Source organism: Pipistrellus hanaki (genome assembly GCF_964339955.1).
Source record: "Pipistrellus hanaki genome assembly, chromosome: 10".
NCBI classification, from domain to species: Eukaryota; Metazoa; Chordata; class Mammalia; order Chiroptera; family Vespertilionidae; genus Pipistrellus; species Pipistrellus hanaki.
The window spans coordinates 59,425,179-59,560,078 of NC_140512.1; the positions used below are offsets into that span (position 1 = coordinate 59,425,179).

General features: G+C 38.9%; 3 protein-coding genes and 1 pseudogene across 7 annotated transcripts; 3 read left to right on the forward strand and 1 right to left on the reverse strand.

Annotated features, from left to right (window-relative positions):
• Nucleotides 1–5,428: 5,428 nt before the first annotated feature.
• On the forward strand, nt 5,429–5,684 carry LOC311629262 (small ribosomal subunit protein uS14-like). Its single transcript, XM_084897251.1, has one exon. It carries the CDS (start codon nt 5,443–5,445, stop codon nt 5,611–5,613), a length of 171 nt encoding a protein of 56 aa, XP_084753377.1. The 5' UTR covers nt 5,429–5,442; the 3' UTR covers nt 5,614–5,684.
• Nucleotides 5,685–29,417: 23,733 nt separating this feature from the next.
• Nucleotides 29,418–31,035, forward strand: LOC311629203 (large ribosomal subunit protein uL11-like; annotated as a pseudogene). Its single transcript has one exon. The product of its transcript is annotated as a large ribosomal subunit protein uL11-like (transcript).
• A 5,243-nt stretch (nt 31,036–36,278) lies between these two features.
• Nucleotides 36,279–101,811, forward strand: WASL (WASP like actin nucleation promoting factor). 4 transcript variants are annotated; one of them, XM_084897677.1, is made up of 13 exons: nt 36,279–36,723; nt 65,225–65,359; nt 67,176–67,262; nt 69,658–69,754; nt 73,441–73,464; nt 81,185–81,353; nt 82,844–82,886; nt 84,058–84,211; nt 86,223–86,240; nt 88,470–88,990; nt 93,204–93,305; nt 95,682–95,790; nt 99,246–101,811. In XM_084897677.1, exons 1-13 carry the CDS (start codon nt 36,610–36,612, stop codon nt 99,305–99,307), a joined length of 1,635 nt encoding a protein of 544 aa, XP_084753803.1. In that variant the 5' UTR covers nt 36,279–36,609; the 3' UTR covers nt 99,308–101,811. The 4 variants fall into 4 exon arrangements, with proteins under 4 accessions (XP_084753803.1, XP_084753804.1, XP_084753805.1 ...); XM_084897678.1 differs by lacking the exon at nt 86,223–86,240 and having other exon boundaries at nt 36,282–36,723; XM_084897679.1 differs by lacking the exon at nt 93,204–93,305 and having other exon boundaries at nt 36,283–36,723.
• Nucleotides 101,812–111,382: 9,571 nt separating this feature from the next.
• On the reverse strand, nt 111,383–120,103 carry LMOD2 (leiomodin 2). The gene is made up of 3 exons (XM_084897235.1): nt 119,748–120,103; nt 112,671–114,092; nt 111,383–111,855 (listed from the first exon to the last, which is right to left on the reverse strand). The coding sequence occupies exons 1-3, from the start codon at nt 120,018–120,020 to the stop codon at nt 111,829–111,831; spliced, it is 1,722 nt and encodes a 573-aa protein (XP_084753361.1). The 5' UTR covers nt 120,021–120,103; the 3' UTR covers nt 111,383–111,828.
• Between the last annotated feature and the right edge of the window lie 14,797 nt (nt 120,104–134,900).

A 134,900-nucleotide genomic window follows, 5' to 3' on the forward strand; every position in this document is an offset into this window, starting at 1 on the left:
TGTCCTGGAGCCCACCCCTTCCTGTTCTGCCCTGGGTCCAACCCTCTCCTGTTCCTCCCCTTAAAAAGACCCCCAGACCAGCCACGTGCTGCTGATCCTCCATGTCCAGGTGGCAGCCCAGCTGGGTCCATCCCCACTCCCCAACTCCTTCAATTCTGACTTCTCTACCTCCATAATGAGTCCTGCTCATTACTGGGGAATAAACTTTACTTTAAAACTCCTTGGTGATCGGTTTCCTGCGCCTCAAACCTTACAATAAGATCTTTGGCTTTCCTTAATCTGCTGCATTTTCTTCAACACATCTGCATTAGTGCCATGTCATTCTTTATTTTTGACTTGTTTTTTTCCCCCCACAGTTACTATATCTTTTCTCATGCTGTTGAGTATTTTTTGTAATCATTATTCTGAACTCTACAGCTGATAAATTTCTTAACTCCATTTCATTTAGCTCTTTTTCTGGAAAATTCTCTTGTTCTTTCATTTAGGGGTTGTTTCTTTGTCTCCCCATTTTTGCTGCCTGTTTAGGTTTGTGTCTATGTATTAAATAGACCTGTTATGACTTCCAGTCTCTGGTACAGAATAATGTCAGATGCTGCTTGTGACTGGTCCTGAGAACTGTTTGTGGCTATTGGCAATCCACAGCTTGTGGCTCACTCTGCTGGAGCTGGGTGCCTTTAGAAAGGACCAAGATATGCACCAAGATTTGGCTTTCCAAACCCCAGGTCCAGAAGGAGACAAGGCAAAGGCTCAAAGCCTCCAGAGATCTGCCTCTGACTGCAGTCTATTATTCTCAGTCTTAATGAGCCTCAGGCTATAGACCACAGCAAGGTGTAGACTCCACAGGGTGGGGTGAGAGGTTTTCCAACAGGATGAGGCAATTGCTTCTGCCCTAGGCAAAAGCTGCCGGATTGCAAAGGTCTACCTGACAAAGAGGTCCTCTGCAGCATGAGAGAATGACTCAGCACAGGAAACCAGGGCAGCTGCCTTCCCAGCTTTAATCCCAGAGCCCCCAACCCTAGATTCTCTTCACACAGCTCTAGTCCACTCTGCCCTCCCTCTGCTGAAGCCCAAGGTGAGTGGCTGCACACAAAATTTTGTGTGTTGGTCTTTTAAGAGGGTGCCTGCATTTGCAGTCCTCTCTCCTTTGCATACAGCAAGCAACCTGGCTACTTTTGACAACCAGATGTTATGTGAGCACCTTTCTTAGATATGCTCCTCTGTGCTGGAGCCCAGTTTGGGATTTACATACCAGAGTTCTCACTGGTTCCCACTGCTGCCATATCCCTCCAGAATTTCAACTGCAGTCTGCGGGAGCCTGGCCATCCCTCTGACACCTCAGTTCTTTTTACCAGTCTCTAGGCAGTTTCCACTTTCCATCCTTGGTTCTCTTCAGCTAGTCTTCAGTTGATTATTCAGGATGGTTTTTCTATATTTTAGTTGTAATTCCAGTTTGGTCCTGCGAGAGTGCCAGTGTAGCTTCCATGCCATTTGGGAACTTCTATTCTGCTATTTTAATAGGTATCCTCGAAGACATAACCCCCTAAGAGAGCTTATCTGATACACAATTTGGTGGGAAGCCCTCCAGTGGTGATACCAGGATCGAATCTCCTTCCATCTGGTGGCAATCCCATCTTCTAGGGTTCCTTGGAGTCCCTTGCTGGGCCCTTTGCATTCAGCCAGTCATTTTGTGTCCTTTCCTCTTCCTAGCACCTGCTTCAGAGTCCAGTTCACATGCTCCTCTGGCCTTTCCTCTTATCAAAACAGACTGTTTTCAGGTCCTCCTGGATTCTTCACAGCTGATTTGCCTGCCCATGGAAAGTGGAAGTTGACTTGGAGCTTGAAGGAAGAGCGTGAACCTTTGTGTGGAGACTGTCTGTCCAGTAATGACTCCTCTGTTTTGCGTGCAGAGATAAGATATCCTTCCAGGGAGGATTTTCCCAGGCTTTTATGGTAATTGTAGATATTGGGTTACAAATCAGGATGTTTGTTCTACCTGACAGAGGCCTGAGGGGTCAGTCAGTCAGTTTCTCAAAATAAGGGAAACCAGAAGCAGCATTATCTGTCCACCTTCATGAGTATCTTCAAAATCTGTCAGCTGAGAAGTCACTCAACACAGCTACGAGGGTTTGTTCCAACAGTGGGTCCCATTTTTTTCTTCCCTTTTCTCTTCCCATAAATATTGCATTTCCTCCAAGTTCCTCGGGGTTTCTTCTGTTCTTGCTCAGTCCCCATGGACTTACTCCCTCCGAGCTCCAGCGCTGGAACAGCAGCTTGAAAGGATCTTGGGACATACAGGGAGGAACTCTCTGATGTCTATTTTATGCTGACAGTCCATCTCAATTCTTACCCGCTACTTTTCAGTCCTCAGCAGCCACATTTGGCTGCTATATTGGAGAGTGATTTCTAGAATCTCTTAGATATTTTGTGTTTGGGTGTCCAGATTATTTCATATATTCTTAGATTATGATCCTGAGAAAGCTTTACTACTTGTTGAATTAGAATAGGTAATAAAATAACAGTAGATGGCATTTCTTATTTTCCTTTGTGCTAACCACTATATCAAGTGTTTTATATGCATTATTCTGATGTCATTCTTGTGTCTGTGAGATAGTTACTATTTGTACCCCTATTTTATAAAACAGGGAAACGAAGGCTGAGAGAGATTAATTAACTTGGCTAAGGCAGTTTAGCTAGTAAAATAGAACAATGAAATGCAGAGCTTAAGAGCAAGGATACTGATTGGTGCCCTGTCTTCAAATTCCTACTTAACTCGTTACAAAATATGATATGCAGCAGATTATTTAGTAAGGAAAAATTACATATAGTGATGTAGTAAGGACTCAATGAATAAACTAAAGCTTTAGTCCCAAATCTGTCACAAATTAAACTCAGTAAATGTTGGCTTTGTTGGTATGTATATTATTCTATTATTGCTACTATTATTACAAGAATTATAAAGTAGCAGAACCAAAAATTAAACTTAGGTCTATCTAATTTTAGAGCCTTTTCCCTTCATGAGAATTATACAATTTGCATTCAAGCACCACATCCTGCTAATTCCAAAAATAAACTACTTTGTATGAGTTTTTGATGCACATCTAATTTGCTTCTACTTTTTGAAAACTTACTTAAGATGTTTCAAAAGGTCAAGGAAATAATGAATATTCATGTTTCCAAACCCAGCCAAAGTACATCAGTTTGAACTGTTAGGAAAAAAAGGTTATACATAAATCCAAGAAATTATAATTATAATTATAATTATAATTAACATGTTCAAATAATTTTGACAATTCAGGCAAATGAGTCTTCCTTAAATCCATCCATTAAATGTTTACCTGGAGATAAAACCTTTAAATTTTTTTTTTATTTTGAAAATTTTCAAACATACTCAAATCAGGATTTTATAATAAACCAACGTATACCAATTATGCAGCTTCAACAATTAATAACATAATTTCATATTACCACCATTTCCACCATTATCTCCATTGTATTATTTTATTATTTTATTTTTTTTCTTTAAGCAATAAATATTTATTATTTATTGTCAGAAATTCAGTACCAGATAGCTAAGCTAGATTATTCTAGTTTGGGGTCTATCATGAGATTGCAGTAATAGGAAGGCTTGATGGGAAATGGAGGATTTGTATACGAAGTGATTGGGTCATGTGGCTAGCAAGTTGGTCCTGGATAATGGTGGTAGGCCTTAGTTCTTTAGTCCATTGTATTATTTTAAAACAAATTTCAGACATCAAATTATTTTATTTCTAAATATTACATTGTATCCCTCTAAAAGATAATAATTTTCTGTGGAAAAATCTCAGGCCTATACTGAAAATACTTTTGTCCAAAACTTCCCATTTCTCTCCATTATCCCTCTTCTAAGAAATATCCAGATTATACTGCTGATACCAGCATTTCATTTGGACATGAACAATTGTTCTCAAGCTTTTTGTTCTCAAGACTCCTTTACACATTCAAACTTACAGAGGATCTCATAGAACTTTTATTTATGTGAGTTATATCTATTGATGTTTGTACTATGTTAGAAATAACTTCTGAGAATTTAAATAGTTGTTCATTTACTTTAAAATAATGCAGTTTAGTTAAAATGTGGAAATGTAAACATATAACAAATTAACATAAATAATGTATTTGCAATGAATAGCTTTATTTTCCAAAACAAAAATACACTAGTGAGAAGAGTGGCATTGTTTCACAGTTTTCCCAATAGAATTCATCTGAATTTTCACAATTTTTTCTGCATTTAATCTTGTTGCAATATATTGTTTTGGTTGAAGAATATGAATTAATCCAGGAAAGAATTATCAATATGGGCTAAAAATATAAGTGAAAGTTTAAAGAAAAATAGGATATTTAAATAGTCAAAATAGCTCCCTTTTGATTATTTATGAATTATAAATTTATATAAAAATTTAATGTTTTACAATTGCAATTATAAATTGCAATTTTACATTGTAAAATTTTACATTGTAAAAACCCAGTAGTAGGAAAAAAACAAATTAATTAATTGATTAATTAATTAACTAATTTAATAAAAACCCAGTAGACACTACCTTTGGCAAGTTGACATCACCAACATAGAAAACTGACCTCATGTTCTCCTGACATGATGCCGGAGACTAGATGAGAACATCATTTCTGTCATACTTCTGTCAACAGAATTACTGCATTATTATGATGTCATTCTTGTGTCTCTGCAACTAATCACTAGGAAACTCACATCAAAGGACATGGTATGAAACAATTGGCACAGACTCTTAAAAATATCACTGTCATAAAACACAAAAGGAAAAAAAATGTCTGTGGAACCAGATTCTGGATTAAAGGTAACTAAAAAAGATATGACAATTAAATGCAATTCATGCTCTTGAGGTGGACCCCAGATTTGGGAAGAAATAGCATAAAGACAAATAGCAAAATTTAAATATGCATTTTGTAATAGATAATTCTTGTTAAATTTTATGAATCGGATCATTGTACTAATATATATATATGGCTAATATGCAAAGTATCCCCTTGGGAGTTAGACCAGGAGTTCGATTGCTTGCTGTGAAGTGCACTGATAATCGGGACACACACACACACACACACACACACACACACACACACACTGAACTAAGGAAGGCCTTAGCTGGCAGCCAGCAACCAGGAAAGTAAGGTCCCCACCAGCAGCCAAAAGGCCTCCATCAGCCCTGATCGCCGGCTAGGACTAGGGACCCTACCCATGCACAAATTTCGTGCACCGAGCCTCTAGTGATTTCATAAGAGAATGTCCTTGTTCTTAAGAATACTAACGGAAGTATTTCGACATAAAGAAATATAATGTATGCAACTATTATATGGTTCATGAAAAAAATAATTATCTGGCTTTTTTTTTTTTTTTTTTTTTTTTTACCTTGTTGCTACAGAGTGAGCAAGATGGGTCACCAGCAACTCTACTGGAGCCATCCAAGGAAATTCGGCCAGGGCTCTCACTCTTGCTGCATGTGCTCCAACCGCCACGGCCTGATCCGGAAGTACTGCCTCAACATGTGCCGCCAGTGTTTCCGCCAGTACGCAAAGGACATCGGTTTCATTAAGTTGGACTAAGGGAACTTCCGTGAATGGGTCATTGAAGTCATCTACCTTACGACAATGCTATCTCTTTGTACATAAAATAAAATAAAAATATAAAAAATAAAAAAACACTCTTCAAAAAAAATAATAATTATCCGGATAGATGATAGCTACAGAATAATAAAGCAAATGTGGCCAAATGAAAACAATTGATAAATCTGATTGAAGGGTATACTGAAGTGTTTTTTACCTATCTTCTAAGTCCTCTGTAGAAAATCATTTCAAAATAAGTAGTTAAATAAAAATAATAATTTGGAATTTCAGAAATTCAGCTAATATTTCTCCCAACTATACTAAATTGTTGGAGGCTTATAAAAATAAACACATTAGTACCTTTATCAATTTTCTCATTCTAGAAATATAAAGCAAAGAAGTGGAAAACATAGCTCACGATGGATTAGAATAATTATGTTATTCATTAGCACTGAATTATTTTTATAATAATACAAAGTTCTGTTTATAATCAAAATATACTTATCTAGGATACAATCTAAAAGTAACTCACAGGTTTATGAAAATAAAGTAAAGATTTTTTTAAATTATCAATTTAAATCAATAAGCATATAGTGAAATATATCACATGCTATTAGTGCTTTAAGCCCTGGAAAAAATAAAAAATAGAAACATAAAACCTATCCTCAAGAGTTTATATTTTATCCAGCTAAAAACTTTGTGTGCATAAATTAAAAACTAAAAAAAGTGGCATATGATTTAGTGCCCATATGTAAATTATCAGTTAGCCCTTTCCAATGGAAATCTGCAAGTTATACGTGTAATTTTTAATTTTCTAGTAGCTGCATTTTAAAAAGAAGAAACATGTGAAGTTAATTTTAGTAATATATTTTATTTAATCCAATATGTACAAAATATTATCTCAACATATAATCAACATTAAAAATTATATTTTACATAATTTATGCTATATTCTCCAAAATTGATGTGTAGTTTACCATTATGAAAAATTTCAACTCAGATCAGCTACATTTCAAGTGGGCAAGAAACACATAGAACCAGTGACTAACATTTTGCACAGAACAAAGTATAGCAAATAGATAATGATGGGAGAATTCTTTCATAATAATAGCACAATTGCAGTGTATGGTTTAGAAACTGCAACATATGAACCTTTTGTAAATTTAACGCAAGTTTCCCTTAGATTCATCATTCTGGGGATACAGAAAAGTTTTTATCGATAGCAATTACTCAAATTTGGTGAGATTGTTTTTCTCCTTTGCACTTCATGGGACAATTGCCAGCCACAAAATTCCCCTTCACCTCGGTATATTTTCAAAGTCTCCAGGGCTGTCTTGTCTGAGTTTACCACCAACCAATCCCCTTACCAACTTCAGCTGAAAAGCCATCTCAACTTACCATCACTGTCCAAAGCTGTATCTCCCAGGTCATCCCAAATCTTCAGCATAAGAATCTTAAATGGCCCAACATTCCAGCAACAACTCATTGTGCCCACACAGCGTCCTGCTCGGACATCTAGAAAATGCCCCTCTCTTAAACTTTGTCTTTTCTCACAAAACCAGCTCCTTCAGCTTCACCGAAAGCACCTCTCCAAGAGGCTCAGGTTTAATAGAGATGGGGAAGGAGACATATTACCTCCACAGCAATTGTCTCCAGTTCCCAGGCTTCCATGCGCAAACTTCCTCAGGCTTGCTGTAGCCCAAAACAAAAGTCCTTATGACAATCAACCCATAAAAATCAGGTTCTTCTTAGGCCCGTTTACTAGTTTTCAAAAGATGCCTAAGTCCTGTATTGTGCTAAGTGAAATGAGCTGGACAGAAGAAGCCAAATACCAAGTGATCTCCCTTATATGTAGAATCTACAAGAACAAAAGAGACAAAATTGAAACCGACTTAGAGATACAGAGAACAAATTGACTGAGGCCAGAGGGGAGGGATGTTGGGGGGCTGGGTGAAATAAGGTGATAGGAGTAAAGAAGTGCTAATTGGTACTTGACAAAATAGGCATGGGATGGAATTTGTGAAGCATAGGGAATGTAGTTAACAATCTTATCTAATAAAAGATTAATATGCAAATTGACCATCACTCCAAGACACAAGATGGCCGCCCGCATGTGGTCAAAGATGTTTCCCCCATGTGGACACAAGATGGCCTGCAAGGGAGGGAAGTTGTGGGAAGTTAGGGATGACCAGGCCTGCAGAGGAGGACAGTTGGGGACCCGGCCTGCAGAGGAGGACAGTTGGGGGACCCAGGCCTGCAGGGGAGAGCAGTTGGGAGCCAGCAGTCCTGGATTATAAGAGGGATGTCCAAACACCCATTTAGGCCCAATCCCAGTGGGTGGTCAGATATCTCTCAAGGGGTCCAATATTGGAGAGGGTGCAGGCTGAGTTGAGAGAGGACTCCTCCCCCATGCACAAATTTCATGCACCAGGTCTCTAGTATTGTTATAACTATGGTGCCAAGTGGGCACTTGGAGGGAACATTTTGTAACATATATGAATGTCTGTCCACTGTGCTGTACACCTGAAACTAATACAAAATAGTATTGAATGCAAAAAGAAAGAAAAAAAGAAAAGTTTTAAGTCCCAGCATTGGCCCCAATTCAGTAGAAAGCAAAGATCCCTGCCATATAAGGATTTACATGCAAGTTAAGGCAATTCAAACACCAAGACACATAGAAATATAGAAATATACATCTATGAAGAAAATATTTTTCTGAAACTTTTATATAAATGGGAAATGTGCACAATAATTCATATATATTAAGTGGATTATAGAATAGTAAGTGTTGGTTGAGCCTCTTCTGATTCAACTTTTCTAATTTTCCAGATGAATAAAGTGGCTTTTAGAGTATGATCCAGCAAAATTGAGATAAATGTCTATTTTTTAATATATCTGAAGGTCTTCCTACTTCTGGTTAGTGGGCTTTGCATTATACCAGCTGCCTAGGAAAGTTTGCTATTTTAAAGATTTGTATGGAGAATTATGGAAAAAAAAAATTGTGTGTATGTGTGTTGGGGAGGGGGGTGCTCTTTCTGTGAGTTATTTGATAGAGAAATAAAGAAAAAGAAATCCAGAAATTTGAAATAAGAAGCCTAAATTTAAGTCCCTGTTCCAAATCAACTGCATTCAGCATTTTATATGAGGAAAGAGTAAAGAAATAAAATGGAGTCACTATAGTCAAGCTGCCAGGTTATTAGCATAGGTACAATGAGACATAAGAAAAGAATTCTATTCTTGGTCTTACCAGCCTGGGAACTTTTTAACTTTTCAGTTTTGTATCAATATATCCTATCTAATAAAGAGAGATATACTAATTGACCATCATGCTCTCACAAAGATGGTGACCTACAGCCAATAAAAAGGGAATATGCTAACTGACTGCCACACCCTCAAAGATGGCAGCACCCACAGCCATAAGATGTTGGTGCACAGTCCCCTCAGCCCCACAGAGGTGCCTGCTTCCAGTCTCCTCAGCCCCCAGTCTCCTCAGCCCCCAGGGCAAGCCCGAGGTGCAAGCAAACCTCCAATGGCAGCTGCCTACCTGCCCAAGGCCACCCAAGACTCAGGTAACCAGGGCCAGCGGAGGCTTGTGCTGCTGGCAGTGTCAGCAGCAGAGGTGTGATGGGGGCATCGCCTTCCCCTAGTCGCCAGGTCACCTCCCACCCCTGAGGAGTCCCAGACTGTGAGAGGGGCCAGGCTGGGCTGAGGGACCCCCCCCCCCCACACACACACACCAGTACATGAATTTTCATGCACCGGGCCTCTAGTATATATATAACCTGAAGAACTTATAGAAGAATAGTCACATGTTCAGACCACCTGACATCCATTATCCAGACCACTGGACACCTGGAAGAATACAACCTCAGACCAATTTAGAGCCTAAGAATGCAGGACTGATTCTTCTTAAAAAAAAAAAAAAAAAAAAAAAAAATGTAGTTTTTACCACAAGGACTTTAAGTTTTTCTTTCTTCTTTGGAATATTCTGGGCATTGCCTAGTTGTGTTTTTTATCTGTAAATCCTAATACACTTGAATAAACCTTTGCCATTTATTTTTAACCAAAGCCCCCTGACTCTGTGGTTGGTGGACACAGACATGGCACAAAGCAAAGTGACTCCATTCTTGCTTGTATTTCTTTTGTCTTATTCCAGACATGGTTGAGGGCTAACAATAAAATTATTGGTTATTTTCTATTTATACTCCTACATGGAGTATAAAATATGGATTCTTAGGGCATTTTAAAAAGGATTTATAATTTCTTCCTTAAAATATTTGTTTTCTTGTTCAATCATTCAATCATTACAACAAATGCTTGTCTAGCATCTAAAATGTAATAAGCACTAATCTAGTTTCCAGGGATACAGAGTACAAAAGACATTTCCTTATCTCTTATAAAGACAAGAAGTGACATAAAAACCAAGAAGACAAAGACATAAGCCTGCCCGGTGTTGAGTACGGGAGGGTCAAGGTTGCATTCTCAGTCAAGGGCACACAGCTAGATTGCAGGTTCAATCCCACTAATGTTTCTCTCTCTCTTCCTTCCACTCTCTCTAAAAGTCAATGGGAAAAAAATATCCTCTGGTGAGGTTGAACAACAATAACAAAAAGACAAGGCTATAAAGGACTAAAAGACAAGAAGAGAAACAATTTCAATATTGCCTACGGTAAAGGTGCACATAGAGGAGATTCCTAACCCAGAGAAAACTACCTAAAGCCAAAACATTAATTGAGTTGGAATTAGGTAGAAAAAGGGTGGTGAAGGAAGTGGAGAGATGAAGAACGTCAAGGTGAAGAGTCAGAATGGAAAGCTCATTAGAAGACTCAGAGGTAAAAGAGGACATGTTCAACTTGAGAGTTTCAGGGAGAAGGTGCCAGGAGTTGAGGCAGGGGAGATATACTGTACATGAGCCACATCAAGAAAGGCCTTAAAGAAAGTCAGCGACCTGGACTTGATTGTGCAGGGAATGGAAGATATTGAAGGAGTTTTGAGTAGCTTGTGAAAAGACCTGACTTGCATATCAGAAAGATCCTGACTGTAGAGATTAATATGAATCAGAGGAAGAAATAAAAGCATTTTTAGAACCAGATGTTCTTTTCAGTCCCCTTTTCCCAAGGGAGAATATTTAAATTCATGATGCCTGCAACTGGACTTTTTAATTTTTTTCCAAAATCTACCTATTCTTCACTCTCTCTTTTTATTGCCATTTATTTTTCTCTTCCACTATCTAACCACTATCTCTTTCTCTTCCCTTACCTTACATTCCTTTATCTCAGTGGTGGGCAAACTGCGGCTCGCAAGCCACATGTGGCTCTTTGGCCCCTTGAGTGTGACTTTCCCACAAAATACCATGTGCGGGCGCTCTCGTACAGTGTGATTGAAACTTCATGGCCCATGTGCAGAAGTCAGTTTTTGGCTCTCAAAAGAAATTTCAGAAGTTGTACTGTTGATATTTGGTTCTGTTGACTAATGAGTTTGCCAACCACTGCTTTACCTTAAGCCTTTACATTCAATATATCGCCAAATCCTGGTGATTCTCTTCCTATTCTATTTTCTACAGCCATCTTCTCCTTCAAATTCTCAATGCCACATTTCTAATCTCTTTCACACACTACAATAGTTTTATAATGAGGCACAGAATCTGCACTATATAATCTATTTAAGGATGTTTTATAAATAAAACCTACTTACTAATAAATTTTCTTAAAGCACAAATTTGATCATGTAAATTCCTTGCTCAAACCATTAATGGTTCTCCATTGTCTGCTGAATAATCAGACCCCAATGTATTTCAGTGTCATTGCTCAACACTTCTCTACTGGTACATGACTAACTTCCCTCCTAAGCAGGATTTCAACACGGTCATTATGTGATTACCCTACTCTTTCCATCCTCCAAAGGTTTGTCCATATTGCTCACTCAACCCAAAACCTCCCTGACTCATTCTGCTAACTAGCTTTTCAGAACTGTCTGGTTTTAATATTACCTTTTCTACAAAGACTTCCCTAGTGTCCTACAGGGAACTTCCACGGCAGGTTGTGTGTGTGTGTGTGTGTGTGTGTGTGTGTGTGTGTGTGTATGTGTGTGTGTGTGTGTTTAAAGATCTCACTTAGGGCATTGATTCCCAAAAGCCAATCCACAAGCATACTATTGATGACAAACTTTTCTGCTGTCCTTGATTAAATGAGATAAATAAGAACCATGTGGCAACTTTTTGTAAAGATGAATTTATTTTGCCCAATTGGTATAGCTCAGTGGTGGAGCATTGACCTATGAATCAGGAGGTCATGGTTTGATTCCCGGTCAGAGCACATGCCCAGGGTTGCAGACTGCATCCCCACCAGGGCCCTGAAGGAAGCAGCCAATCAATGATTCTCAGCATTGATGTTTCTATCTCTCTCTCTCCCTCTCCCTTCCTCTCTGAAATCAATAAAAATATACTTTTTTAAAAAGACAAATTTATTTTGTTTAAACAGTTGACCATTATTCTGATATGTCCATCCTAACTTTTAATATTAAAATACTTTGTTTCTTCAATGACAGGTTTTTTAAAATTCCTTTTGGTAAAAATAAAAGCTGGTAATCTTGTTTATCATCTATATTTTTAAAAATATATTTTTAATGAGTTCAGAGAGGAAGAAGGAGGGAGAGAGGAAGAGAGAGAGAGAGAGAGAGAGAGAGAGAGAGAGAGAGAGAGAGAGAGAGAGAGAGAGAAATACCAATGATGACAGAGAATCATTGATTAGCTGCCTCCTGCATGCCTGGGGATCGAATCTGCAACCTGGGCATGTGTCTTTGACTGGAATCAAACTCATGACCCTTCATTACAGAGGCCCATGCTCTATCCACTGAGCCAAACCAGCTAGGGCTATCATCTACATTTTTTAAGGAAAATTTCATTGACCTATGAAATCTAAAAGTCTTCATATCACACTTGACCTTATATGATCAAATGTTTTGTGGTGTTTTTTTTTTTTCCTTCAAATCCCTTCCCCTAATGGACCCGGACCAGTGATTATTACTCCATGAGATTCTTTGCAAAGGTACTATATAAAATACAAAGTAGAAAGATGTTTGTATCTCATAATCTCTTGAACTGGATGGTTAACCACGGTGGACATGGCAATGAGTCACCCAGATCCTCCTTCCAGGACTGGTTCCCCCAGCTGCTGGGAGGCCTCTTGACAGATAGCTTTCAGCTGCCAGCCCCTTCAAGGATTGCTCTGACTAGAGGAAGCCACCTCGCCTAAAGTAATGCCCCTTTATTGATTGTTCATATCCAATGACGCATTGATGCTTTCTTGGGAATCTCTGAAAGGCCATTTTGGCTCCAGAGGTTTTCCCGAAATGAGCCCAAACTGTTGTTGGTTCTACATCACAATTCATTCATTTTCTCCTTCTGCCTACTCCTGCTTCCTTCCCCCTCTTCAATAGGTGTAGGTCCCACAGACACTCCTGTAACCTAAACACTAAAATTCTATCTCGGGCTGAAACCGGTTTGGCTCAATGGATAGAGCGTCGGCTTGGGGACTGAGGGGTCCCGGGTTCGATTCCGGTCAAGGGCATGTACCTTGGTTGCGGGCATATCCCCAGTAGGGGGTGTGCAAGAGGCAGCTGATCGATGACTCTCTCTCATCGATGTTTCTAACTCTCTATCTCTCTCCCTTCCTCTCTGTACAAAATCAATAAAATATATTTTTTAAAAAAGATAATCCAACTATAGAATACTAATAAAAGATAACTGCAATCTATCTTTAATAAATAAATAAATACATAAATAAATAAATAAATAAATAAACAAACAAACAAAATTCTATCTCGGGGTTCTTTTCCTATAAAAACTAACCTATTCCTTAACGCTTTGAAATCCCAAACTATGTTAGCAATCTTTGTACCCTCCCAAAAGCCTTACTGTGTATCTTCAAATATCAGATACTTAAAGCCATAAGGAAAGCTAATTAAGGTAAACACTTTAAAATAAACCCATAATTCTCCTTGGACGGGAAAAAAGGATAAAACAGACATAGGTAATAAACTAATCTTGTGTTTCTTTTCCTGTTACTATATCATAGAAATTCTACTTCAGTATTGATAAATTCTTATACTGAGTGAGTAAACTTACTTAAGAAACAGGATCTAAAAGGTTAAAATTATATAATATCCAACAAGAAAGTTTCATGGGTCTCTAAACAAGAATGCACTTTAGCACACAAAAAGGAAATCATTAAAAGAATGAGGAAGCTCATAAAGACTTCGCACAGGACGGAAACAAGGGCAACAGGAACTAATGGACAATCTCAGCTATGAATCTCCTCAGAATGATTCAGTTCCTGTTTTGCTTCTAGAGTAACTAACTCCTCTTGAAGCTCAGATTTCAGGGAGGAATTGTTTGATGGTCTGGCTTAGCTCACATGCCTACCTGTTCACTGATGGCAGGATACCTAGATTTACCATCCTACTAAGACCGCCTATGTAGGAAAAGATGTAGCTCCTCAACTGACAACTGCAGCGCTATTACTGAAATCAGGGTGGTAAACTCTGATTAATTCACCTCTCTTACACAAGTCTGTCACATGACATGAACAAAAGCCATCCTGAGAAACCAAGAGTCTCGGGATGAATCAAAGAACCATTGCTCAATAAATGCACTATAGTTTCATATATGCAAGTGTGTAAATAAGTGGAACTATATTAATAGATGAGTATTTATCTTAAACAAACCAGAAAATGGGAAACGTTGATGCTTAAATTACATCAGTTAAACCTACAAAAATAAAATGAGGGCATATTTCTTGAATTATTGTTGGATCATTATTCAATTTTTGGTTGTTGTTAATGCTCAGCCAAGGTTATTTTTTCCATTGATTTTTAAACAGAGTAAAAGGGAAGCAAGGAGAGGGAAACAGGGAGAGAGAGAGACACTTTGATTGGTAGCCTCCCACATTCTCCCTGACCTGGGTCCAGGGATGAAGCCTGCAACCCAGGTACAAGTCTTTTTGACAGGGAATCAAACCTGAGACCTTTCAGTTTGAGTGCCAACACTCTAACCACTGAGCAACATCGGCCAGGGCAATATTTTTTTTATAATGAAAATTTGATTTAAGTATATGCTATTTTTATTATAGTGATGTAATCTTTATAACACTTAATATTCTGGATGTATTAAGTGGCTAGTATAAAATTACTTATATCTTATTTCTTTAAAGTGAACCTTAATTGTACATGCTTTGTTCTTTTTCTATTGAATTTATTTACATACCTTTGTGGAAGAGTTGTCCAGTTAAATCTAAATTGCTTATAAATAACAAATAATTTTTTAGTATGAGCAGTTTCAGATATTGCATGTGATGCACTTACTATACTAAAAATGACTCATTGTTTTTCTGAAACTCATTATCACTTGTTGTCTTGCCTTCTCCTCTACACACACCTCCCTCTGTCCCCCGCATATCTGGCAATCCTACTTTATGGTATACACTTGATGTTTTTTCCTACTTAGCACTCATTTTCCCTACCACTGGCATGTTAGTCAGTTCAAGCTGCTATAACAAAATACCTTAGATGGGTGGTTTATAAGCAACAAAAATGTATTTCTCATTCTTTGGAGACTAGTCAGAAATGGGTGCCAGCATGCTTGAGTTTGGGAAAGGCCCTCTTTTTGGTAGCAGAGTGTTGACTTCCCGTTTTATTCTCACCTGGCAGAAAGAGGGCTAGCGAGCTCCCTGGAGTCCCTTTCATAAGGGCACTAGGGCACTGGTCTCATTCATGAGGGTCCCTTTCTCATGACATAACTTCCTCCCAAAGACCCCAATTCCAAATACCGTCACGTTGTGTGGGGATTAGGATTTCAATTTATGCGCCTGAGGCAGAGGACACAAACACTGAGTCGACTGCAGCTGGTTAGCACACCCCTTTTGCTTTAGAAACTGTCTACCTCACCGGGACCGGTTTGGCTCAGTGGATAGAGCGTCGGCCTGTGGGTTCCATTCCGGTCAAGGGCATGTACCTTGGTTGCGGGCACATCCCCAGTAGGGGGTGTGCAAGAGGCAGCTGATTGATGATTCTCTCTCATCGATGTTTCTAACTCTCTGTCCCTCTCTCTTCCTCTCTGAAAAATCAATAAAATATATTTTAAAAAGAAAAAAAAAAAAGAAACTGTCTACCTGCAAGAATAGATGATGTGGGTGGAACTGGCCCATCTCTCCCAGATGCGTGATATAAACGTTACCAATCAAAAGACTGCAAACTCCGTGCCACAGTGACTGGTTAAGAAATGAGTACATGATGCCGGTCAGGGCAGTGAGAACCAGACATAAAACTTTTGCTCTAGTTGTAGGAGAGAGAAGCTTGTTTGCTTTTTGCTGAAATTATTGCTGGTAGGTGATAAGATCTGGGGCTACAGGGAGAAGGACATAGAGAGAGCCTACCCAAGAGTCATGGCTACAGGATTCAAAAAAGCTGAAAAGTGAAGAATGAAAGGCTGGGACCTACTGATTATTGAGCCCTGGATCCACTAAGAGGTCTATCTTGGACTTTCAGTTATGACAACCAATAGACCCAATTAATTACTGTTATTATTTACATAAGTTAATTTGCATTTGATTTCCGCCAGCTGCAGTTAAAAGTTCCTCTTAGCAAAGATATTTTGAGGCAACAAAAGGCATATATAATAAAGGTATTAAATAGAAAATTAACCAAATATAGGGGAGCAATAGAAGCCAGTCTTAAAGGTTAATACAGTCCAACGTTTTTCCGTGTATGATATGTATGCCACTGATAGTATGTGAGATTGTTTTATATTTATTTTAATGTGAATTAAAAATATATCAAGCACATCAAACTCAACTCATCTTTAAAAAAACAATTGTTAAGTTAAAAATGATTTTATTAAAAGTAGAATATAAATTCTTCTAGAAGTATGAGGAAATGGCAGACATCATGAAGGTCTAATGCAAATGTATGAAATTTTGAAAGAGTTGACATAGTTGATATGATTGATCATCAGATGCTGCTCTGAGTTTGCTAGCAGGCTGAGGTGGAGCAGGTGGGCCAGGTGGAGGTGTGGGAGAGAAAGCATTTTGCAGCTATCATGAGAAAAGAGGCATTATGCCAGTGCTCTGAAGAGCCTATTCTCTGCAACTAGATTCCAACCAAAATTTCTCATTTAGCACTTTTTTATAGAGAAACTGTTAACTTGTGTTACTTAAGAAATATATACTGAACAATAGTTTTACGATCAATATAAAAGTGAATTTGTAATATTTTTTTCTTGCTCTTCTATTAAACTCGCAAGGTGTTTTTTTAAAAAAAAAAAAACTATAACAGTGCATTTGATTCTATAAGAATTCTTAAGTTAATAAGCACATCCATACAACTTTCCAGGGATCTAAGTTAATGCAAAACTTAGGATAAAAGTTAGGATACCCAGGGTTTTCAATGGAGAACATTTCCATTGACAACTTTTCTTAAATCCCACATCTCTTACTGGGTTTTTGAGAGTGGCTGAATAGCAAAAAATTATGGTTTGTGCTCTCTGAGATGGTTTTGGAGTACTGGTGTTCTACATTTTTAATTGAGGGCAGAGGCAACAATTATTGAACAACAAAAAAGTATTTTTGTTATTCAAAGAGTTATATAGCAACTACAATTAGGAACCTTCTATTTGGGGAGAGTAGGTAAGATAGGAACATAATGTCCCTCAGAACATAATATGTTATTAAAAATCCAAATTGAGTAGGCCTTTTCAATTAGGAACTAAAGGAATAGAAATTGGAGAGTGGAAAATAAGAATCTATTTGTTGAAGAAAGAATAAGTAGTATAATGGAATAACAGCAACAAGCAAATGAGAGAAACATCAGGAATAGGGCTTGGAAAGCATATCTTTAGAAAGAATTCAAATAACTTCAGGAAGCGTGAAATGATAAAAAATGAAACCTGATGAACATGAGAAAGTAACAGAACATACCCAGAGAATCAACTGTCTTGAGACAATGTTTTGCTGTAGTAAGGAAATAGGAAGAGTATATTGTTTACTATTTTTAGGTATGAAATATTTTCAGTCCTAGCCTTCATTAAAATAAAAATGAAGACTAAGATAAAAACTTGCACTATTATGGGAGTGAATGATTGTTGTTTCATTGTTGTTTAAAGTTGTTTCCTTAAGCCATAGTTTATGTTAATTTAAACATTTTAAAGTTATTTTTTCTTTTACTTACATAAATATTTCCCACCAAATGGATTAATTTTGAAAAGACAAACTATTTCATTAGCATATATGAACTGGCTATATTACTTCTGGAAAAAAATTATGAAAAGAAGGGAATGAAGGGTAAAATATGAGAGTCAGAGACCAGAAGTCCCTTTCTCACCACATTTCCCATAGAATGAACAGGTACCCCATACCCTTGGCATGCAAAAATCCCTAATATATTGTACCCCGAAAAAACTGTATATTGTCAATTTCTCACTTTACTTCTACTGACATGTCCCTCTACCCTACCCCTGTCCCAGCTTGATTAGACAACAAGACTGTTCTACATAGGCGATAGCTTCTCTTGGTTATCATCTTCTTCACCTCAGTGACAATTTACTTCATCATTTGTAGCTTTGTTAATTCCAGAGAAATAAAATCCAAGAACTTCCAGAAAAATCTATATTAATTGTTTCTTTGACAAATCGACATTTTAAAATTAATATATAGTTTGAAGGGTGAATAAAATGTAAAACGTTTTGCTTATAAGTCTTTAAAGTTGCATTTTGTAGTAGAATAACCTGGGCAAAAGTAGGTTTACAGTTTTTCCTATAGCTTGATTTGGGGCACAGACAGAAGAGATGAGAAGATATGGATAAAGAGTTAATAGGAGTAAAATTGACCGGATATGGTGACTGGAGATTAGAGGGCAAAGCAGTGTGAGAGACAGAACAGGGTGGTTTTGTGGCTTCTGATTGGCAAAGAGTAAATGGCAGTGCTATTTGCTAAGATAGAGAACACCGGAAGAGGAAAGATTTGCAACAAAGATCATGAGTTCAGACGCATGCACGATGACTTTGAGAGGCTTATCAGTTGGCGCTCTAGATCTAGAGATTTGTGATTCACAAAGTGACAGTAAGAGCCACAGACATAGTGTCATTATGGGTATAAAGGCTCTCTGTCAAAAGACCTTGGTTGAATCTGGTTCTCTCACTCACCTTGTGCAAGTTGTCTACATCTGAAAAATGATGATAATAATACCTCCCATTAAGCAAGGAAGAATTAAATGAGAATGTATCTATACCACACAACAAGGTAATAAGTGCTTAGCAAATGCTAGTTTATACACTGAGTGGCCAGATTATTATGATCTCTGAATGCATAATAATCGGGCCACTCAGTGTATATCCTATATAATAAAGGCTAATATGCAAATTGTCCCGGTCAACCACTCATGTCCCCTCCTCCTGGCCAGGCTGGCCAGCCCCAACCCATGCACGAATTCATGCACCGGGTCTCTAATTTATATATATTCAGAAATCATAATAATCTGGCCTCTCAGTATATATTCTTATGAGTAGGATTAACAAATTAGATTTGATCTATTCACCAAATCTTGTTAGGATTCCTAATATATTCAATGCCAAAGAAAAGAACAAAATGATAAAACTTTGAGTGGATCAATATGAAAGCTGCAGAGCCCACAGATAAAATGAGTGGGTGAGTGATCACATAAGTAGGTGAAACAGAGCATCTTAATTGATGGTAGAGGGCCTTCAAAGAAGAGAAAATGTCAAATTCCACCAATATGCCATAACTAATCAATGTTTTGGGGATTTAATAGTTACTGAGTCATTAGGGAACTTAATCATTGAAATGTTGCTTGATGAGTGAAAGAGAAAGAAACAATGAGTGTAGATTACTCTTTTTAAAGCTTGACTGCGAGGAGAAGAGATACATGTTGGCGGCTAAACAGTCAAGGTAGTTTTAATTTGAGAGATAGTTGAGCAGATTTATACATTGATCAGAAGAAGACAATATAGAAAAAATATTTATAATATAGAAAAGGTAAATCATTAATGGAGCAAGTTTACAGAGACCTGCCAAGCACAGCAAAGCAAACTTTAGAAAAGACAAAGTTCGGTGCCTCAGTGAGCACAGATAACCAGAGCTAATGGGTGCTTGATAACATTCTAAATTCAATGATTCTTATAAGAAATTTACAATAAAATAACCAGTGATTTTCTTTTTATAAGTTATTTTAGTGGTCACCCCTATCTCATTATAAAGTATTTAAGATACTGTAACCCATAAATCATTAATTCAGCAATTCTGAACACATAACTATCCAAGATAGTTTTTAAAATAAATTTTTTGTTGATTTCAGAGGTGAAGGGAGGGGGAAAAAGAGAAATATCAATGATGATGGAATCGTTGATCTGTTGCTTCCCGTATGCCCCTACTGTGACTCAAGGCTGCAACCAACCCAGGCATGTACCCTGACCGTGATGATAGAATCCTGACCTCCTGGTTCATACATAGATCAGTGCTCAACCACTGATCAACACTGGTCAGACTTTTTTTTTTTTTTTTTAATTATCACAGAATGCCCCTATCAGGCTATGCTCTGAGATAGGAATTCATAGACTAGTTTGTCATTCTCCCTGGTTACTTTATCCATTGTTTTCTAACAGTTTTTGAATTTCTCATACCTTTATTTGATGTCAAAAAAAAATACGCAGTTACCTAGAGCAAGGGTCAGCAAACTTCCTCTCGGGAGGACCAGATAGTAAATATTTGAGGCTTTGTGGGTCATACAGTTTCTGTTGCAAATTTCAGCTCTGTCATTGTAGCATGAAAGCAGGCAGAGACAATACTTAAAATAATGAACATGGCTTTGTTTCAATAAAATTTTATTTACCAAAATGGGTAACAGACCAGATTGAGCCCCAGCCATAGTTTGCAGACCTCTGCCCTAAAGCATTTTCTAATCTCAATAGAAGCTAGATTTTTATTTATTTTTATTTTCCAATTACAGTTAAAATATAATATCATATTGACATTTATATAAATTATGGATTGATGACCCTAATAAGCCTAGTACCCATCTAACACCATACATAATTACTACAATACTAGAGGCTCTGTGCATGAATTTGTGCATGGTGGGGTCCCTTGGCATGGCCAGTGATTGGGGCTGATTGGGGCCAATCAGGACCAACTGGCCAGGGGGAGGCACCGACGGAGGTTGGCCAGCCACAGGAGGTTGGCTATGGGAGTGCACTGACCACCAGGGGGCAGCTCCTGCATTGAGCGTCTGCCCCCTGGTAGTCAGTGCACATCATAGTGACCAGTTGATTGGTGGTTCAGTCAACCAATCATAACTGTCGCTTAGGCTTTAATCTATATATAATAATTCCCTATTCTCATCCCCATGACTATTTTGTTGTTGTTGTTAATCCTCACTCAAGGATATTTTTTCCCATCCATTTTTAGAGAGAGCAGAAGGGAGGGAGAGAGACAGTCAGAGAAACATCAATGTGAGAGAGACACATTGATTGGTTGCCTCCCACACATGCCCCCACAGGGGCCAGGAATCGAACCTGTGACCCTTCAGTCTTTGGACCAACATTCCAACCACTGAGAAAAACCAGCCAGGGCTTCCCATGACTATTTTTGTAAGTGAAAATTTGTACTTCTTAATCCCTTCACCTTTTTCACCTAGCCCTCCAGCTCTGCTCTCATCTGGCAACCATCAATTTGTTCTCTGAATCTATTGGTTTGTTTACTTTGATTTTTTTTATTCCACATGTAAGAAATCATATGCTTTTTGTCTTTCTCTGTCTCTGTCTGACTTATTTCACTTAGCATAATACCCACTAGGTCCATTCATGTTGTCACAATGGCAATAATTCATTCTTTATTAACACACCTTCTTTATCCACTCTTTTAAGTAGAATCTAAATGTTAATAATCAGGGACTGTAATATAATGCTATTTCACTGCTATTGCCATCTTGAATATGAATGGCAGCTTCACTATATCTTGTCTCATCACAGCCAGATAACCAATTCCAAATAATATAATCTCCCTAAAGATCTGTTGCTTTCAAACATCTTCATGGTACAAAATTCAGACTTTTTCTGGTTCCAGAAACTGATCCTGGAAAACTAAAGCAAAAGGAAATTTATTGGAAGAATATTGTTGGGCTCATGGGTTGGCTCATTTCTCAAGCAAAGGTCATCTCTCTTAGATCATCTTCCCATTCTATTTGATATCGTGCTACTTCCCAGCATAAAATAACATCACGGTGAAATGGCCTGAGATTAGGAAGTTTCCAGCATTCTAAGTGCCTTGGTCAGATAAATGAATGCTTGGGGAGATAGATACAACTACCAAATACAGGAGCCTGATAATTCAGAGATGCTTTCGGGGGACATGCACAAATACCTCCTTTAAAATGAAGGACAGGTTGCTATTCCTTTTGTGTCTCTTTGGATGCTAATGTCTATAGATATGAGTGCTTTGTTCCCATCTACTTATCCAATTATCTCAGAACTATGTTGGAGCAGAACCAAGAGTAAAAGAAGTTTTTCTAGTAAATATGGGCTGAGGTGAAGTTGTTTGTCAACTTCATGATGCAGCAAATCCCATGGTGCTTGGAAAACCTGAGGAACACTGGGTTGTTGTCTGTGTCTGCATTAAAACAGGAAATTGTGACAGGATGACACATTCGCCTTATGTGTCAGATCCTTAACATGTGTATACGTGTAGATACTATCATTACATAGGAACTGAGTCAACATACCAAGTCAGTTTTAATGCTTATTGATGAGTTTTCCTCCTTCATAGATTCAAGTCCCAGTCTAACTGAACATACTTTAAGCATGCAACAGCTTCAGTATGAAGAGTACCCAAGGGGGAAGAAAAGTACTGATATTCCACTGTTTAGATCTTCATGACTATCTGAAAGGCGAAGAAATGGAAATGCAAGAAAGAAAATATGTAACAATTTCATCAGATTAGTTTTACATGTTAACTTAATCAAAGATCCTTCTGTTGCAGGCAATAGAAACCCCCTAGAATAAGCCAAAAAATGGGAATTTACACAGGATAATGGAGTATTTCTCAGAATCTCAGAACAGGGAGTGAAACTGGCACCTCAAAAGATGGAAACTAGTAGGGGGAAAGCTAGTAGGATGCAGGCTACTTTTCCTATGTCTCTCTCTGTGGGGGGTGGGGGGGAGCGGAGGGAAGGAACGGGGAGAAGGGTCACATGTCTCCCATCTATGCCTCTCTCTGTAATCTGCTACATTTGGATTTCTTTCTGAGAATTTTTATCTTTTGTGCACACAGTAGAAAATGCCCACCCCACATTGTTTGTGTTTATATGTCTTTAGTTCATGCAGTTAGCATACACAAACATTTAGAGCGCATGGTTCTCAGATCTCAGGAGACAAATTCAATTGGTCTAGCAGACAGTAGGTATTCTCTCCCCGACCAATCGGCTATGGCCAGAAGGCAAGGACACAAAATAAACCTGGTAAATGTGGCTGCCACTACTCAGGGGCATGAACATCAGATTTTGTGGAAGAGGAGGTATGTGTTACAGGAAAATAAAGGAGAATAAAGATGACATGTGGAATCCAGTTATATATCAGCCATTTGATGGCTAGTAATGAGCAGAAACTCTGAATGGGAGAAGTAGAGTCAAGAGAAAATGAATTTGAAAATATACGTATGTTGCTCTTTCAGAAGGAGATATATGCTGGGATTGGAAACTCAGAAGGCCAAATACAATCTCTTAAGGTTATAGTAGCAAATATTGCATCTGTCCTTGAGAATTTGTTCTCAAACCTATTTCTCACCCTTCCTCTGCTCTGTCCTGCATTATAGAGATTGGGGAGTGACCCCTCCAATGTAAAACTCCCAGCTTTCCAGTCAGCTGACTTCCAGCTGCGTCTGGCCAATGAGAGGCACTGGCAGGGCTGGAGGACTGGAGCGAGAAAGCAGGAAATGCTCTCCTCTTCCCTGTGAGGGCCGGACAGCACAGAATAGGCCAGCTGTGGTTCCAGCTACTGCAAGGTGACCGGTTCCACCTCCTCTCTTTACACCTTCAGCCTCATGTCTGTAGAGACTTCCTATGTTGATAATCTGTTTTTACAGCTTCCTAGTTTTTCAGCATTCCTATCACCTGTGGGAACAAGTTCCTGAATTAAATTCATTCTGACTTAAAAAATCTTGAAGTAACTTATGATTTCCTGATTGGACCAAGGCCTTTGATATTTTTTTCTTTTTTGTTTGCTGGAGTTTCTCTGAAATCTCAGGGCACTACAGAGTCGAAGCATGAATCTATACCTAAACTAATACAAACCTCCATGTGCTTTTGGGACTAAGAAATGACAGGTTTTGCTTGTTTTTAATGTATCCCTAGTTATAAGTGAAATCAAGATTAAGTGATGGCCTGATCATTGGACTTAGATGACAGAACAGTTTGTATCTGAATATTATTTTTCCTTAAACATTAGTATTGCCTTCCTTACCCTGCTGAGCAGTATTGAGACCTTTCAATTGCAGCTTATACTTATAGAGTTGTCACCAGTCTATTCAGGGCTTTGTAGGAATTAGCCAAAGATCTCTCCTCTGAGTGCTAGGGCCCACGCACAAGTTGGCCAACATAGTGTGAACTGGATTTCAGCTCATAGAAGCCTAGTTATTACCATTTGATATGCTGCGAGAGAAAAGGAAAAATCATAGGTTTGGAAACCTTCCAGTAAAATGAGCTACAACCCCTGGACCGGTCCTTTCACCCAGCTCCCCGTGCTGAGAGTGTTGCCTGCTAATAGCTCACATTTGCTCCCTTCTCCAGAGATCTGGCACTGCCCTGGATATTGGGAGCCACCACCCAAACCGCTCCCTCCTCCCAAAGCCAATGGCTGTGTGATAAATGGCATACAGAAGGTTAATCCTCTTGCCTCAAGGTGACCTTTCTGTGGGATGACTTATGATCCAGAGCCTCATTTTCAATGATCAAGCTAAGGGTAGTCTTCACCTGAGACATCGCAGATGTCAATCGCATGACTATTTCCTCTTCGCTATGAGTCGCCTTCATTCCCTTACAAGTTTTCCTGAAGAACATGCCCTCAACGAATCACATGGGCCTGAATCCCTGTCTCAGGTTCTGCTTCTAGGAAAACTGGTTTAATACAAACACTAATTATGATTTCTTTTAATCTCTAGAGAAGGACAAATAAATAGACTCTGCAGATAGATAGTCACAATTAAACAAGAAGTTATATTCAGTAAACTATTATCAAGATTTAGAGCTCCCATCTTAAAATAATAGGCAGATTTGTAATTACCAATGAGATGGCAAAATATTTTTTTAGTATTGGAAACTCAAAATGAGAGAACAGAGCAGGGAAATAAGCTTGAAACTTCTGTATGTTTTCAGAATAGACATATTTTTGTGCTTAAAGTATATAAATATGGCTGAATAGTTGGATCTAATATTCTTGAAAATCATTTTTGTGGAAAAATCCTTGGACTTTAGTTCTATTTAATAGTAACAGCAACCATTTAGTAGTAATAGCACCTTTAAGTGTCAGGCTTTGCAGTAGGTACTATTACATACATTATTTAATAGTAATTCCCTACAACAATCTCATGAGATGGGTATTATCTCCATTTTACAGAGGAAAAACTGAAGTACAGTGAACTTGACCACTGTAGAGCTGCTCTTCAACGTAGGTCTGACTAGAATGTCTGCATTATTTTCATTACATTATCCTGCCTCTCAATGAAATTTTATTCAATGCCTGTTGCAATGTAACAAACCAATATATCCATATACTATATTCTGCTTTACATTTTTGCCTTTTCCATTTTTAGGCATAGGTGAATGAGGAATTTGAACTGCATAATTGCTCTCCACCTCTGACACACTGACTCAAAGCAAAGCTATTGAGCTGAATGACTTTCAAAAAAGAAATAAAGAATTTATTCTAATACTAGAGGCCCGATGCATGAAATTCACGCACTTTGGGGGTCCCTCAGCCTGGTGTGCGCCTTCTCGCAGTCCAGGACCCCTGGGGGCATGTTCACCTGCCAGGAGGATTGGGTCTGATCTAGTAGTCAGACATCTCTCTCCCAGTCTGGGACCCCTCGCTCCTTACCGCCCGCCTGCAGCAGAGGCAGGAGAGGCTCCCGCACCACCACTGTGCTCACCAGTTGTGAGCCCGGCTTCTGGGCTTCTGGCGGAGAGCTCTCCCGCTGTGGGGGAACACTGACTACCAGGGGACAGCTCCTACATTGAGCGTCTGCCCCCTGATGGTCAGTGTGCGTCATAGCGACTGGTCATTCGGCTTTCGTCAATTTGCATATTAGGGTTTTATTATATAGGATCACCACTGACCCTGGCTAAGTTACTTGAGTGTTCACTGTTTTTCCTTATCTAGTAAAAAACCTAATAATATTAACTACTAGCCATGGAGAATTGAGAGGCATAACAAATATCAAGTATTATACAATTCAGTTCTGAATATAAATGATACATATTAGACCAATAATTCCATAAAACCCATAGTCACCAATTATGCATTCCTGTATGGTGAGGTAATTCATAGGATTTTTATGCTCAGGGGCTTATAATTTTTACTGTCCCCTATTCCAATAGAAGTGGGTTTATATTAAGGTTTATGCACTCACTTTTATATTCCAAAATGGTATTTGTCATAATGAAAAAAAATAACAATGTTTACATTCTCTTATGCACTGCCACTTTACCCATTACTTTAAAAAATAATTTTATTTATGGATTTTTTTTAGAAAGAGAGAGAGGAAAGGAGTTGGGATGGAGAGAGACAGAGAGAAATTTTGTTGTTCCACCCTTTCTTGCATTCATTGGTTGGTTCTTGTATGTGCCCTGACTGGGGATAAACCCCAAACCTTGGCATATTGGGACAGCACTCGAACCAACTGAGCTACCCAGCCAGGGATACCCACAGTTTTTAAAATGCTGAAAGTCTTTTAAATCCAAAAAGGAATGAAATTATACTATTTGAGCTGAAAAGAACCGTAGCAATCCTTCATTTATTCCTTTCATTTCACAAATCAGTAAATCGAAGTATTAGGAAGTTGAGTGACTCTACTAAGATGGAATGGCTAGTTAACATAAACTCAGAAGAGCTAATCTGCTTGCTCTAGAAGCTATTTTACCAGGTGTGAACAATGAGCATACTGTGTGTACAGATTCTACCTTACCAGTGGTTTTTATGAGTTCCCGCCCCAAAAAGGAAGAGAGGAATGGGATTCACATACAATCTGTATAATGCTGTGTCTTACATGGGGAGGGGAGGAAGGTGTTTGTTGCTGCAGGTGAACTTAAATACATGGATGTCCTCTTGAAGGTCAGTCAGTCCATCATACTCACCTAGTGGGCTTTTTATTTTTATTTTTTTAAATACATTTTATTGATTTTTTTACAGAGAGGAAGGGAGACGGATAGAGAGTTAGAAACATTGATGGGAGAGAAACATCGATCAGCTGCCTCCTGCACACCCCCTACTGGAAATGTGCCCGCAACCAAGGTACATGCCCTTGACCTGAATCGAACCCGGGACCTTTCAGTCCGTAGACCGATGCTTTATCCACTGAGCCAAACTGGTTTTGGCCCTAGTGGACTTTTAAGACAAAGATTGCTGAATCCCACCACCAGCGTTCCTGATCACTTTCTGACTCAAGAGTGGGGCCTGCGCATTTGTAGTTCCAACAAGTTCCCAGGTGATGCTACAGCTAACCAGTTGAAGGAACCACATTTTGAAAAATACTGGTCTATCTTCCCCAATTCCTAGGGATGGCCAGTCTGCTTTTTATCCTGGTTCTTTTCACTCCAGTTGTCCAATACTCCTGGGTACTGGACTTGCTTCCAGAGTAGCTCTCCCAAACAAATAAGCCTTGATTTACTGTTCTGGCAATTGTATCAGACGGAAAACTATTATTTGTGGAAGTCCCTGACAATATACCCCACACTTCTCCTCTCAAACTGGGTCCCTGGATACCTAAGCCTGTTCAAGAAAAATAAATTAGAGGTTCTGGAGTTGAATTAGTTTGCTGGGCCATCTAAAGTGGAGGCCATCCCTGCCTATTGCTATTAGCTACAGTCCCCTTTTTTGCTCCCAGTAGGTTGTGTGCAGGTTTCTGCATACTGTATTTTCTATCTAGATGCTGTCAGAATTATTACATGCTTAGCACTATGTGGAAGAGTTTGGACGTGGCTATACATTTTCTTGACTTCAGAGCATATATAACTATATTTGTAACTTATAAAATATATATTTTGTTCCTTAAATCAGAAATGATCACCTGACATACAAATATACACTCAATATTGAATAGGTTCAATATTAAGAATAAGAAGTTATAAAAATGAATAAGAACTGATTCCAGCTGTCCAAGAACCTTCAGGCTGTGAAAGAAAAAAGCCACATGCTAACCTGTCGACAGTAAGGCTCAAATAAACTCTTTAAGAAATTCTTTACAGGTTTCAATGTGTTTCAATGTGTTTTTTTTTTTTTTTTTTTTTTTTTTTTTTTTCGTTAATAAGGCTAATGGGGGAAAGAAACATTTAAAGAGTAATTTTAAGTTCCAACTGGTAAATCTGTATATCACTGGCTTTGACAACATGTTAAAACGACATACTATAATTTTAATAGATCAGCTAAATAGCTACTGACATGTAGATAAATGACATAACGGTATATGAACTTATAGTGTTATCAGTGGGGTGCCCTCCATGTCCCCTCCTGTTGCTGGTGGGAGTGGGCTTCTTGCAATGTCAGGAAAAGGAATTTCTGAGACTCACCTGGGAGAATGAGTGGCACTGATTTGCATGGAACTAACCCTCTGAGTTCCCACGGCTGCCCCTCCCTCCATCGCACCATGGAAGAAGTGCAGGGCGCTGTGTCTGCAGCAGAGCCACAGCCCCATTTCCTGACTAAAGCCATTGCTCAGAGTTTCTGTTCTATATTTGCCCAGTCCAGTGCAGAATCAGACTCGCTTAGCTTGTTTCTAACTGCAATCCATTGTGTGTGGGGTCTGCGTTGTCATGGATCATGTGACCTCTAGAGCCACATGGTTATGGAGGAAATACAGGCAAGTGCAAGGAAGCAGGAGCAAAGCCAGAGGAACACAGAGAGAATTCTTTGTCTGGGGATTTTAACCTAAGATTTCTTCCTGTAATTGCAGTGGCTCCATCCCCTTTAGCCAATACATGGTTTCCCAGGCTAGACTGACGGGCAAGTATTTTTCCTCAACTTGACTGTGCATGTGCCCACCCTCCCCTTTGTCCAGTCCCTTCCCCAGTGATTTGCAGGGAATGGACTGGCGGTTCCCTGGGGAGGGTAAAGTTGCAGCTTCCCAATGAAGCTCCCCAAATGGCCACCCTTATAATGCCTGGCCTTCCTTTACTCCTTCCCGATTAATATTAATAACACAGTAGTAACAATAGCCCCAACCCATTCAACCATTACTAACTTTCCAAAGACAAATAACCTAGTTGATGTACAGGACATAAAACACTCCTAGCTCCTCTTAAATTAAAAAAAAAATTGAATAAAAATACTGCTTACTTCCTAAAGACAAACTTTTACAATTCTTTCATTTTTTAATATGCATGTAATGCAGTACACAAAACACGATCACCTTGATAAAAAAAGAAAATTTATGTATGTTTAATATATTACTGCTTTGCTTTTAAGAAAGACATCCCAGTCATTTGACAGGTAGCAAAGTTTGCCACCCCCAAATTTTGAGGTATTATTTTAAGCTGGTTATTTTTAAGAAATAAATACTCAGAAGACTGGTGCAACTTTCTTTGGCCATCTGAATGCGGGTTCATCTGACATCAGCTGCCTCCACCACGCCATCAAAGTTCAGCCCCAATGAAATCAAAGTCGTATACCCGAGGAGCACCGGTGAGGAAGTGGTGCCATGTCTGCCCTGGCCCCCAAGATCAGGACCCTGGACCTGTCTCCAAAAGAGGTTGGTGATGACATCGTCCAAGCAACCAGTGACTGGAAGGGTCTGAGGATTACAGTGAGACTGACCATTCAGAACAGACAGGCCCAGATTGAGGTAGTGTCTTCTGCCTCAGCCTGCTCATCAAAGCCCTCAAAGAACTGCCAAAAGACAGAAAAAAGCAAAAGATCATTAAGCACAGTGGAAATATCGCTTTTGATGCGATTGTCAGCACTGCCCGACAGATGTGGCACCGATCTTTAGCTACAGAACTCTCTGGAACCATTAAAGAGATCCTGGGAACTGCCCAGTCTGTGGGCTGCAATGTTGATGGCCGCCTCCCTCATGACATACATCACGGATGATATCAACAGTGGTGCAGTGGAATGTCCGGCTAGTTAAGAACTACAAAGGAAAATGTTTCAATTAAAGATTATTTGATAATAAATAAATAAATAACTCAGAAGAAACATTTACCCCACTTAAAAGAATTCATATAGAAAGACCTGATTAAAGGAAAGGAGTTAGAACCTTATCATCGTAATAGAAACTAAATGTTAGAGGCAGGAAGAAACCAAACAAAACCTGCTAGACTTCCATGTTCCAGTGTTTTCGGGTGGCCAAGCCAGAATTTACCAAATATTTGCTCCTTCTTCTATTCGTTAATTGGCTGCTTTTCCTCTGCAGTCCCAGACCCTGCCTCTCTCTCCATAGTTCAGAATGGCACATAAGCCTTAACTACCAAATGCATCCTAAGGTCTCATATTCTTATTTGAGAACCTCTGTAATGTACAAGCACAGTAAATTTGGTCATTTTCTTCTATAAATCTGTCTCATGTTAATTTGATTATTATTCCAATGAGAAGAACTTAGAAGGGTAGAAGGAAAATTAATTTTCTGCCCACACATTCAATTCCTTGAGGTCCTTAATATTTGTTGCCATCCTTTCCCCAGACTTAACGAGTGCCAATAAATAGCCTTCTTATATTCAGAGAATTTCTGATCTTGTGAATCTGTAGATCCTAAAGTTGCACTTGAAATCTCAGGCTATCTTGCAGCTCGGATACAAGTATTTGACTTTTCTCTAAACAGTCAACCCCATGGGCAATTGTGATTTCTAAGTACATAAAGAAGCAGGTGGCACAGGAATCCTTTCTGGCAAAGACACACACAGCTTTTAGAAGCCCAGGAGAAATTCTAGTTTCTAGTTCCCAACTTTAACAGTGAATTTATGGTGTCTGTGTCTAGAAATGAGAGTTGCCTAGTGTAATTCTGGAGTGAAACTCAGGGGTACTTTCCAGTTGCGTAGAGAATGAATCAAGAGGTCTAACGTTAGATAAACAGGCATTTCAGAGAGAGAAATAACGCAAGAGAACTTTCCAATACTAAAATGCATGAGTTTTAGATAGAAGGGGCCTTTGGAATATCCAGTACACTGAACATAAAAAGATCTCAATATGGAACACCATCAAATTTCATAACTCCATGAGCAAGCAAAATATTCTTAAAGCTCCTAGAGATAATAAGAAGTCATACACAGAGGATCAAAATCAAAATAACATCATCATATGTCAGCAGCAATGTTCAAAATTATAAATCAATAGATATCGATAGAATAACACCTTCAAATTCTGACGTAAACTGATTTTCAATCTGAAATTATATATTTTGTTAAACTATTAATCAAGGATGAGAATTAGAATAAGACATGATCTGATATACAAGATTTCAAAATGTTACTTTGTATATATTTTTTCCTAGGGAAAAAATGTACATACTACCAAAACAAGGGAATAAAGCAACATATATAACATAGATCCAAGACATAAAGATACAACACAGAATAGAGGTTACACAAAACCCCAGACAATGGTCATGTAGCCAAGATAGCATATCTAGATTAATATAGCAGCACGGAGGGCCTTGGGAAGTCTCTTATTAAAAAAACAAAAAACATGAGTGGATCTAACATATTTCTGATACATTTGATTATATGGAAAATATATAATATGAGAGTTTATAGTTGTTGAAAATATAGAAAAAAAATTAAACAAAAAAGATGATATCAAGGAGGAAAAAGAACAAAGTACTAAAGTGGTACAAGAATGTAACTACAGTTATAGTGCAATACTTGAATCACTAGAGAATACATTGTTCTATGTAATAATAATTAAAACACAAATTGTACTATAATTTATACCAGGGGAGGAGAAAAAGGAAAGTGGTAATTTACAGAGAGAATTCTCACCACTTATAATAGGAAGTTAATAGGTGATGCTTTAAATTAATTTATCAATACATACGTAACAGCTTACCATGTTATTTAGAAGTACCTAGGTAAATTCTAGGCAAAAGTATAAAGAAGAAGTGTCTGGGAGAGTAAATGGAGCTTCTGGTTGTTGTTTTTGTTGGTGTTGTTTTGTCTGTGTGTGTTTGTTTAAGTTTTGTAGTACTATTTTAAAGTTATGTGCATATATCACTTTTATAAATAATCATGAGTATTCACACTGCCAACTCCTCCATAATGCAAATTGTCCTTGAGCACATTATAAGAAGCCAATGTTTTTCCCTCTTATTGGGATAATTAAACTGAGAGCCATTTAATATTCATTAAAGTTAAGGAGCAGCGATGAGAAAAACCAGTAAGTAGCATTCTGGGAACTCTAACATACTTAATAACATACTTAGTTCTTCAAATCATTTCTTAAATAAAGATACGTACTAGGTATCTGGAGACTAGGCCATATACTAGTAGTAATTGGTGGTAACTATCACTGGTAATGAACTAGCATGAGTAAGAATTCAATTTTTCACTAACATCAATAACACATCAAAGTGGGCTGTAAATAAGCTATGTATTCCTAAAAAAAGAGAAAGCCCTAAATAGGCTTTGTGAAATGAATTACAAAGGGAGAAGGAGAGACAAAGTTGGTAGCTTACCTTTCAAGATTTTAATTAATGAAAAAGAAAACATTGAACATTTAACTTGAGAAAACAAGTACTAGGACAAATTCCCTAAAAAACTGCCATATGCAACATTTACATAAAAATGTACACAGATATTTTACAAAGTGGACATTTTAAGCCTGTGGCACTTGGAGGTTACCTGGGAGAAGTGACATCTCCTGCTGGCTCCAGGTTTGTGGGCTCGATAGCTCAGTTTGCCATAAGCAAGCCCGGACCAGTAACTATGGCTACAATGGCTGATGAATGGCATAGATCCCTGGGTTAGCTGCCTCTGCATTGCCCTACAATGAAGGGTGTCACTGCCTTTTAATTAACATTAGCAAGGGGAACAGGGTGTTTCTGAGGACTTGTAACAGTACATAAACAATAATATTTGTAAAGAAGAAAAGTGTGCTGTTTTAGCAAAGGATCAGGACAGAAGAAACGTGCAAGGTATAATGATAACAGTAGGAATGCATCTGAAAATTGGCCCTCATGTCTATAAATAAACTACCCTACTGTTTGCTGTTACAATGAGGACTTCTCCTTTAAAAATTACAGAAAAGAAAGCAGACAATAAAAATCCTAAATAGATCCTAATTGCGTTAAGGAAAGTCAAATGGAAGAAATATTCATAATACAGTATATTCATTTTATCCTATATAACAAACAGGTAATGTGCAAATTAACCCTCATGACCTCACAAGATGGCTGCCTATGACAGGCTGACAGGGGGGTTAGTGAGGGACAACCAAACGACTGAACAAGTAGGTTGCGTAGGGCAACGAGGCCAGTGGGGAGGGGCAGTTAGGGGCGACCAGGCCAGCAGGGGGTTGCATTTGGGGGCGATTAGGCTGGCAGGAGGGGCAGTGAGGGGCAACTAAGCTGGCGGGGGGGGTGGGGAGAGAGTTGGGGGCAAGCAGGCTGGCAGGGGGGCAGTTAGGGACGACCAGGCCAGCAGAGGGGGGCAGTTGGGGGCGACCAGACAGGCAGGCAGGTGAGTGATTAGGAGCCAGCGGTCCAGGATTGTGAGAAGGATGTCCTTAATTGTTGAGGGTGCAGGCTGGGCTGAGGGGGACCCCCCCACCATGCACAAATTTTGTGCTCCAGGCCTCTAGTATGTATATAAAAATAAAAATTCCTACAGTCTTAACCTAGCATACAAACTTAGTTGAAGGGAAATAGAAACCTTATTTCCTGGATCAAATCCAATCTCAAAAAAATTTGAGATAAGGAAATAACTTGCCAACAGAAACAGAAAGATGTCTTCTATTCTGACAAAGGGAAGATATGCTATCAAAAATGAAAGAAAGGACTTGCTAAAACTTTTTAAACAAATACTGACAGTACTGCTTGTTCTCAGGATGGACATGGAAAAATAGATGCTTGTATGCATTGTTCAAATGCTCCAAAGAGGAAGGAAGTCTTAGTTCCAATATAGGGTTGACGCTTACATTTTCCACACTTTAAGAACAAGGAGCTGGAACAAAACCCATACAAGTGCAAAAATAATGACTGAGCAGGAAATAACTGAAATTGCAATTTTTTGGACAAAATACCATATTTAAAATGTTGAGGAAAAGTTAAATAGTTTGGGCTTGAGGGGAAAAAAAAAGTCTCTGGTGGTTATAATTTTCTATCTTCATTTTTAAAGAAAAAACAAAAACAAACGGCAAATAGTCAGAAAACTCACTTAGAAATAGATAAGACATTTAAAATTTCCGGGGGGTGGTGGCGGGAGTAATGAAAGAAAATAGTGTCAGCTAACAAGAGATTATGAAATGATTGGAACCCAATAGTTCTCTGAGTGGGAGTCTTCAACTCAGCTACTGTCATTCACCCAAGCTCCACCGCTTTTTTTCCCTTAACCCTCTTCACATCTTTCAGTGGACAAGTTTTAAAGCTGGCATTCTAGCAGAAAAATTGCTATCTTTCAGTCTTTATTAATTAGAAACTAATATGATTCTGTCTTTAGCCTTCTAGTTTTAAAAGGCTTTACTTTTGGAACGCTGGGACATTTAGCCTATTGGCATAATATATAGCCTAATCAGAAATTCTGCTGGCAAAGGAATTATAGCCCAAAGTAATCACTATGTATTTGGAGAAGTACATAGAATTCTAAATATGAAGGACAGTTTCCAAAGTATCAGGTTTAGATAGAACAAAGGTTAGAAAAAACAAAACCCCATTTCAACACAACTTTGATCCTTTGATCCCGCGGGCCGTAGTTTGAAGACTACAGACAATAATGGTCAATGACAGATGAGTAATATTTGAGAAGCATTACATACCAGGTATTTTACATGCTGTCTTGGTAAATCTTATAACTTTGAAGTAGAGTTAATTATCTCTTTATTAAATAGAAATTATTCTCTATTGTATGGATGAGGAAATGAGACTCAGAGAAGCACTTATACAAAGTCCATAAGGTTGTTAAGTGGTAGAACAAGAACTCAAATTTAGGTCTAATCTGAAGCCTGTATTTTTGTTACTCTCCTGGTTCACAGGTTTGAAAATGTTAGGGATCTAATTTCTATCATCCCACAAGAATTTGTTTTTGTTTTTAAAATATATTTTATTGATTTTCTACAGAGAGGAAGAGAGATAAGAGTTAGAAACATCGATGAGAGTCATCGATCAGCTGCCTCTTGGCATAGGGTGGCTGTCTTAAGTTTAACACACGGTAACTTTTTTATTGAAATTGAATAATTAGCAAACACAAATGGTTAATGTTTATGCAATAAATGCTGATTTGTTTAAAGCGGGTCAGAGGCTCAGTCTAAAATTTACTGCAGCGGGTAGTATTTATATACCTATATTCCAAAACTTCGTTTTACAACAGTTGTGTAGTATTTAATTTACTGAACAAAAGGGTTCCTCTTAGGTAACCTTTAATATTCTGAGACATACAATCTTTTTTTTAATTGAAATTTACTTCTAAGTATTAAGCCAGATGTTATTTTCCTGTGTGACATTCCAAAACGGGCACAATCACTTTGGATAAAAAAGAAAACAAGGCCTTTGGGGTTTAAGAAAAAAATAAAAAGATGAAAAGAAAAAAAGGAATATTTTCCAGTTCACAAGACAGGGAGGAAAAAAAACTCGTGTTCAGGATCCTCAAAAGAAGAGCCCGAGTTTAAACGTTACAAATACTTTTCCCTACAAAGAGACGGGGGAGGCCTCCCTCCGGCCCGCGTTTGTTGGGGTAACACCAGCAGCAGGACAGCTCAGTCCGGTGGAAGGAAGAAGGCAGCCCGGGCACCTGCGGCGCCCACCGAACCCGCGAGGGGCGCAGGGCCGCGCGCTTCACCCCGGCGCTCCGCCCGCCTCCGGATCCCACTGCGCAGTGACGTCCCGCGGCCGCGCCCCAGAAGCCGGAGCCGGAGCCCGGGCCGGGGCCGGGGGCCGCGCGGGCGCTTCGCCTAGGTGTCCGTGCGCCCAGGAGGGGCCCGCAGCCCCGCGGCGGAGACCACCTTCCCTCCCGGCAGCAGCCGCTGGCCCGCGGCCTCCGAGAGCGGACACCACCCGCGGGCCCCGCTGCAGGACCGTAGCCCCGCCCACCGCGCGGCGCATGCCTCCGCCGGAAGGGGGCGTGACCTGGCGCCGGAAGTGGGCGGGGCCCAGGCGACACGGCGAGCCCCGCGGCGCACGGGGTGGTTCCTCCCGGCCGGCCGGCGGCCGCGCGTTTCCGGCGCGCTCCCCCGCGCCCTGTGTCCTTGGTCTCGCCCGCCCCGCAGCCATGTTGGATCGTGCGGCCGCCGCCGCCGGAGGAGGGTCGGCGGAGCTGGGAGCGTAGCGCGGGCGCCGGAGCGCGGGGACTGCGGCCAGCCGGCCAGAGCCTCGCCGGGCGGCAGCCGGGGGCTCCCTTTCTCCGCGCGGCCCGCCGTCGGCTCCTCCTTCCCGTGGCCGCCGCCGCCGCCGCCGCCTCCTTCTCCTCCCCCCGGCGCCGGAGGAGTTGCGAGATGCTGAGCCTGTGACTCCCCTCCTCCCGCCCCTGTCACCGAGGGGAACGCGCGCTCGCCCACTCGCCGGAGCAGGAGACGATCCCGGACTCGGAACCATGAGCTCCGGCCAGCAGCAGCCGCCGCCGCGGAGGGTGGCCAACGTGGGGTCCCTGCTGCTCACCCCGCAGGAGAACGAGTCCCTCTTCGCCTTCCTCGGCAAGAAATGTGTGGTCAGTGGCCGGGACCCGCGGCGCCGGGAGGGGGTGGGAGTGGGCAGGGGGCGGGGGCGGCGCGGAGGGTCGGGCTGCCGGCCAGGCCTCCCCCCGCCCCGGCCTCTGGCCGCCCGGACCCCGCTGCCCGGGGTCCGCTGCCCGGGTGCGGGCCGCGGCCCCGGGCGCCGCCTCCGGAGCTGCCCGGGGAGGGGGGAGTGTCTGTCCCGGAGCCCCCGGGTCCGCACCCCTGGTGGCTAGTTTATATAAAACTTTATATCGCGGGGAGGTCCCGATGCGGGTTTCCTTGCTCGAGCGTCTGGATCTCTCTCCCCTCTGACCGCTCGGTCTTCACAACACCAGAGCTTTCAGCAGGGGGCCGATCGGGAAAAAAAAGGAAGCCCAAAATATGAATGAAACGGACCATGAAGTTGTTCTTCGTCCCACTTTAGGATTTCAGGAGGCAATGAAGTCGAGTTTGCATCGGTTCAGGGCGAGGGCAGGAAATGCTGCTGTTCCCAGATGGGAAGCAAAGGGGTTTATTTCTTTAGGAATCTCGCCGAGGCCTGGTTATTACTACTCTCCTCCCTCTGCTTTCTCTTTCTTTCTTTCTTTCTTTCTTTTTTTCTTTTTTTTACCTTGGTGGGAGCAGGGGCTGCTCTCCCCACAACCATGCGCTGGGGGAGCCGACATCTGGAGTAGTTCTTGACCTTTGGGGGCCTGCGAATGGTGCTTAGGTTGGTGCTGTGCGGCCTGTTCAGACCCCAGATGGCTGGCTGGGAGCAGGCAGTTCCGCTGTGGGAAGGGGAATGTGTTGTTGACGGAAGCATTCATTACATTGGCTGCTGGCACGTCTGGGGGTGGGGAGGCTCCGCTCCGCGGTGCAGGCGCGGTCCAGCTGCTGCTCGCCGCGGTGCTGGGGGAGCCGGGGCTGGGTTTGCTGACACGCTCGCTGTGGGGGTCCCTTGACTCCCTTGTGAGCACCTGCAGCGTGTGTGCCGCTGGAACCCCAGAAACACCTACAGAAATGTCAGTGGAACAGGTCCGCAACTTTGCACGGTCGTGTTCAATGTGTCCAAGCAGGCCACACCTGCTTAGGAGTTAGGCTTTGACAGTTTCCGGGAAATTGCCGCATTCATGGTTAACTTCCCAGGAGCCTTTTGTATCCCGTCCTATCCAATTGGACGTTAAATCAGTACATTCAACTCAGATGCGTTTCATATGTGAGAAGTTAGATCTTAAAGAACATACGTTGAGTTTACTTATGAAAAGAATGCAATAAAGAGAGGTGGCTTAAAAATCGGAATTTTGGGAGACTCATTTAAAGTTAATCAAATTTCCCCCATCCCCCAGTGTTGTTTTTTTTTGTGTGTGTGTGTGTTTTTAAAAACAAATGAGAAAACTGTGCCGGTGAACCCTAAGTCACACAGCTGTTTAGTAATGTGACCAGAACTAGGAAACCAGGGCTCCCGATGCCTAGACTGTCGAACTTTCCACTACATCATGTTGTTTTAGAAGTGGTTTTTCTTTCTTGTTATTGGTCTATTTCTAGAAGTGGTATTAAAAGATTAATAACTTTTGTTTAACCCAAAATTGATGTAATTAAAATTTAAGATTCTTATTTAAGCCCAAATTTATTGCATATTTTCAACTTAGGTAAATATCTAGCACTTTAAGTGTTAAATTATCTGCAAATGAAAAATAAAAACCTTGTTGGTTTATTACATTTGCTGTCAGAAAGTAGTTGGATGTACTTTGTTTTACATACCAAACACATTAGCTTTAGGCAGGAAGGACATTGCAAGCATACTAATTGCTCTGTGCTTACCTATAAGGAGCTGGTTATAGGTTTCAACAAATGACAGATGTGGAAGGTGATAAAGATAATATTGTTTACTAGTTAGTGTAAATGGATTGCCATATAAACTGTATTCAGTGTTTGATTTCTTTATGTCAAGTATTAATAAACTTGACCCTTTGAATTTCTGTCATTTAAAACCACACTGCTATAGTTACCTGCTCTCCTGGTATGAAATTATTGCGAAGATTACTTTAATATTTGACACTTCCAGCTAGTAAAGAGTAAAGTAAGAATGATATTTTAATTTTTGGAACAATCTTTTTTCCCCCCTTTGCTGACTATGCAGGGGTTTTGTTTTTTGTTTGTTTTGTTTTGGTAGTTTAAGATAATACTGAAATACATTGTTTCATTAAAAAAAAAGTTCAGCAATAAGATTTACAGGTCAGGCCAAATTTGTTAAGCAACTGTATTCAGAGGAGTAGTTATAGCGCCAGCTCTCAGGCATTTCAGTCTTTCATTCACTCAACAAATATGTATTGAGTAACTAAATGTTGAGGTCAAACCAGAGTTGATGCCTACCCTCAAGAAGCTTTGTGTATAAAAAAGGGAAGCAAATGTGTAAAGTGATGTGTAAGTCAATACTTCAGAGTAATATGTAAGAAGCTGCATGCTACAATGGAAAATGTGTTGCTTTGTAGTCAGCAGACAGGGGTTCAAACTCATGTGGCCACTTTGGACAAGTTAAGCTCCCTGTCCTCAAATTAGTTTTCTCATCTCCGAAATAGGGATACCATCTTATGGGGGCAGTGGGGTTGTGGATTAGAAGGACTGTATGTAAATATGTGGGTTATTATTTTTATAAAGATTTAGAGGACCAAAAGAGAGGATGAGTAAAAGCTTTTTTAGAATGGTGTATACTTAAATATTTAAGATTAGTGGGTACTCCACCAAGTTAATGAGAGGTATGAAACAGCTTGGAAAGTCCGGAGACTTAATAATAATAGTATGTTTTGGAGCAAGGAGGGTTTCTGCCTGGGTTCTCAAATTTAGTCTGCCTTGGAATTATGTGGAGATGATATTACAAATGCATAGAACTAGGCTAAATTCCTAGATAATATTCAAACTCAGTGGGTCTGATGTGGAACTTGGGCATTCGATTTTGAGCATGCTTAACAGAAGACTGACATCCATCACAGTTTGGGAACCACTGCTGATGTCCACAGTTTTCTGATAGGGTAATCTGAAACACATTGGAAATGTTAATAGGTTTCCCCTCAATCTTTGGTCTATATTTTGTGGATTAAGGTTAAGTTAAAACAAGTTATTTAGTATGGCATTTCTTCATCCCTTCAAGACTTCAATGTGTATTCATAGAAGTGAGAGAGATACAGTTCAAGTATTACACTACTCCAAGGTCAGATTTGGCTTTTAGAAAGTTTAGGGAGGAAGGGGAAGGCACCACAGGAGGTGGATTGAGGATTGTGAGAGTGAAGACAAGGGAGGTCACATAGGTTTTTATATAGTCATGTAAAATATTTTGAGGGCCCGAATTAAGGCAGTGCTGGTAGTAATTCAAGGATAATTTAAAAGACCCCAGTAGGATTTCTTCCTCTTCAGATAAAAGGAGTTGGGGAAGCGAATTGGTACAAAAATAAGTATAACCACCAGCAGGAGTATGCAGAACTTTCTCACTAGATGAAAATATACTCAGATGTCAGTTGAGACTGTATTGATGATTTGTTTAAATAAATCTTTGTTTTTTTAGTTTTTAAAAATAGATTTTGTGAAAGTTGAGGTTTCATTTAAAGTTAGACTTTATAATAAGGATGTAATATGCAAATGGTCATTACGCCCTGAAGCATAACTACCAACAGCTTAATGACCTAATGACCGATCATGGATCAGCAGGAGGGTGGGGCAGTGAGCTACAAGCAGTGGGTGGCAGAGAGCTTCAGGAGGGGACAGGGCAGCAAGCTATTGGGGGAGGGGGTGTAAGGGAAGCAGGTGGCAGCAAGCTACTGGCTACAAGTGGGTGGTGGAGAGCTACAGGAGGGGGCAGGGCAGCAAGCTTTGAGGGAGGGGGGAGCTGGAGGGCAGGCCAGCAGGCAGAGAGCTACTGGAGAGTGGCTGCAGCTACTAGTGCATGGATTTGTGCATAGGCCTACTCATGTAATATCTGTGTTATGTACTTCCACGTAAAGTAAATAGTTCATTAGCTGGTAGTATTTTCTAGAATAATTAAAAAAGGTTAAAACAGGATTACCAGGTTTTGTTTAATAGTTTTGTTGTCTTTCATGTAGTGTGGTTTTACTTATTTTCTATAAAGAGATGTGCTCTCTTGCCAAGTGGAGTTTCATATATAGTCCTGCGTAAGAAATTAGGTAAGGCTTGGAAAAAATAAAACCTTACACTAGCCCTCTGCAACCAACTATCTCTGGCTAAAAGGATTGGGGTTTAGTAATGTTGGCAGTTACCTTTCCCTGTCATACTCACCTGGTTTGTTTGTTTCAAGATTTAATACCATTTTTATTAACCAACTTTAATCTTCATTTCACTTAATTCCTAGCACTTGCTTATATTCTTTAGGTGTTTGTTTTCTCGTCCTGTATATAATTCTGAGAGATTGAACTTCATGCCTGTGTAGCTTTCTATATAATTTTTATAACATCTAGCATACAGGTCACTGAATACTCATTGAATTGTTCTAATTGCTAACTTGTTTTTACTTAGGAGCTCATTCAGCATTTCTTATTGCTTCACCAGGTTGTTAAGATCTTTCATTTCTAATGTTTTACTAATAAAGTCTTTGTTAGGAAAACAAAGTGGTTTAATGTTGCTACTGATAGAGGTAGTATCAGTAACTGCCCAACAGTACTTGTTTCTGTTCTAAATCCTTAAATAGGTCTAGACTGAGGGAAGGGTGCTTAGAGGGGTCATTGTGTTGATGAAGGCCTGAAATAAGGAGTTAGGGATGGAAATGTATTTCACCTTGAGTGATGTGGAAAGAAAAAGGTTAAAAATTCATGGGATTTGGAATATACAAAGCTGAGAAAGCAGTCTTGCCTAGTATAGAGGAAAAAGGTGACTACAAAGTGCCAGACAGAGTGGACATTTAGAAGAATCCAGATCTGGGTTATACATCCTGTTTCTTGTTATTCTTAGCTGTATAACATCGGTTTTCAACCTTTTTTCATCTCATGGACTAAAATTCTGCAGCACACCAAAAATAGATTTTTTGCAGATCTGACAAAAAATATAGGCATAATTTTTATTTCCTTTTATACTGGATTGCTATTGTTGTGTAGGCTGTTGTCACTTTTTTATTTGACAGTGTAATTGAAAAGAGGTCATAGCCCTTGACTAGACAGGTATTGCATGTTTTAAAAATCCTTGTGGGGCACTCATTGAAAATCACTGCTCTATAATACACAAAAATTTCTTAACTAGTATGAGCCTTAGTGTCTAGATTTGTAAAATGGGCTTAGTCAAGGATTTAGAAAATAATGCAGTAATGTATGTAAAGCACTTAGCGTGCCTGACATGAAGTGTTCTGGGAGTTTGGAAAAGCTTATGAAAGAATGCCATCATTAGTACTAAAGTAAAACATTTGAACTCTTTGTAGTATTTGTTTTGATTTAGGCAAATTCTAACAATTGTATATTTAAATGTCAGTTAATTACAGAGTTCATAAGTTAGAATTAAACAGTGGCTGGAACTAAACTCTGGGGAATTCTAGGCAGGCAGCCTCAGCACCCCTGGCTGCTGACCAAAGAGGAAAAAGGGGATTCTGCTATCAGAGTTAAAGAGTACCTGGTTTTAGTCTGTGCTCCACCACCTGTTAATTGTGAACTTGAACAAGAATCTCTGCCTTCCTGAACCTCATTTTCCTAATCTGAAAATGAGAGCTTGGACAAGATAACACCAGTCTTTCCAGCTTTAATATTCTGTCATAACTGTTCTAGACGCCAGGGACTTTGTAGCAGGGAAAGAATAGCCTTCTGTTAATTTTGGCATACATGTGTTTTGCACACTAGAGACAAAGATAGTATATATCTGAGCAAAAGGTAGATAATCAGAAATTTCATTGCAAATTCCCATTTCTAACTAACCTTTTTCTAAGCACAACAATTTTATAAATGTTTTACTTTGAAAAGTCCGGTGAATATCATTAAAAGACATTTTAATCCTATTATTAAAAGTAATAGGATTGCCGGTCTTAACTAACTTTGAATTACTACGAATTATTTCTTGTGATTGCAAGGAATATTTGGCTTATTAGAAGTATGGTGCCTTTTAATTAAGATGGAGTTGTTTCTAAGAGTTTCTCTTGTTGACAAATTAATTCGAATTAGAACCTTATTTCTTACATGAAATTTTATTAGTGATATGATATTTAGCTGTTACATTTTGTTGCTTTTTTTAAGGTAAAACTGTTTTTAAAATTTTTAGTTTGTGGTAGATTCAATAGTTACAGTGAACAGACTTTATTTTAGAGACTGATTCAAGGTTGAAGTTTGAAAGAACAGATAAAGTTGAGTTTCGTATAAATTACTCTGTCCAGTAGATGAGAACCCAGCGTTAACAGAGTTCACTTTTACTGTAAAGCTTCTGGAAGCAAAACAAGTTCATACATTCTTTTCTACAGTAATATATTACTAACTGTACATTTACTTTTTATTGGTGTATGACTGAACAGTCTAGTATTTTTAAGTGTTAAGTATTTTTAAATATTTAGTAATTAGAAGATTTTGGCATATTTATCTTTATTCATAAATACAGTGTAACAAAAGTATATTCTGCTTTTATCCATATCAGTATTCTTAGAAGTAGTAGAAGATTATAGCACTATAATATCAGTATAAGAAAATGAAATTGCCGGAACCAGTTCGGCTCAGTGGATAGAGTGTTGGCCTTCAGACTGAGAGGTCCCAGGTTCGATTCAGGTCAGGGCATGTAACTTGGTTGCAGGCACATCCCCAGTAGGGGGTGTGCAGGAGGCGGCTGATTGATGTTTCTCTTTCATTGATATTTCTAAGTATCTCTATACCTTCCTCTCTGTAAAAAATCAATAAAATATATTTTTTAAAAAATGAAATTAATAAGGAAACATCAGTTTCATTTTGGAATCAGTGTTATAGAGGCATGTGACACCCCTCCCCCCTTTTTTTAAGGGAACAAATGTGTGTAAATGGGTGTGAAGAATGTTGAAAAGGCAAATCTAGAAAAGCCCCCTTTAGAAAATAGAATCAAGTGAAAGGTTTATAGTAACTTCATATTTTAATTACTGTGATTATTTGTTACTTTAATTGTTCCTCAATATTCTTGGCCACTTGCTTCCTCTGCCATAGTGATTTTCTAAAACACTTTTACAGAAATCTGTCCCTGTAAAGGGAGTATTCATTAAATATCAGGTAAAGTGAAACAACAAGGAAATAAGAAAGACATTTAGTAATATAATGTGCTATTAAAAATAATATGAGGAGATAGAAAGTAGTATGAGCCAAATATACAATAACTTTAGGGCAGTGAAATGTTTTTCAAGGTTCATTGTAAATTTAAACTTTTGTATTAGGTTTGGAGAAGTTAAAATTATCTAGTATTTTTAAGAATTAAAATAGAGGCAAAATTGTTTATTAGACCTCTGGTTCCAAAATTGAAAATTTTAAGTGAAATGCTTCTTTTAGTATGGTGAATACTTCTATTGCCATAAAAATATCAGAGGATACCTAAATATCTTAAGAGGTTTTCATAATAATGGAGCTGATTGATTTATAAGCAATGCATAAAGCTAGTTAGAAACTCATTATTTTCTTTACTTTTTATTAATGAAATATCATCATGATCAAGTATTGAGGACTTAATGAGTACATAATAACCTCCTTAAATACATAGAAGGGGTAAGTAAGGTTAAGTTCTTACCCCTTCGTTGCTTGCTACATAGCTGGGGAACACAAAAATCATATACACCAAAAAATATGTTTTACAAGCTAGTCTATAATAAAAATTTGGATAGGAAAGAGGGGTGACTGGGATACATCATTGTGGGCTTGAACATACAAGGACCTTATGAATTTATGTCATAAGTAAGGAAACAGCTCAGTTGAAGTGTGGGGAAATGTGGGAGCAAGTTTGGAGTAGAAAATTTGCACGAGTATTGGAAGTATTGAATAGATTGGCTTGGCTAAAACTGAGAGCTGTATTTGCTTGAGATAGTGAATGATGAGGAACGGTAAAATGAGTCCAGGTTTTGAAAGATCAGTCTTAGAGGCTGAGCTTTAGACCCTAAGTAGTAAGGGATCTAAAGTTTTTTTATTCAAAAAAAATGTCAAGATAGGAAGGATTTAGAGATGGGAAAAACTGGAAGTTATTATTTATAATAGAAATGCTTTAAAGTTTACTGCACACTTTTAAAAAGTATTTTTATTGATTTTAGAGAGAGAGGGAGAGAAACACCAATGATGAGAGAGAGAATCATTGATTGGCTGCCTGTTGGGGATTGAGCCCACAACCCGGGCATGTACCCTGACCAAGTGACCTCCTGGTTCATAGGTTAATGCTCAACCACTGAGCCATACTGGCTGGGCATCTACTAAACACTTTTGTAATTATCTCAGCAGGCCTGACCTGGCTAAGGAACTTGAATTATAGCAGCATCTGCAACATACAAAGGATTATGAGAGAGAAAAGGCCTTGGTCTTGGTGCTCAAGGCACACATCATCTAGCCGTCAAAGCATTTTTCCTTACTGCTTCCAGGAGTGGTCTTCGAATACTCCTGTATATGCCTAAAGGCAGCCACTACCAATCAGTCCAGGTTCAAAGTAGATGAAATCTAGTTGCCATTTCAAAGTTACATTATAGAAAACACTGTGAAGAAAAAAATTAGCTGTGTGAGTTTTAGATGACAACAGAACCTCCTAGTGGAAATGGCTAGATAGAAAGAATTGCAGGACTAGAACTTTGGAATCCTTGCAGTGTTGTTATTGAGGTCTTGGGAGTGGAATTAGATCTGTGATGGTGTCAGTGCAGGTCAAGATTACAGAGGGAGGCAGTCTGGCTCACTTTTGACTTGGCCAGCATTTGAGAAGGATAGATTTCAATGAGAAGTTGAAAAGGAAAAAAGGAAATTCTCTTTAATTTATCAGAAAATGGTATTATACATATTCTGTAATTTAAACTTTTTCACATATTAATTTAACTTGATATATTTTCATTCCCATTTATATCGAATACTTTTTATTACTTCATCCTGTATTTTATGCATTTCTTATAACTTCTTAACCTCTACTGATGGGGTGTATTGGTTTCCTAGGGCTGCCATTAGCAAAGTACCATAAACTGGGTGACTTAAAACACATTTATTTTCATACTTCTGGAGGCTAGAACTTCATAATTAAGATGTCACAGGGTTGATACCTTCTAAGAACACTGAGAATCTGTCCCATGCCTCTCTCTTAGCTTCTAACATTTGCTGGCAGCCCTTAATGTTCTTGGCTTATAGTTTCAAGACTCTGATCTCTACCTATATAATCCCATGGTGTTCTCTTCTTGTCTTCTTTTCTTATAGGACACCAGTCATTCGGTTAGTGTCATTCCTAATGACCTCATCTTAAACACTGCGGACGGATCACGGGAATTCTCATGTTTTCATATTACACAGTGTTTTACAAAGTATCATAGTTTAAAAAGATATTAGCTTGTAAGAACATGTAATAAATAACTTCAAAATGCAATGAATATTTAATTTTAAGGCATGCCTTTAACATTTTTATAAAATGTTTTTTGTACTCGTTCAATAGAAATGTATCTGGTCACTGGCTAAAGCTAGCGATAAAACTACTGGTCCGCAATGTTAACTTGGTTGCATCTACAAAGACCGTCTTTCCAGATAAAGTCACATTCACAGATACAGGGTTATGACTTCCACATATCTTTTAGGGAGACACAATTTAGCTCAACAATGGGTACGTTTACTCTCCAAGTTTTGTCTTTAGAAACAATGCTATAATGAACATTCAAATACATATTTTTATGTATTCTTTCCAAGTATTTCTATAGAATAAATTCTAAGAAATGAAGTTGGCATTAGAAATACTAATAGATATGGTTGGATTGTCTTCCAAAATAGTTGTAACCAAACTATATATTCTCATCAACACTAGGATTTAAAAATTTTTTGACAGTTGCACTGACCAAAAAAGTCTCATTGTTCCATTTGTGGTTAATGATTTTTACATGTCTGTTGGTCATTTATATTTATGTGAATTGCTTCTTGTCTTTAGACCATTTTTCTACCTATTTTTTTTTTCATAGTAACTGGAAGAACTCGTTAGGGATAGTAATTAAATTACAAATCAACAATATTTTTGGCAGTTCTTTTGTTTATCTTTGATAGAACTATTTTTGGTGTTTTTGGTCACTGTATTGGTTTGCAATTTTTGTATATCAGGTTTTTATTTTATTTAATACTGTCCCAGCTTAGAATTGCAAAAATATTTACTCACATTTTCCTAGTACTTTTATGGTTTTATTTTGAACATATTATCTTTGATATTTTTGGAAGTGACTTTGGAAAATGAGTATAGTAGAAATCCAGCTTTATATTTTTACAAATGGCTAGTTATTCCAGTGCCACTTATTTTTCCCCACCTATTTGAAATGCTACCTTCATAATTTACTTAACAGATTACCAGATTGTTTAGATCCACTTCTGCATTCTCTTCTATTTATTTGATTTATTTGCCAGGATACAGAGTTCTTAATTAGTGTAGCTTTATAATGGCATTATTTGAGTAGCATTAAGTCCTTCATTGCTCTCCTTTTCAGTATTTTCTGGCTATTTTTATGTGCCTATGCATAATATTTTTTTAATACAAAAGTATTAAAACACCCAGTTATACTCATTGTTTAAAGTATGCACACACACAATGTACGGTACAGAGTTAAAAGTTAAAATCACCCTTTACCTCTCTCATTTCTCAACACAATTAGGCTCCATAGGAGACTCTTCTTAATTGTTTGATGTGACTCTTCCCCTTTTTATATGCATAGGATATGTGTGTATTTTATATTTACATTTACACCTGTTTGCATTTTACCTAAAAGGGGTCATATTCTGGGCAGTTTATATGAGGTACACTTAGATCTACCTCAAGTTTAAAAAAAACAAAACACAACATTTTTATTATGGAAACTTAAACACATACAAAGTAAGATAGTATTATCACCTCATAGCTAATCTTGTTTGCTTTATATTCGTACCTACCTTCCCCATTCCGACCCCCCCAACACACACACCTGAATAATTTTTAAGTAAATCCCACGCATGTGAGATTTTTTTTCCCCCTGATCAATCTGGCTAGATGTTTATTGATTTAATTTTTTTTTAATTGTTTTAGTTTAGTCCTGGACAGGTGACTTAGTTGGTGGGAGGGTCATCCTGCACACCAAAAGGTTGCTGGTTTGATTCCTAGTCAGGGCACATACTTAGGTTGCAGGTTTTTTTCCCCAGTTGGGGTGCATATGGGAGGCAACTGATCAATGTTTCTCTATCTCTTCTTACTCCCTTTCTCTCTAAACTCAATCAATAGCCCAGCTCAGTGATTGACCATCTGGTAGTTGAGTGGTCAGGAAATATGCCTGATCCCTTGTAGGGGGCTTGCAGGAGGCAGTAGATCAGTGATTCTCAATAAATGTTCTATCGCTCTTCCTCTCCCTTCCTCTCTGAAATCAATGAAAATATATTTTAAAAAATAATAATACTACAAATATTTTTGTTTACTAGTAGTATTTTATTGGCTTCTCTGATCTATATTATTTACTTCTGCTTAGTTTGGGTTTAATTTACTTTTCTTTCTGTTTTTCTTAAGGTAGTACCTACTAAGGTGATCTGAGATCTTTTTTCATTTTCTAGTACAGTTATTTAGTGCTATCCATATCCTCCTAAATATGCTTTACATATTGGATATGTTGTATAATATTTTCATTTTTATTTTTTAAATTGCTTTCTGATTTTTCCTTTTCATTTCTTTGACCCACTGGTTCTTTTAGATGCATGTATATTAGTTTCCAGAGATTTATGGATTTTTTCCCAGATGTCTTTTTATTATCAATTTCTAACCTAATTGCATTTTTTGGAGACTATATATAAATCCTTTTTATTGAGCAGTGTTTTATAGCCCAAAATATGATATAAATTGTTGTTCTTCATAAACTTAAAAACATGCATTCCAGTCTTGTTGGGTGGAGAGTTGAGCAAATGTTAATTATATCAAGTTAGTATATTTTCTATTGGCTCTATCAGTTATTGAGAAAGGAGTACTGAATTCTCCTGCTATAATTATAAATTTCTTTCTCCTTGCAATTCTATAGTTTTGCTTCATATATTTTAGATGCATAAACATTCATAATTATGTCCTCTCAAAGAATTAACCATCATGAAATGACCCCTATACTCCCTGATATGCTTTGTTCTGAAATCAACTTTGATATTAATAAAGCCACTGAAGCTTCCTTTTGATTAGTGATATAATCATTTTTGCCCAACTTTTAGTTGGGTTGTTGGTTTCTTATTGTTGAGTTTTAAGAGTTCTTTGTCTAAACACTTTCTTTAGTAGATGTGTGTTTTTTAATATATTTTCTCCCTGTATGTGGCTTTTCATTCTTTTATCAGTGTTTTTTGTAGAGCAGATATTTTTAATTTTAATGAAGTCCAAATTATCAATTTCTTTCATGAATTGTGCGGTTTTTGTTTGGTTTTGGTTGGTATTTCTAAAAAGCGAATCCCAAAGTTACCTACATTTTCTATTATATTATCTTTTGGAAGTTTTGTAGCTTTGCTTTTGACATTTAGATCTGTGTCCAATTTTGCATTAATTTTTATGAAAGGTGTTAAGATCAGTGTCTAGATTGCAGTTTGTTTGTTTGTTGCATACGGACATGTAGTTTTTTCACCATTTTTCAAAAAGATATTGTCAAAAACGTGTTGAATATGTTGGTTTACTTCTGAGATCTATTCTCTTCCACTGATCTGTTTGTCTCTTCTCTTGCCAAAATTACACTGCCTTGATTACTATAACTTTATAGTAAATCTTGAAATCAGATAGTATCAATCTCTAACATTGTTCTTTTTCTTCAATGTTGTGTTGGCTAGTATGGGTCTTTGCCTTTCCATATAAACATTTTTATTTTATTTTATATATTTTTCCCATATAAACTTTAGAATCAGTTTGTTGATACCCACAAAATAACTTTGGTATTCCCTTGAATCTGTAGATATAGTTGGGAAAAATTGACATCTTAACAATATTTTGTTTCCCGATCCATGGATATAAAATACCTCTTTTTATTTACATTTTCTTTTTCATCAGAATTTTGTAAATATAAAGCTCTCATATATGTATTTTATTAGATTTATACTTATTTTTCTTTTTTGTGTGTGCTAATGTAATTGATATTTGTTTTTAAATTATAAATCTCACTGCTAAATATAGGAAAACAATTCACTTTTGCATATTAACCTTGTAGCCTATAACTTTGTTATACTTGGTTATTTGTCTCAGGAATTTTGTTGTTTTAATTCTGTGGGATTTTCTACATAGACAATCATGCCATTTGTAAGCAAAGACACTTTGGTTTCTTCCTTTCCAGTGTGTATTTTTATTTCCTTTTCTCCTTGCATTAGCTAAGACTTTCAGTACAGAGTGGTGAAAAGGGACTTTGTTCCTTGCTTTGTACTTAATACTCAATCAGAAAGCAATATAGTTTTGTTAGTAGTATGTATGATGTTAGTTTAGGTTTTATAGATGATCTTTAAAAGTTGAGAAAGTTAACCTCTATTCTTAGTTTGCTGAGAGTTTTTATCATGGTTGTGGGATTATATCAAATGCTTTTTGGCATCTATTCATGTGATCATTTGGTTTTTCTATAGCTTCATAATGTGATGGGTTACTCTATAGTTGATTTTTAAAATTTTTGTAAATTCTTTGTTGTTGTTAATCCTCACTAGACTATATTTTTCCATTGATTTTTATAGAAAGTGGAAGGGGGAGGAGAAAAAAAAACATCAACATGAGAGAGACACATCAATTGGTTGCCTCCTGCACACGCTCTGACTTTGGAGCTAGAGATCCAGCCTGCAACCAGGATACAAATCTGCAATCCTTCAGTCCATGGGCCTACACTGTCCATAGAGCCAAATCAGCTAGGGCACGTTAGTTGATTTTTGAATGTTGAATCAAATGCTGCATACCTGGAATAAATCCAACTTGATCATGGAACATAATTCTTTTTATGTATTGTTGGTTTCAACTTAGAATGTTTATATCTATGTTCATGAGATGTATGCATCTGTAATTTTGTTGTTGTTATAGCTTTGTCTGGTTTTGGTATTAGGGTAACTGGCCTCAAAGAATAGTTATGGAGTGTTCTGTCTGCTTCTGTCTCTGGAAGAGATTGTAGAGAATTTGTATAATTTCTTCCTTAAATGTTTAGTAAAGTTTATCAGTGAAACCATCTGGGCCTAGTGTTTTCTGTTTTGGTAGGTTATTCATTATAGATTGAATTTCTTTACTAGAGGTTTATTCTGATTAGCTAGTTTTCCTTGTGGGAATTTTGATAGATTGTGTCCTTCAAATGATTGGTTCATAACATCTGCCTTTGTGCACATAGGTCCTCTTTCATTTTTGTTATTTGTGTTTCCCCTCTTTTTATCTTGGTTACTTTACCCTGTCTAGAAACTTATCAATTTTATTAGTCTTTTCATATCTCCATTTAATTTACCTTTTTTTTTTTTATTACATTGATTTATGCTATAGTTTTTTTTTCCCCCCCTGCTTGTTTTGGATTTAATTTGCTCTTTTTCTAGTCTCCTAAAGTAGATGCCCAGTCTATTGATTTTTAGATCCTTTTTTGTTGTTTTCTCATATATGCATTCAATGCTAAATTTTCCTCTAAGCATTGCTTTTGCTGTATCCCACAAATTTTGGACCAGATTGTGGTCTCTCAGTGATTATTCCATGTGAGCTTGAGAAGAATGTGTTGTTGGATGAAATAGTCCATAAATGGAATCTAGATCCAGCTGATTGATGGTTAGATGGTGTTGAGTTCAACTCTGCCCTTCCTGGTTTTCTGCCTGCTGGATATGTCAATTATTGATAGAGGGGTATGGAAATCTCCAGCTAAAATAATGAGTTCATTTGTTTCTCCATGTGACTTTTTCACCTTTTGTCTCAAATATTTTGATGCTCTGTTGTTAAATGCATACACATGAAGGATTCTTATGTGTTTTTGGATAATTAACTCCTTTATCATTATATAATGCCCCTTTTTATCCTAGATAATTTTCCTTTCTCTGCAGCATGTTTTGCCCACAGTTAATATAGTTACTCCAGCTTTTTTCAGTTATTGTCAGCATAGTATATTTTCTTTTAATTTATTTGTTTTTTATTTTTTTAAAATATACCTTTATTAATTTCAGAAAGAAAGAGAGATGGAGAGGGAGAAGGGGTTAGAAATGTTAGTGATGAGAGAGAATCATTTATTGGCTGCCTTCTGCATGTCTCCTACTGGTGATCAGCCCACAACCAGGGCATGTGCCCTTGATTGGAATCAAACATGGACCCTTCCACTGAGCCAAACCACCAGCTAGTGCCCTTTGCTTTTAATTTATATGTCTTTATAATAAATATAGGTTTCTTATAGACAACATATAGTTGGTTGTTTCCTTTAATCCATTCTGTCAATCTGTCTTTTATTTGGTGTTTTTAGACCATTTACATTTAAAGTTATTATTGATATAATTACATTAATATTGACTACATTTGTTAACTTTTTTTTTTTTTTATTCATGGCCTTTGTTTTTTACACTCTTATTCTGCTTTGTTTGGTTTTAATTGAGCATTTTATATGATTTCATTTTCTCTCCTAAGAAGTAATTTATACTTTTTTAAAAATATTTTGCCATTGTTTGTAGCATACACTTTTTATTTATGCTTTTAGACACTGTACTATTCTATGTTCAGTAAAAGATCTACTTAAAGTAAATTAGTTGGTACAGTTACAATCAGTCTATGTATGTCTAATTTTAAATGGGTAGTAGCAATACCTTGTTTTTATTTTTAATTTTTATTTATTGATTTGAGAAAGAGAACATCAGTTTCTTGTTTCAGCATAGTATATTTCCTGAAATGTTTAGTAAAATTTAGTTTCACTTTATACATTCATTGATTAAATCTTGTATGTGCTCTGACCGGGATTGAACCTTGGCATAGTGGGACAACTCTCTAGCCAGCTGAGCTACCCAGCCAGGGGAAGTAGCAGAACCTTTTTACAGAGAATGCACATTGCTACCCCTTATAACATTGCTGTTATTCATTTCACTTATTCATAAGCCATAATCACCAAATGCATCTACTTTTAATTTACGTATTGGCTACTAGAAATTTTGAAATTGCTTATATGATTCACATTGTATTTCTATTGTACAGTGCAAGTTTGGCAGTTTTCAAAATAATATGACAGAAGTGCAAATCATCTTTAAATTCCATCACCTCGGAATGTCTATATCCTCCTGGGTTTGTTTTGTATGAATGTTTTTGCACGAAATCTTGAGTAATGTACATATGTGTTTAATCTCAGCAAACACACCTCACAAGCACAGACATGAATTTTTATTGACAGTGTTTCATGTCAGTGAGTATATCATTTTCAATGGGTACCTATGGATTTACCAATTTCCAGGGATGGACAACATCACTACTCTTGAAGTTGGGGATATTACTAAGTAAAATAAGGGTTGATTACAAGCACTGGAATACTGTGATAGTTGATCTGATAACAAAGATAGCCATTTAGTGATGAATGGGTGGTTAGTGTATACAGCATGGATATACAGGACAATGGGATGATTCATATCCACGTGTGATGAAGCTAAAATGAAAAGTATGGTATGTTTTGGCATCTGCAGATTACCACAGATTAAGAGCTTGAATCCTTGCCAAAGAGTTTGGACCTTATTCTTAACATATAGGAACCTATTGTTGACCTATAAATCAAAAGGCCTTTCAAAGTGAGAGCAACTGGCATTTATTTGAGATCAGTAAGAATAGTTATTCCGGAAAGCACTGATTCAGGCAGAACCCTGAATAGTGTTCTGATTACCAAAGGTAATAGGTATTTATGAGAAAGGGAAGGATAACAATTATATCAGTAGAAGGAAAGCATTTCTATTGGTGTAGATAACACAACATAGTGATGTTAATTCTAAGCGGTGTTTTTAATTTTCAATTCAGTAGTATAACTGCTTTCTTACCTTTCCAACACAGTGTTGCTTTAGGCAAATTCCAGATGTTATTTCACCTTGTTTTAACATTCCAAGATTTGGGGCATAAGAATGAAAGGCAGTTCCTCTAAGAATAGCAGCTCCAGCTCCATTTTAAAGTAGCCTTGTTTATTATTGTTTACACTAGCAACCCCATGCATAGAAAATTCCTGCAAGAGCAGGCCTTCCTTCCCCTGGCTGCCAGCACCAGCTTCCCTCCGGCACCAGGACCCAGGCTGCTGGCCTCCTCCGGCTGCCCGGCAAGTTCCTGGGACCTGGCTGCCTCCTTCTGGCCGCCTGCAGGCGCCCGGGATCTGGCGGCTGGCTTCCCTCTGGCGCTGGCTTCCTCAGGAAGGACATCCGGAAAGGTGTCTGGAAGACAGCAGGTCTAATTAGCATATAACTCTTTTATTATCATAGATTATTATGTTTTTAAGCATGAATCTGTTAAAAGATAATTGGCAACAAGAGTTTATAGAGAACAAAATAGATGTAAAAGTCTACTTAAAGTGAATTAGTTGCCAGATAATTTACACATTAAAAATGTAGAACATTCAAATTATTAAATGTATACATATGGGAGTCACCCTTTCCATTTAAAGACGTCATTGGCTCGTTTTTGTCTTTACAGTACATAATATAATTTTATGGAATTATTGTTATTATATAAAATCCTCACATTCCCTCTCCACTCCCAAGTTCATGATTTATTGATGGTAAAGATCTCTTAAAAGAAAAGAAAAAAAAAGAAAAAAAACCATGATCTACCTTCTCTGTGGATATTGAAATCAAATATCTAGTTATGGATATTCATTTCAATAATAAAAACCAGAGCTAGAAATGCTCATGCATTTTGAATAAAAGTTGCTTTTAAAAATAACATTGAGCTTTCTGAGGAAATACATAAAACCCTATGAATTGAATAATTTTTCAAATTATTGACTGGGTAATTATTAATGTTCTACACTACAATTTTAAGTCTGCAATTGTGAATAAAGTGCCAGCCTTAAAAACAACTTCAGAAAGGTTCTGCCTTCCCCCTACCCCCTTCCTTTTTTCTTTTTTCTCTTTTCTCTCCTTTCCTTTCCTTTCCTTTCCTTTCCTTTCCTTTCCTTTCCTTTCCTTTCCTTTGTTCCTTTTTTTTTTTTTTTTTTTTTTGCACCTAATTCTTTTGCTTAATGTATGGGAGAGTCTCAAATGTTGTACCTAATGTCCTTAGTTAGGTTGTAAACTGAATTTAAACTTATTTACTTTGAGATTAACCTTATCTTTGCATGTTCTTCCCCCCACCTTGATTGTACATATAAAAGTCAAACAGCCCTAACCGGTTTGGCTCAGTGGCCATAGAGTGTCCGGCCTGCGGACTGAAAGGTCCCAGGTTCGATTCCAGTCAAGGGCATGTACCTTGGTTGCGGGCACATCCCCAGTGGGAAGTGTGCAGGAGGCAGCTGATCGATGTTTCTAACTATCCCTCTCCCTTCCTCTCTGTAAAAAAATCAATAAAATATGTTTAAAAATAATAATAATAAAAGTCAAACAACTTAAATGTGTTTGTTTATATATATAAACACATGTCCCTGTAAGTGTCTTTAAAAACTTGGATAATATGAGTTGCTACATATAAAATAAAAGTATGGAAGACAGAGCCAATTGAATTTTAAACTTGCTTGATTAATCATGTTTAAGGGTTCAGAAGACTTAAAAGGACAGTTTGTGAAGGAAATAATAGACTTTGACCTTCATTACAGACATAAGCTATCACTGCCAAAGTTTGCCTTTTTATTACTTTATGCTTTTAGATACTGTACTATTCTATTTTCAGCAGTGTTCACTTTTAATTTTTAAAGGGAAAATTATAAGTTACTAGAAATTATTCCTGGGTTACAGTTTCTAGATAAGAAATATGTTTCATTTTGTTTTGTTTTATTTTTTTTCTTCCCAGACTGGTACCATAGTGTGACTTGACTTGATATTTTTCGTGTGTGTGTATTTCAAATCAACTTGAAAAGCTAAAATATTCACCTGGTTGAAAATCAGAAAGTATGTAAAGCAATTGAAAAGTTTCTCTTCCATCTTGTCCATACCTTTGCCTACTTCTTCCTTCCCATGTGCATACACACAGAATCCCTAACAGCTAGCAACTCTTACTAGTTTCCTATGTCCCTTTCTAAACAATTTTATTTATACGTGGGCAAATGCAAGTTATTTATTGTTGTTACTGCCTTTGTGCCCAAATGTAAGCATCTTATTCCCTTCGTTTTACATCTTGCTTTTTTCTTCTGTAAAGTATCTTAAAGAGCCTCTTTATTCTTTTTTTTTTTTTTTTTTTCTGGCTATATAGTATTATATAGCTGAAATGTGTTTTAATCGAGTGGATATTTTTCTTGATCTAGGAAACTTCATTTGCCTGAGGAATTTTGGATAATTTTTCAGGTTCTAAAGATTTGAATTAATACATATAAGATTTAAAATATTTAATGGTTTTGATAGAAGTCTTTTTAAAATGTTACCTTTTACCCAAGTTTTGTTAAACACATTATTGAACTTCAATTACATGTGATAAACTAGGTCATCTGTGTGAACAGTTTGGGTACCATGTATTTTATTATGCTATATTTCCTCCAAAGTCCATTGTCACTGTAGGATGCAAATTGCCTTATCATCATGCTACACCTTTTGAAATTATTCATTTTGACCAAAGTGAGACTTAAGGCTATAATAGCTCTTTACCAACTGCATATTATAGTTTTGATTATGTGACATTTCTCATCCCTGATAATTTTCAGAAATTTATACCTCAGTATTTTATAGACTTACTATTCTGCATAGGCAAGATTGTTTGAGTAATGCTTGCCTGTATTTTCTGATTATGTGGGCTCAGCTGCAGAGAACTTGTGGCAGTTGTGCTTCTCAGAAAGCCCTCAATTCTGTTTTATATCAGGGAGTTGTTATTGGTTATTATGAGTCCTAGTGGGGAAACCCATGTATGTACTAGCTGTATCAGAGATCATACATTTTCCTGTTCCTAGCTTTTTGTTTTTTTCTAAATGAATTTTAAATTTCTCAGCAGGTTTGCTTCTTATCGACTTTGTGATTATGTATTTCATCTTATTCTTTAGCAATTCCTGTTCATTAAAAAAAAAAAAAAAAAAAAGTATAACCCAACCATTTGTGTAGTTTGAGAGGGCCTAATTACCTGACTAGTCCACTGACTTTTGTGAAGGTAATTTTCTTAGTAAGGCAGGCTTATTGAAAAGAGGAACTGCTGCTGCTTTCTCTGATTTGGATGACTGAAGCTGATCAGAGTGTCTTGTTAGGCAAGCTCATGTTGCTTTTCATCATAATTAGTAAGATATAACAGGTTAAGTGTTAACACTTTGGGGGTGCGGGCAGGGTCAGTTAAGGGATCCGATAGATGAAAACTGAGATTTGAAGGTGAGCAGTGTTAACCAAGTAAAAGGATGACAGGGGATGGAATTGAAATGAAGGTCAGGATCTTTTTAAAAAATATTTTTTATTGATTTCAGAGAGGAAGCGAGAGGGAGAGAGAGATAGAAACATCAATGATGAGAGAGAATCATTAATCAGCTGTCTCCTGAACACCTCCTACTAGAGAGTGAGCCCGAAACTCAGGCATGTACCATTGACTAGAATCAAACCTGGGACCCTTCAGTCCACAGACCGATGCTCTATCCACTGAGCCAAACCAGCTAGGATTTGAGGGGATAATGAGTTAGAAAAAGACTGTGGCATGTATCTTCAGAATTTAATGTGATAGAGGAGACGTACATGATGACAGGCAGGGTGAGAGTGTGAGTAGATGAATGTGTGTGAGGGAGAGTGTGAGTGGGTGTAGTGTGGGCGGGCATCCAAGGTGGGGGGGGTTCGGGCACTTCTGTCAGAGGAGCTGCTGACTGCTACATTGCAAAAGAGGGGAAGATATAAACAAGTGAAATAATATACTGTGGTTCTGGATTGGTATAGTTAATATCATTAAAATGTCCATACTACCCAAAACAATCCCTGTTAAAACACTAATAGCATATTTCACAGATCTAGAAAACACTCTCCAAAAATTCTTATGGCACTAAACAAGACCCCAAATAGCTGCAGCAACCTTGAGAAGAAGAACAAAGTCGGAGGAATCACAATACAGATATCAAGTTATATTACAAAGCCACTATACTCAGAACAGCCTGGTACTGGCACAAGAACAGGCATATATTAGGTCTAGTAATAATTAATGTCGTTTTCTAATACTTTTTAAAATTGAATTTATTTAAACAATACAACAAAATTTAATCAACAATATAGTTGCCGTTGTTTTCTACTACTTGTGCCCAATGCTCAGGAAGCATTTTAATCCCTCTGTTGTAAAATTCTTGTGATTTTGATGCAAAAAATTCGGTCAATGCATTTTTGAGGCATTCTTCATTATTAAATTTTTTTCCAAGAAGAAAGTTTTGCAAAGAACGAAACAAATGGTAATCGGAAGGGGCAATATCAGGAGAATATGCAGGTTGAGGGAGAACTTCCCATTCCAACTGGCGCAGTTTTTCAGCAGTGATTCTTGCAGTATGCGGTCGTGCGTTATCGTGGTGAAGAATTACGCCCTTCTGATTAATCAGCGCGGGTTCTTTTTCTCTTAAAGCTTGGGCTAACCTTTCCAATTGGGCACTATACACTGCACTTGTAATGGTTTGGTTAGGTGGTAAAAGTTCATAATGAAGAATTCCTTTAAAATTCCACCAAACACACATCACTTTTTTTGCATGCAAGTCAGGTTTTGGCGTGGGCTGCGGAGCCTCATTTTTGTCCAACCATTGAGGCCGCCTTTTCAAATTAACATACAGCACCCATTCTTCATCTCCGGTAACAATTTGCTCTAAAAACGGCAAACGGTTTTGACGAGAGAGGAGTGAACTGCAAATTGTGACTCTTTGATTATGGTTGTTGTCGGTCAACTCATGAGGAACCCATTTTCCAAACTTTTGGACTTTTCCAAGTGCACGCAATTGGTTGGAAATTGTTTTTTGTGAACAATTTAAAGTTGTCGCAAGCTCTTGTTGGGTAATTTGAGGATTTTGCACCAAAAGAGCTTGAAGAGCTTCTTGATCAAAATTGGACACACGGCCTCGACCACTCTTGTCATCTAACGAAAAATTTCCCTCGCGAAATTTCTCAAACCGACGCTGGCATTTTCTGGCGCTAACTGCATCTTGACCAAGAGCACTACAGATGTTTTTTGCAGCCTCACTTGCTTTTCTTCCTAATTGGAACTCGTAAAGCATGCAGTGCCGAATATGCTCTTCATCCGCCATCTTCTTAGCCCTAGTTTTGCAACAAAAACCAAACCAAACACAAACTTTTTCAAGCAAAACTTGTTAATTGCACTTCACACGTCCTGTAGATACCACGTGTTTGAAGGTTATGTCAGTACAAGTCAACGCCAAGCAAGATTTTAAACGAATGTTTAAAAACGACATTAAATATTACTAGACTCAATAGATCAATGGAACAAAACATAGAACTCAGAAATCAACCCAAGTCATCATTCCCAATTAATATTTGATAAAGTAGGCAAGAGCATACAATGGAGTAGAGATAGTCTCTTCAGTACTGGTGTTGGAATAGTTGGACAGGCACATGCAAAAAAATGAAACTAGACCACCAACTTACACCATATACAAGAATACACGCAAAATGGATAAAAGATATAAATGTAAGTTGTAAAACCATAAAAATCCTTGAATAAAATGTAGGCAGCAAAATACCAGGCATCTCATGTAGCAAAATTTTCACTTATACAACTAGGGCAAGAAAAACAATGGAAAAAATAAACAAATGGGACTACATCAAAATAAAAAGCTTCTACACAGAAAAAGAAACCAGCACCAAATTGAAAATGGAGCCCACTGTATGGGAGGACATACTTGCCAGTATATTTGATAAGGGGTTGATTTTCAAAATATATAAAGAGCTCATACAACTCAAGAGGAAAACAAACAATCCAATAAAGAAAAAAATGTTAAAATGGGCAGAGGACCTAAATAGACAACTCTTCAAAGAGGACATAAAAATGGCCAAGAAACATGAAAAAAGTGCTTGAAGTCACTAATCAGAGAAATGCTAATTAAAACGACAATGAGGTACCGCCTCACACCTACTAGAATGGCTGCCATCAATAAGTCAGCAAACAGTGCTGCTGTTGAGGATGTGGAGAAAAAGGAACTCTAGTACACTGCTTGTAGGAATGCAGACTGGTATAGTCTCTATGGGAAACTGTGTGTAATTTCCTCAAAAAATTAAATTGGAACTTCCATTTGATCCTGTGATTCCATTTCTAGGAATATATCCTAAGAAGCCTGAAACACCAATCAGAAGGAATATATGCACCACTATGTTTATATCGACATTGCTTAGAATAGCTAAGATCTGGAAACAGCCAAGTGCCAATCAGTAGAGGAATGGATACAGAAGTGGTGGTACATTTACACAGTGGAATACTCTGCAGCTGTAAAAAAAGATATATACCCTCTTTTATACCCTCTGAGACAGCATGGAGAGACCTGGGTAGCATTATGCTAAGTGAGACGAGCCAGTCAGAAAAAGAAAAATATCATATGACGTCCCTTATATGTGAAATCTAATGAGCAAAATAAATTGACAAAGCAGTTTATGGAAGCATGCCGCAGACAAGATTCTCAGAGGGGTGAGGGAGATGGGTGGGACGAGATCAACCAAAGAATTTACGTGCTTATGTGCATAACCCATGGGCACAGATAGTAGTGGATGAAGGCCTGAGAAGGGGACAATAGTTTGGAAGAGGGGAGTCAGTAGGAGGAAAAAAGACATCTCTAATACTTTTAACAGATAAGATGGGGTCTAAATGTATCATGTGCTTCAAGAGAAGACAGGGTATTGCTGGATTTGGGCAGATTTAGAAGTGTAATCCTTGATGGAAATTCTAGTATCACCAAGAGGGCAAGCCACAATGTGCAAGTATTTTTCAAGCTTCTGCTTACATTTCCTGAGGTCCTGGTGGTTAAAGCAAGTCAGCTGGACATACCCAGGGTCAGTGGGGGTGGAGAGTATACAAGAACTAGGTTACTGAGACACGTTAAATACCACTGTACCACATCTCCAAACAAGGTTTCCAAACTGTATGTGGTTGTTTTATCTCTCAGAAATAACAGAAATGAGCCATGTTTGATGTTACTTTAAGTCTGTAACCCCATGCTACTCCCTTTTCTACCTATACAGCTCCTTGAGAGAGAGAAAAGAGAAACATGATGTGAGAGCAGCACATGGATTGGCTGCCTCCTGCACCCCCTGCAGGGATCGAGCCTAACAGGCATGTGTGCTGACTGGGAATCTTTCAGAGCATGGGTCACACATAACCAACTGGAGCACACTGACCAGGGGCATCCTCCATCTTATTTGAAAATGAAAGTTCTGAGGATGAATGTATTACTGTAATAACTCAGGAATGTAATACCAAAATGTGTAAAATAGGCTCTATTTCTACAAAAGTTGGTAGAGTAGTTTTTCCTTTTAATTAACAAATTTTAACCCTAACATTTTTGAGCTAATAAGAAATAGATTTCCTTTCCTAAGCACTTGTCTTTAGATTGTTTTTCAAGTAATACCTTTTTGATTAAGAAAGACAAGAAATAATGGAGTAGATTAGCTGTAATTACTTGAAAGGAATGGAAGGAATGTTTTTAAAAACTTAATTAAATCCCTTGTCAGTCTAGAGTTTAAGGGATAGTCAATTTTTATTTCTAGTATTTATATCAAATTTTATGTATTAAAGCTATTCTTGCATTTGCTATAATTATTCCGAATTAATCAGAAAAGGTTTTAAAAGGTGTATAATTTTCAGACTTTGCCAGTTTAGATAAGGAGTGAAATGGACTAACAAAAGGTTATAGCAAAATTTTGAAAATCGACTTACTGAAAATTGCTTATGATTAGTTGAGTCCTTTAATATTAACATATTATAAGTTGGTTTAGAATAAGGTTATAATTCCAACTGTGTTTGCGTGGAAAATTATAAAACTGTTTCGTGGGTCTCTATTTTTTAAGCAAATATTTTAAGAATTTGTTTTAAACCTATATCAACATTTAAATATGATTTTTTAGTTTTGGGAATTTGTTTTTGTTTTAAAATCACATACACATTTAGACAATGTTTTATAATGTTAATCCTATGGCAAGAGATTTCCATAATAGAAGTAGACTCTATTTAATAAGACTTTTTTTTTTTTTTTTTTTTTTTTGCCGAAACCTGTTTGGCTCAGTGGATAGAGCGTCAGCCTGCTGACTGAAAGGTCCCAGGTTCGATTCCAGTCAAGGGCATCTACCTTGGTTATAGGCACATCCCCAGTAGGGGGTGTGCAAGAGGCAGCTGATCGATGATTCTCTTCCTCTCTGTAAAAAATTAATAAAATATATATATTTTTAAATAAGACATTTTTTTTTTCTTTTGCAAGCTGTTACTTTTTGTTTTTTGGTTAAAAAGTAAAATATGAGAATTTTTAGATCTCTTTAGTGGTATCTGGTTTCCTAACTGCTTTTATTTTTAGAAATGAATGCATTTGGATAGCACCATACTAAAAAGGCTGTAATTTATAGGAATTTTCTTTAGAATACAAATTTTCCCATCTAATTTTTGAATTCTTTAACCTCGCCTCTTACACCATTGGATAATATATGCAAAATCCATTTTTCTGTAGTTTTCAATGCTAAGGTTTAGGGTTAGAGAGCCTATGGAGCTATCATGCTGGGACTGTACTTACAGTACATTTTGAGCAGCCAAAGCCATACCCGCATTCTTCACTCTCCTTTTTAAAGCCCAATGTCCTAGTTTCTAAGCTATCTTTATAACTTTTAATGTCTCTTGTGGACATTTTCCTGCTGCTTTGGGTCCTGTTCATGACTATCTGTGAAATTCAAAGTTGAGTTTGGTCTGCAACATACAATGGAGCACTGTTATCTGGGAATATATGTCTTCATGAAATTTTGGTGCCCAACAGTATACTGATCTTACTTTTTACTATATTACTATAATAAAGTAATTATTTATATTACTATATATATAATAGTTCTTTACTTTTATTATTATTATAAGAGACTTGTACATATACATATAATAGTTCTTATCATAGGGGGTCATTTCCTAGGCATAGTTTGGTAATCAAAATAATGACCGGTTTGGCTCAGTGGATAGAGCGTTGGCTTGGGGACTGAGAGGTCCCGGGTTCGATTCCTGTCAAGGGCATATGCCTTGGTTGCGGGCACATCCCCAGTGGGGGGTGTGCAAGAGGCAGCTGATCGATGACTCTCTCTCATCGATGTTTCTAGCTTGCTATCTCTCTCCCTTCCTCTATGTACAAAATCAATAAAATATATATTAAAAAAAAACAACAACAAAAAAAAAACAACGTTATCTTCAAATCTTAATGTACTCTTTTTTTATTACAGTGCCCAATATTCATTGAGTGGATTTACCGTAACTATTAATCATCTTCACTTTTTGGATATTTAAAGTCTTTTAAAAAATAATTAGCATATGTTTATATACATATTTTTCTTTATATTCATAGTAAAATAAATTTTGGTTATATTTTATTTATTTTTTTCTCACTTAAGGGTATGTTTTTATTGATTTTAGAGAGAGGAAGTGGGAGAAAGCAAGAGAGGAACATTGATGTGAGAGAGAAACATCAGTTGGTTGCCTCCTGTACGTGTCCTGACCAGGGATCAAACTCACAACATAGGCATGTGCTCTGACCAGAATCGAACCCACACCATTTGGTATACAGGACGATGCTCCAACCAACTGAGCCACTTGGCCAGGGCTATTTTTTTTGTTATGTTTTAAATTATTTCATAATTTTTTAGTTTAGGAATGAAATTACTGGATCAGAAAACATGATTATAAATGAGTAGAGGCCCAGTGCCCTGGGTGTAGGGGTCCCTCAGCCCGGCTTGCGCCCTCTTGCAGTCCTTGAGCCCCCTGGGGATGTCCGACTGACTGCCACGGAGGCGGGAGAGGCTCCTGCCACCACAGCTGTGCTTCACCGGTCATGAGCCCAACTCAGGGCTTCTGGCTGAGTGGCACTCTCCCTATGGGAGCACACTGACCACCAGGGGCAGCTCCTGCATTGAGCGTCTGCCCCCTGGTGTTCAGTGCACATCATGGCGACTGGTCGTTTTGCCATGCAGTCGATTTGCATATTACCCTTTTATTATATAGGGGTAGAGGCCTGGTGACGAAATTTGTGCACCCCCTTCAATCTGGGACCCCTCGGGGGATGTTAGTCCTCTCACAATCCAGGACTGCTGGCTCCCAACTGCTTGCCTGCCTGACTGCCTAATTGCCCCTAACCGCTTCTGTCTGCCAGCCTGATTGATGCCCAGCTGCCCTCCCCTGCCAGCCCGATGGCCCCCAACTGCCCTCCCCTGCCGGCCTGATCGCCCACAACTGCCTGCCCCTGCTAGCCATCTGTGTGAGGGCATGATAGTCAATTTGCATATTACCTCTATTATATAGGATTTGTAAGTGCTGAACCAATATATGTATGTACCACTCTTATAGAAACTTAAAATCCAATAGTTGTATTCTAGATTATGCTATAAAATGACTTAATTTAGAATTAAATGAAAATTTCCATTGTTATGTGATATAGTTATGAGGGAGGTGGCAACACTGTATACTGGAAAACCTGAATCTTGGGGACTAAGATGTCCATTGCATGTAATGAATTAGCTCTCCTATGCCTCTAAAAGGGCACTGTACTATAATTAGTAGCTTGTTTTCAAGTTTGACTTAATAGCTATATTAAAGTGGTTAGTTGCTATACAGAAGTCAGTCTTTGCTAATACTACTTCTTAATTGCTTGAATGTTCATTTTATTGGAAAACAGTTTATTACAGGGAATAAGAATATAGGATTTGAACTCACATTATCTGCATGGGAATTTGAACTCTGTCACTTAGGTTGTTGGTTATGGACAAATTAGTAGTATTGATCCTCTTTAACCTTGGGTTTCTCAAGCATAAAATGAGGATCTAATAGTAATAAAAATTAAAGGGAGTTATATTTGAATGTGCTTAAGCACATTTTCTAACACATTTTAAGCATCAGTACATGTTAGCTTTCAATAATTATTTTTAGTATAGCTATTATTTATTACTACATAAGAAATTGCTTCTAAAGCAGTAACCTAAAATAACACTAACTATTAATTTCTTTTCTGTGGGTCGGGAATTCAGGAGCAGCCTAACTGGGTGGTTCTGGTTCGGTGTCTCTCAGGAGACTGCATCAATATGTCAGCAGGGGCTGCAGTCAGTTGAGTGTTATTTTGAACCTAATGGCTATAAATTTTTTATATTGCAGACTATGTCTTCAGCAGTGGTACAATTATATGCAGCAGATCGGAATTGTATGTGGTCAAAGAAGTGCAGTGGTGTTGCTTGTCTGGTTAAAGACAATCCACAGAGATCTTATTTTTTAAGAATATTTGATATTAAGGTGAGTTTCGTTTTGCTTCCTCTAAACTGCAGGTGATTAGATTTTCTACCTCAATTATAATTTAGTATAGATTTGTTTATACATATATAATGTTTAAGTTATACATGAATTCGTATTACAAGGGCAAAGCTTGGCTTTAGACATTGAAGCCTGGAAATTGAGACCAAATGGGAACATCTCCTAAACCAGACATGAATAGTTTCTGATTTTATCTTCTAGAAACTACTTTGTTTGTTTATTCTATGCCTTTGGGTCTTAGGCTTTCTCCACATTCTCTTCTTTTCTATGATACTCTAGTTATTTTTGCAGTCATTGGTTGATTCTTGTATGTACCCTGACAAGGGGGATCGAAAACTCAACCTTGGTGTATCTGGACGATGCCCTAACCAACTGAACTATTTGGCCAGGGAATTGCACTTTGCAAATTATTGTTTTATAGTTGGGTTTTGTTTTTGTGTTTTTAGATGTTTAAATTTATTTTAGGGTTGGGGGGAGAAATATCCATGTGAATGTGAAACATCAATTGACCATCTCCTGCACACCTCCCACCAGGGATCGAGCCCGAAACCTGGGCATGTGCCCAGACTGGGAATCGAACTGGTAATTTAGTGCACGGGACTATACCCAACCAATTGAGCCACCCCAACCAGGGCTTTTAGTGCTTCTTACCATCTATATTTCCATACCCCAAGACAGCTGAGATATGTGGCATATCTTGTTACTAACAGTAGCTTGCTGTGGCAGTGATTATGGGAAGTGAGAGAACATCTGCACAGTCTGAAAGAAATTTCTAAGTCCTTTGACATACAGGGTGGGGCAAAAGAGGTTTACAGTTGTTCTTTTGGAAAATATAATAAATTATAATGCAAGAATAAACTTATGTTTTGCCTACTCACTACTGAAAACCTACTTTTGCCCCATTTTATTTCTCATCAATAATGAGAAGTACTATTTAGAAATGGGATGCACATATAACTTTACTAAGAAGAAAGGAATTCCTGTATAGTGATCATACAGTGTACAGTGTGTTGTAAATATTATTAAATTTTGGTATAGGGATAACCTTGCATTTCAGAATTAGGCAATGATTGTATTTTCCTAACTACTTATTTTCTATTGTAGATAACCATTGCTGAATACTTGCAATTAGTCACCTTTAGTATTAAGGTTAATTATATTTCTTATACTAGGGCCATAGGTATGACAATCATCCATGGTTCTCTTAACCATAGTTTAACCGTGGTGCACTCTAATCATTGTTTTTTTTCTGCACATGATTGATCCTGCTTATACCAGTGTTCAATTAGGAGGCTACTCTGCAAGAGTTAGGAATTCAGAGATTGTTAATGGGCAGTACAGAGAAGGTATATTTCACCCTTGTAGCATCTAGAGAATTGAGAAAAAGGACATGGACTCTTCCGGTAATATTTAATAATATACAGTCTATAAATATCGCATTGATAAACAGTGCATGTACAAAAGTATTCTACTACCTAATATTGATCTAGTAATTGTTCTAGTTATGTAATTGAACAAGTATAACTGAATTTGGGAATGCTTGGCTAATGAGATTATGTCATAATCCACTGAATTAAAATCACATGGTATGTACTTTTTATGAGAGAAACATTATCCAGTATTAAGAAATTACTGATTAAATTATAGTGTGTTACTTATATATATAATATTATGTATGATTTATGTGTATATGTAAGAGCTATTAATATAAATAATTCCCTTAATACTAGTGATCTTCTATGTTTTATTCCTACAGATTATCTTCTTGTTAACTCTAGCTTTTACTTGTTTTTTTTAGGATGGGAAACTATTGTGGGAGCAAGAACTATACAATAACTTTGTATATAATAGTCCTAGAGGATATTTTCATACATTTGCTGGAGATGTAAGTTATATTTTTCTTTATTGCCTTGTTTAATGTAATTGCTTTTACATGTGTCTGTGGAAACCATTTATGAGTTTTCTGTGTAAGCATTGTATAGAAAAATAATTATTTTACTTTTAAAAACTTCATAGATATGATAGCTACATTGGAAGAAATGGCTAAGATTTTTTTTTAAATGTGTATATTTTTATTGATTTTAGAGAGAGAAAGGGAGGGGGAAAGAGAGAGAGAGAAACATCAATGATGAGAGAAATCATTGATCGGCTGCTTTCTGCACACCCCCTACTGGAGATCGAACCTGAAACCTGGGCACGTGCCCTGACAGGGAATCGAACCATGATTTCCTAGTTCATAGGTCAATGCTCAACCCCTGGGCCATGTTAGCCAGGCAGAAATGGGTTTTATAGAGAACTATAAATGTAATTTGCTATGTAGAAAGGAAGTTTGATCTTTTTCTTTAAAAAAAAAAATATTTTTATTGATTTTGGAGAGGAAGAAAGAAGGAGAGAGAGATAGAAACTTCAATGATGAGAATCATTGATCAGCTGGCTGCCTCTTACACACGCCACACTGGGTACTGAGCCCACAACCTGGGAATGAGCCTGAACGGGAATGGAACTGTGACCTCACTGAAGCATGTGGGCTGGGCTGATTTTTTTTTCTTTTATCTTCTCTGTTTTGGGGCAGATAGTTTAATCTCTCTGTGTTTTCTTATGTATAAAAGTGAAATCTTAATTGTTCACTAATCCATGGTAGTTTTTAAATATTGAATATTCTATTGCTATGCAAATTGTTTTCTGAAAGAGTAGTTTATGACCTAGAAGAATGCTAAAATATAGTAAATGGGGCAAGGGGGAGCGATTTAAAAAATATATTGAATATACTTGGGGAAAATGTTAGAAAGATTTTTATACCATACTAGAGGCCCAGTGCACAAAATTTGTGCATGGAAGGGAGAGTTCCCTCAGCTCAGCCTGCAACCACTCCAATTGGGGATCCCTCAGGGGATGTTTGACCACCGGTTTAGGCTGAAGGACACCCTTTTCACAATCTGGGATCACTGGCTTCTAATCACTCACCTGCCTGATTGCCTCTAACTCCTCTAACTGCCTGCCTTATCTCCCCTAACTGCCTCTGCCTGCCTGATCACCTCTAACTGTCCAGCCAGCCTGATCTCACCCCCAACTGCCCTCCCCTGCCAGCCTAGTTGTCCCCAATTGCCCTCCCTTGCCAGCCTGATTTCGCCCCTAATTGCTCTCCCCTGCTAGCCTAACTGCCTCTGCCTGCCTGATCGCCCCTAATGTCCTCTGCTGGTCTGATCTTGCCCCCAGCTGCCCTCCTCTGTGGCCAATTTGGTTTTGATTGGTCAGTTTCTATGCTATTCAGGGTCTCTGGGCCCATTAACGGGGCCTGATCAGAAAGTCAGGATTGATCAGCTGCACCAGTGGAGGCCTGGAGAGAAATGGAGGTGTGGCTGTTGGCCAGGTCGGGAGAGAAAAAGAGGCAAGTTCTGCTCATCGGCTGCCACAGAGGTTACAGGTCAGAACCTGTCCCTCTCTCTGCAGGCCTCTCTCCAGGCCTGATCTGCAGTGTTTCTCCCCACCCTCCAAGGCAGTCAGTGCTGGGTCACCCTGGCAACCCAGCACTGTCATCCGGTCTGGTCAAGCTTTCGGTGGTAATGGTCATTATGACCCTGGCTTTTTAGTATATACAATAGATGCTCACAGGGATTATCTGAGTGAATGAATTATAGGTGAATTAGTTTTTGTTTTTATACTTTTATTTTGTAACTGTTCTTCAGTGAAAGAAGGTTTGGATTAGATGGTATATCTATCTTTTCTGACAGTTTTTTTCCCCTTAGCTATAATTTTTCATATTTCTCTTGATATAAGTATGTACATATTTAAAAGTGTATGTTAATTGTCTTTAATAATAATGTCAGTATGTTTTTATATTTTTAATAATTTACCTGAATTAAGGTTATAATTTAAATAATGCCTATAATTAAACTGCAGAATAAAAACAAACTAATAAAGATAGTTGATCTGATCTGCATTTTGCCCACATTTCCAGTGTTTGCTTTTTCTAATCTAAATTATATACAGAGCTCTATTGAAGGATCAAATTCAATTTGCCTCTGTTGTTTTTTGAAGAAATTCAATTTAAAATTTAGTATCTACTGTGATAGGTTACTTTTCTAATATTAGTCTTTTATTTTACCTTTTTATTTTTTTCCTTCTTAAATTATTCATGTCATAAAATGAGTTCTTTTAATAAAGTAAAACTTTTCTTCAGAAATATACTTCTGTTGGTTATTACCTTTTTGTTATATAAAACTAAATTCATGGTGTTTTTTTTGTTTGTTTGTTTACCTTTCTGATGAAAAATATTTTAGACTTGTCAAGTTGCTCTTAATTTTGCCAATGAAGAAGAAGCAAAAAAATTCCGAAAAGCAGTTACGGACTTGTTGGGCCGAAGACAGAGGAAATCTGGTAAAAAAAAAAAAATTTTTTTTCTAATTCCTTTTAACAGGAGCTAGCAAGCTATGGCTTCAGGATAGATCTGGCCCATTGCCTGTTTTTGTAAATAAAGTTTTTTTAAACACAGTTATGCTCATTGAGTTACATATTGTCTATGACTGCTTTTTGCCACAACATAATTGGGTAGTTATGACTGAAAAAACCCTGAAAATCTAAAATATTTACTATCTGGTCTTTTATTTTTAAAAAAGTTGCTAATCCTTACATTAAAAATTATATACTGACTTTTAAATTTGCATTTTTATGGCATTATTTATAACTTACATTTTAAAAGTAAAGTATTTCATAATTGGTGAACAAATAATTTAGGCAAGTCTTGAAGCAAATAATCAAAGTTACAAATAAGATCTATAAACATTGCCTTGTCTCTATTTTGTCCCTAATGTTGTAAATGATGAAATCATAAGGAACTTAGTTTAATGCATAAGATGCTAATACACATAAAACAATTAGAGAAAGATGCATTGCAGCATAGAGCTTTAAATTCTTTGGTATATAACTATTTGACAGTGTGCAAGACCTTTCTGTTGTAAAGTAGGAGGACAGTCATGAAGAAAGGGAAGCTCTCCAGAATTATCTTAAGCAGATCAGTTGTAGGAGAAATAACACATGGAGTTGAGGTGAGCAAATAAATTCCTTTAACACTAGCCATTCCTGTATACTCCTTGAAAAGTCTTTCTGTCCTCCCAGGGGTACATGTTACCCCAGTTTGAAGATTACTGTATTTAGGATTGTATTTTACCAATAAGAGGAAATAAGCCATAAAAATGGTAGAAACTGGATTAGAAACAGGAATATAAAATTCTATATTCTAGTTTATACATCTTTATTGTTCTCTTAAAGGGTTTCAAAGTGGGAGGTGAGGTAACACTGAAAATAAAATGAAGCCAAAACCGGTTTGGCTCAGTGGATAGAGTGTTGGCCTGCAGACTGAAAGGTCCCAGGTTCGATTCCAGTCAAGGACATGTACCTTGGTTGCTGGCACATCCCTGGTGGGGGGTGTGCAGGAGGCAGCTGGTCGATGTTTCTCTCTCATCGATGTTTCTAGCTCTCTATCTCTCTCCTTTCCTCTCTGTAAAAAAAATAAATAAATAAATCAAAATATATATTTTTTTTAAAAAGAAAAGAAAATGAATTAGGTTTTTGCCTCAGTTATTATATCCCACTTGTAATAAGTGAATAGGAGAATTATTAGGGGCCTATTATTTTTGTTACTTCTTTTGGCAGCTAAGGCATTTGCCACTTGATTCCACGTTAGGAAAGGATTTAATGCTTTCAAATTATTTGTGGTTCAGTGCGTAATTCAGTGATATGCTCTGGTGATAGGCCAGGAGCTCCCCGAGACTTCTTTCAGTCAAAATATGTGACATTTTCAATATGCAAAAGAGTAAAAAATACTTCTTAAAATATATAATAGTGACTTTGAAATTAGTAGGTCACTTACTCTTTTACCTGGTACAAGAATTCTATTTGATATAGTTCCTAAGCTTTTAGACAAAGTGTTTCAAAAGGAGAAAGATCACAACATTTGGGAGGGAGCTGATTCATCATTTAGTAGCTCTTCATGCTAATTCAAATTCCAACCTTCTCTTTAACTTACATGTATGGGGTTCAACTTTTGGGGCAGGAATAGTATTATCTAAGTAATTGCTTTTAGAATTTACACTCTCAACTTCATATTTATCTCAATTCTAGTGACACGGTGCACGAAATTTGTGCACATTGAAAGAGAATTAATTAGAGGAAATACTTCAATATTGCTCTTTGTCCTTTCTCTATAATAGAAGTCTCAGAGATGAAAGAAAATTAGTAAAATGTATATGAAAATCTTCCTCCTGTCAGAGTCTGGGGTGTGCCACGGGAACCGGAGTCAAGTCCCTGTCCACCCACATGCATCTTGAAATCACAGGAGACCCAGACTCAGGTGGCCCCACCCCCATTAAGCCCCATCGAGTGGGGGCATGGCCTCAGGTCATTTGGCCCAACCGCTGGGGCGGGAGGTGCGACCTGAGGTTCCCGATCAAGCTCTGCCCAGCAGGTTGCACAGCCTCAGGTCCCCCAGCCTGGCACCGGGGCAGGGGGTGCAGCCTGAGGTCCCCCGGGTAGGGGCGCTCGTCTTGAGTTTACTCGTCAAGCCCTGCTCTGTGGGGGCACAGCCTCAGGTCCCTGCTGATTGCTCATTAAGGCTTTTTATGGGAACTTGGCCTCGGCTGTGGGTGTAGCCATCTTCTGTTACAGAATCCCTGTCTCCGATGTGGGTACAGCCATTTTGTTATGGTGTGATGGTCAATTTGCATATTCCCTCTTTGTTAGATAGGGTATTTCCACATCTGTGTTATTACCAATTTTAAGAAATATTTCATCCCTGGATGCAGAGATAACATCATCTTGGAAATTGGAGATAGACATTCAATGACATAGATAGGACTAAATTACTTCAACTGTTTCAGAAAGTTATTTCATGAGACCACCAGATGGAGTAATATATTTATATTTACTGTTGCCAGGATTCTTAATTTGTTTATAATCGAATTATTTTTATCATGTGTATGTTTTCTCTTTAATTTTGGAGAATTCTTAATTTTAAAATGTCTGGAAATTATATTTGTTTAAAGTCCTTTAATTATTTTGAATTTTTTAAACCAAAATTGTCTCAAACGTGATATGTGAGAGTGTGAATACAAAGGATTGATAGCAGTTCTCTTTGCTTTACTCCTACCTAATTAGCAACAGCTTTTCACTATTTTTTTGTTTGTTTGTTTGCCTCATTACTAGACATTTGAGTATTCTCATTAACTTTGTACTTTAATTCAGTCCTCTAGCTTTGAAACTGTCTCCATGCTGATGATTCCTAAAGTTTTATCTTCACTGCTGACCTCTCGTCAACTTTCAAATTTGTCTACTTTAGTTGGGTTTCAGAATAGCCTTCAAATTTAGTATATCTGAGCAGAACACTTGATTCATGTTCCCCAACCCCAGTCAGACCTGTTCCTTGTCCATGCCTAGTCTTCCCATTTCAGTAAGAGACATCAGCTCCCTCTCATCACTGGCTTACCATGGTCTCATAAATCCTGTCAGTGAGTCGCATTGGCTCCACGTTCAAAATGTCTTGGATCTGTTTTTCACCACCTCTGATGCCTTCACCTTAATTAAAGCCATCAGACTATATCTCCCTCACTAGTTTCCCTGCTTCCAGTCTATGCCTCATACTATCTTCTTTCTTTATAGTAGCCAGAATAAACTTTTAAAAATATAGATTAGATCATGTCTCTTGCCATTTTCCAAACCTATAAGAGGTTTGTATTATATATAGAATACAATCTATATACCTTACCTATGGCCTATGGGACTTTACATTATCCAGTCGCTGGCTCTCCTTCTATCTTAATCTCATTCCACTCTTCCTTTCTCTCACTCCGGGCCTGCCTTCATAATATTCCTTCATGCTATTTCCTTCTCAGGGCCTTTGAATATGTTCCCTCTCTCACTTTATTCCGATGTCTGCTCACTTGTCAATTCCTCAGGGAAACCTTAATTAACCACCTGTAATCAATCAAGACAGGAGTTGAAGTAAATGTTTTATGTTGATTTTTGTACCACATATGTCTAATAATATTCTTTAATTTATTTTCTGACAGAGAAAAGACGAGATGCCCCTAATGGTAAGCTTTTTTATAATTATTGATCAAAATACCTTAGATTATAATTTAATCCTTATAGAGACATATATCATACATTAATACCTAATTAATATATGATCTAATACTATGTTCTTATCTTGTCTTACCTAATAATAGACAACATGTAAATTGACTGTACCTCTGCTATGCCACCAGCCAATCGGGGTGATTAGTGCAAATTAACCCAACAAAGATGGTGGTTAATTTGCATACTTAGCCACCAAGTGATGCTGGCAGGATGCTTGCATGGTCGCCATTTCCACAATGCAGGCATTCTGCCCCACCCCTGGTCTCAGGGCCTCTGGCAGCGTGGAAGGAGGAGCCAGAGCAGAAAGAGGCGGCTCTGGGGCCTGAGCGGAAAGGCGGTGCAGGCAGCCAGGGAAAGGAAAGCCCAGTCTAGCAGAATCTTCGTGCTTCGGGCTTCTAGTTTTTAGATAACAGGTGATAGATGAGGCTTAGAAACCTACTTTTTTTTTTTTTTTATGAAAGAATACTACATAGATCACTAATCTTATATCTTAATTCTGTATTCACAATTAATTAAATTTAGAAACTGCCAATCTAGCTTTAATATCTCCCTTAAAGGCACTAAATTTTGCCAAGCATGTTGATTCAGCTCTTACTTTAGATTTATCTTTTTGTCTCATTTTGAAACATTTCACACTGGTAATATGAAACTATCTCCTTTCAGTGTTTAGAACTAATAACAGCTGCACATAACCCTCCTTAACTTGAGGAAGTATTATGGATTCATGTATTTAAAAAAGTACTGTATATTAAAAGTAATACCAATATATAAATGACAATGTCCCAGACCTCTAGGGCAGAGATTCTCATTTGGACTCTATAAATCCTCCTTTAAATTGTGTGCCAAATTTTATAAGTATATGTGGTTTTTACTCTGGGGAAAGAGAATCCATGACTTTTATTACATTTAAATGGTGTTCCTGACCCTAAGAAGGTAAATAACTATTGCCTCTGATTATAATGGGGAATATAGCTGCTCCTTTTTAAAAGGATCTCAAATCTCTCCTCAGAATTTAGGAGTAATTATTCAGAGACACTTAACATAATACAGAATTCTTACTATATAACAAGTGTTAGTGACTATTGGAATTTGCTTCTTTTAAACAGATGTAATGCTTTCTGATTTTGTCCTTAAATTTATTTTCCAACATAAAAACATGAACCAAATGTTATTGTATTAAATTTTTTATTATTTGCCTTACCAGTTTTGTTTTTGTTTTGTTTTGTTAATATATTTGTATTGATTTCAGAAAGGAAGGGAGAGGGAGAAAGATAGAGAAATATTAATGATGAGAGAGAATCATGGATTGGTTACCTCTTGCATGCCCCACCCTGGGGATTGAGCCCACAATCCAGGCATGTGCCCTGACCAGCAATCAAACCGTGACCTCCTGGTTCATAGGTCAACGCTCAGCCACTACGCCACACTGGCTGGGCCTTACCTTTTTTTTTTTAATGTCTGACTATCTTACCTAATGTGCCAAGTATTGTATACTTTGACTTTCTCTTAGTTAGTTAGTTAGTTAGTTAGGTTAATCCTTACCCGAGGATATTTTTCCATTGATTTTGAGAGAGTGGAAGTGAGAGAAACATCGATGTGAGAGAGACACATCAATTGGTTGCCTACGCACACACTTCCTGACCAGGGCCTCAGTGTTCAAGCCTGCAACCGAGGTACGTGCCCTTGATTGAAATCAAACCCGGGACCCTTTAGCCTTCAGGCTGACACTATAACACTGGGCCAAATTAGCTAGGACTGACTTTCTCTTTTAAATGAAAAATTTAATACTAAGTTTATAGGGTTTCTGTGGAGAAATGAAGTACTCAAAAGTGCTTAGCATAATGCCCAATAACTTAGTTATCATGATGAAGACAATAATAAAGATAATAGCAGCTACTATTTAACGATCATTGACAACCTGCCAGGCATTGTCCAGCAACTTTAGTAGTACCTCCTAATATCCCCATTTTATACGTGAGCAAACTGAGGCACAGATAGGTAACTTGTTCAAGATCACCTAACTAGTTAGTTGGGGAATAGGATTCAGTCTCGAGATCTACATCCAGAGTCACTTATCCACTGAACTATATCAAGATGATTTTGAAGGAAAAACTGAGACCTAGAGGGGGTTAATAACGTGCTTCAATTCACACAGCTAGCATGTTGCAGACGCAAAGGAAGTAGAAGCACTGAATCAGAAGTCATTCATCTGTGAGCCTTTAAAGCAATATTGTAATTACTTTTCCTTGATATGTGCTCAATATTTTCATCTCTTTTTTATTTTATTATTTTGCATTCTGTGAGCATATAATCAGGTACCATTGGGAAGGCTTCCTAGTGTTGGCCTCTTTGGAGAGAGTAACCTAAGATTTGATGTACAAATGATAATAAAATAAAAGGATATAAATATTTTATGGTTTTTCAAAATTTTAACCTTTTCCAGTCCATATAAAATGTATTTTTCAAGAGGTACCTAATTCATGAATAGATAGAATTTGCATATTCTTCTTTATGTGACAGTGGCATCTCACAATTTTATCTTTACTAAGAGAGAGACTCATAATTAATGTAGTTTCTTTCTCTGAGATTGATCTTGGTTTTAAATCTTTAGATCTGTAGTTCTGACCCCTTGGTGCAGTTGTCCCAAACTAATTTTTTCATTAAATAAATGGAGAGTTAAAAAAAAAAAAAAATAGAATCGTTAAAAGGCAAAAATACACAGCATATATTGCCAATATTTGTATACTTATTAATAAAATATACATATAATATGGTATTAATATAACACATTACAATAAATAATGAAATAATAATTAATATAATTTTAATTTTTTTCCCCCCTGCTTTGCAGTCGATTGCCTTGTTCTCCTTACTGTGTGGAGACCCCTGTTTTGGAGGCAGCATATTTTTCTTTTCTGCATTTAGTGCAATACCACTAGGTGGCAATGGACACCTTAATCATTTTGCATTGTCCGTGCTGTGTCTCAGATCGTTACATTATCAGTGTAGCAGACCTTTTCAAATGTAACTATTAAAAGGATACTTTATGTAGAAGTAAGATGTATTCCTGAAATGCATTTCAGTGTCTTCCTCACTAACTCCTAATCCATACATCTTTCTTTTTTCTTTATTGGTCAGTCTCACCTTTTAGCTTAGACGCTTTCCCATAAGATTTGTTCTCAACTTCATGCCTGCTTGACATCAGAGGCCTCTGGGCCACCTGTTTCTCAACTATTTTACCTTGGTGAGAGTTCCTACTTTTTATGTAATTAAGGGGAAGACCTTAGTTTATTCTTTTAATTTTAAAATTAACTAGAAATGCTTTTTAATGAGAATATTTAAAAAACCAACAACACACATTTCTGTGACAATTGTCCTTAAACAGAAGATGGTAATTTGTCCTTTGACAAAAGTAAGGGAAATGGCCCTCTCTGTTAATATTTAGTTACTACATGTTCTTAGGATGAGTATAATTTCATTAATGTCAAATTAAATTAAACTTCTCAGAAATGATTTAAGAGTATCTTTGTTACCAGATCTCCTATAAACATACTTATTAAAAAATGGCTCTGCCTAATACACATCATCACTTTTAAAACAAATATTTAATTGGGCTTTAGAACACCATTTTAAACTTATTTCCTAACACTTTCAAAGTCTGAAATAAATTACTATGGTCAACCCAAATAACCAAGTACCTCATTTCATGAATGTGTAGAAAACCTTTTATCTAAATTGTGAAAGTTAGTAGTAAATATTTATTGAATAATGAATTATTGGACTACAAACTTAAGAGAACTGATAAAATGATAATATTTGTAGTATTGTTATTATTAATCACTTTATGGTTTGAAATTTGTGTAGAAAGCACAGGAGTTAATAGAAAGGCTAGAGGTCTAGGAACCAAGTAGACTTTATCATTGCTTCTGTCACTGTATCACTTTAGACATGTCACCTGATGGTTCTTGCCCTTAGCTTTCATATATAAAATGAAACATTTAGAAAAACTTTAAATTTCCCAACTAATAGTAATTTTCTAATATGTTTTTAATCTAGGTATTCTTATATAGATTTAAATAACATCTTAACAAGTACTAATATAATTTATATATAATGACATTAAATAGCTAATGCCAGGGCTTTATAACTATGTGGCACATATGTTACAGTATATCCATATCTAATTTTTGGGTAGAGAGAGGAATGGAAACAGTGCAACTACAGTATGAGTTAAACTGTGTTATTCAATCCACATAGTACAACTACAGTGTGAATTAAACTGTTATTCATTCCACATAACATTTTTATTTATGTCTCTTCGTCTTTGAACTTTCCTCAGAGATGGCTATGTTATTTTCTCTAGTGACTTATGAATTGGGCTTATAAGAACCTTTGATTTGTTATTTCCCCAGAAAATAATTTAATTGCTTGGATAATTCAAACTGTTAAACTTAACTTGATCTAATTCTTACCTTAGAACATCCAAAGTATATTAGATTATTACATATAAGCTAAAGCAGCATAAAAATTTTTTTGTTCTTTTATAAAAACTAATTACAGTTGAACCTTGAACAATATGGTTTAAATTGCTTAGATCCATTTCTATAAGGATTTTTTCCCAGTAAATAGGTACAGTAATATAATGTATTTTCTCTTCCTTACAATTTTCTTAATAACATTTTCTTTTTTCTAGTTTACTTTATTTGTAAGACTATAGTATATAATATATAGAACATACAAAATACTTGTTGGTTGACTGTTTTTATATATATATTATTGACTTTTTTACAGAGAGGAAGGGAGAGGGATAGGGAGTTAGAAACATCGATGAGAGAAAAACATCAATCAGCTGCCTCCTGCACACCCCCTACTGGGGATATGCCCACAACCAAGGTACATGCCCTTGACTGGAATCGAACCTGGCATCTTTCAGCCCGCAGTCCAATGCTCTATCCACTGAGCCAAACAAGTTAGGGCTGTTTATGTTCTTGATAAAACAATAATAGGCTATTAGTAAGGGGCTTCACAAGTTATACACAGATTTTCAACTGTGTGAAGTCGGCACCTCTAACCATTATGTTGTTCAAGGATCAGCTATGTAGTTGCTAATTTTCTTTTGTTTTAATGGTGAATTTGTTGCTTTTGTAAGGGTGTGGCAATTAATAAGTAATAATATAAGAATAAACTCCATATTTCATGTACTCACAACTGTAAACCTAGATTTGCCCTACCCTGTAGTTGCTGTATGAACACCTATTTAGGAAGGATGGTATGTATAAAGAGAGCACCTAACTCTGTTACTCCTAAATCAGTCTTAAGTCAGTGGTTATATTCTATTTTATTTATACTATTGAGTATTAAGATAAGAGTAAATAATTTGCAGTATCTTACTGTGGACAGTCTTGCTCTTATTGATTGGTAAATTATAAGAAGGAGGAAAGCAGAAAGGGGAGAGTGAGAAGTAAAATCAGGTCACTAGATAAGTCTATGAAGGTATGGGTATGACCCCAATTCAACCCTCTAACACACAAATTCTGGGTATTCTCAATAAGTTCTCTTATTTTTTGAAGTTACAGCAAGCATAGAAATCTGATGTCTGAACTACTTGGAAAATCCAAGTCTTTATCTACTGTTTAATAAGCTTTCTGTATTGCTTAACTAACCTTTGTTTTTTTTTAATTGAATATATTAGGGTGACATTGGTTAGTAATATTATATAGCTTTCAAATGTGTACAATTCTGTAACACATCACAGCTTGGATCATTTGCATTGTGTGTTTACCACTCAAAGTCAGATCTCCTTTGTCACCAAATATTTAACCCCCTCTACCCTTTTCTAACTCTCCAACATGCCCCTTTCCTTCTGGTAATCACCATATTGTTGTTGTGTCTGCAGGTTCCTTTGTCTTATTTGTTCATTTGTTGCTTTCTGTTTTATGTCTCACATATTATTGAAATCATATGGTTCTTGACATTTTCTGTCTTTATTCTCAAGATGCATGTATTCTCAAGATGCATCTATGTTGTTACAAATGGCAGTATTTCATCTTTTCTTATGGCTAAGTAGTATTCCATTGTGTATATGTACCCACATCTTCTTTATGCAATTGTCTATCAAAAGACACTTTAGTTATCTCCATGTCTTGGCCACTGTGAGTAATGCTGCAATGAACATAGAGGTACTTATGTCTTTGCTAATAAATGTCTTCGCTAATAAATGTTTTTAAAATTTTCAGGTAGATACTCAGAAAAGGGGTTAGGAGATTTTGTTCAAGTCTCCTGTATTATTTGGAAATCGTCCAAGTGTCTATCAGTAGGTGAATGGATAAAAAAAGCTGTGGTACATATTTACATAATGGAATACTGCTCACCTGAAAAAAAGGAGAAAGTCTTACCCTTTCTGTCACAGCTTGGTAGACCTGGAGAGCATTATGCTAAGTGAAATAAGCCAGTCAGAGAAAGACAAATACCATTTGTGGACTCTAATGATCAAAATGAATTAAGCAAAATAGAGACAGACTCATAGATAGATAGATAAATAGATAGATAGATAGATAGATAAACAGGCTGATACCTGTCAGGGGGGCGGGAGGTTTGGGAGAATAGAGGGGTTGAAAAAAAAATTTTTATGGGCTCTGGCAACTGCTGATTGCCAGGGAAGCAGGAGTGGAGGGGCAGGGGAAGGTGAAGGAAGGTATTGGGGGAGGGAAATGGTAGTGGAAGAAGACTTGACTTGGGGTAGTGAGCACTACAATAAATTGTACACCTGAAACCTGTATAATTTTGTGCACCTGAAACCTGTATAATTTTGTTAACCTCAATAAATTAAAGAATAATCATATATTAAAATGAGACCTGTAAGGAACATGTATTACCCTTCTAGTAACTTTATAAGAAAATTTTACATTGAATACATTTTGTTCAGACTCTTATACCTTAAGACCAATAATATTCTTATGAATCATAAAACAGGTTTTGTGCTACATTTAGTGCAACTCCTAAAAATGCTATTAACAATAAATTAACAGGTGCCTAAGATAATTTTACAGTTGGTTATTGCAGAAAATGAGTTTTGAGAACTTTCTTTCATGTTAAGTTTTTGAGCTCTGTACTTATGATAGTCAAAGTCTATTCTGATGGGGAAAATATTACTAGACTTAAATATGAATGTTTTGGGAAAAAGCAGCAGTAATTGCAGTACTTTTTTCCTCATAAACTAAAATTGAAACAAAGAGGTAAGACTAGTTTTCTTTGTTAGATTTAAAAGTAAAATAGGTGGCAATTTTACTTTTTTAAAATTATTCTTGTTATAAAACACTGTATCAGTGACTAATGTGTTGGATGTGAGGCAATTACTGTGAAAATTTAAGGGACTAAACCAATTAGATTTACACTCTTGTTGAAAATTTATATTCATGAGATTTAATGTTATAAAAGCACAAGCTTGCTTTGAAATAATGTATGTATGCTGATATGTTTTAAGAATGTGTTATATAGTCTTTTTAAAACTTAGGCAGTACTTTTTTCTTTATAAAAATTAGCTTGCAGTTTTAAAATTTAAATAATTTGTAATAATGAAGTGGTCCTACTTCAAAAAAAGACATTTTAATTATTATGATTATAATATTTATGTTAAATTACAACCTTTTAATATTATTTAAACTTTATTTGCAGGTCCTAATCTACCCATGGCAACAGTTGACATTAAAAATCCAGAAATCACAACCAATAGATTTTATGGTCCACAAATTAGCAACATCTCCCATACCAAAGAAAAGAAAAAAGGAAAAGCTAAAAAGAAGAGATTAACCAAGGCAGATATTGGAACACCAAGCAATTTCCAGTAAGAGAGTTATTTTGTTGTTTTTATCTTTATTTTTTTATTTAGTCACTAGAGGCCCGATGCATGAAATCGTGCATGGATAGGGTCCCTAGGCCTAGCTGGTGATCAGGGCCAATCTGTGGGGTAAAAGGGGACCCTCGTTGACACCTGCCTTGGCTGGCCTAGGTCCTGTGGGCTGGGAGCAGCTCCAGCATTGAGCGTCTGCTTCCTGGTGGTCAGTGTGCGTTATAGTGACCAGTTGTTCCACTGGGTGTTCCGCCGTTCAGTTGATTTGTATATTAGGCTTTTATTATATAGGATTGTGACTCTAGGTTTTTAATTTGTTATAAAATTTTATTTTACTAGAACCCTTATATTTATCACTTATATACCTTTTACAGATTTTGCTGCAGTTTTCTGTTTGTTTTTTAAGCTAATTTTCTGTGGATCTTACGTTTATTTTACCTTTTCATTTATTAGAAAAGAAAAAATAGGTAAAGTTTCTTTAATTATTGGATATAAAGGTGATTTCTTACTTTTCTCTATAAAAAATGATATTTAGCAATTCCCTAGAGGCATTGTCCTAATCTGTTTGGGGTACAATAACAGAATACCATAGACTGGGTGGCTTATAAACAACAGAAATTTGTTTCTTACAGTTTTGGAGACTGGGAAGTTCAAGATAAGGCACAGGCAACATTTGGTGTCTGGTGATGTCCCACTTCCTGGTTCATAGACAGCTGTTTTCTTGCTGTGTCCTCACAGGTTAGGAAAGGGTAAAGGAGCTCTCTGGGGCCTCTTTTTTAAGGGCACTAATCCCATTTTGACCTAATCACTTCCTAAAATTTTTACTTCTAGATATTATCACGTTGAGGATTGGGTTTTAACATCTATGAATTTCCAGGAAGTAAAAATATTCTATAGCAGGCATTATTTTATTAGCTCATTGCAAAATTCATTTCCTCTCATGTTTGTACGTGAAAGCCTAAGCAACTTACCGGTCGACCGGTTGCTGTGATGTGCACCAACCACCAGGGGACAGATGTTCAACATACAGGATCGGGCTCCCTCCTATCTGGATCGGGCTTGCGAGGATTGGGCCGAAACCGGCTATTCAACATCCTCCGAGGGGTCGCGGATTGCAAGAGGGTGCAGGCCAGGTCAAGGGATCCCACCAGTGCACGAATTGATGCACCGGGCCTCTAGAGTGTGTGTGTGTGTGTGTGTGTGTGTGTGTGTGTGTGTGTGTGTGTGTTGTATTAATATTCTAGTTTGACAGTTAAGGAAATGAATGCTCAGAAAGATTGTACAAAAATGTTAAGACTCATTTATTAGCAGAGCCTGGGTTAGAATCTTCATCTTCTGCCTATTTGTGTAGTTTTTCCCTGAATATTGTTATGTCTATGAGAACTGTTAGTTAAGGCCAACAATTCAGTGGGCAGATTGGATTTCATATATATATCATGGTGTTAATGCCCTTTGTGTGTTTTTTCCCCTGTCTTCTACTTTAGGCACATTGGACATGTTGGATGGGATCCAAATACTGGCTTTGATGTAAGTGTCTTGATAAACATTACTCTAAGTACATGGGAATATTATGGCCTATATTTGGATTTTTGTCATTATTTATTGTTGTGTATTTTAGTGTTTATTTATTGTGCTATGTTTATATACATATCACTAAGGTTTGAAACCATAGTATTGTTCTATAATTCATGGCTAGGTCTCTAAAGAGAAAATTTTTATATACCTTGGCTTTATTTTACTATATGAGTAAAATCCTTATATTTTGAAAGCAAAGGGAAGAAAATTATTTCTGCTGAATTATTTCAGGGAAATAAACATATGCCAAATTACTGGAAAATACTATAATCAAATTCTGAATATTCAGTTGTTTAATGAGCTATGTCTTTTCATTCTGTTATTTTCGGCAATTTCGTCATTCATTAATTTATAGCACGATAAAGATAGGTGAAACTTCAGGCATAAAAAGGTGTTTAATATTTTATTTCCACTTTGGTTATTTAAGTAATAGGTATTTCACATTTGACAGTCAGGATTTGGAAAAATTAATTTGAAAATAAATATTTCTGATTGAGGTTAAAAATCCTTTTGATTGTTTTGTTAAAACTACAATGTTAACTCTGTAAGTGTTGAGTGCCTTTTTGTGTTGGACAATGCACAGGGTGCTTGGGGTTCTCAAATTTTCAAATTGATTTGTATTTTTTGTGTGGTTATAACTAAATCTTATTTAGGATAATGTAGTAAAGGTGAGCATTAAATATATCTGAATCGTGAATTGGTTAGAAAAAATCTAATTGACATGCCCTGTTTTTTAAGGCAAGGAACAAAAAAAAAGACACGGCAATAAAATATAAACTAAATTATTTTTAAAATATGTATATATTTATTGATTTCTAAAAGGAAAGCGGAGGGGAAAAGAAATAGAAAAAACATTCATCTGCTGCCTCCTGCATGCCCTGTGACCTCCTGGTTCATAGGTCAATGCTCAACCATTGAGCCACACTAATAGGCTAAAATCAATTCTTATCCTTTTTGTATTTTTTAAACAAGAAAGTTTAGTTCACATACAAATAATATAACCATATTAAAAGTTTATGAACTTAAAAGAAAATAATTTCATAATTTTTACAGATGAGAATTAAATATTCTGCTTGTTTTTAAAAATTGGGATAGATTTTATTAGTTATTTTATCTGTTGTAGCTGAATAATTTGGATCCAGAATTGAAAAATCTTTTTGATATGTGTGGAATCTCAGAGGCACAACTTAAAGACAGAGAAACATCAAAAGTCATATATGACTTTATTGAAAAAACGGGAGGTGTTGAAGCTGTTAAAAATGAACTACGAAGGCAAGGTAACTTTTATTTCTATTTAGGAATCCTGATCTATTTGTTCTTTTGAATCTTTAGGTTAAGTTCTTGAAAGGCAACTACACACATTGTGAACTGTGTGAACCTTCCTTAAGCAAATGTTTGAGTTTATTCATAACTAGTTTGGCCCAGTGTACTTATGTTTTACATTATTTTGGTATAACAACAACAACAAAAAGTTTTGTTTATTATAAAGATGTCTTATATTAAGTTTATGAAAATTCATACAGAATCTCCTGGCTATTTTATGTTAGAATGAAAAATATGATTATCTAATATTTTACTTAACAAATCTTAGAGGCCATTAAAGTTTTTTTTTTATTACAATACAGAGGTATTAATTTAAATATAATCACTACCTAATCAGTAAATTATAAGCATATTTAGGATATAAATAACAAAAATACTTCTATTTATTTTTATTTTATTTTTATTTTTTTAAATATATTTTATTGATTTTTTACAGAGAGGAAGGAGAGGGATAGAGAGTTAGAAACATCTATGAGAGAGAAACATCGACCAGCTGCCTCTTGCACACCCCCTACTGGGGATGTGCCTGCAACCAAGGTACATGCCCTTGACCGGAATCGAACCCGGGACTTTTCAGTCCACAGACCGACGCTCTACCAGTTTCGGCTCTATTTATTTTTAAATACAAACTTTATTTCTTAAAGTATAAAATTTGTCTTTTGATACCTGGATGCACAAATAACTTGCAACCATTTAAGATCAAAGCACTTTGTGTTTTAGTTGTATCTTAATATCACAATAAAATGCGAAGACTAAATTTTCCAGTATGGCAATCATTTCTTTGCACCTTATTTATTTGAAAAGCCACCTGCTTTTCTTTGTTTATTATACTCATAATAAAGTTTAGCAAAGCAAAAGCTCTAGTTAGTCAAATCGTTCTTCTGAAGAATTTACCTGTCATTTTAACTTAGGTGTTTGACTTACCTGAATTTTTAACCAATGATGTTCACTTTATCTTTCATTCGTTCATTCATTCATATATTCAGTAAATATTATACTACCACTAAGATATGGTCTGTCTCTGGTCTCAGAAATTTTATAGACTAGTGTGGAAACAGATATGTAAACAGGTATTCAGTCATAATTTCTATTGTGGAAACACAATGCTAGTTCCACTGAAACTAGTATGATGCTAATTTATCTTACTTTGTTAAATTAATTACGTTTCCAGTTTCTGTAGATTTTTAATCAGACATCTTGAACCACTGCACCATTGTGATAAATGCTCCCAGGGGAAGTCAGTTGCTGTTAGTGTACAGATGGTGGGAAGTCCTGAGGACCCTGTGTATTTCTGACTCTTCTTGTTCACCGTTACCGCAGACCCTCACCTTACACCACCAAATAGTTCTCAGGGTCTCTGAGCTCTCTGAGTTTATAAGTACAAATTATTGTTGACATTTATTAGACCACCCGTCCTACAACCCTTTCACCTGAATACCTGTAACAGAGTTTACTATATTATCTTGCTTGGCTTTGTTTGTGTTTTTAAATTTTATTATTACTGCTTGTCATTTTAACTGATTTTAAAATATTAAAATAAGTAAGGCTTTCCCTCAGTTAAATGACCTAAAACAAAAAAAGGCACAGCCATTAAATATAAAACCGTGTTGGGGACAGTTATTTATTATCATACTCAAGAACCTAATTCCTAGTGTAGAACTTTCTTGACACCAAACGTTGGTTTTTATACAAGATACATTTTTTAAAAGAAAGAATATGTTAAAATTTATTAAGCAAATATTTTCTAGGCTGAGCAAATAATGGTTTTATAAGTATGAAAAAATTAGGGAAAAGTTTGAGTTTTTCTGTAAGAATCTATTGAATCAAATGTCTTAACATTTAATTTTGTAAAATTATGTAATCAGGATTATAAAAAGTACTAGACTTGTGTTTTCCAGTGTATCTTTCTTTGTGTGTATGTGCAATTGTCTGAAATCCATTAACTCGTAATAATCTGCCCTGTAGGTTCACAACACTGGAGCGGTATGTATGTGGGATGTTATTTGACCCAGTGCACTAAATTATGCATGCTGTGGTGTGTTTATTTTCAGAGAAGCTCGAGTTCATTTAGCTTGCCACCAAATCTAACATCCAGTGAGGTTTGTTGCCCTCAACAAAAACTACTAATGTTTTGGGCATATAGATGCTTAAAGTAAAAAGAAAATTTATTTCTATATGAGTCAGAGTTCATATTTTGTCCACAATTTATATAATTGTATTGAAATTCACTGGATTTAAAAAAAAAAATCCTGTTCCCACAGCACCGCTGTTGTTTTTATGACTTACTAGGGGTCCAATGCATGAAATTCATGCAAGGGGCTCAGCCTTCACAGCCCCAGCTTTGTCCAGAAGGTCATCTAGAGGTCATTCTGCTGTTCAGTCTATTTAACATATTAGCTCTTTATTATATTTGATTATACTTACTTTTAGTCATTGCTTTTCATACTTAGCATTATTTAATATCCTATGTAAAGCATACTTACATTTTTACATTTGTGGCAAGAAGGGAGGACCACACATAAGCTCACACTTAGTTCTATAATTGCCTACTCAGAGTTGTCAGCATTCTCATAAGTTTTACTTTGTGATTAATAACATTTTTCTGAGTGCATGAGAGCAGCTCTTTAATGTTTCCCTGAGTTCTATAATACTGCATTTAAGTATTATAATATTTTGTAATTTCTATAAATATCTACAGAATTATCTACTAATTACTCTTAATATGAATATTTATCTGAAACAATTAAAATATATTGACCTTCCTTAATATTATAACATCAAGACAAGGTTTTTTTCTGTAAATATTAAAAAAAATATTTCATTTTAACTAATCTTTGATAATAATAGTTTTCATTTGATCTAAGAAATAGTATGCCATTCTCAGTCTAGTGTTTGTTATGACTCTTAGAGTTTTGAAAACTTATAGGCCATCAGACTTTCTCACAGTGTTGTTGTGTGGTATCTGCTTAGCAGACATTTTTGTGCATATAAACCTAACTAACATTGGGCTAAGAATCAAATGTGAATTTAATTATTTAACTCACATTTTTAGGTTGGGATGTGGCATGCTGTTTTCCTCACAAAAATATAGACGTTTCTCTTATTTTCAAGTTAATAGAAATGCTGACCTCCTGCTATACCCCAAACTGGATGCAGCTGACCTTTTTTCACTATAAATTAAGGCTTCTTCCCTGAACAATGATTTAGTGTCTATTTGAATGGGTATTAGCTGGATCCTAAATTATTCTAATAAATGTACTTACTGTAAGTTCTACTGAAGAAACATATAATTTTACATATAAAAGATTCTGGATGGAAATTCCTCACTGAAACTATGAGAATGACTAATATTTTTTATGGTAGAATAGAGTGGGTACTTTTCTTCTTGATAATAAACAACTAAAACATAAAAGTGCCAGTCTAGACAAATATAATTAGTATTTGAAATAAAAAATTTTAAGTTGGTTAAAATGAAATCTTTATACCTGCTTGAAGGATTGTATGGACTGTCTTATTCAGGGAGTATACATACATACCATGTATCTTCTTGGTTTCGCCCTTTTTTACAAAATATGCTAGGTCTCCTTGCTTTGGATTTGGTCAGAAAATTGGGCATATCTTAACTCTGCAGCCCTTATGCCTTGATGCAAATCATAGGAGCCTGATCTCTGATGGCCTACATCAAAGGTTTACATTTTAAAAGAAAAGTATTATATTTGGGTTCAGCTCAGATGACTTTGAATGAATTCTAATGTCAGGCTACATTAGCTATTTAATTCTGAATGTGAATTGATTTTATAAAACAACTAAATATATATTTGATTCTTTAAAGAGAGAAAGTGCTCATTAATTTTTAATAAAATGTAAAATAATACTGTTGACAAAAATATTTAATTCTGTTATTTTGTTAACATATTTTTTAAAAGTTTATTGCCTTTCAAAAGTGGTGCTAATTCCTAAAAACTACATTTAACTGTTTTAGCTAATATTTTTTCAAGAAACAATAGGAAGGTGATCTTTAAGCAGAGTATTTCCAAATAGAATTGTAAGATACCATCTGTGGTCAGATATCTTTATAAAATAAAAAAGATGAGTGCTTTTTTTTTGGTCTTATATAATTTTTTAAATATATGTTAAAATAAGTTACTTTTCCACTGATGTTTATGGGAGGAAAACATGCTTTCTTTTTTTTTATTTTTTTTTTTATTTCAGCACCACCACCTCCTCCACCATCGAGGGGAGGGCCTCCTCCACCTCCCCCTCCTCCACACAGCTCAGGCCCTCCTCCCCCTCCTGCCAGAGGAAGAGGCGCTCCTCCTCCGCCACCTTCAAGAGCTCCCACAGCTGCACCTCCACCGCCACCTCCATCCCGGCCAGGCGTGGGAGTCCCGCCACCACCGCCAAATAGGATGTATCCTCCTCCGCCTCCAGCCCTTCCCTCCTCAGCACCTTCAGGGCCTCCACCACCGCCGCCACCTCTGGCTGTGCCGGGGTCAGCAGCACCCCCCCCACCGCCTCCGCCGCCACCGCCACCCGGGCCACCCCCTCCGCCTGGCCTCCCTTCCGATGGTGACCATCAAGTCCCAGCTCCTTCAGGAAACAAAGCAGCTCTTTTAGATCAAATTAGAGAGGGTGCTCAGCTCAAAAAGGTGGAACAGAACAGTCGACCGGTGTCTTGCTCTGGGAGGGATGCACTTTTAGACCAGATCCGACAGGGTATTCAACTGAAATCTGTAAGTAATCTTTTCTTTTTATTTTAGACTATCATTATGGATTTTTTTAAAAATTTGTAAGATATCCTTGAAAAGTATTTTTTTTTCCTCTAGGTATTCATTTTTTAAACTGAATTTCTGATATTTTTATATACCATAAAATGCATAAATTAGACCTATATTTCTGTAACTGATACTTATATATCTAATTATCATTTCAGAAAATTCTCTCATGTCTCTTCTCAGTAGTCTTCTTCCCCAAAAGAATCACTGATATGGGTGGTGTCTGTCACCGCTGATGAGTTTTTCCTATTCTAGTCTTCATATAAATGGAATTTTACAAGCAATTTTTTTAGACTTTACTTTTAAATAAAAGGTACTTTAGAGAAAAATATTTATTAAACTATGGAGAATTAAAGTAGCCCTACTTGAAATCAATTTTGATTTACCTAGGTAAATTCAAATCACTAACTTTGAGAAAACGAAAGCATATTAAGGTTTTTGTCTCTATAAATTTAGCTGAGTAGTGAATCAAACTCCACAGAAAATTGAAAGAGTTCTAATAGACTTTCCGATATAATAGCAGATCATTTTGAATTCTCTGAATTGAATGAGGTGATCATTTTATTTTCTAGAGCAGAGATTTAGCAAACTTTTTTCGTTAAAGGATCAGATAGTAAATATTTAGGCTTGTAGGCCATATGGTCTCTGTCACAACTACTCAGCTCTGCTATTCAACCACAAAAGAGGCAGCCAGACAGGTATACTACAAAACAGCCATAAACAATACATAAATGAGAAGGCCTGATTGTGTTATCTAAAACTCATGGACATTGAAAGTTGTATTTCATATCATTTCAAATGTCCCGATTTTCTTTCAACCATTTAAAAATGTAAATATTGTTCTTAACTTTAAGATTATACAAAAACAGAGGACGGGCTAGATTTGGCTCATGGGCAGTAGTATGCTGACCTCTGCCTATATTTGGAACTTCCTTCTGGGTCTATACGTGTAATCTCTCAGGGCTGGTAATCAGTGGCAGAATTTTCTATGCAGTAAGTGGTGATGAAAGAAAGAGATTTTAACTGAAGATTATTTTGGAATATAGAAAGTTATGGTAACAAACCAGAAGAGAATGATGCAAAGAGAACATACCGATTGAATGAAAACAGCATATCACAGATTTAAGAAACTTCTGATTTCTAAAATATATCTAAGTCTTTTGTTGGTGATACTTGTGTTTCAGCCTGTGAGCAATCACCTCTGCTCCCTCTACCCATTTAGGTTCTTCAGAAGCAGTTTAAGAACTTTGAATAGTTGATAGTGGGGTTAATTAATGTCAAAATGGCCACAGGCCAGGTGAATAGCAGGTTTTATTTTAATAGAGTCCTTTACTTTCTGATTTTACCTTGTAACCTATGCTAGTTCCTGTGTCACTCTCACTCCCATCTCCTACTCCTAACCTACTCTTTGTTTCTCTTTTCTCTTTTCTCTCATTTTTACAGCAAGTTTTTATTTTTTTTACTCATTTAGTGAAAGTAAGGTGTTGATTTTTATGTACAGTGTGTCCTCTTTTTAACAGTTGGTAAGATATTACCTAATTTCTTTCCCCATCTCCTTTTTTATCACCACCACCAAAAAAACCCACAACCCTATAAATTGTTCTCTAAATTTATTTTTAGGAAACATGTTTTTTTTCTAAATGTAGAATAGTAGGCTATTTTTATCCTAAACGATCACTTTCCTTTTGATTGTATTTGGAGCATTTTCTCTCTTTTTTTGGATTTAAAAAAAAATTATTGATTGATTTTTAGAAACAGAGAGGAAGAGAACAAGGGATGGAGGGAACAAAAGAAGCATTGATTTGTTGGTCCACCTGTTTATGCATTCATTGGTTGCTTCTTGTATGTGCCCTGACCAGAGATCGAACCCACAACCTTCATGTACTGAAACGATGCTGTAACCAGTTGAGCTACCTGGGCAAGGCAGGAGCATTTTTGTGAAGTGCATAATCAGTGAATCATTGGCATGTTATACATGTGATTTGAGTTCATAATTTTACTTCACTTAAAAAAATAACCAATCTGTGGTTAAGATTTCTCTGGCCCTGTTTCTTTAAATATTCTATATAAATCATCAATTTAGTATGTGAATATGATTAACATAAAACCACAGATTTAATTTAAAATGTTGGCAGGAAGTGTATAGGTATTTATTTACATACATCTGGAATTCTGTGTTCATAGTACCTCAGAGAGCATCGTGTCCAAGAAAGTGCTTTAAAAACAGTGTTTATGACAGTGCTGTGCTCCTGTACTGTTCTCTGCCTTGTGTTATCAAATTGCTCAAAGGGAGTCAAAATGATTCTCCTTGCTATTGTTATACTTCTTGTAGCACCTTGTTCTGCAATTTACAGTTCTGAAACTATTTTTTTCATTTGTGTTTTTTCTATTCCAGAAATACTGAATATACAGTCTCTGAAAACCTAATACTAGTGAATGAGCTTGTATCTTGTGGGGAACTAATTTGAATATTTTCTTTTTTTTCCCCCCCATTACCATTTCCTCCCCTATATTCTACCATCTCCACCCACGCCGTTCACCTGCAATCATCACACTATTGTTCATGTCCATGAGGTCTTTCTCTTTTTTTTTCTTTCCTTTTTTTGTTTTTGTTTTTGTTTAATCCCTCCCTCTCCCTGCAGAGCTGTCAGCCTGATCTCTCTTTATGAGACTGCCTCTGTTTTGCTTGTTAGTGCAGTTTGTTCATTAGATTCTACAAATGAGTGAAAATATGGCACTTGTCTTTCTCTGGCTTATTTCACTTAGCATAAATTTGTCCAGGTCTGCCCATGCTATTGTAATGGGTAAAATTTTCTTTTTTTGGCCAAGTAGTATTCCATTATGTAAATGTACCAGAGCTGCTTGCTACCCAGGCATCTATTGATGGATACTTGAACAGCTTCCAAATCTTGGCTGTTGTAGATAAAGATGCAGTGAATATAGGGGTACATATATTCTTTCAAATTAGTGTTTCGGGTTTTTTTGGATAACTTTCCAGAAGTGGAATCACTGGGTTATAAGCAGGTCCATTTTTAATTTTTGAGATAACTCCATAGTGCACAGGGGTTCCCCTTTAGATATACCCTTGCTGGTATTTGTTGATTTATTGATAGCCATTCTGACTGGTGTGAGGTGATATCTCATTGTGATTTTAATTTACATTTCTCTGGTGATTAGTGATGTTGCACATTTTTTCAAATGTTTATTGGTCATTTGTATGTCCTCTTTGCCTATTTTAATTGGATTGCTTGTTATGTTGAGTTTTATAAGTTATTTATAAGATCTGTCAGCAAATAATGTTCTCCAGTTCAGTGGGCTGTGTCTTCATTTTGTTGATGGTTTCCTTTGCTTTGCAAAAACATTTTAGTTTGATGTAAGCCCAGTTGTTAATTTTTCCTTTTTGCTTCCCATGTCCAAGGAGTTGCATCTGAAAAAATATTACTATAAGAAATTTCTTGAGATTTTTTACTATGATTTCTTCTAGGATTTTTAGTTTTTCGTCTAACAATTTAAGTCTTTAATCCATTTTGAGTTTATCCTTGTGTGTGGTATAAGAAGGTGGTCTAGTTTCCTTTTTTTTTTTTTTTTTTTCATGTATCTGTCAAATTTCCCCTTGTTTTCCAAATTGCTGATTCAATCCTCTGCTTCATCCCACCTGCTGTTTATTCTTTTCAATGTATAGTCAATGAATGGACCAAGCTGTATACCAAAGCCAGCTTTTACTAGCAGTGGGCCCTGGAGGCAGATCAGCAAAGGGCTCAAATTACCTAGAGGTCTGCCTCTGCCTGCAGGTTTCCTGTTAGACTTAGTTACTGAAAGAGCTTCTAGCTGAAAGGGTGTAAGCTCTACAGTGTGGGGCAGGAGACATTCCAATGGGTCAAGCTATTACCTTGTTTCCCCGAAAATAAGACAGTCTCTTATATTAATTTTTGCTCCCAAAGATGCGCCAGGTCTTATTTTCAGGGGATGTCTTATTTTTCCATGAAGAAGAATACCGTACACATTTATTGCTAAATGAAAATAAAGGAAATTTATTACATGTATACGGTGTGGTAGTATGGTAGTTGTCAACACAAACCAGACAAACTGTGAATCCTACAGTATCAAGAATTTACTCATTTTCTTTTTAATATATATTTTTTAAATATATATTTTATTGATTTTTTTACAGAGAGGAAAGGAGAAAGATAGAGAGCTAGAAACGTCGATGAGAGAGAAACATCAACCAGCTGCCTCCTGCACACCCCCTACGGGATATGTGCCCGCAACCAAGGTACATGCCCTTGACCGGAATCGAACCTGGGACCTTTCAGTCCGCAGACTGACGCTCTACCACTGCGCCAAACTGTTTTCAGCTTTTAATATATTTTTTATTGATTTTTTTACAGAGAGGAAGGGAGAGAGATAGAGAGCTAGAACGTCGATGAGAAAGAAACACCCACCAGCTGCCTCTTGCACACCCCCTACCGGGGATGTGCCGGCAACCAAGGTACATGCCCCTGACGGGAATCGAACCTGGGACCTTTCAGTCCGCAGACCGACGCTCTACCACTGAGCCAAACTGGTTTCGGCCTAAATGAGTAAATTCTTGCCGAAACCGGTTTGGCTCGATTCCGGTCAGGGGCATGTACCTTGGTTGCGGGCACATCCCCGGTAGGGGGTGTGCAAGAGGCAGCTGGTCGGTGTTCCTCTCTCATCGACATTTCTAGCTCTCTATCTCTCTCCCTTCCTCTCTGTAAAAAAATCAATAAAATATATTTAAAAAAAAAAAAGAATTTATTCATTTATTCAATGACAATCATGTCATCATCTTCTGGAACATCATCATAACAATCCAATTCCTGAATTTCCTGGTGAATTTCTTGTGACTCCATTTCTTTCAGAATCAGTGGACCAAATCTCTCATGTTTAGCCTAGTCGGGGCCTTATTTTCGGGGGGATGCCTTATATTTTCACTCAGAAGGAAACCTGTAAGTAGGTCTTACTTTCGGAGGATGTCTTATTTTCGGGGAAACATGGTACTTTCCCCCAGGCTGATGCTGCATGGAAGGAAGTGCTCTGCCTGAGAAAGATGGCTTCTGTATATGGAGGAATGACTCAACATAGGGATCATGGTGACTGACCCTTCAGGGCTCTTCTCAGAGCCACCAACGCCAGACTCTTCTCACAGGGCTCTAATCTGCTCTACCCTCCTGCAGTAGACCAGGGTGAGTGGATGCACATGAAATAATATGTGTTGGCCCTTTAAGAGGTTGCCTACCTTTCAGGCAGACAAAAATCCCACTACTTTTCACAGCTAGATGTTATGTGGGCACCTTTCAAAGTTCTGAGCTCTAGTGTTGGGAGCCTGGCTTAGGATTTAGATACCACACTTCTCAGGGGAAACCCCTGCAGCTGTGTTATCCCTCCAGATCTTCAGCACCCACCCAGCCCTCTCACACCTCCACACTTCTTACCATCTCAGTGTGCCGCCTTCTGTGAGTCTGCCTTCTGTGAGTCCGTGGTGATAAGGTTTCTCTCCAGCTAATCTTTAATTGGTTATTCAGGGTGACTCTTTTTTATAATTTAGTTTTAATTCCAGTTTGGTCCTGGGAGGAGGTTAGTGTAGTTTCCACCTACTCTGCTTCCATCTTGGATCCCCTAATATGAATATTTGTAAAGTAAAAAATCTTGAAGTCTAGAAAGACAGTGATTATTAAGAATATATTTGTGAAGGCCAGAATGCAAAGTTTATCCTAATAACGTAATTTTTCTTTGAGAAATTTATTTAAAAGTTAAATTCTCTATCTACTTATATTAAAACTTGCATAACTATTTATTACAGCTTTGCCATTTCATTTTTACTTATAATAATATTAATAACTTTATAGAAAAAATTAACAACATAAATAACTGCTCATTTTAATATTCTTGAGCCGTACTTTCTAATGTGTATTTTTTCGTGAATCCAAACTTCTGTATCTTATCTTTTTAAATATGGGTGTTGGGATTAAGAATAATTTTATTTAGAAATTAGATTTTTAAGGAGAGTCTGTGATGTTGATTTCTCACTCTCCACCCCCAAATATATAAATACTTTGTAGCAGAAAAGAAGTATAATACTTCAGTTAGGGGTAGTTAGTTGCCTTGTGAGATAGGTACATTTCGAAAGCTACCCAACTCATCTTCTTAAAGAAAAGGTTCATCTTAAATTATTGGTAAAACTGAGTTTTTCTAGGAAGACAGAAATCTCTTCAGTTGCTCTTAGGCATCTTAAGTGTGCTTCTCGCCTAACAACTCTAGGAATCTTAGTTTATAAAATGATGTTCCATTTTAGTTTCATCAGCTACGACTTTGTGTGCTGGAATAAACAGAAATAACCCAACTGCAAGGGCAAGTGTTTTTCAAGAAAGGATTTGATTGTTATTCTAAAATTGGAATTACATTGAATGCCTTATACATTAAGAAGGAGCAGAAATATGTCTTCAATAATTCTTTTAAGGTAGTAGCTTATTTCTTTTTAATTTAGTTAATGCTGTCCTGGGCGTGGTTCGTATTTTTATTTGTTTTTTATTTAAAATAATAATTGATTCTAAGAAAGTAAAACTTTCTAGAGACAAACATTTTGCAAAGGATTTATTACTGAATTTTGCTAACTTTTTTTTCCAAGGTATCTGATGGCCAAGAGTCTACACCAGCGACACCTGCACCCACTTCAGGAATTGTGGGGGCCTTAATGGAGGTGATGCAGAAAAGGAGCAAAGCCATTCATTCTTCAGGTACATTTGCATATGTGCATGTATATTTAATAAATTTGAATGTTTGAGTTCTATATTTTGTTTTATGACTCAATCTTTGCTAGATTTTCTCTGCTATTGAATAGTAACATTACTATAATTGATAGTGACATTACTATAAAAAGTATGATTACTAAAATGGATATTTGTTAGAATATTTTCTCATCCTCTCTTTATTACTTGATTTGTGTTAGATAATAACTAGCAGTAATTTGAACTTCTGAGTAAGTCTCAGATCATCCATTTACATATTCACACCACTAACATCACTTGTTTTGCTAAAAATTACCCAATAGTAAGTTTCTGTAAAGACATAAATAATAGCTATGTTGATGTAATGAATATATAACATGGTTTTTACTTATTTTGGGGACCATCTCTTTTAACTATTATTTAACTGTGGTAGTACCTGATGATAGAATTATTAGCTACTTTTTCCTCACCATGCATACTGATAAATTCTTGTAGTTGTCACCCTGTAAATGCATGCATAGTTGGGTGGGTGTACTTGATGCCTTCAGGTGAATTCTGTGAAGCATGTCTAGCAAAAGCTTTTGGGAGCAAATTTTTTTCTTATTAGTATTGTAAATGGAGAGATTAACATAAAGTTGATTGAACTCCTTTTCAAATAAATTCTATAAAATTTAGAGCTAAGGCTTAATTACTTAAAATTATTGTTATTGTATTAGAGGCCTGGTGCACAAAATTTATTCGGGGTGGGGGGCGGGCAGATTCCCTCAGCCTGGCCTACACCCTCTCTAATCCGGGACCCTTTGGGGGATGTTCAACTATCAGTTTAAGCTCAATCCCTGTCCCTCTTGCAATCCGGGACTGCTGGCTCCTAACCACTCACGTGCCTGCCTGCTTGATCACCCCTAACCACTCTGCCTGCCTGCCTGGTCACCCTTAACCACCACTGCCTACCTGCCTGATTGCTCCTAACCCCTCTGCCTGCCTGCTGATGCCCCTAACTGCTCTCCCCTGCTGGCCTGATTGCCCCTAACTGCCTCTGCCTTGGCCCCTGTCACTGTGGCTTTGTCTGGAAGGACATTCGGAAGATGTCTGGTCTATCCAGTCTAATTAGCATATTATCCTTTTATTAGTATGGATTCTTATTGTTATATAAGTAAAAATTTAGTTTGGGGCCCAGGGAATATATCTTTGCTCTTATTTGGCTTTTTTTAATTTTCAAGTTCTAATTCCAGAGCTCAAGTACTTCTTGTAGAAGCCTTCAAACTATTTTACATGCAAAAAGATTATTCTGTCTTCTTTACCTGTGTGTCACATATTCAGTTTCTATTGGTGTTTAACTAATTCATTATCAAATACAATTGCTCTGCCATTATTCTCACAAATTTGCCCTTTGAGGGTTTTATGAGATATATAGTTTTTAAAGGTCAGTAATTATGGTAAGTTGGTATATAATATAAAAGATTGCTAATAGGATTTGATGACATCTTAATATTTATTCATTCACTCAACATGTATTTATTGAGCAGCTTCATGAAACATTGTTCTGATGCTAAGAATCTTACCTAATAAAAGAGAAACATGCAAATTAACCATTAGTTGGCTATGCTCACAGCCAATCAGAATGAGTATGCAAATTAACCCAACAAAGATGGAGGTTAATTTGCATATGCAGGCATGGATCAGTGTGAAGCCTTTGTGGCAGCTTTTGATCAGTACTTGCCTCTTTTTATCTCTCCCAGTCTGGCCAGCAGTCGTACCTCCATTACTCTCCAGGCCTCCACTGGGGCTGCTGATCAGCCTCGCCTTTCTGATCAGGCCCTGTTTATAGGCCCAGAGACACTGACTGGCATAGGAATCAACCAGTCAGAACCTAATGTGGGTGCTGTGGGGAGCCAATGACTGTCTAGGAAGCAGAGCTTTTGACACTGGCATAGAAACCAACCAATCAAAACCAAATTGGTCAGCAGGGAAGGGCAGTTGGAGGCAACCAGACAGGGAGGGGAGGGCAGTTGGGGGTGACATCAGGCTGGCAGGGGAGGGCCATTGAGAGCAAGATCAGGCCGGCAGGGGATGGCAGTTGGGGGCAACCAGGCTGGCAGGGGAGGACAATTAGGGGTGATCAGGCTGGCAGGCAGAGGCAGATAGGGGCCATCAGGCAGACAGGTGAGCAGGTAGGAGCCAGCGGTCCCAGATTGTGAGAGGGATGTCAGACTGCTGGTTTAAGCCAGATCCCACAGGGCCTAAACCATCGGTCGGGCATCCCCCAAGGGGTCCCCAATTGGAGAGGGTGCAGGCTGGGCTTAGGGAATCCCCCTCGCTGTGCATGAATTTCATGCACCAGGCCTCTACTTCAGTGATAAAAAAAAAAAAAAAAAGACAGGTGCTTTTTATCACTGAAGTGTTTTAGAGCTTGTAGTCTACTGTGAAGACAGATCTGTAAACATAAGAAATTCAGGTAGTGGTACGTATTATGAAGAATTATCAAGAGGAAGGGTACTGATTGTGGTGGATGGTTATACTTTACATAGGTTGGTCTGGGTAGCCTCTCTGAAGAAGTGGTTTTTGAGTAAATCTAAAGGATGGAAAGATTCACCCACACAGAGGAATATGTTCTTCAGAAGCTCTAAAACAAGAATAAATTTGGCGTGTTTAAGGGACAGAAAGAAGGCTATGCATCCAGCAACAGTGAATTGCAGGAGATGGCATATGAAAAAAGTTTGGAGGAGGGAAGAGACAATAACTGGGAAAATCATGTAAAGTCTTGTAGAGTGAGGTAACATCAAATTTTATTCAAATAACAGTAGTCAGCCACATATCAAAAATTACATTTTTAAAACTTAGAATTTAAATATCACTCCATTTGCTTTAAGGCAAATGGACTACAGAGTTGTAATATCCAAGCAAGATATGATGGTGGTGTGGGAGCAGTAGTGAAAGTGGAGGAAAGGAGCAGCGTGATGGATTGGATGGGGGGTGGGGGTGAGAACAGGATTAACTTCCAAGTTTGCGGCCTAAACACCAGAGACTGGTAATCATCAGGGAACAGACTAGGATGGTGGGGGGAAAGCAGGTTGGAGAAGGAGATAAGACTTTAGAACTTTTGAATTTGAGAATCCATGTAGAGAATACAAGGCAGCATTTGGATTTTTGCTATGCGAATCTAAAATTCGGAGAAGCCCAACCTAAATGTGACTTTACACATAGAGAAACACACAGGTTGAAATTTGTAAGGTAAAAACTAAGGGACCAGAATCTGTCTTCTGACTCCAGTTCTCATCTCTTACTCATCACTACACTTGTTAAATGCATTTTATTAGATTCATTTTTAACTATCTTAGTAACTAGATTCTTCAGGTATCAAATGGTTTGTGTTTCAGAAGTTGAATAATTGGAGAAATCACTTAAGAATTATATAATATTTTATGTGTATATATAGGTTTTTAATTGTCTTTATTTTCTTTTAGATGAAGATGAGGATGAAGAAGAAGAAGAAGATTTTGAAGATGATGATGAGTGGGAAGATTGATCTATATACTATATATATATATTTTTAAGGTGAAATACTAAACACTACTTTCTGTCTATGGATTCTGTAAAATTACCATGTAAATGTTCTACCAATTTGCTGTATATTTTTGTTGCCTTTTTTGCTTTTTTTTATTAATCTGTGCAATACCTCATTTAATCTGTAAAGGTTTGTCATAATCCTCTGCAAAGCTACTCCCTGTTCTTGTGTGCAAGTTTACACCAGATGCTCACTCAACTTGTGAATGTTTTCATTCCATCAACAGGGAGTTTAAATATTATATGTGAGACTGACAAAAACCTTAATGTAATTTAGTTATAATGCCAGAAGGAAAACACTATTTTCATACCCTACTTTTTCTGTACCTAAATTTTCTTATTAAAATCTAGTATAGCACTACATTCTTTTTAAATGATGCAAACCTTAGTTTATTTAGCCCCTTTATTTTGAACACAATGCTATATGAATGTTGAAGCTGATACATTGCACAGTTCTGTAGACATCACTACACTGATGTAGTTTCTCAAATTTTAGCAGTATGCTCTACAAAAAATCACCACAGAAACACTAGTTAGGGAAATGAGTAACACACCTCTTACAGCAGTATTGCCTGTTATATAAAGCAGTGGCATTTGGAGGCTGGTATCATTAGGAGCCCTTACATACCTGTGCTTGATTGGCTCTTTTGGCAAAAATTTTAAAAATATTTTGGCATTATTCTGAAATAAATTTTATTTAAATTATTGGACTTTGGGGAATCTTGTGAATAATTTTCATATGAACTGAAGTCAACTATATTATGGTTACTTCACCATTTGGTTATGTATATAAAAATTAGAACATTATAGAAATGATAAGAGATTAACTTTTATTTCTAAGTTTATATCAATCGAGGTATTGAAAAATAGCAGCCATAAGAATCTAATCTGTTGAACCCATTATGCTTTTTTTTTTAATTTTTTATAATTTCTTAAGGTTTTTGTCAAATGTCAGGTGAAGGGTTACATTTTTCTTCCAAGATTGTGTTTCCCAATGTCAAATTTCTTGAAAAAAATGTAAAACAATGACAGACTTTTAAAAAAAAAAAAAAAAAAACTTTGCAACCTGTACGTTTGTTATGCACAGAAAAATGATATGTTAAAATTAGGGTTTCCTTGCCTCTACAATACACTAATTGCCTAAAGGTGGTTTTCATATTTATAACACTAATTATAATACCTGCCTACTTTAAATTTTAGATAGAAAAATTATCTGATTTAAATACAGACATTTTTTCTCTCACATTGAGTCATGCAGAACGTAGTTCCAAATGTATTTCAATACTGTAATCACAGTATCCGATGAAAAATTAAGCTCTCTAGAATTATACCGACCCAAATCTAGTATTGGCATGATCTTGACAGGCTGGACCTGCAAGATGTGGCTTGAATTTTAACCAGTTATCACATAACTTCTAGTGATCATGCATCTAGTTATCATTAGAAATAATTTAAAAGGTTTTTGTTGCTGCAAGCAGTTAAGTGGTACAGTAAAACATTTAAGTTATTCAAAGAATGTTACCTTCCTCGCAAGAGTAATTTAAGCACGTGGGAAAGATTCTATACTTTTGTTCTTGCAGAAACAGTGCCCTCTGCTGCTGGAAACCTTTTTCTGCTTTCTATAATTTTTGTGGCTTGAGCTCAGTTGAACCTGGTGTAGATGAGGCTAGACAACTACTAACCAATAAAATTAGGAATTTGTGCAAATGGCAAATAGAACATGATACTTACTTTAAGTAATATCAACATTTTCCATTTTTTTCTTTTCAACATTTTAAAAAGCATTTTAAATATTCTAGAAATGTCTTTAAGGTAATGCCAATTTAAGATCTCTCTAACTTTTGGCCAAGGAATTCAGGGTTTTCCGCTAACTGTGGTATGACAACTATCAGGAGCTGCTCTGAGCAGAGGCTATGAATTCTTTGAGTTGTAAACACAATTTTAAACACCTAAGATGGGTAAAAAATTTGCCAAAGGTATTTGAGTTTATTCTTCCTTTGTTAAAGAAAAGGACTTGTTGTTGTTGCACAAAGTCTAAGTTACTATTGGTTGAAACACTGCAGCAGTGGAGTTCAGTCCGGGCATGAGGACTGAGTCTGCGTTAGATGTAAAGGTTGCATGTTTCAGTCCTCCACCACCTTGCACTGTGGGCAGCACTGTACCTGTGCCTTGTCTGGAAGCCTCCTATATATACTCAGCTAAGTGATTGTCTGACAGCCTTCGCATTTAACAAACTAGCATGAGGCTTTTTAAATCTAAATGCTACGTGATAGACAATTTCAGCTAGCCACATATTGTGTGTATGAGATTTAAAATTACTTTCAATCATTTCCATTTATCAACTGAAATTTTGTTTAGTATGTGAATTTTTTTTTTTTTTTTTGAAATGTATAGTGAATAGGATGTTGCACTGGTGGCAATTCATCATGGAACATAATAAAATTAATTTGACCCAAAAATGTAAAATAGTGTGTTTTCATTTATTGTTTCATTCATTTAAGGTGGTGTGAAACTCTGTAGGAAAGGGCGTACACGGCAGTGAACAATAGCGGTTATAGTTTTCAGCAGACCGCATGCCTGAGAGCTAGTGTGCCATTAAGTAAACACGGAAAGAAAGGAATGTTACACCCTGTTCTGCTGGGCGAAGTGGCAGCTGCTGCTGTGGCATACAGAGCAGTCCTGTCGCAAGTTGCTCTGAAAGAATCCCACAGCAACCATGTTGAAGTTTCTAAACTGGAATATTGGAGTTTACTGGTAGTTTCAGTAAAAGCCCAATACAGCAGTTCATGTGGAACTTAAATAGCTCTTAATGAATGGGATTAAAGATGGTGCTTTAAACAGGAAGCTCAGTTTTTGATAAATGGAATTTTTTGCTCTGCTGACCCTGGCACAAGTGGGTGTCTTAAGATTAAACTAAGTTATGGAATCCAGTGTGTAGGATGCTACTGAATGCCTTTTAAGACCTTTCGCCAATTTAATAAACGTCAAAAATAATATGTTCCACTAAAAAGTTGTGTCGTACAACTGTGAACACTTAAGAATGTATTAACCAAACTTTACCAAAAAGTTTTACAGAAAAGTGCCTCAGAATTGCTCTTGTCACATTATTTATGTTATCAACAGAGAAATTCCTGAAATAACTTGCTCTTTTCAAATGAAGTTCTTAAAGGACAACTACAGAGATAAGGCCTATTTATAGTACAATAGAAAATACTTCATGGAAAAGTGGAGAACTTTTACTTTGCATACTTATTTTATTGCCATTGTCACCTATACCTCCAAATCATAGCATTCTCTGACAATATTTTGGTCTCCTACGAGTTTTTTTAAATGTTGCTTTTCATGAAGCCACTGGGAAAAGGTGTGATAATTTGGTGGTTGGGACTGTGATGGGGAACATACTTTGTAGCTTGTTCTGTGCCAGCATGGCCAAGGGTGAACCTGAGAAGGGGCAGTGAAGGATGAAAGACAAGAGGATACAGCTGGGGCTCAGTGGGTCTCCCATGCCTGGATGAGGACACAGACCCAGCCTGCAAGCCGAAGCTTTATTTTATAGTTGGCTCAAAACAAGGGTGGTGGTCAACATGTTACAGTGTTCTTGGGAGTTTTTCACCTTGTTTTGGTAGCACTTACTGCACCTCCCACAGCCCATTAGCTACCTAGGAAGGAACTAAGGAGGGCTTTAAGGTTAAGCTTAATTATGCTAAGAGGGCTCTTCCCTTCAAGCTGGGTCTTGTTTGTGGCCCAGCCACAGGTCAATCTGAGGCTTGACCCTATAGCCACTCCCTACAGTAGCTAATAGTAAGATTGCCTTTACTTCTCTATGTGGTAAATGGTATTGAGGGAGCCCAGTGAAAAGGTTGGCTTTGTAACAAAATACGTCTAGATAAATCAGCCATAATTTTTTGATTTTTAAATATTCACCAGTGGTCATAGTAACTATTGATGAGTATTTCACTTCACACAAGTCCATTGTAAATCTAAACTGGTCATGTGTACCACCACCATTAAGATTGACATATCAAAATATGAATAGCACAATTATTTTGAGTAAAATATAATAGTACCTTATAGGTGGTTTTCAGGTTAGATATTTTTGTATTGGTGAATTTCTAGTAAATTTGAAATGGTCCCTTAGTTTTTAAATAAGGATTTTTAACCTTTCTATTTAAGAGTAAGTCCAGTTTTAACAGTATCGCATTGACATAGTTTTCTGTCTTAAACTGATTGACGTATCTTGACCTAAATTCAGTTTTACCTTAGTTATTGATGTGTGAAGATTTTCATCAAGGCTTAAGTATAAAAATTTTTAAGCAATATCACCATATTTAAATAACTATTAAGACTAAATATATAATGGACATTAAAACAATGGAGTAAGATAGGTTCCCCTCCCTCCTTAAACCTAAAATACTTATTTCGCCACTAAAAGACAGTTGGAGACCATTGAGTTATATCAAGCCTGCTCCCATTTCTCGGGCAAAGGTACCCATGTTCACAGTGGTGGAGGGGCTTGCCCCAAGGTTAGAAGGAGCTAATTCTAGAAGCCAGATCTGACTCCTACTTCAGTTGCTCTTTATTATGTACCACAATACTGGTTTTTCTTTGTTTTCTCTACTTTTCCTGAGGTATGGATAAATTGCAGATTTACTCTTTCTGAAAGACTTGTGGCTATAAATTTCTCTCTCACATGTCATCTGGGTGCGATAGAAGCCTATCCCTGTGTTTCCCTGGGAAACCTGGCTTGCTTTGAGGAGCCAGCCTCTGACTGAAGCATGTGATCATATTTTGGCTCAGTGATGGCAGTCACCCTACATTGTCCAAGCATTTAGTCATCACCAGACACTCCTGTCAGTTAATGCTCGGTTAAAAGGATTGAACTTTATATTCAACATCCAACTTATGTGTTAGTTTCTTATAAATGTAAATGGCCATTGCCATTATTTAAACAAGTATTTTGTAAACCCTTACAATAAATTTGCCAAACAAAATTAGTTTGAGACTGTATTAATCTTTCTGTATAATTTCCAGCCAACAGCTGCACTGCCAGTATCCTGACTGGAAGTTCTTCCAAGGAGCATGAGGACAAACAGAACACTTTAACTCGCCCCGCCCAGCCCCGCATGTGCTGCCAGTGCTTTCCCTCCAGCAGCTGCAGCTGCCTTGCTTTCCACTTTCCCTCCCTCTTCCTTCTGTGCTGTCTTTGGTCTTCACTCCTCCCTCTCTCTGTGTATGCAAATTAGCCTCCATCTTTGTTGGATTAATTTGCATACTTGCCCTGATTGGCTTGTGGGTATAGTGGAGTGATGGTTAATTTGCATATTACTCTATTAGGTAGGATTGCTTTTTCTGATGGAGTCAGTTCTCAACTCTTATTTTTCTTTATGCTTAGGTCTCTTTTTCTTCCTGTGTCACTTCTAGATTCCTATCTTCAATATCACTAATTCTTTCCTCCATCTGGTTGTCTCTGTTTTCTATGCTCAGTAGTTTACTCTTAATCACCTTAATTGTATGCTTCATTTCCAGGATTTCTGATTGGTTGTTTTTTAAAGATTCAGTCTCTACTCATTTTGTTCATTGATTTGTTTTCTGAATGCATTGAATGGCCTGTCTGTATTTTGTCACATCTTGATAAGTACTTTCAGAACTGCAATCTTGAAATCTCTATCATTTATGTCACATATTTCCATGTGTTCTAGCTTTCTGGAGATTTTTCATTTTCTTTCTGCTCATCCTTGTTACTGTGGTTATTCATCACATTTGCTGTTGTCCTTTGTCTAGGCATGTATATGTGTCTTATTAATGGCTTGCTACAACAGCTTTCTCTGAAGAGGTCTTTCTACTCTTTTCTAGTATATGGTGCTGAATCACAAGATTTTTTATGTCTATGAGCTCCCAGACTTGACCTTCACAGCTTCTGTAAGAGTACAGCCGTGCTGCTTTTGTTTTGCTCTCACCATAATGGTGACCCCTGACCTCTGTGGGGGTCCTGCCCCACCTGGGGATCAGTCACAGAGGGAAACAACAGTTCTACATACGGATAATATGCTCCTCCATCCAACTCCAAGGGCAATGGGAGGCGAGTTTTGGGAGTCCAAGTGGTGGCAGGGCTTTGTGGTTCCATTTCTTTGAAACACTACCACCCAGCCTGACAGTGGAGAGCTGCATGGCAGAACCCTGTGCTCTGTCATGTGTCTGCTGGCTCAGTCACTGTTCACTCCACTTGCTCTGCGGAATGCCCCCCACGGCTCTCTGATTCTCCTGTAGAAGGAAGCACCTGCTACCACTGCTTCCTCCCCTCTTCAGGCTGAGCCGTGAGGTCCCACCTTCAGGGCTGTGTCTGTGGGCTGCCTGAGCGGTCCTCCCTTTTCATCTCACTGTTTATTCCTGGTTGCCCACCTTTAGATGTTTCAATTCCTGGGTCTCTCAGGCATGCCTCTGTATTGAGTAAGGAATTCTTTGTTGAATTTTGGTTGGTTAACTTGTTGAAATTTCAGGGGGAGAGGCCAAGGGGATCTCAGCTACTGGTTAGAGGAAGGGGGCAGGAGGTCACAAAAGCGAGAAATCTAAGGCGACACTTAGCTCCTGGCTGGGCCTTTTGGGTGAATAGTGGTGACAGAAAATGGGCTAGGGAATATAGCAGGAGCAGCTTTGGGATGAAACAGATGCGTTTATTCTGTGAGCAGGTGCTTTCTTAGTCTCTGATCTGTTCTGACCTGTTTTCCCTACGTAGCGGTTGCAGTTCAGGTCTGCATCACTTCCTTCTTAGATGGTGACAATGGCCTTATAACGTCTTCCCACCAGCAGCAGGGGCCTCACTGACTCCATCCTTTTTCAGTCACACGAGTCCTATACTTACCTTATGACCCTCCTCCTCCTGCAGGCCTTTCATGCTACCCATGACTTTCACAACTGAGTGCACATTCCTTAGTTTACACTACCTTGTTCAGGCCATGGCTTTCTGAGATGCATTTTAGCAATGCATGCCTTTGAGGTTCAGATCAGCACGTAATTTGGCTGAGGGAAAGTTGCTAAACATGACAATTGGGTTGAAACCTAATTTCCAGTTTTGATGTACCACAGTAATGCCTCAACTCTTGTCATTTTGTTGTAGTGTAACCCCCATCTTACAAAGGACGCCTCAAAAAAGTTGAACTATGGAGTCATTTATTAAAGACCGGCAGCAGACGAGGGGCTAAAGTTCCAAATCTCGCAGCCCTGAACAGCTTGCCACATCTGGCTTATATTGGCAGAATATCACAAAAGAATCGATTACATCTTTGGATCTGGAATGAGTAACTTGTTTCTGGATTTTACAGAAGTGAAACTGAGCAAGTTATCTAAAGTATCTACAAATCACTAAATCAACAGAAGCATATTATCTGCGACGGACCACCTGGACAATTTAGAATAATTGTGCCGTCCAGATTCTGGGATCACTGAGTCAACAGGAATGCACTATCCGTAGCTACTAAGGCAATTTAGGATAATTAATCTGTCCTGGGTCCCAGAAAAATGTGCTTTGATGACCACTGAGATCACCATCAATGGGATATTCCAACCTTCATCAATGGAGTGTTGGAATAGCATAATCAGTTCAGAAAATCAAAATAATTTTTAAATGAGTACAGAACCCAAAACAGCAAGGTTAAAATATTAAACAGCAATTTTTACCCAAGTATGGTTGCTACCAGACTTCAATTTCTTCTAAGAGTTTTTGGGGAAAGTTAAAATTTAGAATCACTCAAATGATGAACAAACAAAATATCCAACATCATAGAACTAATCAAAATAACCTAAATATCAAACAATTATTGAAATTGCTTAAAAGAAAATATGGTGGATTGCATAAGGGTATGCACTGTACACTATCTTTCCCTTATTGTAGAAAATATATGTGAGTTTAAATATGCATTGGAGCAGAGACCAGTTTGGCTCAATGGATAGAGTGTCGGCTTGGGGACTGAAAGGTCCCAGGTTCGATTCCAGTCAAGGGTATGTACCTTGGTTGCGGGCATATCCCCGATGGGGGGTGTGCAAGAGGCAGCTGATTGATGACTCTCTCTCATCGATGTTTCTAACTCTCTATCTCTCTCCCTTCCTCTCTGTACAAAATCAATAAAATATATTTTTAAAAAAATAAAATAAATATGCATTGGAAAGGACCTAAAAGGATATATGCTAATGGGTTATCAGTAGTTCTGTGTGGGTGGGAGTTTAGAAATTCTTCCTTTTGCTTATCTGAACACTCTGCTTTTTCTTAGTGATCATGTACTATTGTAAATAGAGTCAATATAATAGTTCTCTTCTTAATCCATCAAAATTATCAATACTAAAAAAAAGATAAATATCAATTCTTTACCAAATGTTTTCCCAGAAATACCTAAATTCTATGATTTTTTAATACTATTTTCTATTATAATACCCTGGTTCCTCAAACTTAAATGTCCTTCCTCATTCCCCACCCCCCACCCCCCAACCCATCATTCGACTTTTTTTAGCCTGGCATTTTCCCTGTTCTTTAAAAGTCCAAATCACCTTCCCTGCTAAGCTTTTCTTGACCTCTAATCTGCCTTTGGCCAAGGGTCTATGGTAAACTGGTCACAAGTTTGACTGGCTCACAGTCAAATCCATACCTTGTTTGTTTGTTTGTTTGTTTGTTTAATATATTTTATTGATTTTTTACAGAGAGGAAGAGAGAGGGATAGAGAGTTAGAAACATCGATGAGAGAGAATCATAAAGCTGTAGTAGTACCAGGCAGGTTCACTCATTCATGTATTGTGTATGGCTGCTTTTGCCTCGCAGTAGCAGGTTGACTAGTTGCGACAGAGACCAAATGTCCTCCATGTCTAAATTATTTATTCTCTAGCTCTTTGCAGAAAAGGTTTGCTGAGATGAGTTTTAGATGATGAGGCGTCCTCAGTACCCACACAGGACACTATAGACCTGCCTCTAGCTCAGTGCTTACCTTGCATCCCGGAATGGATGATGTGCTTCGGGTTCCCATTACTTTCAAGTGGAGGATACTTCCTAATTCAGGTTGGTTGGTCTCACCACTGAGCAGAGTGCCTTGTCCCCAGGAGGCGCTTGATAAATATATGCGTGATGTATGAAGTCACCATGTAAGCTCCCTCCACCCAAGTGTAAGTTGCATGAGGCCAGGTGTTTTATCGCCTTTGTTGGCTGTGTACAGTAGCCTCGGTATCCAAAAGTATACCTAGTAGGCACTCAGGAAATATGTGTGGGAGTTAAGTGCATCAATGTTGATACTATATTTTTTAGTTTTGTAATTCTTTTTTAAAAATACATTTTACTGCCTAAACCGGTTTGGCTCAGTGGTAGAGCGTCTGTCTGCGGACTGAAAGGTCCCAGGTTCGATTCCGGTCAAGGGCATGTACATTGGTTGCGTGCACATCCCCGGTAGGGGGTGTGCAAGAGACAGCTGGTCGATGTTTCTCTCTCATCGACGTTTCTAGCTCTCTATCCCTCTCTCCTCCTCTCTGAAAAAATCAATAAAATATATTTTTTAAAAAGTACATTTTACTGACTTTAGAGAGGAAGGGAGAGGGAGAGAGAGATAAAAACATCCATGCTGAGAGAGAATCATCGATCGGCTGCCTCCTGCATGCCCCCCTCCTTTCCCTTCCCCCAGTGGGAATCAAGCCTACAACCCAGGAATGTGCCTTTGGCCGGAATTGAACCTGGGACCCTTCAATGGATATGCTCTATCCATTGAGCCAAATCAGCGAGGGCTAGTGTTATAACTCTTAAGTCAAACAAAAACCAAAGAAAAAGACAATGTTAACTTTGTCAAAAGAAGAAGTAATTAAGAGATCGTTTTAAGAATGTATTGATTTATCCCCTCTTCAGCATTTCCATACAGGCATAGCAGCCGGTATTTCCTCCTCCTTTCACTCACTCTTCCACTCACTCCTTTCACTTACTCGTAGCCACTACAACTGGGCAGGTATTAAATCAAGATCCTGCTGACACCGAGTTATTAAATACCTGTGGCAGCAGGCTCCCAGAGCCAGCGAGACTCAGTACCTGGCCCCACTTCAAGTGGGGATGAGGTGTTCTTTAAGAGATTGATGTGCAGATATAAATCACGGCCTAAACACTGCCTCTGCTCTTGGACAGCCTCTCTCCCCGTGAGCTGAAAGCTCTTTATAGCGGATGAACGAATTTGTTTCCATACTCGCTCTATGCGTTTGCAGGAGGGATGAGCTCAGACTCTCCGCCCTGTGCTGAGTAACACCTTGCAAGCTTACAGGATTGTCTTGTGCAATCACGTTCTAGAAGTGCATTTCTGAATGACCAGTGTACTCACTTGGTGTCTGATCATATCACACATGTCATCCTGTCTTATTGTGGGCTTTATAACATTTCTTTTTTTTTAGGTAGAGTGTGAGGGTCCAGATCTTGATTTCATTCTGTGGTGCCCCTAGTAAGTGCAGGCTGCTCTTTCCTCAGCCCCAGAAGTTCCAGCAAGGCCGCCTTTTGAGATGCAAAGGAAATAATATGTGTCTCCTGACCGCTCCTGGTGAGGCCTGGCAGCTCCTCTCTCCCCTCACTCTGGGGAGTTGTCGCACACCCCCTTCCTGGGGTCCATGCATGGTTTTATGAGCAACCCAGTTCATGAGCAACCATCTGCTCCTCTGCCTCATCGTGATGGAATTGGAAGTGGTTCCCCTTTAGAAGGACCTTGTCCTCATGTACACAAAAGGGTCAGGGAAAAAGGAAGGTCTGCCTTGGTTTCCTGTTCTAAACTCTCTCTCTCTCTCTTTCTCTCTCTCTCTCTCTCTCTCTCTCTCTCTCTCTCTCACACACACACACACACACACACACACACACACACCTACCTTTTAAAAACCTACCTGTTAGCTTTTATTTCTTTGAACAGCAATAGTGGGCGTGATTGTGAACACCGATGAAGAGAGGTAAAAAACAAAAGTGAAGTCACTACCAAGGAAAACTGAATGGGGGGCAGGGGGAGCCTTGGGGAGGTTTGAACAGCGAGGTGCAGGGGAGTGTGGGCCGGCAGCCAGTTTCTCATGCAGCCTCCCCCTCTCCGAGCCTGGACTTCCTCATCTGTAATGATAGCATCTGTCAGTGTTGCTGTGAAAAGTTCATGAGACAACCTAGATAGTTCAGAGAATGCCAGTCACTCCGTACACCGTGTCCCGGCACTGAGCTACCCCCTTAAGAAAAGTGATCAGCTGTTCTTACTGAATAGGAGAACGGCAGAACAAGAGGCATAGACTAAAAGACCCAGACCCAAAAACTGTTGGAGAGTTTCCTAGTGAAAATTGAAGGTAATTTTGATTGAAGGTGACCCAAAGCTTTGTACGTAGAGCAAACGATCACTGGACAGGGGACCCAAGACCACTGTTCTACTCTGAAGGATACAGAGGAAACTTTACTCATCGTAGTTATGACAAGGGACATTAGAAGAGCTTTGTAGCTTTCATAGATTGGAGTGGAGAAGTCTTTCTTACTTGAATTGAGATCTGTCTTGAGTGAGAGAGGATAGGGTGGTGACACTCTGTGATTACAGATACACGTGTCCTTGTCCCTGGATATGTGTCATGGGTGTTGACACCGTCACTTTTGTGTGGAGGGCACTAAGGGCTGAGGCCCACTGGACTAGGAATCATCCAAGGAGCATCCAAAAGAGGAATCTTTAGCATCAGCTACCAGAGAGTCCACATTCCTGGGGCCTGTCTTCCCTGCATCCCCCTGCCACCTGTGTTCTGTTTATCAAGAAACTTTCTAACTTTACATTTTCTTCTTCCAGAAAAAGGTGATTTTAATGATAAATGATTAAATTGACCTATAAGTCTTATGAGAATGTGGGAGTGTCAGTAGACATCCTGAGTCTCATATCAGTGCCTCCAGGATGATAATGTCCACTTTGGGGTCTTTTCCTGAGTTTTTATCTCACTACCAAGCTGACTTTAAAGAGAGTTTTTGATCTCGGACCTTTAGGAAGAACCCTGATCACGTTTTTCTTGGAGAAGACAAAGAAAAGCCAATGCTAAGGACCAAAACCCTTTTTGGGTGATAATGTAATATTTTTAATATTTAACAATGTTACATACACACCTGAAAATGTATCAACTCACAAAAAAATATTAGTTTGTTTTTTTTTAAATAAAAAAAAATCTTCAATCCAAATTTATTGGGATTACAAAAATAATGGCACATTTCATTAACTCAACAGCTCAGAGCTACGAAGCATCTTTAAACAAACTGCTTCCTGCCAATACAAATCTCATGACATTAAAAAAGAAGTATTTATTTTCATATTTACAGTAGAAACATGCAGACTGTTTCTTAAGATTCTCTTTGGACTTCGTGGCTGAAGCTCCGTTTGAAAGTCAGAGGACATTCCCAATTGAAGAAGGTATTTCAGAAACATCTCCCAATGTGTTTCGCTTCGTGCCAATGAAAGATTCTGCATCCTCTTCTCAAGGTTGTTTTTATCGCAGAGCATCTGGAACGTCCACCTACAAAAACAGGGGATTTTCTTTCAACAAAAACAACACAAATGAGGAAGGGGAAAAATATCTCTAAGGCATGTCTCCAGCAGGATTCTCTGAGAGGAACGCAGCGATCGACTGGTTTTTGCTACCTGGTATTAAAATTGTATATTACAAATTAGGCTTGAAACCACTTGCAACCCTGCGGTAACATTTTGGACAAGTGGATCTTTTTTGGAATGCAGATTATACTCCCTGATTAAAAAATAAATAAAAAAATATATATATATAAATATATAAATATATAAATATATAAATATATAAATATATAAATATATATATATATATATATATATATATATATATATATATATATATAAAATTGCTTTTTTACAGAGAGGAAGGGAGAAGGATAGAGAGCTAGAAACAACAATCAGCTGCCTCCTGCACACCCCCTACTGGGTATGTGCCCGCAACCCAGGTAGATGCCCTAGACCGAAATCGAACCCCGGACCTTTCAGTCCGCAGGCCGACGCTCTATTCTATCCACTGAGCCAAACCGGTTTCGGCCCTGATTTTTTTTTTTTTTTTTTTTTTTTTAATTAAGGGAATCGGTATTTTTACATGTTGGGGCATCTTTACATGGGGCTGGCCCTTAAAAAACCTCAAAGGACCAGGCATATCTCGCAGATGGAAACCCGCTCACCAGAGACCTGCTCTTGACGTTCCCAAACTTGCTAGCTTGCTCTCGCTTATTAAAACAGCAATCAGTATTTTGGGAAGCGATTTAGGTGCCCTTGTGCCGTGGGGCCTGCGCCCCAGACTCTCCTCGGGGTACTCACCCGCCTCAGCTGCCGCAGGCTGCTCCCCCGGATGGCCTCCATGAGGCTGTCGTGGGCAGACCGCTGTGGGGTGGAAGGCCGGTAGCTGTCTTCTGCTCTCTTCTCCTGCACCGGCCTCAGGGTGTTCTTGATCTCCTTGAGCACGTTCTTGGGCTGCTTCTTCACCTTTTTCCCTTTCTTCTTTTTCTGTCCGTTTTGCAGAGCCAGCTGGGCGCTCTCCTGCTGCTTGATGACCTCGGCGATGTTCCTGGTGATGAGTTTCTTCTCGGGGAGCGGAGGCGGCGGGGGCGGGGGCGGGGGCGGCAGGCGGTGCGGGGCCTGGGGAGGGGGCGGCGGGGGCGGAGGCGGAGGCGGCGGGGCCGGGGGAGACGGGGGGCGGCTCCTCACGGCCTGGGCTTTCTTGGGGAGCTTGGGGGATGACCAGGGAGACTGCCTGGGCGATGCATAAGGCGACGAGCCGGGCGTGCCTCTGTGCCAGGCTGCGGCGGCGGTCCTGAGCTGGGCCGGGCCTCCGTCCGCGCCCTCGTGCAGCAGCTTCTGCTCCTGCAGCTTCTGCTCCTGCAGACGCCTCTGCCGCTGCCGGTCCATGTTGCGGGTCAGGAGGCTGGTCATGCTCATGCGCGGGCCCGGGAGCTCGAAGTGGTAGCCCAGGCGCAGCAGCGTGGTGTTGTCGCGGAGCAGCTTCACGATCTCCATCTCCACCTGGCTGCCCATGATGTGGCGCTGGTTGTGGAAGCGCAGCTCGGTGAGCACGGCGTTGTGCTGCAGCGCGCGCATCAGGGCCAGCACGCCCTTGCCCGTGACGAAGTTGGACTCGATGTTGACGCTGGTGAGGTGCTGGTTGACGCGGAGCATGTCGGCCAGGGCGGCGGCCGCGGCGTCGTCGGCGTGCGTGTTGGCCAGGCTGAGGCTGCGCACCGCCGTGTTGGCCTTCAGCGCCTCGGCCAGGCGCGCCAGCGTCTGCGGACTGAGGTTCTCGATGTTGTTGAGGTTCACCTCGCGCGTGTCCGGGTCGTTGCTCTGGACCTTGGCCAGCACCTCCTCGATCACCGTGGGGTTGCCGCTGGCGTGGGGGGCGGAGGGGGGCGGCGAGGGCTCCGGGTGCCTCCCGCCGTGGCCGTTGGTCAGGTTGATGGTGTCGAGCTGAGTTTTGAATGTCTTGGGCCTGGCGTCGTCGGGATGGACGGCGTCGTGGTTCACAGTGCCGTTGATGGCTTTCTCGTCTTCCACGGCGCTGTCCTCCTCATGGCTGTCGTCCTCCTCCTCTTCTTCCTCCGCCTCTTCCTCGGCCTCCTCCTCCGCCTCCTCCTCCGCCTCCTCCTCGGGCTCCTCCTCCTCGGTGTACACCTCCTCGGACACCTCACTGTTACACTCAGTGAAAACCAGCTCTTCCTCACTGTCCTCCTTGTCTTCTTCTGCGACCTAAAGAGCATGGCACCGTCATTAAGTGGGTCATCGCTAAGCACACTCTGTAAACTTACCAAAGCAACATGGCTTTGCAATTCCCTCCATTGTGCAGACCTTGTGGGGCTTGGGTTCAGCAGACAACATTTCCCGTCTGTTTGTCTATGTGAAGGTGAGCACCTTTAAGTTTAAAATGCTTACGTATAACCAAGATTTGCTGATCAGTAAGCCACTGTCATTTTAAATACATTTTAGAGAATAGGCCATATGTTGGGGGAAAAAACACTGTCATGATTTTCCCAACTGCTGCCATGTCCTCCCCTGTGCCCAAATAACTATTACATGTCTGCAACCATAGTCTACACATATTTAAATCCAAGAGTCACTGTTCGTAGGCAATGTGTACCAAGTGATTAGCACATGATCACACCGCACCATGCACTGTCATTGGTTCCGTTGTCGTGTGGCCTGACTTTCTGCAGCAGTTTAACCCGTGCAGGCCCATGTCCCCATCTGTGCTAAGCCACACCCCAGCCGTGTGCACTGGTTCACTCGTGGTGACTGGTGAACTCAGGCATTTACCAAACCTACTCAGTATACACTTAACGTGACAGTAATGCATATAGAAAACTTTTCTGTGAAAGTAAACTTCTCATACACATTTGATTGTCTATATAAGTAAAAACAGGTTAATTTGTCATTGTTTAAACATATGTATTCGGAAAACCTACTTTACCAAATTAGTCCACAATATCAAGGTTTTAGTGTTATGTTGTGCAAATAAAACAAGTACATTGTTATATGTCAATTATATCTCAATAAATAAAGAAAAAAGAAAAAGCAACACATGGCAAGTACCACAAGAACATATAAGAAGAAAATTTAATCTCCTTGGTGATGAAGGTTAACATGTAATTGCATACTTTTCAACAGCTTTCTCTACAAACATTTCTTGTGCTTTCTGCAGAATAAGCATTCAGAACGCAATCTGTTGAATTAAAGTTTACTATCATGTTGCCACTTTGAGAAATACGTTGGCACTTCGGCACTTCAGCTTTGGAAAACCCGTGATAAATTTTGTATCCTCTTAACTACCTACCCTGAAGTACTTGACACTTAGCCTGTGTACAATTTTTAGAAAATTCACCCCTCCCTTCTGGAATCAGCCCTCACCCCTTTGTCCACGTGTGTCTCTCCATGTGTCTCTCCATCCCAAAGAAACACATGGCAACACGAAGATACAGCGTGTTAATGGATTTCTTCTCTTAATGTTCCAGACTTTTCGTAAACTTGGTCTCCTGCAAGCAGAGGTGACGGGAGCCAGGTGCTGTCGGCCTGGCCTGTCTCGGTGAAGACAGAGGCGTCCTGTGCTTCTCCAGCATTTATCTTCCTCGGGGGCAGAGCCTGGCACAGGTGCCCAGAGACCCCACACCCGTGAGCTGCTGCTGGCCCTGCCCCTGCCCCTGCCCCTGCTCTGGGGCAGGAAACCCCGGGAGCAGGGCTGCTGTCAGGGCACCAGGGCAGCTCTTGGCTCTGTGAATAAAAACACTGAGGTCACCCTTTTCAGCAAATTAACTTGAAATCTCACGCGAGGGCAGGGTGAAATGAGACGGACCACGGAAACTAGACTCCACGTGTAACGAGGAACAGCAGAGAACAGTAGAAAATCTTGAAGCAAGCCATTGCCTCAGCCCATGGTCCTCAATTATTTACCACGTTTCAATTATGAAAGACCTTCAGGCAAACACAATTTCACCTTGTCTTTCCTGTTTATAAGACTACTAAAAAGTCCAACTGACTCCTTTCTTTTTCTTGCTACCTTTTCTGATTAAAAAAAAGAAAAAAAAAGAAATTGCTGACAGAGTTCATTTTTTCCATGTCCCTCCCCTGTCTCCAATGCCTTGGTCCTTCCCTCTACACTGGCAACTTTATTTTTTTTCTCCTCCTGAGGGCTCCTGCTGCCTGAGGCCTGTGGAATGAGCCTTGGACAACACTGTGTTTGTCTCCAAGTTTGTTTGCCCAGTTGCTATCACAAAATAGCCTCCACTTATCCACTTGTTTGGAGTGGCAGGCACCAAGTGATGGCCTGGGGAAGGGGTCAGCCTCCTGGAATGGCTTGTCCCTTCTTAATTTACTCCCTCCTGCAAGATCAGGAGGGAGAGGTATGTGTGTGTGTGTGTGTGTGTGTGTGTGTGTGTTTAGCTGCTTCCATATTTGCAGGAAAGGGGCCTTTCTCAAAATTCAAGGTACCATGCCTTGAATGCCACCCTTACATTTTGATCCACTTTGGTTTTTAGAGAACTTTAGGCTTTATCTGTAAGAGATGTTGTCCCTTCAAAAACGTACTGTCTTCCAGAAAGCCTTCTTTGACACGCCTTGAAATCACCTTAGTGACGCATTCCCAGGACATTGTACTTCCCCCTAAAAAGTGCCTATTTTAATGAGTTGTTTGTCATTTCCCCCCAAAGGCTGTTAGCAGGGTGAGGATAGAAATCATGTCTGTTTTGTTCACCTGGCTCAGCATGCAGCAGGGGCTCAATCAATATTTGCGTGCTGAGTGGATGTGCACTGACATGGGCTAATGGCCTGAGTCAGGACTATGCCTAGGAGAAAAGTACTGACAAGGCTGGATGGGGGTAACTGGCATGGCTTTTTGGGGGTTGAAAACTATCAGAGGAAGCTGGGTTTTGGCTTCTAAAATCTAGCTAGTCCCAGGCATGCAGAGGTGGTTGGTCATCCCAGATGGGGCAGGAAAGGGGGGCTTAAGGGGCATCTAGAAGAATAGCAAAAAGGAGAAAGGTGTCAAGAGAGGAGAGGTAGGAGATGCAAAAAGCAACCTGCCTACTTTCTAAATGAGTCCGGATCTCCTCTCCGCCACTGCTCTGGAGTTGCCCCTGCTCCTGTGAGGATGGGGTGGCAGGATGGGGATGCAGTGAGGCAGAGATGGGTACCGTTTCTCCCAATCCCCTTCCTGGCATTGTGACAGGAACAAGGTTTTCAGTTCTGGTTCTGGGTCAACCTGAAAAGAGCCGGTTGACTCTAGACAAGTTGCCTCTGCAGGGGGGAGCGGGGGGGGGGGGGGGTGTCTCAAAGCAACTCCAGTAGAGTTCAGTGGTCTCCACCTGTGGTGTGTGTCATAGGCACCCACAGGGCTTCTGAAAGCACGGACTGCTGGGCCCACCCCCAGAGCCCCTTGGTCAGCAGGTCGGAGGGAGCGTAGAATTAGCCGCTCTGAGAAGTTCCCAAATGATGCTGCAGGTCGGGCATCCATATTTTTTAAAAAATATATATTTTTGTTAATTTCAGAGAGGACGGGAGAGGAAGAGAGAGATAGAAGCATCAATAATGAGAGGGAATCATTGATTGGCTGCCTCCTGCACACCCCCTGCTGTGGACCAAACCTCCAACCCAGGCATGTGCCCTTGACTGGAATCGAACCCGGGACCCTTGAGTCCGAAGGCTGACCGCTCTGTACACTGAGCCAAACTGGCCAGGGCTGGGCACCCACATTTTGAGAATCATGGTCTTTGTGACAATAGAACTTGGTTTGAATGTCAGCTTGCTTTAAAAGTGTTGCTCTCAACTGCATTTCCTAACCTCTCTTAGTCTGAGTTCTCGTGTGGGAGAGGTGAGAACTCAATGAAATGATGAGAATGTACTCAAGCTAGGGGAGTTAGAGCCTTGGTCTCCAGGGCCCATGGAGCTATTTAGTGTTGCATAGCTTTGTGTGAACCCAGGGACGGGGGAGAAAGGGGAGAAGAGACTGCCGTTCAACCGAAGTTGAACATGATTTTCATGAGCTTTCATAGAGCCAGTAGCTACAAAAACCCCCATCTTCTCCTCATGATCTGTGCTGTGTGCTCCTCACTCACGCTGTGGCTCCTGACCCGCCTGCCCACCCCCCACCCACCGCCTGCTTTGAGCTTCTCCCTGAGGCTGGAATGGATTTACACCCTCCATCAGCCAGCTCCTGCCCGGCACTCCCTGTGACTGCAGAGACAGCTGGCCGGCGAGGAGAGCGCAGTGAGAGAGAAGTTAGCCAGAAAGGAGTCAAAGTTCATCAACACGCAGCCTCTCTAATTGACTCGATAAGCCCCGGGCAGGGATCAGCCAAACCTTCGGCGGGATCCGGTGGGCTCCAGCCGCCACGGACAGCAGGCTCTGCCCTCTGTTTCCCACCAGTCTAAAGACGTGATGGCATTAGCATGCCTTTGCCGGGGTACTGCTGCATCTTCTGGGTCACCTTTAGTCTTTTTATGAAGGAGTTGCTTTCATAATAGTCATAAACATGTCCTATTTTATATACTCGCACATTCCCACATCAGGAGAAAAAAGAAAGAGCTCTAAATAGCATGGCTGAGGAGGAATTGACCTTAAGTCCTGGCCTGTCAAGTGTGTCCTTCCTTATCACTCCGCCCCGCCCCCCCTCCAGCCCTTCCGTGCAGGCGGCCAGCGTGGCCTTGGCAGACACCGGCCCGATCCCAGTGACCCTTCCTGCGATGATTGACACGGGCAGAGCTCACGCCGTATCTTGCTACACATGTGGCCACACACCCCAGCACCCAGATCATCTAACGGCGCCTGGATTAGGCCTGGGGAAGGCTTCTCATGGGCTCCAGGCCATTGGCGTTTCAGATGATCGGAGTGAAGCACAGAGCTTTAAACCATCACTCCTGACCTGTCTTCTTCAGATATTCAGAAACTGGCTGCATCAATGTTCTTCTTGCCGTTACCATTTTCCCACAGTCTTCTGAGCTCCTTTTCATGATTCATTGGGCCAATTTAAAGCAACGTTTACAGGGCAGAGGACAAGAGCACTAGCAGGGGTCCATTTTCTGGCCCCAACATCACGGCTGTAAAGTAGGAAGGGATCTGAGAGCCATCTGGTCTACCCAGGCATGCTTACCCTGGGCTCTCAGGTGGGCTTTGGGTGTGTGTCACCACTGGTGAAACCCTGTGTAAAACGGTGTGTGTGTGTGTGTGTGTGTGTGTGTGTGTGTGTGTACAAGCGCACGTGCGTTTTCTTAAGGAGAATGTCCACAACGGCCCCACATGTCAAAGGGGTTTTGGTTCACACGCGGACAATAATACCACTGGCTCCCAGTCCCTCCGTGGACAGCCGGGAGAGAGGAGCCGGCCTAAGTGACTATCTGCTAACAACTTAGACACAGAAGGGACTAGAAAGAAGGCCCCCTGACTCTCGGTTCCACGTAATTTCCTGCCACACCACACTTCTTGGTGTTGAAGAAAAAGAAACTTTCTACTGTAGCCACATCACAGTCCAAGCAATAAGAGTACCCATTTTTGTCTTTAAAAGAGAAAATAAATTTACTTAACTAACTTCAGACACAGATACTATGCCACATCCCCAACTTATTACTCAAATTAGACTTATGTTTGGCAAACTATCTAAACCTATGCCTTACTTTCTTCTTGAAGATTCCATCTTTAGCCAATTATTAGAACCCCAGCCAATCATTGTACATATTATGATCCTTGGTGGGGGCGGGGGGCATAGAAGCCACAGGACTTTCAGCCTGGGACAGTGTTCAGTAGCAGGCTATAAGGACAGAAACGTGAGGAGGACCGCGGAGGGAGAGACAGCAGGTGCCTAGGCAGGGGCGGGGGCGGAGGGGGCCGGGGAGCAGCCGAGGAAAGATCCGGAAAGCCTACCTTTCCACACTCCCCCAGCCGCTCCTTCTCCAGCAGCTTCTGGGACTCCTTTTCCCAATAGGCCATGAGCGCCTCCCGGCTGAAGTTCCCCGTGGGCGTCTTCTCCGTCAGGCTCTTCTGCCGGAGCCCCACCGGGAGGCTACGGTCAGGTTCAATGTCGTCCAGCTCCCTCTCCAGCTCCTTCAGCTCCTCGGCCGTCAGGGAAGCCAGGAGCTCGTCCTCGTCGATGGATTCATACTTGCTGAGTCCTCTCCTGTAGCCGAAGGTAGACATGGTCCCCGTTTGGTCAGACCCACCAGGAGCGAGAGGACCGGGGCACGCAGGGCGGCCAGGGGCGGGAGGCGGCCGGGGCAGGCTGGCCAGCAACTGGTGCCGGAGCGGCTGCGATAGCCTTTTAAGAGGGTGATGCAGGCCCTGACAATGCGGCGGGGGTGAAGGCATGGGCTGTTTTAAGCATCAGACGTCAGCCAGACATTTGAACACAAAGAATGTCACATCGGTGGTGGATGGAGGTCTCAGAACCAGTGGGGATTATGCATACGCCGGCCAGGGACAGATTTAGCTGCGCCTGATAGCTCCCGAGGACAGGCGGAGAGGCTTCCGATAGGGAGAGACACGGCTTTTTACTCTGTGTGCAAACAGCAGGGGAATGCAAGCTCAGGTTGAAGGGACTGGCTACCCCCACCGTGGTCCTTTCGCTCTGCGGGGAGGAGAAGTTAAGTTATTCAGCTTCTCCTAAAAACACAGGGACGGGAACAGACAGCTCTGCTCACAGAGCACTCTAGGTGCTTTATTTTATGGAATTCTGTAGTTTACAAAGCACTTTCATACGGTTTTCCTGATCACAACAAGTCCTGAGAGACGGGGGACGGTGTCCTCCTTTACAGGTGGTGGCAGCCAAGGCTCTGAGAGACGAAGTGACGGACTGGAAGTCAGCCAGCCAGACTGACGGCTCCTCTCTCCTCAGCCCTGGGTGTCAGGAAACACCGAGGTTTGCAAATAAACTCCGAAAAGACAGACAATAATACTGGGGAGGGTTTGTCACGAACTGACACTGTGCCAGCCAAGTGCTAAGGGTTGGATATAGTTCATGTCATTGAGTTCTGCAGTTCTGTGAGGTAAATATTATTCCCACATTTTACTAATATGAACTCAGAGAAGTCAAGTAACTAGCCCAGGGCCACAGAGCTAGAATTTGCGCTCATATTTGTGTCTGGGCTGAAAACAGAAGAGAAGCTAATTTGAATATAAGCTAATGCTCATATTCTTTGTAAATGTATCATTTTAGCACAGAGATAGATAAAAATCGGTTAAAATGTAAATGCTTTGAAATATACATTTATCAACACATGTATAATATATGACATCTTGTTTATGTATTCAGCAGGTGGCGAATGTATAAACTATTTGGGTTGTTTCCAGGTTTGGGTTATTATAAATAATGCTGCTGTAAGAACATTTATATGCAAATGTTTATGTGGCCATGTGTTTTCATTTATCTTGAATAGATAGGAATTGCTGAGTTGTGTGGTAAATTTACATTCAACTTTCCCAGAAACTGACAGACTATTTCCCCAAATGGCTGCACCAGTTTGCATTTTCATCAGCAATTGAAGAGAGTTCAAGTTTCCCCACATCCTAATTTGCTATTGCTTCCCCCCCCCCCCGATTATAGCCATTTCAAGATTATGAAATGGTATCTCATTATAGTTTTAACTTTCATTCCTCTAATAATTAATGATGTTGAGAATCATTTCATGTGTCCATTGTCTCTCTTGTGTCTTTTTTTGGTAAAATAATTTTTCAGATTTTATGCTCATTTTAAAAATAGGTTGTGTCTTATTGGGACATATATTTCCCATATATTCTGGACTTTATCAGAGATATGATTTGCAGATCATTTCTCCCATTCTTTGGCTTGTCTATTTGTGTCTTTTGAAGAGCAAATGTTTTTAATTTTGATGAAGTTTGATTTATCATATTTTTCTTGTATTGCTTGAGTTTTTGTTGTCATAAAAATCACTTCCTACCTCAAAGTCAGAGAGAATTACTCCTGTTTGTTTTTTTCTAAAAGTTTTATAGTGTTAGGTTATTATATTTAGGTTTGTTATCCATTTTGACTTAATATTTGCATATGTGTAAGATAAAAGTCTAAATTCATCTTCTTGCATGCAAATACCCAATTGTCTTAGTACTTAAAAAAAAAAAAAGACTATTAAATTGCATTGGTGCCTTTGTGGAAAATTACTTGTCCACAAATGTAAGGGTTTCTTTCTGGACTTTCAAATCTGATTTATGAATCTGCGTATATTTTCTATGCCAATACCACATGTATAGCCCTGTTGTTCATAGTGAAATAGCAAGTGTAAGTACTCCAACTGTTTTCTTTTGCAAAAATATTTTAACTATTATTATCTTAACTCATTGTGATATACTGCCTCCAAAAATAGCTACAACTCTTTTCAATGATTCTAATGAGAGAGATGATTATGAAATTAGAAATGATGAATTCATTGGATTTTTTTTTATGGTCTGAACATATGCTTTTGTGTAGCTCCAGTGGGACACATCTTTTCTTGTGTGAAAATGATTTGGTTTTTGGAAAGGACAGCAAATCATTATAGCCAAGTGAGGGGAAGAAGATTAGTTATTCACCTGTATAATGACATTTTAGGTAAAATAATGAATTATGATTAAAGTTATAGTAAAACCTTTGAGTTTCTTTCCCCCCAAAACACAAGAAGTAAATACATAAAAATGATAACACAAGTTTATTTCTTCAACAATTATGTATTGGCCCATATGATATGTGCAAATTTGAGGCTATGTAATTTATGTACAAGAAGTAGTGGAATTGCATTTTACTTTCCTTTCTGTCTCTCTTGTTTTTAGTTTTTCGGCAACACTTTAATCTTTTTTATATTTGACAATGTATTAAACACACATGACATGTTGGATTCTATTTTAGGTGCTGGAATTAATGGGGTGAAGAAAACCAAAACATCCCTTCCTTCACAGAGCTTGCATTCTAGTTGGGGGAGACAGACAGCATACAAATGACCCAGGAACTACAGAACATGTCAGACAGAAGCTCCATGGACGGAAACGGAGCAGGGCAAGAGGGAAGAAAGGAGATTGTGGGAATAATATTCGAAGTAGGAAAGATCTCTGTAATTTCGTGACAGCTGAGCATAGACCTAGAGAAGTAAGGGCGTGTTGTGTGCAGATTATAATGCTACGCATTCAATGTGATTATAAAATAATTACTCAGATAGTCTTGGAATCACAGATGATCAGAACTCAAAGGGACTTTCAAATACATGGGTCCTCTCTTTATCACTTCTGTTCAGTCGTCACCTAGCCTTTGCTTAAACACTTTGGAAATTTTACATTACCAAAAATTTTACCAACATTCCATTGTTGGATGGCTCAGTCATTACCAAATTCTTATTTCTATTGTGTTGTAAACTGATCTCTTGAGAAACCAGCCTAAAATTTTCATTTTTTTTCACTGGAACAACCCAGAATAAATAGTCTCATGTGAGCTTCTTCTCACAAATCTTGGGTGGCTCGTGAATGACTGTGAAAATAATTCCAAAAGAGGAGATATTAAAGTGTTTGCTCTGTGGCAGCATCACTGGAAGAAAAAAAAAAGTAGTAGTGTCTCAGGGACACTACTTTAAGACAATATTCATTTAGATACTCTAATATATATATATATATATATATATATATATATGTTAAAATCACTCTGATTATGATAATAATTGCAACCCACTGGGCTCTTAATTCACTGGATCCCCTTTTAAATATTATCCATCATTGAATATAATTCTACTGAGTGACAAAACACCACCACCTAGCCCTGGCTATAGTTATGTATGATGAATAATTTAGATTTTCTTACAATCTTGTCTATATTAAGAGAGAGAAATAATCAAATCATATTTCTACCACCACCAGCATTTTCCATTTTGGGATTTTCATTTGAGCACATTATGGTGTGTTTATTTAAGATATATTTTTATTGATTTCAGAGAGGAGGGGATAAGGAGAGAGATAGGAACATCAATGGTGAGAGAGAATCATTGATTGGCTGCATCCTACATGCCCCCTACTGGGGATCGAGCCCTCAACCGGAGCATGTACCCTGACCAGGAATCAAACAGTGATCTCCTGGTTCATAGGTCAATGCCCAACTACTGAGCAATACTGGCCTGGCAAGTACATTGTGTTTTTGAGCAGACTTGCTTTTAGAGTCAATGATACTATAAGCCTTTTCAAGATTAGCATCGTTTGTTAATAAAAAACAAAAACTTTATTGTGGAGAGAATTATTTTCATGGTTCCTGGCTGGCAATCAGATACACACTGCTTCCCAGCATATTGTCCAGTTCCTTTTTGAGTGAAAACAGTTTCTTCTTTCGCCCTTTATTTTTTTGGTTTCCTTTTGAAAATGCTATTATTTGTTTATTAAGCACATGTTTGCCAAGTATCTGCTGTGTGGGCAGGTACTGTGCTAGGAGCTAGGGTTACACAGAGAAAATAGAAATGGATCTGGCCCTTCTCTCAGGAGTTCATCCTCCAGAGAGAAAGGCAGACACTGAGGGCAGCAGAGTGCAGAGGGCTCCGCCAAGGTGCCAGCAGGAGGAGAGGGGTAGAGGGCAGATGCAGAAGCAATGTGCCTGCCTGGGAGTGGGAGTCGGCTCAGAGGTTGATAAAGAGCTTTCCACGCAGACAGAGAGGCCTCTGAACAAACCACAGGAGGATGGCAGTATTATTCGGTGTAGGGGTGGGAGTATGTGGAGATGGCCAGAATAGTACAGCTGTTTCTTGTGCTATATCACTCAGAGTGCTTTGGTAACCTGACCCCCTTTCTCCCCCCCATCATTTCTCCCTCCCTCCCTTGTTGTTGTTGTTGTTGTTGTTGTTGTTGTTGTTCTTCTTCTTCTTCTTCTTCTTCTTCTTCTTCTTCTTCTTCTCCTTCTCCTTCTCCCTCTCCCTCTCCCTCTCCCTCTCCCTCTCCCTCTCCCTCTCCCTCTCCCTCTCCCTCTCCCTCTCCCTCTCCCTCTCCCTCTCCCTCTCCCTCTCCCTCTGTCTCATTTTCTCTCTCTCTCTCTCCAGCCCATATCATGCCTGCACATGGTAGAGGCATATGGATGTTGAAAATTTTTTATTTGAAGGGCCATGTCAAGGAGTTTGGACTTTATTATCAACTGTTAAGTGGAAATCTCTAACATCCCATCGCCAGCATTCATAGTCATAGTTTGCCTTCTTTAATGTAGGCAACTGTTGATCCTGGCAAGTGTTGGGAGAATGCCTGAAATTCAACAAGAATAAAACTCATCAGCACCTCCAAAAATCAGCAGAGCCAGCCCTGCCAGTGGATCTGGTATTTCAATAGGTAGCATTGATAGGCAGTGATTGGAGACTTTCTAATGCCACATGTGCTGGCTGCAGCCTAGCTCTCTGTATGCAGGAGATTCCCACTGCCTAAAGGTGAGTTGCTAGCGTGCTGCTTATATACTTTTGGCTATTAATATTAGAAGCATTGGGAGGCCCTACCAATTGTTTCTTTCTTTTCTTTAATAACCCTCACATTTCAAGAAGAGTTCGGTAATTTCTGGAATTGTTCATATTGCAAAATGTTTATATCAGCATTCCTATTTATAACACAGAACAGTTAAATGAATGTATTCTATGCATACATTTAATAAAAGTCTCACTTTCCCCAATCCTCTGCTTTATTCTGAATTATACCCCTGTCACTCGCAGATTCAATGCATGTCATTTCAATAATTGAAAGGACCCCAAAAGTCCAAGATTTCCAATTGCATGTCATTTTACTGAGCTAAAGTTTGTATCCTTGATCTTAAGAATGTTTCATGAAAACACTTAGAAAATCTCCCCCTGGCTATCTCCCTGGCACCACAACTCAACCTGCTTCAAACCAGTAAAACCATTCCCTCTTTCTGCTTCCCCCCAACCCCAACCTTGGCTGCTGTGTTTCTGAGAACAGTACCCCTCCTCCACCCTCCTGTGGGAGCCTGTGTGCTACCTTTGGCGCCTGCTCTCATCTACGTTGTCATGTTGTCATCAACACTCGCAGGCTCTTGAATCCGATTTCACGTCTCAGCTGGAGCCTAAGCTGCGGTCCTTTTCTCCAATGACTGCAATGCGGCCTCCGATGCAGTGTGGCCGGGTGCCCTCCATCTCCCACAACACAGCCAGAGGACTCCCGGCAAACACGCCTCTCAGCGGGTGCTTCTCTGCCTACAACCCTTCACTGGCTCCCATTTGCTTCAGGCAGAATCTTTAACCCCGGACCTCCCAGGATCAGGACCTGCTCACCTCTCCAGCCTCACCTTGGGTCACTTTCTCCAAGTTTCACACTAGGTTGCTGATCTCCACACTCACTCCATCCCCAAGCCATTGCCCGTGCTCCCTGCTTTGCCTCCCACCCTCAGGTCTTCTGTAGAATCATGGGGACACTTTTCCTGATTCTACAGACCAGCTCCGTTCTCCCAGCTCCCACAGAGCTCCATTCCCTGGCAGCATCCCACTGGGGGAAAGGGGCGTGTCTGCCACTCACTGTCCCCAGGGCCTGGGGTATTTATTAGATGGCCAGGAATTAGTTTTTTTTAAAAAGTCCAAATCAGATCAATGGCAGTGTAGACAGGGGTAGATCCAGTTCTTATAGAGTCTGAAGTTTGTATGGTGTTGAGGGGCTCTCTAATAATAATAATAATGGTATACCGGTAATCCTATATAATAAAAGGGTAATATGCAAATTGACCCTAAAGGCAGAACGACCAGAAAGACTGCTCAACCAGTCACTATGAGGCACACTGACCACCTCTTGGTCTCTTTCCCCGGCCAGCAAGCTCCAATCACCCAATGGCAAATGGGGAAACAGGGATGGGTAGTGGCTGGGGGCGGGGCCAGCTGCAGGCAGCCAGGGAAGATGGCCCTGATTGCAGGCCAGGCCTAAGGACTGTACCTGTGCATGAATTTCATGCACCGGGCCTCTAGTTTATAAATAAAAAGTTAGTTAAGAGAGAAGGTTAAGACATAATACAATCAGGACAAAGGTTGAGCTCTTCTAAAATCTTAGGTTCCAGAAATGCTTATAGAGAAATGCTACCTCATTATGACATGGAAACCCCCTCCCCCCACATACACGCCACTATTCCTGGGAGCCCCGACACTCACAGGGACCTGGCCACTATAGGCTCAGATCTCAGGATGCCGTTTTTGCTCATTTCATGAATGCCTTCCTGTTTAAACTGTCCTCAACTTGCTGATGAAGAAACATGGAAAGCATGTGTTATAGTTTCATTTGCAAAGGAAATTCTCTTATGCTCACAAATAAAAAAACAAACAAACTGGAAATGGGACACACCGAGTCACCAAAAACAAAACAAACCTGGGAATTCTCTTATTCTCACAAATGTCAAGGCTGTCCCTGATTTTCACCTTCCGTGTACCTCTGCCTTTTTTTTTTTTTTTTTTTTTTAAGGCTTATATACTCTCTCTCACTACACAGATGTGATGTGAGATTGCTTCCTGGACTAGACCTAATGCGTTTCCCGCTTACACAGGAGAGTTGAGTTTTCAGCATTTCCTTCCACGGTCTGTCCTAAGGCTGCTGAACCGAGGTGATGAATGACCTCTAAGGAAGTTAAGCTCCCGACTTCCCTCAGTCTGTCCCCTGGAGCGGCTCAGCTCGCTGCAGAGAGGCTCCCGGGGGAATGTCAGGCTAAGGTCAGGCTCTGGACGCACAGCAACCAAACAGGCCGCAGGAATCAGCTGAGAACTGGCAACACCCTTATCGAGTCTTCCCTCCCAGGCGTGGCAGCCAAGCCAATCTCCCAGCGATGCCAGCTTGTGATGGAGTGAGCATGAGTCAAATTTAAAATTATTAGAGCTATTTATAACGATATCTTGCAATTGTATAATATTTACAGTTTACAAAATGCCTTTACATACAACGTGCCAAGCAGCTTAGCATAGTAACCTGGTCTCCATGTAATCATTGTGGAGCCATGGCTGGGTGGCTCAGTTGGTTGGCTGTCATCTTGTACACTAAAAGGTTTTGGGTTCAAGTCCCAGTCAGAACACCTACCCAGGTTGCAGGTTTCATCCCCAGGGCGAGTTCGGGCGACAACCTGATTGATGTTTCTCACATTGGTGTTTCTCTTTCCATCCCTGTTTCTCTCTCTTCCTCTCTCCCTCTCTCCCTTCTTCTAAAACCAGTAAAAACATATCCCCGGGTGAGGATTAAAAAACTGTGTACAGCCAGGACTTACAGTTTGTGAAGCAACATGTGGTATAATCAACACTATTATTTCCATTTTTTAAAGGGCATAGATGGGTTTTGAGGATCTGAGAGGTTAAAAAAAATCTCTAAGTATTCCCGGCTAGTAAGTGGCAGAGTCGTGTCATAGGTCCAATGACGTCTCATGCTGAGCATTGCTGCTTTGCCATTTCATTTCAAAACGTGCCACAGTGAAAGACAGACAGAAAAATCAGACATTGCTAACCCAGCATCCAATGCTTTCCCTTCTGTAGATTCGAATATCCTTTGTTGAACTAATTCAAAAACATAAAAATAAGTCCCATGCAAGCAAAGAGAAAGATCAACTATGTTAAAACTGTAAAGACCAAAAAACAAAAACAAAACAGGGGGAGGAGGGGATTTCCAGAAAAAGCAACAACAACAGAAACGAAGAGAGAACAGCTGACTTTCATCCATCAGGCCTTTCATCCCGGGCTGCAGACCATCAATACGGAGTTCCACTCATGCCGAGGGCAGACTTGAGACATATCTTACGAACTTCTAACAAAGAAAGTGTTACTTGGGGTGTGTGGAAGGTCTGTTTGTCCATTTCTGCAACGAGCTTCCTGTAACCCTGTGTGTTGATAGCATGGCTTTGTAGCGGTTTGTTCAGTGTGCTATTAGATGGATCTTTTCCCTGGGAGGGCTTCTCCCCCCCGCACCAACGCCCCCATCCCCCTGTTCAGGACAACCTCCCCTTTAGAAAACTCCTGAACCTGCGGGGAAGTGCTCCCTTAAAGGGCAGCAAAGCTGAGCGCCTGCTGTGAGGAGGGGCTGGAAGGGTAACTTCAGTAGCAAAGTACAAGAATATGGGGACTCAGTGCGTCCAATAGTGGGACAGTTAGTGCCTGAGAGCTGGTATCTTGTTACCGAGCCTTTTCATTGGCAGTTTTATCCTGAAAATCTAAGACACTGTCTTTTCACAGAGACGCCCAGTGCCTCACTGACCTTTCCGTCCATAGTTCCCCGGTGCCCTTGAGATCTGTGGCCTTGTGACCATTTGCCTTCTCTGGTTTCCCCGGGCTCTCGCTTCTGAATGCTGTGCCCCCACTCTCCTGGTGTCCTGTCTACTGCGCCCCAGGGAATCCGAGCTGGAAGTGTCCCTGAAGACCGTCCCACGGGGAGCACGATGCCTTGCTGATTCATGCCCTGACGGGGATAGGAAACAGCCACTTGTAGCTCTCACTCTGAATGTTTTTGTGTGTTTATAAATAACAATAACACAAATAACAAGGTGGGAAAGTCCTGTCGCCCCCATATGAAAATGTTCGTTCAGCAGAGCAGATGGCATTGTCTGGGTTGAAAGCCAGGAAGACTGGGGAAAGCAGCAAGCATTGTGCTGCCCTTGAACATGTCTCATCATCTGCTTTTCACCTTCTTATCAGCAGAGCAAAACGACAAATCATGTGCTGCCAGCATAGGAACAAGCGCTTTCCTCTGAGCCAGATGATTTCACTGTTCAGTTGGGCCACCTCGGCCAGGGTGCAACCATGGCATCCCCTGTCCGGGAGAGACACATCTCTTCTATTCTCTCTCTCTTTTTTTCTTTTAAATATATATTTTATTGATTTTTTACAGAGGGGAAGAGAGAAGGATAGAGAGTTAGAAGCATCGATGAGAGAGAATCATCGATCAGCTGCCTCTTGCACAACCCCTACTGGGGATGTGCCTGCAACCAAGGTACATGCCCTTGCCCGGAATCAAATCTGGGACCTTTTGGTCTGCAACCTGACGCTCTTATCCACTGAGCCAAACCGGTTTCGGCCCTTCTATTCTCTTTTAAGCGATTTATTCAGATGCGACTTATCCCCCTAAAACTCACCCACTTTAAATGTAACGTCCAATGATTTTTTTTTTTCAGTAAAATTTCCAAGGTGTGCAACCATCATTCCAACCCAATGTTACCACATTTGCAGTCAACCTTTGCTTCAACCTCCCAGCCCCAGGGGGCCACGAATCTGGAATCGTACACTACCCGGCATTGGCGTGTGGCTTCTTTCCCTTCACCTAATGTTTTCGAGGCCCTTCCATGTCGTAGCGTGTTGCTGCATGTTGTTTTGCTGTATAGTTATGCCATATTGTGTTTCTGTAATTGCCAGTTGATGGACATTGAGATTGATCCCACTTTTTGGCTTTTATGAACAACGCCCTCCTGATCTGAACTAAAAGTGTTGGGGTGGAAAGAGGCCAGGGTTTATAGTCAGGAGACAAGGTTGAGTCCTAGCTTAGTTAACTGTATGATTGGTTTCCTTATCCACATTACGCAGGTAACTAACCCCTCCCCTGTCCTGCTCCAAAGTAGTTGTAAAAATCAAGTGAGATGATATACGTGGAATGCCTGTGAACTATCAAACACAGGACAAATGAAAGGCATTGTTATTGAAGTGGTTTTTCCAGAATGTATTCAAATTAGCTAGATGTTTCTCAAGACTCTTCCCACAGTCATAGATCAAATAGTCAAGCTTTTGATTGATAAGAAATATCTACTCATTTTCTTCTATAGGGTTGGGTTTCTCACCATCTTTACCTAGCTAAAGCTTGTTATTTAGAAAGGCTTTCATATGACTCTACCTCTCTTAAACTTATTTGCATTCTAAACCTTACTTTTGAGTGTCAAATAAAAGGCTTTGTTTGGAAGAGAGGGTCTTCAGAAGTCCTAGAATCACTGTGTAGGATGTCAGACGCAGTGAAGTTCAGGTTTAATCAGGGCATCCTCCAACCCACGGATTCAGTTTAGCCTCTTGGGCACCTCAGGTGATTGTGAAGGGCGGGCCCCAGCGAGGGGTCTGGAGTCCGAGTTAAGACCCCGCCAAGGGGCTTCCAGTGAGTCAAGCCTAAGCAAACGTTACTGCTGTCCAGTGAGAGGTGATTAAAGTTGTCACTTCATTGAAACCGTATTAAGCTAGATCTTCAGGAATATTCAGACATTCATCCATACACATCGTTGACCACTGACTGTCTTGCCTAGCTCTTTGACTTGCACAAAGCATAAGCAATGGCTTCCTTGGGCAGCTAGCGCAGACTTGGCCTCACATAGAAAGCAGCTGGTACTGGTATCTCACACCCACTCATTCCCAAGTAAGTATCACATTGAGTTCCTTCCACACCTTCTACCTTATCCAGCACTGTGGGCTGCTTCCAAGAAGTTTTCTCTTAAATCTCACTGGGAGATCTGGGATGCAAGAATCCAAAGCAAGAGAAACGGCTATTCCCAGTTTACTGGAATCTGAAGCACAGGATGTTAGTAGCAGTCAAATGCTTCTGGTGGCCTCACTGGCCAGCCCAACATTAGAGCTCAGGCACTCCCAGTGCCCAGATTCAAATTACTAGGCTGCCTCTTTCCAAAAACAGCAAATCCCCAGACTTGTCTAGCACTCCCTGAAGTTACAAAACAGAGGCCACCAAGGTCAAATCAATCTATTCCTTCCACACATCTTCTCCCTAGGGAAGCCTTTCCGACCCTTTTCAACAACTGATGATCAAGGCTTTACTGAGTAAAAGCAAACGCGAGGATTACATGCTAGGGACAATTCCCCACTGTTTTATTCTGTGCCTTTTCTCGATGTAAGGTATTGTAAGATGCCATGAACATCTTTACCATTATTTTTCATATTTTCACATCTAAATATGACAACCTGCAGCCTTGTACAATAAGGCCAAGGTCCTTAACTTTGGCAACTCTGCCACTATCACTGTCACATGTAAGAATAACGAGAGTTCAAGTGTCACATGTACTTACTTTATGTTAGATAGTGTGTTTATACATTTATATCATGTCTTGTTCAACTTCAAGCAGCTAATAATTGGTGGAGCCCTAGCCAGTTTGAGTGTCGACCTGTGGACTGAAGGGTCCCGGATTAGATTTTGATTAAGGGCACATGCCAGGGTTGCAGACTCGTTCCCTGGTAGGGGGTGTGCAGGAGGCCGCTGACCAATGATTCTCTCTCATCATTGATGTTCCTATCTCTCTCTCCCTCTCCCTTCCTCTCTGAAATCAATAAAAAATATATTTAAAAAAAAACACAATAATTGGTGGAGCCTGGTTCAAACTCATGTCTGTTTGGCTACAAAGTATATGTTCGTACCTACTTATTATACTGAACAGCTAATATGCCATACTATGATGCATGTATCTGTATATATTATATGTATATGTGAGAGGCCTGGTCCATGAATTCATGCACAGGTAGAGTCCCTAGTCCTGGCCAGTAATTGGGGGCTGATCAGAGTGTTATGCTCAGTCCCCATGGGGGCCAGCCAGCCAAAGGGGGATAAGGGTCATGGGAAGTTGGCCAGCCTGGGGGAGGGACCATGGGAGGTTGGCCAGCTACAAAAGGTTGGCCATGGGAGTGCACTGGCCACCAGGGGCAGCTCCTGCATTGAGTGTCTGCCCCTAGTGATCAGTGAGCATCATAGCGACTGGTCGACAAGTCGTTCAGGTCATTCTGGTTGTTCAGTCATAAGGGTGGCTTTGGGTTTTAGCTATATAGATGTCATATATATATATATATATATATATATATATATATATATATATTTACACTGTGCATACAAAATATGGATATATACATGTAGTGTTTCATTTTCTTCCTTAAATTACTTGAAGTAGTTTAGAGTATTTATATGTCCTAAATGATTTCTGATTTGGAAGGTGACAATATATATAAGAGTGATGTGTCTTGAAACCAAAATTTGGATAGGGATGTCTGATGAAAGGCCAGGACAAAGCTTAAGTGTGGTTCTCTGTGATGTAAAACACTTCATCTTTTTTGTAGCTCCCATGCTGTCTGATCCATAACGAATTGATTTTTCAATAGTACGCATCAAAAGGGAGTGTTACCTATGAATATTTGCTGGGTACAATCATGTTCACGTTTTCTGCACTGTCATCCTATTGCCTGGAAACATGCACTGTGACTAACGAAACAAATGAACCATACTCTTCAGGAGGTGCCTGATTTCATTGGACTGATGGAATTATTTTAGGTTTGAAATGGAAATACTATTTAAAGATCACCTCCTGAAAAACTAAATAAAACACACTCACCAAAGAGGTCAAGCCTGCTTCTTCCTCCCCAGGATTTCATTGGAATACAAAATAGAATCCACAGTGACCAAACTGGCCATGACATCATGGCGGCATGGAAGGATGTCTTCAGAACACGACCCCATCGATTTCACGGTGGCTACACAGGCCCCACCGTAGAATGTTTGGCTTCTCCGAAGGCTCACAGGGATGAGCAGCTGTTGCCCTCTCCCACATGGTGACATATTCCAGGAGAAACAGAGTCCTAATTAGACAGAAATTCATTCTGCTTACCACCCAGCCCACTCAAGAATAAAAAACACTGCTAGGAAAGTTCAAGATGTGATAAGAAAAAGATCAAATCCATCTGGGACACAGTGATTGCCTCAGTTTCATAGAATATGTTTTCCTCCTACTTTACGGACACACACAAAGAAACATTTTTAAAACCTGTGCAGTGAATTTATATATTTATGTTCATGTATTTCTTGAATATATTTACATAAACTACATTAAAGAAAATGTCAAAGCTTTAGTGTACTAGAATTTATTTCATATTTGGAGTGTCTTGAACACGTTTATGCAAAAATACATTAAAGAAAATGTCAAAGCTTTCGTTTATTTAATATCTGAAGCCATATGGCAAACTTGTACACTTGTGATTATTTTTTTATTTATTTAGTGCACTATTTATAGGTAACAATGCATTTTAGCCTCAAGTAGGAGAGTAACAGAGGAACTGTGCAATCCTACACATAAAACATTATAGTTCTAATTAAATACATTACAGTTTAAGTTATATAAAAATATATTCTCTAGGGAAAACAACTGTAGCTCTAATTGTGCAGGCAACTTTTATACTTATTTATATCCCAAAGATAACTAAAGCTAAAGACAATTTGAAAAATTCACAATCAGTGAGGCATTATAATTGAAAGAGTTCAGTAACTCTAAAGATAAAAATAAATATAAGAAAAACATTGAAATCTAAGAAAAATAAATCTAAGTAATTGCATTATTAATATTATGTAACCAATCCAGAGAGTCAAAACTATCATTTACCACAAGGTCACCGGTTATTTTTGTCTGGGTCTCATACAACACTCACTCATTCAATATATTCAACAAATGATTTTTGAACCCTCTCTGTGCTCTAGGGAATGTGTGCAGCCCTAGAAAAACACTGGAAGACAAAGCAGACATAGACCCAGCCCTCACAGAGCTTATCAAGAGGAACAGACAGAGGAGCACATAGGCATCTACAGTACTAGCATGGCAATTGCTGTGCTGGAGCCTCCCACCACAGAGGAGGCAACACCGATGCTGACACCTGTAGGATCAGGGTGAAACACTCGAGTCCGTTGTAAAGCAAGATTTCATGAGCTAAAAGCAGATGTATTTCTTCCATCAGATACAATTTCTTCAGCACAGGGAAAAACAAGCCTTAAAGAGCTTCCAAACAACACAGGCAAGCCTTATAAAGAAAAGAATGATTAAACCTTATTAATGATCAAACCTTATTTGACTTAATAAGGTCAAATATGGACCTGAGCTCTTGTGGTATCTGTGAAAACAGACTTGCAAACCAATCTTAGGTTCACTCCAAGAGGGGGGTGTGATGGTCTAACGTCTGCTGGAGCCAGGTAGCTTTCCATCTGCCTGTCACTCCTGATCCATGCTGGTTGGTGTCAGACACCTCCTTTCTCTGCCAACATGTAGTCTAAGGCAATTCGATTATCTAAGACAACGTAGATCATCGAAGAGGAGGAAGGAGATGGAAAGAGGACTCC

Coding starts and splice junctions, on each gene's coding strand:
- LOC311629262 (XM_084897251.1), top strand. CDS start 5,443: ATGGGTCACCAGCAACTCTACTGGAGCCATCCAAGGAAATTCGGCCAG.
- WASL (XM_084897677.1), top strand. CDS start 36,610: ATGAGCTCCGGCCAGCAGCAGCCGCCGCCGCGGAGGGTGGCCAACGTG. Junction 67,263..69,657: donor TTCATACATTTGCTGGAGAT/GTAAGTTATATT, acceptor AAAATATTTTAG/ACTTGTCAAGTTGCTCTTAA. Junction 93,306..95,681: donor GATATGTGCCCGCAACCAAG/GTACATGCCCTT, acceptor TTTTTTTCCAAG/GTATCTGATGGCCAAGAGTC.
- LMOD2 (XM_084897235.1), bottom strand. CDS start 120,020: ATGTCTACCTTCGGCTACAGGAGAGGACTCAGCAAGTATGAATCCATC. Junction 114,093..119,747: donor GGCTGGGGGAGTGTGGAAAG/GTAGGCTTTCCG, acceptor CATGCTCTTTAG/GTCGCAGAAGAAGACAAGGA. Junction 111,856..112,670: donor GCCTGCGGCAGCTGAGGCGG/GTGAGTACCCCG, acceptor CTGTTTTTGTAG/GTGGACGTTCCAGATGCTCT.